Genomic DNA, 143,819 nt, shown 5'->3' on the forward strand with positions numbered 1-143,819 from the left:
TTTACTACCGTGTATGTTTTAGCACAGTGTATGTTTAGGATAGCGTGTATGTTTTGCTACTGTGTATAGCATAGCGTGTTTTACTACCGTGTATGTATAGCATAGCGTGTTTTACTACCGTGTAGGTATAGCATAGCGTGTTTTACTACCGTGCATGTATACCATAGCGTGTTTTACCACCGTGTATGTATAGCATAGCGTGTTTTACTACCGTGTATGTTTAGCATAGCGTGTTAGTTCTAGGTAGTGTTTTACTACCGTGTTTAATAGCGTGTTTTAGAGCACACGTTACACCAGTGACTTTATAGTGTTGTGGCAACAGAACTTTTTCGAAGTAGAGATTTGCCTCACCCCACTTCTGACACCACATTTTGGAGTATGTGTTTCCACCTTTTTCAGACTAAGTGTTGAAAATGTTTATTGAAAAGTAGCATTAGTCTGACGAACCTATTTTTAACTTTTATTTTAAATGCTTGGTGATTGCGTGCGTGAGTGTGATGCAATAAAGAGGACAGAGAACATCATTCAATGTATTCAAACTTTTTATTGTTTGTGTACTGTCTCCCTCTCTGCTTCTTGTAAAATATTGCAACACCCGCATGCGCTCCACCACATTTTGGCGTCGCCGACAGGATAGATAAGTGGACACATATTTTGAGAATAGAAAGTAGTACAGTAGTAGTAGTTTAGGTATACACGCTATCCCACCCGTCATCAACCTGGAACCACCCGTCACCAACCTGGAACCACCCGTCACCAACCTGGAACCACCCGTCACCAACCTGGAACCACCGTCACCAACCTGGAACGACCCGGTGATGGACGGACTTTGGAGGAGAGACTCAAGCTCGACTATCGACCAACCCCAGGGAGTGGACGACTTTAACACCGTCAATTTCCGAGGATCTGTGGTGACTGTGTTTGTTTCTGCACGTGCCAGTAATGTGAAAGGACATTTAGTGGAACGTATCGACGGCCAACGGTGAGTGGAATTTTTAAATATCTTCCACAGAGGAACAGTGGCTGATGCGGAACAGGCGTCCTGATACCGTGTGCGTTCTGTATATCTTGTGCTTTATCATGTCTTGCTACTGACCCGGTAGTGACATTTTGATGAATTCGTGGACTTGTGGGTCTAGTGAGCATTACTGCATATTTGCCTCATTTGTGTGCTGTGTTTATGTTCAAGCATTTTGTATACATTTGAGCAGAATAGTGTCACTTGTGTGATAATGTTGTTTTATTGTTCACCATGAGCGACGGTGAGATGGAAGATGCAGTGGGGGGTAGTCCCATGAGCACCCCACAGTGTCTTCTCACCGAGATCGCCCTGAGCGACGGTGAGATGGAAGATGCAGTGGGGGGTAGTCCCATGAGCAACCCCACAGTGTCTTCTCACCGGGATCGCCCTGAAACGTTAACCATGCGAAGTCTGGGGCTTGGGTTATGCGTTGCTAGTTAATTTGTTTTAAGCAAACACGGTGAGCAACATTTAATTGTTGAAATACCAAATATCAAAAATATAAAACATATTGGGAGGGAAGGATATATCTACATATTATTAAATTTTATATACTAACTTGTACAAGGAACCCCGCACAGAGCATTCGCGTGCAGTTGACGTACTCCCTCGGTTCCTTCGGATCATGGAAACATTATTGGATTCTTAGGGAGTGGGTTCAAGTAAAGTTGGGGAGCAGCTGTTCTGTGTTGCCTATTGTTTAGTGCAGGTTAGGCATGTAAATATGTTCTAAGGTTACTTTGTTGTGGGAAAAAAATGTGGCGTCCTTGACAGTACGTTGTTCTCTGTCCTCGAGATCATTTTCTTTTATTATTCAATGAGAATCCCCCCCCCCCACCTCCTGATCTGTATCATCAACATGTCGAAGTCTTTGTTGGCATTGTTAAGGTAATCGTTTCGGTACAGTCAATGCATCTTTAAATAGTGGTTGACATGTAGGTTCGAAATGTGTTGATAGTTTCGGTACAGTCAATGCATCTTTAAATAGTGGTTGACATGTAGGTTCGAAATGTGTTAACAGTTTCGGTACAGTCAATGCATCTTTAAATAGTGGTTGACATGTAGGTTCGAAATGTGTTGATAGTTTCGGTACAGTCAATGCATCTTTAAATAGTGGTTGACGTGTAGGTTCGAAATGTGTTACTCAGGATTAGCTTTTGTGACTGAGACTTGCGACGGCTGAAGATATAGGTTAGCCCAATTTGAGTTTTGATTGGTTGTTGAAACTTCTTTGGTGGTTAGGGTTTAACATCATGTTTTTGTTTCCAAGACATGCCTTCAGGAGAAGTCATGCTAAGTTGGGGAGAATGTGGTGAGTGAGAGAAATCTGTATTGACATTGTGTGACTGTGTCAATAGAATTATAATTTCTAGCGCCTGTATTTCGTCGTAGGCTGTTATCGTAGGTATGACGTAGGTATGACGTAGGTTTTAGGGTTTCGTCATTTCACAGACAGGGGTGTCAGCTTGTGTCTATCGGTTACGTCTGCGTGTTCGGTTTGAATGAAAACACACAGACTATGCATTTGTTTGAATATTCCTGAATGGGGAATGCTTAGTTTTGTTCTTAATAAGTTAAATTAGTTTAGATCGTATTGATAAAAGAATGTTTGGGGTGGCGACGCATAATCAAGCAGCGTCATATAGGACCCTCTTCCCCCTTCCCCTTTTCCCGACTAAAATGAGTAAAAGTTGTAATGAACTCGGCCAAAGTTGAAACAAACGCGCACTTGTGGCCTGGACTGGCAGAGAAAGAACATGTCAAGCCTTGCCGGCCTTTGGATGAATTATGCATTTGTGATGCATTTGTGAAGTGGAAAAGTGTGTGTTGGTGTGTACCAATTGGAGTGATGGAGTGTGTGTTGAGGGCCCCAAAGGGTTTAAAATCGTGATCGTGATTGGCGTTTTTTGACCTTTCTGTGACCGTGATTGCCGAAATTTCCATTTCTGTGATCGTGATGGGACTTTGCCCGTGATCCGTGATGACAAAAAAATCAAGTCTCGTGATCGTGATCGTCATTTGTTTTCGTGATCGTGATGGGCATTATTGCAAAGCATTTTATTTTCAACGTACATTTTTCACAGCTGTATCAATCTATGATCCTCTATACGTCACGGAGCCAATCCCGATTGAAGGGAAGCAACAACACATTCAGAAATATGATTTTGACAGCGATTGCTTCCCTTTAAAAGAACCAATCACACACAAAAAGAGATCCAATCAGAAGGCAAATTGCAAAAGTCTGCCAAACTTCATCCAATGGAGGGGCTTCGTGCTAAAGTTTTGAGTGCATTCAGTCAAATTCGAATTCGAAGATCAAAAATGGCGTGCAGCGGTACTGTCATCGAACTTCTGTTATATTTTGTGGATTCAAGCCAGACCAAAGCAGGCGGCGAGAATGCCTTCCTTGGTGGAAAGGTCAGGCTATGGGTCGGTCTTTCCGAAGACGAAATATCAAGGTATGTTGATCTATGTTGCTCTATGACTGTTCTGAATGTAGGCAAAGATCTTGAAATTTGTTCAAGATCTTTGAGTTTGAGTGAGATCATTGACATTGTCGACATTGCCACGTCCAGCTGTCACTCGCTCAGTGTGACCTCGACTGGCTCGAGATCGAGTCTGCGTGTAGCCAAAACCGAAACTATAAATGTGTTTTTCATCCCAGCAACGTGGACACGCTTGGCATAGATTCTAATTGTCGCTTCTTTGCATTAAGCTTGGATTTATTTTAGCGCCTGTAAACTTTAATATCAACAATGGGTTAAATTCAGAAACAATGGCGGGGAGACGTGCCAGTTTGGGTCACTTGATCCTCATGTCAAAGACGATCAAAGTCATGTTCGTTGGGGATTTTGTCAGGCATGCTACTTTTCCGGTAAGTGCCGGAAATCCGATAAAGCCGTTTTCAAAATCCGGTAACGTCAAATTTATTCCGGTGAAGTTGAAACATTTCCGCAAAAACGATCCGTGTGAATATCGCGCAACGCGACCGGGCGCCGGTCTCAATGAAGCCAGCAGTCAGTAGTGTTGTTTTCACCAGTTTGGAGGTGTGTTGAATGGTGGTGGGGGAGGCTAAAATGGGATTTTTAACAAGATCACAACACTATTACAGCCCTGAAAATGATGCCCAGAATGCACCAGATTGCACAGATTTTAACCGTTTTTGAGTCACTTGAGAAAAAGTGACTCTATGTAATCGGTCAGTGTTAGTCTGTCCGGCCGTCCGGCCGGCCGGCCGGCCGTCCGGCCGTCCGTAGACACCACCTTAACGTTGGACTTTTCTCGGAAACTATCAAAGCGATCGGGCTCATATTTTGTTTAGTCGTGACCTCCAATGACCTCTACACTTTAACGATGGTTTCGTTGACCTTTGACCTTTTTCAAGGTCACAGGTCAGCGTCAAAGGAAAAATTAGACATTCTATATCTTTGACAAAGTTCATCGGATGTGATTGAAACTTTGTAGGATTATTCTTTACATCAAAGTATTTACATCTGTAGCCTTTTACGAACGTTATCAGAAAAACAAGGGAGATAACTATCCTTTTCTGTTCGGCAACACACAACTTAACGTTGGGCTTTTCTCGGAAACTATAAAAGTGACCGGGCTCAAATTTTATGTGAACGTGACTCCCAGTGACCTCTACACTTTGACGTCTGCTTTGGTGACCTTTGACCTTTTTCAAGGTCATAATATTCAGAACTGCGAAAGTGACTCGATCGAGCGTTTGCTCTTCTTGTTTTGAAAAAAAATCCGGGGGGGCATGCCCCCGGACCCCCCTAGTTGGCTCGCCTGCTTCGCAGGCTCAGGCTTGTGTCTTCGAGAGAGAGAGAGAGAGAGAGAGAGAGAGAGAGAAAGAGAGAGAGAAAGAGGGAGAGAGAGAGAAAAAAACCCAATGAAAACAACATTCTTGTTACAGATTACAAATCATGATATGTATTTCTATGTGTGTATGAAAGAAAATTCAAAAAATAATAATAAAAAAAGTGCAACAGTTCTCACTTTGTGTTGAATAAACAATAGATCCAGAGGAGCGAATTACTGTGTGGTTGTGTTTACTTTCTGTACATGCAACTTTTACCGTGACCGTGATTTGCCACTGGTGTTCGTGATCGTGAAAACAAAAATCAAGGTAACTGTGATCGTGAAAGCTAAAATGTCCCTTCCCGTGATCGTGATGATACCCCCCCTTTGGGGCCCTCTGTGTTGGCTGTATGTCCTGGAACCGAATGCTGTTGTGAACCAGGGAGTGTTTCGTGTCCAGAGATGATGTAGACCAGGTGAGAATAGACCTTTTGTTATCGGTACATCTTCTTTGGAATTGGCACAATAATTTGATTGTTCTTTAGTCATGTGAATGTGTGGAATTAGATCTCAGCAAGCACAGAAAGTTGGTCCCCTCTCGGACCAATATTGGATTTGGCTAAATGGTCTGTTGTTTTGTCTGGAAATTGACAGCTGTAATAAAATGATGTGTAATTAACAACAGAAGAGAAGGCCAACGATAAGATTGAGAAAACCAAACATGCATGATGTAATACTGGAACTTGAATGATTGTAATTGTGGTGTTGATGACTGTGTGAGATGATACTTTGATATGAATTGTCGCTTCGGTAATTACTGACTTTGCTTTTACTTTTTGTTTTCCCAGCCGAGCGGACTCTTGGTGGGATAGCGTGTTAGTTCCGTGTATGTTTTACTACCGTGTATGTTTAGCAAAGTGTATGTTTTACTACAGCGTTTCTGATAGCGTGTATGTTTAGCATAGCGTGTATGTTTTAGCGTAGTGTATGTTTTACTACAGCGTTTCTGATAGCGTGTATGTTTAGCATAGCGTGTATGTTTTAGCGTAGTGTATGTTTTACTACAGCGTTTCTGATAGCGTGTATGTTTTACTACGGTGTATAGCATAGCGTGTTTTACTACCGTGTATGTATAGCATAGCGTGTTTTACTACCGTGTAGGTATAGCATAGCGTGTTTTACTACCGTGCATGTATACCATAGCGTGTTTTACCACCGTGTATGTATAGCATAGCGTGTTTTACTACCGTGTATGTTTAGCTTAGCGTGTATGTTTAGCATAGCGTGTTTATGATAGCGTGTATGTTTTACTACAGCGTTTCTGATAGCGTGTATGTTTTACTACAGCGTTTCTGATAGCGTGTATGTTTTACTACAGCGTTTCTGATAGCGTGTATGTTTAGCATAGCGTGTATGTTTTAGCAAAGTGTATGTTTTACTACCGTGTATGTTTTAGCACAGTGTATGTTTAGGATAGCGTGTATGTTTTGCTACTGTGTATAGCATAGCGTGTTTTACTACCGTGTATGTATAGCATAGCGTGTTTTACTACCGTGTAGGTATAGCATAGCGTGTTTTACTACCGTGCATGTATACCATAGCGTGTTTTACCACCGTGTATGTATAGCATAGCGTGTTTTACTACCGTGTATGTTTAGCATAGCGTGTTAGTTCTAGGTAGTGTTTTACTACCGTGTTTAATAGCGTGTTTTAGAGCACACGTTACACCAGTGACTTTATAGTGTTGTGGCAACAGAACTTTTTCGAAGTAGAGATTTGCCTCACCCCACTTCTGACACCACATTTTGGAGTATGTGTTTCCACCTTTTTCAGACTAAGTGTTGAAAATGTTTATTGAAAAGTAGCATTAGTCTGACGAACCTATTTTTAACTTTTATTTTAAATGCTTGGTGATTGCGTGCGTGAGTGTGATGCAATAAAGAGGACAGAGAACATCATTCAATGTATTCAAACTTTTTATTGTTTGTGTACTGTCTCCCTCTCTGCTTCTTGTAAAATATTGCAACACCCGCATGCGCTCCACCACATTTACTAGAATTCTTTTGTGTCATTTGCGCTTTGTTGTTTAGTTGTTTGTTTGTTTACTTGTCAGTTTGTTTGTTTAGTTGTTTGTTTTGTCGTTATTTGTACGTGTAGTTGTTGCATTGTTTATTTGTTGTTTTGTTTGTTTGTTCACCGGTTGGTCGCGAGAGTAAATGATGTACAACCCATACCTTGGTGATCCTAGCATAAAGTAACTTGTCGGTGATGTTATGAGGAATGAGATTGAGAGTTTGCGCTTTACACATTGCCTTTCTATAAGCATGTGTCTGTTGTGCTAGAAACTCTGATGGCGACTTGAACTTACTTGTGTTATTTGCATTTGATTTTCTAGTCATAGTTTGTTCATGTTGTTTTTGGGACTGCATTATGTTTTGTTGTGGCACTCTTTGACCTAGTACTTATGGTGTTGTGAATAATGATGTAAATATTTCTGCTCTTAATTGTTGTTTATAATGTTACTTTGATTTTATTGCCTCTTTCATGACGTGTTGTTTCCTGAAACTTTATACAATTTTTGTATTATGTTTTCAGGCCATTGCGTGCTAGTTCTACGTGGGGTTTGCAATAAAACAATGAACCCCGCCATCCAGTCTGTTCGAGTTTGAGAGTCAGTGAGAGCGTGAACCTCCCGGCCTGTGTGACGTTTTCATCTTTCGCCGTGTTGATATTTCGCTTCTCGGCCTCGTTGATCTAGTATGAACTCTACACTGAACAAAAAAACACCCTTCGATAGTACTGATGAGCGACCTTGTGTACCTTACATTCATGGGGCCAAATTTGTCCAACCAATTTGTTTTATTTAACTTAGAAATTTGATTCATCCTAAAATGTTTTCCTTCTTACTCAAGGGACGTAACCACTCAGTACACGTTTTAGAAAAATTCGATTTTGGGGGTGAAATCTATTACATTTTAGCACCAATTTTCTTCACATGCAAGAAACTGACATGCTTTTCGTCCATAAATAATTTCACTTCTTAATTTTACCAGGAAACAACATTTCAGTCTTGAGTATATGTCGAGGGGGAAATATGTACACAGGCGAAAGATGAAATCGTGACACCGGCACATTGTTGTTGTGGGGCGGGGATGTAGCTCAGTCGGTAGCGCGCTGGATTTGTATACAGTTGGCCGCTGTCAGCGTGAGTTCGTCCCCACGTTCGGCGAGAGATTTATTTCTCAGAGTCAACTTTGTGTGCAGACTCTCCTTCAATTGGTGTCCGAACACCGTGTGTATACGCAAGCACAAGACCAAGTGCGCACGACTGAAAAAGATCCTGTAATCCATGTCAGAGTTCGGTGGGTTATAGAAACACGAAAATACCCAGCATGCTTCCTCCGAAAACGGCGTATGGCTGCCTAAATGGCGGGGTAAAAAAACGGTCACACACGTAAAATTCCACTCGTGCAAAAAACACGAGAATCAGAATCAGAATCAGAATCAGAATCAGAATTTATTGTCATTAAAGCACAGAGCCTATTGACACATACAAGATACATAAGTAGGCCTACAGGAAAAAAAGCAATATAACATAACATACATGTAATACAAAACCAAGTGGAACAGGGTGAACAAAGAGGACCTGAAGATGAGCATAAGTTATTGAGGACAGTCGGAAGACGCATTGCATCTGCGTAGTTGAAAACAATCGTACACATATTTTGCCAATTGCCTTTGGATGTCGCTGTCAGTAAACAAAGAACTGACTCTTATTTCATCACTGCCGGTGGAAGTATTCGGTAATAACTGTTGCCTGAGATGAGCATACATTGTACACGAATCAAGGAAGTGAAGTTCATCCTCCACCACTCCACAGTTTCTGCATAGTCTTTCCTCCCTTGGTGTTCCAGTGCATCTGCCCTTTTCGATTTCTAAGTCATGGGCACTTATACGTAGTTTGCTCATAGCCTGTCTGTGTTCTTGTGTTAGCAAAAGATAGGGTTGTAGAGAGTAGTCGTGTGACACTCCCTTGTAAAACTGTAGTTTGGATGAGTTTCCTTCTTTTTTTGTCCTCCAGAGCCTGACAAATTGAGTTTCTACATGTTTTGTTAGCGCGTGTTTCAGTCTTGCCGGGTGTATTGTGCTTTGGTTTTGCCACACGTGTTTGAAGCCTGAGGAAGTCAGGAACTCGCGTACAAATAAGAGCCATTTATTTTCCTCTTTATGTTCTTGTGAGAGAAGGCTTGAGTAAGTTTGCCTAAGAAGCCCATGTTGGTCAGATTCCATGATGTGTAACCAAAATGATATGATCTGTCCCAATATTTTTGTGCTGATCGGAAATCTGCCCAATTCAGCCAGTACTGGGAAATTCATTGATTTTCTGTGTACTCCTAAAAGTTGCTTGCAGAATTTCATGTGTACGTTTTCATGCGGAAGGACAGTCGTTATACATTTTTCAATGAGAATATTCTCAAGGTTCTGCGTGTCCTTTAGGTTTATATCTTTGCAGTAAAGGAGCCAAATTTCAGAGCCAAAGGTCAGAATAGGTGCAACTAGTGTATCAAAGAGTTTCGCCATTACTGGGACACTTATGTTCTTTGTTCGTACTGCTCGTTTGAGCGAGTGCAGAGCTTTGCTCCCTTGCCGGGCGAGATGGTTCTGTGCCATTTTCATGTCTCCGCGTTTATTGAATATGATGCCGATATATTTATAGTTGTCTGTAGTATTGATTATGGCATCGCCAATTTTGAAGAAGAGGGGGAGTATGGGTTCGTGCTTGGAGAAAACTTTCACCTTTGTTTTTTCGCGATTAATTTGTAATCCCCATTTATTGCAGTATTCATGGAGGCTGTTGAGTTTGTCCTGTAATCCTTTCTTTGTAGTTGAGAGAATAACAATGTCGTCAGCATACATTAGGCATGGCACCGGAATTAGTCCAGCCTCATCCACAGTTGGGGAGTCACAGTCTTTTAAGCTATCAACTATGTCATTAATAAAAATATTAAACAGTGTTGGGCTTAGAGTATTACCTTGGAGAACACCTTTTCTTACTGTGATTTCCCGCGATAGGCCGACTTCTGTCTTTGAGCATACGGTTGCATTATTATACATTTCTTGCACAACTTGCAGTAGTTTGCCTCCTATCCCTATCTCAGGCATCTTATATAGTAATCCTGTGTGCCAGATACTGTCGAATGCCTTAGCGAAGTCAATGAAACAGCCGTACAGTCTGCCATTTGTAGTTCTGAGGGTATCATTGACTAGCTTTTTTAGGATGAACACTTGGTCTTGCGTTCGAGACGATTTTCTGAAGCCGGCTTGCTCTTTAGCTAGCAGGCTGTTGTTCTCGAGGAAGTTTGTTAAATTCTATTGTTAATGACCTGGCAGAAAAAGTTTGCCATTGTGTTGTTAAGAGTGACGCCTCTGTAGTTACTAGTGTTGTGTGGGTCTCCGTTTTTGAATATGGGCACATTCACTCCTTTCTTCCATTGTTCGGGATATGTTCCATATTGTATTAACTGGTTGAAGAGCTGTTGTATGATAGGCCTCAATACAGGGAGACTTGTTTTGATCATTTCATTTGTAATACCGTCTATTCCTGGAGATTTTTTCAGCTTTATATGTCGAGCAGCCTTTTCTATCTCTGTGGCTGTTATTGGAAAATCTAGTAGGTTAATTTGTTTGATGTGTTTGTTGAGCTATCTTTTCTTTCATGATTGAATCACGGGTACCGTCTATCTCGGTGTTTTGACCGAGCAGCTTCTCAAGGTGGGCAATCCATTTGGCTCCACTCACTTGCGTCTGGTTCCGGTTGTGTGCGGACTCTGAGTCCTTGAGTTGCTTAATTAGTTTCCATACAGAGGAAGGGTCTTTGTCCATTGCTTCATTTAACATTGTGACCAGTGATGTTTTGTAGGCTAGTTTCTTTTTTCGTAGTTGGCTGTTGTACTTTTTTCTCTGTGCAAAATATTTTTCTCTTACACCGCGGTTGAAGGGGTCTCTGTTTAGGGCATTTAGGAGTGACGTAACTTCTTTTCTTTGTTTGCCACATTCGTTGTCAAACCATCTTTTGTTACATCTTCGTTTCTTAGTGTTGGCCTTTTTAGTTCGGCAGGTTAGTGCTATATCGGCAGCCGATTGGAGAATATTTGTGAGCTCCTCAACACGAGTGTTTATGTCATCAGTATTCCGACTGTGAGCATGTGCTGGTGGTATTGCTTAATTTTTGCTGCAAATTAAAAATAGATGTTTGAACTGGCGCTATGTTCAGTGCAGCTTGAAATCGTTTTGCTGATTCTTCAGTCCATATATATGAGACAGCCGCCGTGACCGGGGGTTTGGTTTTTATGCAGTTTGTTGTTCCTGTGGAGTGTAAGGAAAATGAACCTTCAGCCTTATTTTTTGTACAGACGGGAAGATATATACATAATTCTAATGGACAGTGGTCAGAATATTGAGATAAGACATGCACTGACATGGAATGAACATCTTTCAAAAGTGTGTTAGAACATATGAAATAATCGACAACACTCGCTCCAAGCGGTGTAATACAAGTAAAATTTCCCTGTAGATCGCCAATAGTTCTCCCATTGAGAATACACAGGTTGTTATCCAGGCAGGCATCCACGAGTTTTCGCCCATTTTTTTGGACTAATTTAGGCGTCCATCGATCGGCGAGCATGCACATTATCAATGGTGTAACATTCTGGCAGTGTGTATTTGTTTTCAGATTCAGAGTCATTAGTAATATAGTCCATTAGTAGACCGGTTCTTGCATTGAAGTCCCCACATATAATCACTTGTCCTTTATTAGAATACTCCTGGAGTTCTGCTTCCAGTATTTCCCAGATTGCGGCACAGTGGTCCCGTCCAAAAGTGGAATACTCTGGAGGTGCGTAAATGCATCCCACATACAGTCTCTTCTGTTCTGTGACTAATTTTAAACCATGCAGTATCGCTGTTATTTTCGGGTATAAATTTGACATGTTGTTTTATAACATCCCTCACATATATAGATATTCCTCCAGATGCTTTTTGTGCTCTAGCACGTCTCTTTCTACAGTAATGCACAGGTACAAATCCTGGAATTGAAACATCCCGACAGTTATCTTTATCTAGGTGTGTTTCTTGCATACTGTTACACGACACTTGAGATTGCCACAAGTTCTCAAACGTCGTATAGTTGTGTTCTTTTATTCTACGTCGCCCGTCTTCGCAGCAACAGAAAACAACTCGTCAAATTGAGTTCGAGGATCTATTCAGCATTCAATACATACAACTGCACAACGTAGCAGAATTCAAAAAGAAGCTTTTTTACATACAAATCGCGCTGGCATATATAGTAAATACTCAATCTCGAGAATATTCCAGACCGAACACGATACAACTACATTATACGAGCCGTGCATGGACTAAACTAGCGACATTCTCTCTGACGTACATCAAAAGCGCCGACACACTTAATCCGAACGAACGCCACGAACTCACGACTAAAACAGCATGGTAAACAACTTGTTTTGACAGAACTAGAAAGTTCACCTGCATTCTCGTCCAAGCATAAATATCGTGTTTACAAAATATAATATCGGTACTTTCCCACAAAGTACAAATAAGTCAACTACATGCAACACACAAAACCGAACTAAAGTTCAGCAACGGTAGCGTTTCCTAACATTACCCCCAACACCAGAAGAAATTTACCTAATTTCTTTCAATCATTGAAACGCTACCTGTACACATATTATGTATACATAACAGATTGAAATCCAGGTATGTACATCAGTCTGTTGGAGAATGAACACAGTTTCACTCACATACTCGGCTGAGAAAATCTGCTCCAACATTGTCTGAACCTTTGATCGATTCCACTCGCATATCAAAGTTCTGCAAGTACATCACCCACCTCATGATACGATTATTCACAAACTTCGCAGAGTTCAGGTAGGTGAGGGGTTTGTGATCAGTCTGAAGCACGAATTTCACCCCTTGGAGGTAGAGTTCAAATTTCTTGATTCCCCACACGATGGCTAAACACTCTTTCTCCATGGTCGAGTAGTTCTTCTCGGCTCCTGACAGCTTCTTGCTGGCATAGCTGACCGGAAACGGTTTACCTTCATGTTCTTGCATCAGCATGGCGCCGATCCCTTCGTCCGATGCGTCTGTACGCAAGATGAACTCTTTGGCAGTATCAGGAAGGCGTAGCACCGGGTCTCGTGACATCAGGTCGCGCACGGTCTGGTATGCCTTCTCCTGAGCTGGTCCCCAGAGTATTCGGTTGGGGCATCCTTTCCGGGTCATGTCCGACAAAGGCGCCGTTATGGCGGCGAAGTTTGGAATGAACTCTCTGTAGTACCCAGCCAATCCAAGGAAGGATCGCACCTGCTTCTTGGTTTCAGGACGTGGCGCATTGAGGATCTTGGTGACGTTTTCCAACAAAAGACCCTTTTGACCTTCCTTCAGTGAATGACCTATGAAGTCAACGTTGTCGGTCCCCAAAATGCACTTACTGGGTCTCACGGTCAGATTAGCTTTTGTCAGGCGGGAAAACAGTTCCCTCAAAGTCTCCAGATGCTCCGCAAAGGTCTCCGTGTGGACTAGCAGATCATCCCAGTAGTACACAACATTCTTCATTCCTTTGAGCATTTTTCGCATTCCCCTCTTCAGGGTAGCACCACTGTTCACCATGCCAAAAGGCATCCGCAGGCACTCATACGTTCCGTCTGGAGTTGCAAAGGCGGTCTTTGGTATGTCCTCTTCGCGCACAGGAATCTGCCAATATCCCTTGCTGAGATCGATCTTTGAAAAGATCTTACTGCCAGTCAACCGTCGGAACAGATCAGCCGCCGTCGGCATTGGTTCAGGGTCAAACACGGTGATCTTATTCACTTTCCTGAAGTCAATGCATACCCTGTTTGTGCCGTCTTTCTTCTTGACAACAACAACGGGAGATGAGTAAGGGGATGATGATTCACGGATGACCCCCATCTTCAACATGTTGTCGATGTCCTTCTTCAAGGATTCCCGAGCCTGAAACGGGATAGGGTATGGTTTTGAGCGAACAGGAACGTCAGATGTGAGGTGGACTTCATGTTCGACCAAGGACGTAGAGCCTGGAACATCAGAGAACCTATGGGTGAAGTCGCCCATAAAATCATGCAGCTCCTTCTGCTGGTCTTCCGTCAGGTCAGGTCCTAACTTGACGTCATCCACTCCCTCTTTCTTGTGGAGGTCTCCCAACTCCAGTAGTTCCTCGCCGTCGAACTCGTCTAGTTCGGCTGGTTCTTCCACACTTGCTGCGACCTGTCCTGCTTCCGGAGGTCTCTCCACATACAGTTTCAGGAGGTTAGCGTGGTAGATCTTGGACTTCTTGCCGACATTCACCTTGTAGTCGTTGATCCCTACCACGGCCTCAACCTCGTATGGGCCTTTCCACTGCATCAGTAGTTTGTTGTGATCAGTGGGAAGCAGTATCAGCACTTTGTTACCTGGTGTAAACTTCCTGTTTACGGCTTTGCGGTCGTAGTAGTGCTTTCCGCTATCCTGAGACTTTCTCAAGTTTTCTCTCGCAATCTCGAGAGTCTCCTCCAGTTTCTCTCGCAACTCGAACACGTACTGGTAACTGTTCTTCACTTCAGGTGTATCCACATCTTTCGTCCACAATTCCTTTAGTATCTGCATCGGGCCTCTCACGGTCCGCCCGTACATCAGCTCGAACGGGGAGAATCCAGTGGACTCTTGTGGCACCTCCCTGTATGCAAACAGCAAGGCATTGATGTAGCGATGCCACTGCCTTGGCTGCTCACTGCATAGTTTCTTCAGCGTGGACTTCAGCGTCGCATTGAATTTTTCGACCAGCCCATTGCACATCGGGTGATAGGGTGTCGTAGTCAAGTGACGAATGCTCAGCAGCCTGTTGACCTCTTCCATGCATTCAGAGACAAACTGTGTCCCCAGGTCTGTGAGGATCTCTTCAGGAACCCCAATTCTGCTGAAAATGTCCACAAGTGCCTCGGCAACAGTCTCGGTGTCAATTTTCTTCAGAGGCACGGCTTCTGGGTACCTGGTTGCATAGTCTACCAGGGTCAGTACCCAACGATGACCCGCGGTTTGATCTCGCCGATGAGGTCAATGGCCACCCTCTTGAAAGGTCGGTCGATCAAAGGCATCTTCTGCAACGGCACTTTCGGGACCCTTCCTCGAGGTATGGTTTTCTGGCAAATATCGCACGATCGGCAGAATCGAGTCACATCTGCATGCAGACCTGGCCAGTAAAACGCAGCCTGGATTCTGTCCGATGTCTTCTTGACCCCCAGGTGACCTCCCATAATAGAGTCGTGGGCCACCTCCATCACCTGGCGCCTAAGTGGTTGAGGCACCAGAACTTGACGTAATGGCTTCCCACCGTTGACTCTCGGGTGCTGGAACACTCGGTACAGGATCTTGGCCTTTACTTCAAAGTGCACAGTGCCTTCGCCCTTAGTCATCTCCTTGACAGGACGACTCCTGTACTTTGTCAAGGTCAAATCAGCTTCCTGTAGCTGAATCAGCCGATCCCTGTCCACGACAGCAGTTGCAGAACTGTTGGTGACCCTGAGTGGCGTAGTTGTTTTGTCCTTCTTCGCCTGGGCTCTGGTCGTCACAGCGCTTACAACCTGCGGCTGGTCGCGGCGATGCACAGTAGCTCTGTCATCTCGTAACAGTTCGCTGATATCTTCATTCGCGAATGGCAGTGGGTCTTCCTCCTCAACAGCAGGCTGAGCTGCGCCCATTCTCCATTCGACATCAGGGTCATCAGGACGTCTCGCACCCCCAATGTTCCCAATTAATAGATCGTACAAGGGCTTCTTCAGGCAGACGGCCTCAACTTCTCCGGTGAAGTATGGAGTATCGATCTGGTCCTTCCCGTCAGTGAATGCTGGAAGTTTCGATGCCCTGTGTAGCATTTGCTGCTGGTTATCTCTTTGGCGTGGTGCCTCGTGCTCATTTTGAACACGCACCATTTCTGTCTGAAGCTCTAAGCGCTTGGTCTCCATTTCTATCTGGAGCTCTAAGCGTTTCAGCTCCATTTGCCTTTCTTCACGCTGTGCTTCTCTTTCTCTTTCTTCACGCTGCGCCTGTCTTTCTTTTTCTTCACGCTGCGCTTGTCTTTCTTTATCTTCACGCTGCGCTTGTCTTTCTTCACGCTGCGCTTGTCTTTCTTTTTCTTCTCGCTCACGCTGCGCTTGTCTTTCTTCACGCTGCGCCAGCAGTCGTGTCTGGGACTCGACGAACTCCGTCAACTGCTTGCCTTTTAGTCCCAGTTCAATTCCTTTTCCCCAGAACTCAGCCATTCTGGTCTTTTCCGGTGCGTTCGTCTGTATTCTTTCACAGTCCCGAACGTAGACGAATGTAGTCTTCTAAAAGAACACAGTCTCTACTGCACCTCCGATGCTTCTCTCGTCGCTGGTCACCTTCGTAGACGCAGGCTGCCACCCTCCTCGTCTAACGTGACGGCGCACTCTGCTCACAATACGTACACGACGTACCTCAGTCGTATTTCGTAGTATTAATGCACTAGCTCCGCGACGAAGTCCGTCTCGTCCAAACGGCAGCTAACCTCTGTAATCCCGATACACTCCGGCGTCGCTCACCGTACCGAGCTGCGGCGATTACCAAACTCTTCACCAGTCACACCGAATCCACGGTTCCGTAGTCTCAATACTGATCCCTCAGGATACACCCGATTGATGGCTACCTCCTGTGACTGTCTTGACACTGGTTGCTGGAAAACCCTTGGCGTTAAACGTAGATCCCGGCTTGGCCCCCAATTGTTACACGACACTTGAGATTGCCACAAGTTCTCAAACGTCGTATAGTTGTGTTCTTTTATTCTACGTCGCCCGTCTTCGCAGCAACAGAAAACAACTCGTCAAATTGAGTTCGAGGATTTATTCAGCATTCAATACATACAACTGCACAACGTAGCAGAATTCAAAAAGAAGCTTAATTACATACAAATCGCGCTGGCATATATAGTAAATACTCAATCTCGAGAATATTCCAGACCGAACACGATACAACTACATTATACGAGCCGTGCATGGACTAAACTAGCGACATTCTCTCTGACGTACATCAAAAGCGCCGACACACTTAATCCGAACGAACGCCACGAACTCACGACTAAAACAGCATGGTAAACAACTTGTTTTGACAGAACTAGAAAGTTCACCTGCATTCTCGTCCAAGCATAAATATCGTGTTTACAAAATATAATATCGGTACTTTCCCACAAAGTACAAATAAGTCAACTACATGCAACACACAAAACCGAACTAAAGTTCAGCAACGGTAGCGTTTCCTAACACATACATATAAAATCATACTTGACTAGTTTATCTATAATTTGTTGTTCCCTCAATTTATTCGTCCTCAAGCCATCTATGGTCTCTCTATATCCTTTGATGTTCCATGATAGGAGGCAACATCATGCCACTGAGAATATTTCGACGCATATATCCACAACAGCTGGATGAAGATGGTTACCCGAAACCAGGATCTACACAACAAAGAAGAACCAGACTGATTGCTTACAACGGCAGCGTCATCAATCAGTTCGGATCTGTTACTCTACCCTGCAAGTACGGAGAATCAAAGTGGCACACTGAAGAGTTCTACATCACAGATGCTGATGGACCAGCCATCCTAGGCCTACCAGGAAATACAAGACTTCAACTAGTCACACTTCACTGTCCAATTCTGACGACACCAGTGAAAGCTGACCCAACTCCAATACAGGATGCGAAAGAACTTAAGCGTCTCTACCCTGACAGGTTTGAAGGCATTGGAGAGTTCCACGGAGATCTTCACATCACGCTGAAAGAAAATGCACAACCAGTCATTCAACCTCCACGCAAGTACCCCATCCAACTACTACCAGAAATCAAAGCGGAGCTCGAAAAGATGCAGAAGAGTGGAGTGATCGTACCTGTTGAGGAACCTACCGACTGGGTGAACTCATTGGCCTTTAGCAGAAAGTCCAGTGGTGGTATAAGAATATGCCTCGATCCCAAGGACCTCAACAAAAGCATCAAAAGAACGCATCACAAGACGCCAACACTTGAAGAGATCACAAATCGATTCAGCGGAGCCAAACTTTTCAGCAAGTTGGATGCCCGACATGGCTACTGGTCAGTCAAGCTCGACGAAGAATCTAGTCGTCTCACTACGTTCAACAGCCCATGCGGAAGATTTCGTTTCGTTCGACTACCTTTTGGCTTGAGCGTAAGCCAGGACATATTCCAAAACCACATGGACCAGATCCTCAGCCAGTGTCCGGGAACCCTTGGCATCACAGATGACGTCGTTGTCTATGGCAAAGACGAGGACGAGCACGATCGCAACCTCCGTCAACTGATGGAAGTGGCAAAAAAGATGGGTCTAGTCTTCAACGAGGACAAGTGCTACATCAAGCGCAAACAGGTCAAGTTCTTCGGCATGATCTACGACGCTGACGGTGTACACCCAGATCCTGAGAAGACAACAGAGATCAAGAACCTACCATCACCAAAGAACCTCACCGAGCTACAGCAGTTCCTCGGCATGGTGCAATACATGTCTTCCTTCATCCCAAGGCTGGCAGATCACACGGCAGCTTTGAGAGCACTCACCAAGAAAGACGTGCAGTGGGACTGGAACAGCTCTCGCCAGAAAGCCTTTCAGAAGGTCAAGGACATGATCTGTGAAGACACAGCGCTGACGTACTTTGACATCACCAAACCAGCTGTCATCCAAGTCGATGCATCACAGCAAGGATTAGGAGCAACCCTGATCCAGGACGACAAGCCGATTGCATTCGCCAGCAAAGCGCTCACAGAGACTGAGAAACGGTATGCGAACCTCGAGCGTGAGCTACTCGCAGTCGTGTTCGGATGTGAACGTTTCAACACCTACGTGTTCGGGAAGCACTTCACTGTGCAATCAGACCACAAACCCTTGGAGCAGATTCAGAAGAAGAGCCTAGCGAGCACACCTCCCAGACTCCAAAGAATGATGCTTCGCCTGCAAAAGTACGACATGAACATTGTCTACCGCCCAGGCAAAGAAGTGGTCCTAGCAGACATGCTATCCAGACTCCATCCTACCACAGGACCAGAGATCGACATTGAGAAATCAGTCTTCGCCGTTCAGTTTTCAGCAGATAGACTACAGCAGCTGAAAGAGGAGACGTGCAGAGATCCGCACATGACGGCACTTAAAAACACCATCATCAAAGGATGGCCAGAGAAACCAAAAGACCTACCCAAGAACCTCAGACAGTACTGGTCGCTCAAGGAAGAACTCACCGTTGAGGACGATATTGTTCTCAAAGGAGACAGAGTCATGATTCCAGAATCCATGAAGCAGTACATTCTACAGACAATTCATTCTGGTCACCAGGGAATAGAGAAATGTCGTATGAGAGCCAAAACCTGCGTATACTGGCATGGTCTAAGTCACGACATTGAAACCTTCGTAAAAACCTGCGAAACATGCCTGAAACATCAAAAAAGTCAACCCCATGAAGAACTGTTGCAGCATGAGATTCCAGAACGACCTTGGCACACAGTCGGCACTGACATCATGACGTTGGATGGTAGCGACTACATTGTCGTTTGCGACTACTATTCAAAAATGCCGTTCGTACGCCGCACAGCGACAGCAGGCCAAACAACAAGCACAGGCATCATCTCCGCCCTCAGCCAACTCTTCGGGGAGCAGGGAGTTCCAGAAAAACTTGTCAGTGACAACGGGAAACCATACACCAGCACTGAATTTCAAAGATTCAGAAAAGAATGGGAATTCCAGCATACTACAAGCTCACCAAGATACCCAAGATCAAACGGACTAGCAGAGAGAACCGTGCAGACAGTCAAGAACATTATGACCAAAGCAAAAGAGTCTCACTCTGACATCAACATAGCACTTCTCGCTTTCAGGTCTTCTCCCATCGACCACAAACTCCCATCCCCAGCTGAACTCCTATACTCCCGCAAACTCAAAACAAACCTTCCCTCTGTTATTCCCAACACCCTGTCCAAGAAGAAAGAAGTCAGAAAGCAGCTAGAAAAGCGGCAACAGCAGCAGAAGATGTACCATGACAGAACAGCAACATGCAGTCTTCCACCACTGTCCAAAGGTCAACCTGTCATGATGCAGAAAGAAGAAGGAGGAAAATGGACACCAGCAACAGTCATACAACCCAGCAACGAACCAAGATCATACGTTGTCCAATCACCCAATGGAGCAACCTATCGCAGAAACAGAAGACACCTGATGAACCTGCAGAAGCCAACAGAACGACATGTCAGATTTTATGACAAACCTGAGATCATCGAGACCAGAACACCACCTCCAATCTCCACAACACCTGAGCAGAATGATGATCACATCCAACCAGCAGCAAAACCTCCATACATTACTCAGCCAGTAGTTGAAGCACCAACACCAAGTCCACATCAGAGGCCGCAGAGAAGCATCAAGAAGCCAGAAAGACTCATTGAAAGCATTTGATGATTTGACATTTGACGACATGACAAACATGTTTTGATTGTTTTGATTTATTTCATATGTTCTGTGTATTCAGTACTACAGAGACAAGTTTTGCAGAGACAAGCAATACAGAGACAAAAATTATGAACAATGACAACAGAAGTCTCAGTGAACAGTTTTCTTTATTTCAGAGCAACGGATTTTTTGTATTATTTCAGTTTGTGTTATGATCGCTAAAGTTATCTTTGTAATTGTCTGTCTCAGATACAATCTTTCTTTAAAATTAACGTTCAGAAATAATTGTTTTATTTCATTGTCAGAAAGTGATAAATAATTCTTTGGAATTGATTATGACTGTTTATTTTAGTGTTAAAGTGAGGTTTACCAGTTTTCAAGTTATTGGTTAAAGCAAAGTTAAAATTATGTTATTTCATTTATCTAAAGAAGAGGGATGTAATGATATCCATGGTACCTGTGAAACACCAGGAACACAGTACCTCTGAGTTATAGCGGATACTGTTATAAGAGTATCTTCCCTTTCCTCATGCCTGTACTTCCTGCAAGATGGATACCCCAATACAATGTTGAACTTGAACAACTTCTCCCGAGTCTGCAGTGAGCGTGAGTGAATGACACACATACAACAACATGAACAGTAAACAATAACATCACAATGTGTTTACGAGTGTACGTGGGAGTTTGAGCCCACGAACGCAGAAGAAGAAGAAGTTGTTGTTAGTTGTTTGTTGTTGTTGTTTGTTTTCAGGGTGGAGGGGGGTCTTTAAAGCGGCGTTTTCAATCAATGTCAACGGGAAACATTAACAAATTAATTGACAAGGAAACTGAGACAAAATCATTTTGTAAAATATCCCAGGGAACATAACCCTCAGCTCATACAGGCCTCCATCTATATGTGGTTGCTTCCCTTATACCGTATTATTCGCAGTAACATGAACTTGAGTAAAATAAAACTGAACAACCGCGCATACCCGAACGGCACACACACACACACACACGCACGCACACACACGCACGTGAGAACGCTCGTACGTACACACACCCACATGTCACACACACACACACACACACACACACACGTTCGCGACTGACTCTCGGGATGATTCCATCACATTTTTATTTCAGAAATGCACTGACTGACAATGACACTTCTCGAGTTTTGTTTTCAGCATTTCTTGTAAATCTGCAAAGCAAAGGAAAGATATTTTCACCATAAAATATTGAAGAAGCAGAACCATTAATGTGATATTTCGATACTCATTTGTCGTTCAAATTGTTGTCTGCGCATCAGTGTGCTTGCTTGCGTGTTTGCTTGCTTGCTTGCTTTGCTTTGCTCAGCTTGCTCGCTTTAAGTACATTCCGAAAATAACTCTGTCGGCATTGTATGGGTTGTGAAAGAGTGAAACCCTTGCTTTTAGAGGAACAAACATCGCACGGGCCAATCACTAGCGAGGGGTGTGTCTGGAAACGTTGACAAGGAGCACGTATGCATTTTATTTGTCCCCAAGAAAGCAAATACAATAGGTATTAACTCTTTCACAACCCATACACAACCGACAGAGTTATTTCCGAGAAACCGGCACGGTTGGCCTAGTGGTAAGGCGTCCGCCCCGTGATCGGGAGGTCGTGGGTTCGAACCCCGGCCGGGTCATACCTAAGACTTTAAACTGAATTGGCAATCTAATGGCTGCTCCGCCTGGCGTCTGGCATTATGGGGTTAGTCACGTGCTAGGACTGGTTGGTCCGGTGTCAGAATAATGTGACTGGGGGAGACATGAAGCCTGTGCTGCGACTTCTGTCTTGTGTGTGGCGCACGTTAAATGTCAAAGCAGCACCGCCCTGATATGGCCCTTCGTGGTCGGCTGGGCGTCAAGCAAACAAACAAACCAAAATTTACGAGAATCGTGTAATTTCTTTTTTGTTTAAGGTAGGTCAAATGGAGACAGGGATATTACTCTTCATACACAAAGGGAAGCCACTGAGTTGTGTCGCCATTTTTTCCTGGCAGGCTGGGAATTCGAACACATCGAACAGGGAACGCAGAAGAAGAAGAAGAACACGTCGAACATTCGAATGACGTAAATAGAACAAACGTCACATTTTTCAGGCAGCGGAAGTGTGGTGACGCGGCCCAGAACAAATGACGTCAGAAAATGACGACACCGCCAGAAATAAAAACAATGCGACACGCCTACCAACCACGAGGTCAAAAACACGTGGGCATCTAATGAAATCGGTACAAAGCCGTTCTCTTTGCCAGTGACATCGTAATAATCACCAAAGCTAACATTGAAGCTCCGGTAGCAGGTAAGAGAGTGTCTCCCAACCCGTGATGCTCACAGCGTAATTGCATCAGAATACCACATGTTAAAACCGGTGTTTGAACTAGAATAACAGCCAGTAGTATTAAGAACAAGTGTCTTGTGTATGCAGCCCTCTTTCTACTGTACGCTGGCAGCAGATAATACAATAATTGAAGTCCTTCGAGGCATAAGGGGCCCATAAGGCGAACAATTGCTTTAATTCCACCCTCAAAAAGTCCCAGCCTTCAAACCGTAACAAATAACAGTACGCACTATTAAGCAAAATTATCAACCAAGCCTTGATTATTAATTTTTATTATTACACTTGTATCAAACAAGTGACCTCCACCTTTTGATTGGCGTTTTTATTACATTTGAATCGGACTTGTGGCCTTTCAAAGTTGCGGTGACCTTTGACTTTCAACAGAGGTCATATGTAACAGTGGTTTTTAAAAACATAATTTAGTTGGCTCATATATCTGAGACAAATGATCGGACAACAGCCCTTTACATTATCGTGACACATATTTTTCTGAGGCACACTGGACAGTAATAGTGCAAAGGGTGGGGTTAATCAAGGGAGTGAACCCCCCCCTAAAAACACCACCAACCTGTCGTTTTTTTTAATGCCGTTTTGATCGCTCTTGCGTTTACAACCCATCTCATCAAATCGTAATTTATTTCCAGGCTACCAGCAATAAAATACCTCAACATGAGGAACAAATTTAAAATAAACTCTGGCAAAAGACGTGACGTCACAAAGTTTGAGTATGCGCAACATTTTCGTTTACCAGTGCACTTCGTTACCTGCCCATTGCTGCTTTGGGTGATATTTTTTAAATGACTATTCCTATGCAGATGTTTGTGTAATTGGCCGTTTTCAAAACATACCCATGTTTCGATTTTTCGGTCCAAAATTCAAAACGGGCACTGTCTTCCGAGACTCATAGCTCCGAAACGAACCCACTACCCTATATTTTTTTTATGCTGAATGCATAGCAGACAGATCGAACTTAAAAAATAACCAACTTTTGGGAGAAACCAAATTGTATTTAACGGGTCCAGTGAACTACCTTAAAGTTTTTTTTTAATTTTTTTTGGTTGTTGCTTTTTACATTTAGTCAAGTTCAGGCCCTTCAATCAGGGGTGGGCTTATGATATGCTGGGTGATCTTAGAATAACCCTTTTTAGCGGATGAGCGTATGATACGTAGAGCGGGGCACGAGGTGAGTGTCTGCAGAAAAAATGTAATAACTCCTAAAATACTAATTATCCTGCAACCATATTACAGTTGTCAAAACCCGAAATGTAGCGCTACTTATTCACGTTGCTCTTTTTACAAAAAAATGCGTATCTATTGAATAACTATCCAAAACACAAGGCAGGTCGCTGATTTGTGGTCGGGTGCTCTTATGAAATACCCCCCTGTGCGCTTATGATAGCTTGATTTTTCGGATCGGATGCGCTTATGACTGGTTTTTCGCTGCGCTGCCTAGTTTTTTGCTTGATGACCTGAATGATCTTAATTAAATGTTCTCATTTTACAGATCATGGATTATAGATGTTACCATTGTGGAGAAGGGTTCTCCATCTTCAAAGAAATCATAACCCACACAGTTGATAAACATGAAGCACATAAGCTTCGGTATTGTTTTGTTCAGCTTAACACGGAGACAGGCAAGCGGAGGCTATGCACAAAAGCATTCGATTTTTCACCCTCCTCGTAATAAACGATGTGAGGGTAATATGCAGGTAGAACTTTCCCAACTAGTGTCGCTATAGCATTTATTTCATTTTTGATCCCATGCTCAAAGTTTTTTTGCAACACTGTGAGTCTGTGTCAGTTGTGTCTTTATTACTGCCCGCAACAGGGATTCCTGCCAACTGGTTCATGTGCTCAATCTGCTTCTTCATAGTGTCCAAACCGAGTGCTTTGTGCAGGGTGCTGCCAGTTGCCCTCGCTGTTTGTCGAATCTGGAACCAGTCTTGTGATCTCTGCTTTACAAAAATTCTTTCTATCCCTGTACAAATTTCTACTTTCTTCAGTTCTCTTCCTTCTGTGTCCCTGAGGCAAACGAAGTTTCCTTGATGCCCAAGGTCAACGCTTGCATCTTGATACATGTGCCCTGTGTTCTGCAGGTAAGCGCACGCTATCAAGAGAGCATCAATGGTTTTCAACATATTTGTGATGGCTTCTGTCATTTGGAACAACTGCGTTTGCAGCATGCTTATAGCCATCGCGTATTTGGATGACCTCCAATCCTGGGCACACTTGGATTTTAACCGATTGACTGTTTCTTTCTTCATGACAGGCGATTTACGCAGGTCCTGTACTCTGGAGCTGAGGATTTTTACAACGGAGTGCAGGTCAGCAGGTTGCAAGTCCTTGTTTTTTACCTTTGCGATTTTCTCTTTGATAATGTGAAGTTCCTCCTCTTTTCTTGAAACGTTTTCGTTGTATGTCGGTGGGGTTTCACACCCCCAAAGATCTATGTCACCATGACAGGCTGTTAAAATTTTTTTAATCTTTTTTCCATCAAGGGCAACTTTGACCAGTTTCGATTTGGTATTTTGAGAAAAGTGGTCCACACATTCATTTAGTATGCCGGGAGAAATTTTCGGCTTGTTACTGGATTCTTTGGATAATCTCTGAAGGCTGGGTACAGCAAAATTTATATTGTATGCTCTGTCAAAATCACATTTTTCACTTTTTGTCTTGGTTCTTTTCACTCCAGGTTCTATCTCATCTGTATCCACTCCAGGTTTGGTCTCAGCTTCTGTCATATCCACTCGATCTTCTGTTTCATCTCTATCCGCTCCAGGTTTGGTCTCAGCTTCTGTCATATCCACTCGATCTTCTGTTTCATCTGTATCCACTCCAAGTTTGGTCTCAGCTTCTGTCATATCCACTCGATCTTCTGTTTCATCTGTATCCACTCCAGGTTTGGTCTCAGCTTCTGTCATATCCACTCGATCTTCTGTTTCATCTGTATCCACTCCAGGTTTGGTCTCAGCTTCTGTCATATCCACTCGATCTTCTGTTTCATCTGTATCCACTCCAGGTTTGGTCTCAGCTTCTGTCATATCCACTCGATCTTCTGTTTCATCTGTATCCACTCCAGGTTTGGTCTCAGCTTCTGTCATATCCACTCGAACTTCTGTTTCATCTGTATCCGCTCCAGCACCTGTCAAAAGATTATCCCCATGTTGTGCCAGCTTTCTATCTTCTTCACCTTCTCTTCCATTCATGAAGCGAATGAATCTGCCATGGAATAAGCGATAGCCTGTGTGCCAAAACAGAAGGGACTCTTTACTGTATCTCATTCTTTTTTTGTCTCCAGTGGCGTAATAGTTAGTCACAACGTCAAGAAATAACCGAAAGGCAATATTATCAAGGGGAAAATGTCCTTGAATTATCATTTGATGAAAACTAATCCATTCACTTATCAAGCCGTTTTCAGCCAGAATTTGTCCAGCCTTTTCGGCAAGGTTATTCACAAAATAGTTAACCGCACTGTGAGTGTGCTCTTGGGGATGTTTATCGTCATTCTGAGACACTGGCGTAGGCTCTTGAGCCTCTTGATTGCCATTCTGAGATGCTGGAGTAAGCCCAATGGAATTTGGAATTTTATGCACTATTATTTTGTTTTGATCGGTTACAACTATTTTGCAGCCTTTCTCAGCGCACTCTTTTGGTGAAAAATCGAATGCTTCTGTGCATAGCCTCCGCTTGCCTGTCTCCGTGTTAAGCTGAACAAAACAATACCGAAGCTTATGTGCTTCATGTTTATCAACTGTGTGGGTTATGATTTCTTTGAAGATGGAGAACCCTTCTCCACAATGGTAACATCTATAATCCATGATCTGTAAAATGAGAACATTTAATTAAGATCATTCAGGTCATCAAGCAAAAAACTAGGCAGCGCAGCGAAAAACCAGTCATAAGCGCATCCGATCCGAAAAATCAAGCTATCATAAGCGCACAGGGGGTATTTCATAAGAGCACCCGACCACAAATCAGCGACCTGCCTTGTGTTTTGGATAGTTATTCAATAGATACGCATTTTTTTGTAAAAAGAGCAACGTGAATAAGTAGCGCTACATTTCGGGTTTTGACAACTGTAATATGGTTGCAGGATAATTAGTATTTTAGGAGTTATTACATTTTTTCTGCAGACACTCACCTCGTGCCCCGCTTTTCGTATCATACGCTCATCCGCTAAAAAGGGTTATTCTAAGATCACCCAGCATATCATAAGCCCACCTCTGATTGAAGGGCCTGAAGTTATGAATAAATGTTTTAACATTGACTGGGAATCGAGATGAGGGTGTGGTCAGTGTGTGCCTACTATGTATGTGAGTATGCTATGCCTGCTGTGCTCTGTTTGCTTGCCTGCTTTTGTTTATTCTTTGTCTTGCTTTGCTTTGGTTTGCTTTGTCATGCTTTGTTTTGCGTTGTTTTGATATGCTAGCTGTGTTGTGCTTGCATGCCTGCTTTTTTATGCTTTCACCCTTGTTTACTTTCGCAATGGTTTGTTTAAGTTTAATCGACGGTTTTCGGAAATAATTACGTCGGGTGTGTATGGGTTGTGGAAGCCGCTTGACCGTTTCTTGCAAAACTTCCATCTTGAACACACGGCCAGTAATATACTGGCCGTGTGTTCAAGATGGCAAAACCTCTTACAATCACACGCCGGAAACTATGACGGCTTACTGGTACCAAAACCTGGGGTTACCCATTATCACGTGATAATTACTAATTAACACTGTCAGTTACTGTTTTCACTCGTTAGTTACTCATTTTCACGGGATAATTAGTAATTTTCACGGGAAAATGACTAATTTTTAGTTTTGGCACTAGCAATCCGTCAGGAAGTGAGCCAAAACTAAACATTAGTAATCAACAGGTGAAAGTTAGTAATTTTCCCGGGAAAATTAGTAATTAACACGTGAAAATGGTAATTATCAAGGGAAAATTACTCATTTTCCCTGGATAATTACAATTATGAGGTTTTGGCACTAGTAAGCCCTATGACGGCTTACTAGTGCCAAAACCTGGGGTTACCCATTATCACGCGCGTGATAATTACAAATTAACGCTGTCAGTTACTGTTTTCACCTGTTAGTTACTCATTTTCACGGGAAAATTACTAATTTTTAGTTTTAGCACTAGCAATCCGTCAGGAAGTGAGCCAAAACTAAAAATTAGTAATTAACAGGTGAAAGTTAGTAATTATTCCGGGAAAAGTAGTAATTGTCCTGGGAAAATTAGTAATAAACACGTGAAAATGGTAATTATCAAGGGAAAATTCCCTTGATAATTACAATTATGAGGTTTTGGCACTAGTAAGCCGTCATAGGAAACGCCAACGGTGCGTACTCGCTTCGCGCGTGCTTCCGGTGGCGATTCCGATCGGGTGTGTTTGGAAAGTGTTCTCGTTTGAGGTCAGTTTGACGTTTATAAGTCTGATTTTACTTTAAGCAAGTGTATGAAACATTAGGCTCGAATATTGCACCAACCGTTAGGTTGTTTCATGTAGATTATCTAACATGCAACTAGTCAAACCGGCCGTTTTTTGTCTTTCTGTCCCGATTTTTTCCGTTTTGATGTTCGTTTCTCCGTACTGATTCTTTGTGGAACAAAGGAGTATGTTTTAAATCGCACTTTAATGTCTACTTAAACAGGTCGTCAAGTGTTGCGACCCTTAGTTGCGTCTAAGTTGTTTTAAAATAATTCGATGGAACTGATACTGCAGTTCGATGACAACGGTGCGGACATGTACCAAACAACGGTGCGAAGCAGAGTCTGTGCAAGGGATACAACGGTTTTGACAGGCAATATTTCTACACAAAAACATTAAAATGACGTGATATTGATTTTAACTCTGAACAATATTTTCTTATCTATATATATATATACGACGACTTGTGTCTGTCTGTGTGTGTGTGTGTGTGTGTGTGTGTGTGTGTGTGTGTGTGTGTGTGTGTGTGTGTGTGTGATCGCGATGCACGGCCAAAGTTCTCGATGGATCTGCTTCAAATTTGGTGGGCATATTCAGGTACACCCCGGACACAATCTGGTCGATGAAAATTTTCAACACGTGCTCTCAGCGCGCAGCGCTGAACCGATTTTGGTTTTTCTGTTCATCCATTCCCAGTAACTCTTCCTTATCTTCTCCAGTGTTTTGCATTTATATCCCTTCCTTCGTGTGGCGTCAATCCATATTCCCGTTACTATTTTTAGAAGGTCACTGTCCACAACGCTCAATCCATATTCCCGTTACTATTTTTAGAAGGTCACTGTCCACAACGCTTTCATCCCGGCGAAGCCGGGTATTACCCTTCCTTATCTTCTCCAGTGTTTTGCGCGTTTATCTCCCTTCCTTCGTGTGGCGTCAATCGCGTACGGTGCGCCACTCACCCGGCGAAGCCGGATACCCGGCCGTCTACTTCTTCCCGGCGAAGCCGGATACCCGGCGAAGCGGGTATTCATCTAGTTTCATATATGATTTGCACAGATAGTTATTATGATACTTGACTATGCATCCGTTGTTTATGTTTGTTAACATTGAAAGCATTCCAGTGCTTGTTAAGTTGTGAAGTGATTCAGTGATTTTGTCGGATGTAAATTCCCACTAGTAATTAATACACTGGCATGTCAAGGGGCTTTACACCTGTCTGTGGTTACTGGAGACAGCAAACATGTATATGAGCCTGTGCCAAAACGTGTTTGCCAAAATGGGACATTTGGGGTTGAAAACCAAACTGGAAATAATACTGTCTTATCTTTATACACTAATTGACTTTGTATAGTGTAACTATTTCCATAACCAAAAAGATAACTTGGGCTTTACTTTTTGCGAAAAAACAAAAAAACGCATCAACATAGCTGTGTGTCAACTATAACGCGAGACACAGCATTTTCATAAGTATCTTTATAAGTTCTTAACTGATTTGCTTCAAATTTACTCAGCAAGTAAGATTTACATCCCAAAAGAGATTCATTGAGGAACTTCTAAAATGGACCTTGTATTTTGAAAAATAAGACACCCATCACTGTGTCCTGAGTTACAGTTGACACACTCCAGTCACAAGAAATCCTGTAAAAAAATTAAAAACAGAGAAGATGTTTCAAAAACTAGAATATTTTATTAAAACCATCATTTGCAATTCAAACAAACCTCAAAATCACATGAAAAAGAAAGCAAAGCAGAAAAACTAGTCCCTGCTGTGTCAACTGTAACGGGGTCAAGGAAGACATGAAAATGGCACTGTGTCTCATGTTCCGGTTGACACACAAAGTCAGGAACACACACTGTAATGTGACAAGAGAATAAGAAATGCCAAAATGCCAGGTGTTACATGCAGGAAGTGCAAAATAAGGATAAGATGTCTTCAAATGTACAAATTCATTGGAAAATGGATGGCAAGAATCTCAAAAACACAACAGAAAACTAACCAAAACATTCCCAAATAGTGGTATATTTACACCATCAGCTTATACAGAAAGTTCCTGCAGTTAATGTTCGTGAACATTACATTCCAGTCTGAACGAGTCAAAAGTCATTAAACAAACAATTTTGCACTCAAAACTGGTTAAATAAAAATGAAAAATTAAAACGCAAGTTCATGGAGAAAACAAGGTAAAATTACAAACGCCCAAGGGAAATGTCAATCTCATGAATATCCTCCACATCCACACATTAAGTGTCACTTGCACTCTCAAATAGTCATGCACATAATCAAAGAAACACATTGCACACTAGCACCCTACAAAGGTAAATACAAGACTTGATCAATCACAAATTGGTAATCAGAGATTTAAAAAAAAATGTGCACCTCTACCAATAAATACACACAAGCATTCAAAGTACCACAATGTACAAGACTAGAGAAAATCACAGATCAGCTTTCACACATAGCTTTAGCTTCCAATGCCTACATGTAAAATAATATGATAATGATAACTGCAAAGTTCGTAAAATTGGCTTCCCCCATCAAATAAATTAATCTACTCGGGCTATGCATGATCAGCAAACTTGCCAGACTGTCACTGTCAGAAGGGAGTCAGACCAAACCAGATGCAGACCTGTTTACACTAAACCCGAGGCAAGAGTACTTTCCCAAAACGTTGAGTGTATTTTTCAAACAGTTGGTGTACTTTGCAAGCAAAGCCATACGCGTGGGTGCAAACGTGTTTGTGTAAGAATAGCATGTCTTCTGTTCCTCTCCAAAGTTCGTTCATGGCAGACATCGTAGCGTTCAGGGTCCAGCTTTAGCCGTTGTCTGTACTCTTTGGATCGCTCGTTGTTCTGCTTCCGGACTCGTTCAGCCTGGGGTGACAATCTGACTTGCAGTCGCAGACCTTACAATCACGAAAAAGAAATGAGGCTCAAGTACAAGACAGAAAAATATTTGCCCACAGCACATCTAGAATTTAATGACATGTTCAAGTGCAGTTTCTACAGCACTGACCCCTGTCTCTTCTACCTCTCCCAGATAAATGTAACATTTCACTTTTAAGAGCAACAATACCACTTCTAACATCAGTCCTAAGAACTAAGACTGTACTGGATTTCCTACAAAGAGATGTGTCTAAGTTGACACAATCACCATAAATTAATATGCTTTCATCTGCAGAGTCATTTATTTACAAGGCTGGTAATTGAGGTAACTAAAAAAACAAGTAACAAAGGACATAAAACAACACTGTGTCCTTCCCAAGAAAAGTTACGGTCGACATGCATTCCTCGTAAATCAAAGCTACAAACATTAAAAAAAAAACACAACCCTAAACTCTCAATTCCAAAAGTTAAAAGTAAAACGCAGACCTTAAATAGAAAAGAAAGGCATACGTATGTAAATGCATAGCTGTCCAAAAATACTTTGTGTCACTCGTAACCGAGACACAGTGAGAGTTACATGTCTTGCGTTACGATTGACGCAAGAAGATCCCCGAGTGGCCTTCTCGAAAAATATTTCACAACCAAACCAAGAACAAGTCGCTTAAGGCGAAAATACAACATTTAGTCAGGCAGCTGTCGAACTCACAGAATGAAACTGAACGCAATGCAATTTTTCAGCAAGACCGTATACTCGTAGCATCGTCCATGTACCCTCACGGGGTTTTATTGGAATAAAACTTGACTTTACTTGACTTGTCAGTCCACCGCTCATGACAAAGGCAGGGAAATTGACAAGAAGAGCGGGGTAGTAGTTGCGCTAAGAAGGATAGCACGCTTTTCTGTACCACTCTTCGTTTGAACTTTCTGAGCGTGTTTTTAATCCAAACATATCATATCTATATGTTTTTGGAATCAGGAACCGACAGGGAATAAGATGAAAGTGTTTTTAAATTGATTTCGACAATTTAATTTTGATTATAATTTTTATATTTTTAAATTTCAGAGCTTGTTTTTAATCTAAATATAACATATTTATATGTTTTTAGAATCAGAAAATGATGAAGAATAAGATGAACGTAAATTTGGATCGTTTTATAAAAAAAATGTTGTTTTTACAATTTTCAGATTTTTAATGACCAAAGTCATTAATTAATTTTTAAGCCACCAAGCTGAAATGCAATACCGAAGTCCGGCCTTCGTCGAAGATTGCTTGGCCAAAATTTCAATTAATTTGATTGAAAAATGAGGGTGTGACAGTGCCGCCTCAACTTTTACAAAAATCCGGATATGACGTCATCAAAGGTTTTTATCGAAAAAAAGAAAAAAAAATGTTCGGGGATATCATTCCCAGGAACTTTCATGTAAAATTTCATAAAGATCGGTCCAGCAGTTTGGTTTGAATCGCTCTACACGCACGCACACACACACGCACACACGCACACACTCACACACACACATACACCACGACCCTCGTTTCGATTCCCCCTCTATGTTAAAACATTTAGTCAAAACTTGACTAAATGTAAAAACAAGTCCGAAAACTCATACATTACTTGCTAATCCAAGCGGAACCATTGTTTGCTGTTGCTATTGCTAGCCGTGAAAATGTTCAGTCGATCGTAACAAAGACATCACAGAATATGGATCGATCGTAACGAAGACCCAAACTGTCCCTGTGTCTTAATTCAGCTTCAACGAACTTTTTCAGTCCAGACAAATGCTTAAAATATGAAAGGAAGAATCACCCAGAACATATTCTTTGCTACTAGCTATAACACAGCGAATAAGTAAAAAACTTGAAGAATTTTGAGTCGATCGTAACTTTATGTCGATCGTAACGCTCATCAAACAGGAGACATGAAACGAAAACTTACCTTCCCTTCGAAAGTCGGCCATCCGTGTAGCAAAATGGAGTCCAACTGCGTGCGTGTAACGTTTTTGCTATTTATAACAGCAGCCCCGATACTTCCGCGGTCATTTAAAATAAGTTATTGAATATTGAGCGATCGTAACAAAAAGACATGAAAATTGCATTCAACCTAAAAACTTCTCAAAACTACTTAAAATACTTTTATTTTAAATCAATTGTTTGCAAATCAAATAAAACTTTTTATTTACTGCTGCTTACAACTTTCGGTTGCGATAATGAAGTTCATAGATTCGAAAATCGAGGGACGTATCGTGAGTTCGCTGGAGACACAGGGAGTTACGATCGCTATGGACGTTTTTGACGTCAAATATTTTGCCAATAAACATCTTTTTTTTCGTAGACATCATCTTTTCGTGGTAATTTAGGGTACATTTATCAATATTATGGGCACTGTTTCTAACTTGCCGACGGAGATTTCTGGACCGCGGACGAACAAAACACCATGTACGGAATGTCCCACTTTTAAGTCGCCGGATTTGCTCGCTTCGGCTAACATTTTTATTTTTTTCATGTAGGTGTAATGCATGCAAGCTTCTGAAACTGTCTTTGCTATGTCTTTAACATACATGCTTTCAGTGCTTTTTGCGATTGAAAGTACGGTTGATGAACAGTAATGCATGAACATGTCGGCTCTTTCGGCAGACCACGTTTTGGCACAGGCTCATATATGCAAACAAAACGTACATGCGCATTCACATACCTTTCATTTCATTTTGGTCGCATTACAGAAAATAGGAATGGACAAGTGCGTATTTTCCCATCAGATAACTGTAAACAATGCAATATTGTGACATTTCTCTGTTTGTAAAAAGAAAAGCTGTTTGCAGTGATCACTTTTAATCATTTTTTCTGTTTGGATTCCAGTGAAATATTATGGACTGATAATGGATTCGAATGAATTTAAGTGCTGGTACTGTGAATACACTTTTGAGACCTTCACATTGATAGTCAATCATATTCAAAATGAACACTTCGAGGAGAAACTGCAGTACTGAGTGCTCCAAATACACCCAGCATCGGGCAAAAAGGGTTATCTTACAAGGAAATTTCACCATGTACCTGTAAAATCCCTAGCAAACGCCCAGTATCTAGCAAACGCCCACCCCCCATTTTTGACCAAAAGTTGTGCAGAGGGGTCACTACCTAGCAAACGCCCACCCCGGTTGTTTGTTTTTGTTAATAGAAAAAGGTACCTGAATCTATTGTTATAGTGGGGTTTTTTATTTACAAAATATATACAGTCCCAAAAGAAGCTAACATTGGTTTGAAATGTGTCTATATCACAAACCAAAAATCATCACCATCGCTGGGAAGATCAGGTTTATTTACGAAAATAATTAATTTTATCTTCCTCAACCAATCCCTGGGACCTGTGTTTTTCAACAATTTTGGTCCTGGTCGGGGAAACGGCATCACAGCACAGCGTTATATTGACCAGATCCTACAGCCACATGTTGTGCCCTTTTTCCAGGCGCGCAGAAACTGTGTTCTGCAGGAAGACAACGCTCGCCCGCACACAGCCAGAGTCACCCAGGCCTTCCTGCAGCACAATAACATCGACATCATAGGCCTAATGTCAACCAGTTACGCCCAGGACCAAGAACTGCCGCAGAACTGCGTCAGGTCTTGTGTCTCGGTCGTGTAGGCACAGAGTTTGCTTCTGCAATCATTGTGTTCGTGTTGATGACGGCTTCATAAGACAAATCAGCGAATCTATCGTGAGGAAGACGTTTATGTACAAATCACCGAACCCAACCCATTTTTTGTGTGCATTTTTCTGAAGAATAAACTGCATGTGGTTAATTTCATCCGTTTAATGCTTGTCGAAACGAGCCATAAGACTTTAGAATAAAAGATTTCACGCATTGCTTGGCCATCTGATCACAGATGAGGTCGCAGTTTGTAGGTTGAATCTATGAATCGGCCAGAGATAGATCTGCATTTCTGGTCAGAAACCAACATTCACACCACAGGCATTCCAAACATTTATATTGTTAAGTTATGAAGAGGGTCGGCAGTATATTTTTCACTGTGATCAAATAAAAGAGAAAGGCCAGTCACCACGCACATCCTCGGCTCGCATGCAATGTATTTATATAGCAAAGGGAATGCCTGTAATTCACACAGAGCAATCACTTGGTCTTAAATGTGCACAAGACAAAAACTTTCATACTGGGGGAGCGAGCCAGTCTGAAGAGTACTCGGGTCCAGCGTGAGCGTTTTTTATTGGTCTTTTTGCTATTATATTACGTCAGGGGGCAAGTAACAGTTACCGGGATCAAACCATTCCAAGAGATCAGGTATGGTTTTCCTGTAAGAGTCCAACTCCCACAACCTTCGACATATCTCACAGTACCCCATGGCTTCAAAGTGGTACTGCATGTATGTGGTCTGCCCGGCATGGTTTCGGATGGGCCAGTCTTCGAACAGCGATATATACTCGTCCTTTTTCTTGAGGATTTTGATGTACTCTTCAGGGTGGGCGTCGAGGAAATTGAGGTGCTTTGCCAGTTCCCGGGTGGAGTTGAAATCGTTGGTGTTGATGAAGGTTCCGGGTGGTATGTGCCGCTGTAAAAATAACGAAATGAATGATTGTATGCATGGCTGAATAAATGAATACATAAAAACGAATAAAATAAATTAAAACAACAACAACAACAACAACACATAAATAACTCAATAAATTAATAAACAGATAGATGGAAGAGAGAGACAGAGCGAGAGAGACCAAGAGAGATAGACAGAGGGGGGGGGGGGGGGGGGGGAGCTGAATATAACATTTAAGAGGTAAAGTTTTGATGAAACAAAGCAAAGAAGAAAATGTTTGGAAACGAAAATTCCAATTCTAATAGGACTTCGATTTGTCCACTTTTACTTCCTTCCGTTGCTTGTTTAAAGTCAGTCTGTCTGCTTGTGTGTCTGTCTGCTTGTGTGTCTGTTTGTTTGTGTGTCTGTTTGTTTGTTTGTCTGTTTGTTTGTGATGATGGTCTGGAAATACCTCGTATTAGCCAAATCTACAACTTTTGGTTTCTTTTTATCACTCATGAGAGTTTTTTCATGTGATGTTATTTCGTACACGAGCTAAACGAAAAGATTCTGTTTGTTGCATTTAGATAATAAAGTTTTATTGAATTGAACTGAATTAAATCCTGCGTTCTTGGGCTGCAACTCCCATGCGTACTCGTTTAGTTTGCATGGACTGTAACAACTATAGCCACGGTCATTTTCTGGCTCCTAATTTTACAGCAACCAGGCCGTTACTCTCACTTCACGGTTTTAACATAACATATAGATTACTCAAGAGGAACGATTTTAGTGTGAACAAAATACCAGTACATCCAGACATTTCTCTCAGGCTCTCACCTCATACTCATTGCTCCCTCGAGCCACCACGATCATGTCGGACTCGTAGTATCTGAAGAACTTCTCAGAGATGTAATCCGTGCAAAAGGCGTTCTCGAAGGCGAAAAGAAACTTGTACCGCTCATTGAACATTTCAAAGCACGAATCGTCCTTGTTCCGTGGGCATTTAAAGGGGCCGCACCCTCCATAGACATCCACGGACATGTGTTTCTTCAAATGGGCGACGAGCTGTTCCCGCTTGCCGTGCGTGTGGCAGTGACTGCACATCCACACTGCTTGCTTGGATTTCCTGGCTACGATCTCTGTGTAGTTCTTCTTGAGTGGAACTCGTCGTTTGACGATGTAGCCGTAGAACGCTTTTAGGTCCGAGTCGTTCCTGTGTAAATAGATAAATAGACAGATAAACACGTTCACAAGCAAAACTAATGTAACCCCTCCAAAAAGTAATTATTCAGTGGTAGGTTGACGATTAGTTCTCCTTGTGACAGCAACGCTCTAGAAGATGTAAGATTGGAATTGTAAAGCGCTTGGATCTGTGAATCGGGACTTGCGCTATAATTATAAAAGTGATTTATTATCATTATCATTATTATGTGCGCGAATATGTCTGTCTGTCTGTCTGTTTGTCTGTCTGTCTGTCTCTCTCATTGTTAATGAAATCATTAAACTGATCGATCGCTGCTGTACCTGTATGTCCAGGTCCAGTTAAAGTTGGATCTCCAGTTGGGCTTTCGAAAGCTAGGTCTGTGATTCCAGTCCGGCTTTTGTGGTTCGTTGTTATGGAACACAAACACCTGGTCAAACAGAATACAACACAATGCAATGAAATGCAAAACAAGTGTAATTAGGGCCAGAGACTGTGAATGTGTCAAATTTTCCTCTGCTAAGGCAAATGAATCTACCACAACAAATTTCAACTTCAACCAAAAAAATTTAAGAAATTCTATAGACAGGCCATCAAGACCCGATGCTGAACCATTATTAAGTTGCTTCGTTAACAGTTACTAGACCTTCACATTCTTCCTTCTCCTCCTCTCGTAACTATGGAACTTCACAACCCTGTCTTTGCATTTTGAACATTTGTATAGCAACAGGGGCGGATCAGTTCATTTTATGGGGGGGGGTTTCCAAAAGTATATTGTGAAGATATGGGTGTGAAGGCGCGAAGCGCCGAGCCGACGGCGCGAAGCGCATAGCTTGCTAGGGGGGTCCGGGGGCATGCCCCCCGGAAATTTTTGAAAAAAAGGATGCAAAATGGTGCAATCTGGTGTATTCTGAGGATGATCATTACCAGTTTCAGGCAGCAGATTTTGTCACTGATTAATACCCAAAAAATTGAAACTCAATGTAAAATAAGGAAATGCACCATAAAAATATTTTTATTTTTTGGCTGAGTAAGAAAGTAACACCTCAACTTTCTGTGACAAACCATGAGGTGTTATTTTCTTACTATACAAATGTTCAAAATGCTCCTTTTGGGCACGTAAAATGTCATACTGATTACTTAAAACTTGGCCGTTATCCAACTCCAATTTATTCATAACTTTGGAATTTGCTCTACTTTTGTCCAAATTCAAAAACATTTTTGTATTTTTTTCTCCTTCTTCTATCCATTTAACTCTTGCTCTCACCATTGCACTTTGTGTTTTTTCTTTCTCAAACAATTCCAACTTAATCGTATTAAATCACGTTTCTCTTGTACCGAATCATTCTTGGGGTCAGTGCCAAGGATAACGTGTGTTTTTTTCTTTTCTCTTTTTATTGTTTTCATCCCAGTATGCTCTCACGCCGCCCCGTCCCAGCACTCACTGCAACATCCACCCCTGAACTTCGTTCCGCCGCCAGACTTGTTTTTTGCCCTTTCTGAGTTAACCAGTGGCAAATTTCACGAATCTGAAGAATGTCGGGAAGTCCCGGCATGTACCTTATTCTGATCTATTCTAGATGCACACGGCACGGTATGCTTCAAAACGCACCACACACATGGTAATTAATACCATCAACGTGAGTGAATGTGCTTCTGGGAGCTGCTTAAATCTCCTGTGTTGGAAACACAAATTGTTGAGAAGCGCCGCCTGGCGCCCTCTACAACGCGACCGCCCAGTAACAAGCATCACGTTCACATAAAAGGTAAGTAACTCATTGAAAAAAACCCAACTCAGCCATCACGAAGGGTGCTCTTTCTTAAGCCTATTCTACACTCTAAATTTTATAACACTTTGAGAACACTGAAAGTGTTTAGGGTGAACACTTAAAGTGTTAGGGTGAACACATTTTTACACTTTTGGAACACAGAAAGTGTTCTCAATGTGTTATCCTGAAGCATCTTCTGCTACCTGAACACTTTTGGAACACATGGTAAACACTTTTTTGCACAGTGGAACACCAGGTGAACACACGTGTTCAACAAGTGTTCCACAAGTGTTCCACTTCGTCTTTTAGTCATGATCCGAATAAAATAATACATTAAAAATACTTGGGCCTTGAGCAGATTCGAACCCGAGATCTTTGCTTTGCCATGTCAGCGCTCTACCGATTGAGCTGCGGAGACTCGTCGGGATCTAGCGTCGCTTAGAGTATATAATTTTTATACCCCCTAGACCGCTGCGGGACGTTTTTTTGTTTTTGTTTTTAATCGTGTTGTGCTTATATTTTTTCATCAAACATTTATTTCATCTGAGACATCTAATAAGCGGTAAGTATTAGCATTTTTATTTTTACAATTTAATAATGTTACTAATTGTCCCATCATGCTTCAGCTGGACCAAAAAAGGACGTTGACACTTTTAGATCTGTGGACCTGTCTGCGTTGTCGCTGCGTTGATTTGGCTCAGGATTTCCGATTGTTATCTGTAAGTTGCTTGCTGAGATTTTGTATTAATTCATCTAAGCTTAGTCACTCGTATTTTTGTTGTAACATGTTCCTGTGAATAATAATAATAATAACGATTACTTATATAGCGCGTAAACCTCGTGGTGACGAGCCCAGAGCGCTTTACACTTACACAATCATAATACAAACAAGGAAAGAGAACTAAATCCGAATAAATTCAAACATGGTCACACACACCCACACACGCACGCACACACACGCACACACACACACACACACACACACGCGCGCGCGCGCACACACACACACAATCTTTCTTTCGTCATTGTCAATGTTCAGGTAACCCGCAATGTCATTCCATGTACGCATACGTTATTCTGGTACAACACACACAGGCACATACACATCCTCATGAACGCCACACTTTAGTAGATAATACACGTGGCAGCGCCGATGACTCACCGATCATGGGATCTCCTTCAGAGGTCTAACTTAAACATGTGTGTTTTGAGGGCTGTTCTAAAGGCAGATGGTGACTGGGAATCCCTAATGCTCCGGGGGATTTTCTCCCAGACAAGAGGTCCCTGGTACTTGAAGGATCTCTCAAATCCATAGTTAGTTGATTTTCTGTTTCTTTTTGGTTTACTAAGTACATTGGTATCTGTTGCAGAGCGAAGAGAGGAGAGGTTTGAATATTTTGATAACATCTCAGAGAGATAAGCAGGTCCTGTACCATGAAAGAAAGAGAAACAAATGCATGCAATTTTGTATTGAATACGACTTCTTACAGGCAGCCAGTGAAGGGATCTCAAAACAGGTGTGATGTGGTGTCTTTTAGGGGTCTTTGTGATTAATCTAGCGGAGTTGTTCTGTACTTTCTGCAGTTTTTCAATGAGATAGTCAAATGAACCAGAAAGAAGGGCGTTTCCGTAATCTAGCCTTGAAAGAACGAGAGAGCAAATGAGGGTTTTTGTAGCATCGGAAGAAAGGCAGTGGCGGATGGAGCTAATTTTTCTCAGTTCATAGTAGGCATTTCTACAGACAGTGGAGACTTGTTGTTTGAAGCAGAGAGTTTCGTCGAAGATGACACCGAGGTTTCGTACTTGAGAAGCCAACTGAATATCAGTTCCAGCTATAGAGATTTGGGCAGGAAGGGATGGTTCTTTTTTAAGAGAAGGGGGTACAACTAGCATGATCTCGGTCTTGTCGTCATTAAGTTTCAATTTATTTTCGGTCATCCACAATTTCAAGTCAGAGATGCAGTTCTTAGTTGTCTCGATTGTGTTGGGGAGGTCAGTAATAGGGCCAGATTTTTGTAACTGAGTGTCATCAGCAAAGCTTTCATAGGAAACAGAGTGGCGAGAGATGACATTAGATATTGGTTTCGTGTACATGATGAATAGCACCGGGCCAAGTACAGATCCTTGGGGGACACCGAAAGTCAACGGGGATGGAGCAGATTGGAAGCCGTCAATGGAGACTATCTGAGAGCGGTCTGTGAGGTAGGACTTAAAAGGACTGTTACTTGTATCTGTGGACGTTTGAAGACAATTTCTCTAATTTTGCTGTCGCAACGGTTTCAGCTGATCAGTGGACCTTTTACATTAGTTCTGCGTTGGTAAATAAACTCTATTTCAATTTGATGTTGATTTTTTATTCTGGTTGATGTGCTTGGTTTTGTGTTATTGTTATACTTGTATGTCCAGGGGTTCCTTATAATTATAATGGTGGTCCAGTGAACGATACCTTCCGCCTGTGGTCAGAGCAATACATTTGCAGATTTTCGGATTCTTCTTCTTCCTTTGGTTAGACCATAGATGTACGATCTGCACGCTAGATAAAGTGAAGCGGTAGGCTAAAAACAGCATACATTAATGAACAACATTCATCATAATAGTGGCCAGGTTGATTGTGTGCGCAATTTAGAATAATTCTATGCATGCTTGGTTGTATTTGATTTCACAGATCTATCACACTTTCAGGGAACTGGGAAGCCGTTTGAGCTGATGTGCCCATGTGGCGAATCGATGTGGGCGTAACCTGCGCACATTTCTTCTGAATTGCACTGAGGATGAACAGGAGGCACTGACGGCAACCCAGACGTGTTTACCAAGGTACGCATGTCCTGCATTTGCATATAGTGTGTAGTTTTGCAGGGAAATATTGACTTTCAAATTGATCTGATAAGTTTTGTTTGTTTGTTTGCTTAACGCCCAGCCGACTACGAAGGGCCATATCAGGGCGGTGCTGCTTTGACATTTAACATGCGCCACACACAAGACAGAAGTCGCAGCACAGGCTTCATGTCTCACCTAGTCACATTATTCTGACACCGGACCAACCAGTCCTAGCCCTAACCCCATAATGCCAGACGCCAGGCGGAGCAGCCACTAGATTGCCAATTTTAAAGTTTTAGGTATGACCCGGCCGGGGTTCGAAGCCACGACCTCCCGATCACCGGGCGGACGCCTTACCACTAGGCCAATTGTGCCGGCGGTTGCGGAATCATTGATTATACTATTTGCTGAAATACTCTGTTTCAAAATTAATATCTCCGTGCAAAACACACCAGACAGTCGCCAAACTCATATGTGGACACACACACACACACACACACACACACACACACACACACACACACACACACACAGCCAGCCCCCTCTCCTTCCACATTTGACAGAAATCTAAATGTTGATACACAGTTTCACAATAAACAAAAGTATGAAAATCAGAACACTTTTCAGTGTTGCTACGATGTGGAACTTCAGTAAAATAGTGTTTGATTTCTTAACATGCATCTTGTGTGTGCAGGAACCATACTGCTTCGCTGAGGCAGTTCACTTTCTGGAGATGGAGCTAACAGTAATGCGACGAAACCTTGTGGATGCACTTCATGTAAGTTTAAGCTTTCTGTGGGATACAGCGCAGTTACATTTTGAGAATGCTGCCTTATTTTGCAGTCTTCTCCTTAAAAGGTGGAAAAAATATACATATTCTTAAGTTCAGTGAGTGCTGAGGCCTGCAATGATAAAATGTTTTCCTGAACTTAGTCTACTCAGAATTTCCATTCGTTATGGTAAAGTAGTGCCGTAAACACTGAGGCCAGCTTTAGTCAAAGCATGGCCAACAGACAACACGCTGCTGATCCGCTTGGATCTGCCATTGCCGCTAACAGTGTATGCAGGGTGCATTCAATATGACACCCTTTTCTTTTGAAAATATTCTCATCGGAGTTTATGATTGGTTTTGACAGTGATCGCTGGCCTCCAATGGTCGCTGACAAGGTGTTTTCCTTCGGTTCACGTAGGTTTAGCTTGAGATCACGTGAGTTAAAAGCGATCCGTTTGTAAGTTTTGGTTAGTTTGATCTAAATAATGAAATATTTTAGAAAATGATGATAGAAATTAGAATGCAATTTATATTAAAGAATGCATTCCATATCATAGAACACATTCTATATTGTATGATATAGAATGCATTCAATCATACTTGTCATTTGCCCAGAAATGTATTCTATTATAGAATGCATTCTATAACGTCCAACAATGCATTCTTATGATAGAATGCATTCTTATGATAGAATGCATTCCATAAATCGCGACAAAACTTCTACAGGCCAGCTCGGTATGGTCCCTGCTTCGAAAGCAGATCTACAAACACTCTCACACACAGCTCTCTCTTTCTCTCTGTCTCTGTCTCTGTCTCTCTCTCTCTCTGTCTCTCTCTCTCTGTCTCTCTCTCTCTGTCTCTCTCTGTCTCTCTGTCTGTCTCTCTCTCTCTCTCTCTCTCTCTCTCTCTCTCTCTCTCTCTCTCTCTCTCTCTCTCTCTCTCTCTGTGCGTGTGTGTGTGTGTGTGTAGTTCTGCTTTTCTTTGCGGGGCTGGCCTGTTGTAGTTTCGGGACATTATGCATATAAATTATAATGCATTTCAGGACGTTAAAGAACGCATTCTATCATAAAAAGCATTTTGGTATTTTGTGTAAATAGAATGCATTTTATCATAGAAGGCAGTTCGGGACGTTATAGAATGCATTCTATAATATAGAATACATTACATAATAAATGATTTCCTTATAATTCATTATTTAGATCAAACCAACAAAACTTAGGTAGTTTCTTTACAAACGGATTACTAGAGGGTGCATTCAATATGACACCCTTTTCTTTAAACTAAAACTCATCGGAGTTCACGATTAATTGCGACAGTGATCTTTGGCTTCCAGTGATTGTTGACAAGGTGTTTTCCCTGGGTTCACATAGGTTAAGAACGAGTTAAGGAAAACGGGCGTGCTCAAGGCCTCGCCACATTAGCAGTACGGTTTACTGCTTACCTTATATAAACAATTTGTAGAGTGCCATTTTCCAGAGTGGCCACGCGCTAATGAAATCCTTGCGAAAGACCTATTTTAATTCTACTTTTTGTTCTTAGGGACAGACTCCTGCTTCAAGAGGGATTACTTTTTACATTCAGTCGTGTGTGCATGTGCGTGCATGCGAGTGTCATTGTGTGTTGGGAAGGTGAGAGCGAATTGGACGTGACGTATTTGTTCTGTTATGTGACCTATGCCCGTTCTGGAATAAAAAAAAGTTTACCTGTAACTGCGATTGTTGGAGATCTGCTGACAGCAAGAAGAAGTCCACTATTAGTTAAGATTTACACTTCAGTGTTATCAATTAAGTACAAACGTTTAACACAAACCTGTTAAGAGTTGGAAATGCATCATGTTCTAAAACTCACTTTTATTTCGAACAGGATGTTCCGGACAGCGAGTTGAAAACTAAACCAAAGACCAAGGGCCTGGAATCCTCCCAACTCTGAAGGGTGTTTTTGTTATCGGACTTTCGTGTGTGAACTTTCAAGATGGGGTTTACCAGAGCTCCGTTCATATTATTTAATAGCAACATATACCGAGCAACAAAAGAAACGCGAAAAAATTCTGCAATGTTTGATTGACAAAATCTCGAACAATTATGGAGTTAGAATTATCAAACCACAACATTTTGATGAAGGCATGTTTGACACAGCTGTTGCGTGAGTATTTTGATGCTGCGATTGTTTCAACACACGGGACAAAACGAAGTTTTGGAGGTCTCGCTCAGTCAGCCTTCATCGCGTTCTCTGGCCACTGATCGGACACTGGTTGCTACCAGTGATGTTCCTGGTATTGTCAGCGGCTGAATTGAATCGATGTCGAAGACGTTGTGGAAGGAAATTGCGATCTTGTCTTATTGGGGTAATGCGAAAAAATCTACCGCGTTGCATAACTGCAGTGCTTCCAATGTCACCAGAACATTGCAGAAGGTGATAAACTGTTGACACATGCACGTTTAAAGCACATGCCAGCGCTTCTGGATCACCCCCAGCTTTAAATCGACCTGGCATTTTGGTGGTGTCAATCTTGGCATCCTGGCTGTTTCAAAAGTGAGACTGGCAGCAAGCGTGCCATGGTCTCTTTTGGTTGCTAATGCATTAGTGAACACATCTCACATATCAGATTTCTCCTGCTCTACTTGCACGTGCTGCGAGCGCGCATTATGTGTTTTACGATAAACCTGCTTGTCTTGTGTGTTAAAACAGTCACAGCATCAAAATAATCACACAAAAGCAAGGTCAAACATGCCTTCATTAAACTTTTGTAGTTTAATAATTCTAACTCTATAATTGATGACGATTTTGTCAATCAAACAATGACGAATTTTGTTGCTCGGTATATTATGTGTTCAACAATTCCTACCCCAGACCCGTTTGTTCTGCGACTGCTGCAGACATTTCTTTTTGTCAATTAAAAATGCTTCTTTGCTCACAAAATTTGATTTTAATGTCTTTCTGAATTGTATGACAGTGCAGGATGAAAGTGTTCCAAAAGTGTTCTAAAAGTGTTCCAAAAGTGTTCTAAAAGTGTTCTAAAAGTGTTCCAAAAGTGTTCCAAAAGTGTTCTAAAAGTGTTCCAAAAGTGTTCTAAAAGTGTTCCAAAAGTGTTCCAAAAGTGTTCTAAAAGTGTTGACCTGAACACTTTTATGTGTTCAGAAGTGGTTACAGCAGGGTGAACACTTAAAAGTGTTCAGATGTGAACACTTTTGGAACACTTTTGGAACACTTTTGGAACACTTTTGGAACACTTTTTTGTGTATAGAACACTTTTTGTGTTCCAAAAGTGTTCCAAAAGTGTTCTACTAAAAGGGTGTTCAGAAGTGGTTACAGAAAGGGTGTTCAGGAGTGGAACACTTTTGTTTAGAGTGTACGACATTTAATTAAGCTTGTGAAACACCTGATTTTGCAAAGTGAAGGCAGCCGTCCTGCTGCCCAATAGCATTATTTGTTACACAGAATCTTATGACATAACTTTGGAAGCAATCTGCGTGTCACGGTTCACTTTTGTTAAAACTGATGGTTTCCATTTTTGCCCGAGATATGTGGTAGAAGGGAGGGAAGCCAGGTTAGGAAAACAAAACACATAAGAGTTATAGAACCTAGTGTCAAAGTGAGACGGTCACGTGAGTGTGACAGACAGGACGGCAGGACATGAAGTGTCGGTCTCAGGTGGTTCTCGATTGAACTCCTGACAGGACGGAAAGTGTGAAGGTTTGTTTGAATTCCGTTTCCCCAGAACAGTGTGGTGTGGTGTCTTCAAGGAAGAAAGCCCTTGTTCAAATGGCTTCTGTCAAGATGATGTTTTGCTCAGAGATTCATCCTATCACGGGATATTAATATATTATGGTGAGCAAAAATGTTGAGTCTGCAGTGTGAGCGTGTTATGCTGAATATTCTGTAACCAGCAAGACCCTTAGTATGCTGGAAAGAATGTGTGAATATGTGCTTTATTTTCTGAGTTTCAGTTTGGTTTATGTTCGATTGTAGTAGGTATTATTTGGGATAGGAGGTTGGTAACATTTTCTAATTGCCTATGCGCTTGTAGATAGTTTGGCCATGCATTTTTCGTTTTTCAAAATGGCGGACCTCATGGTCCCACATGGTAAATAACTTTGAAGCTACCTGATTCCTAAAATGAAAATGGATACATGTTGTTATAATGTGAAGCAGGAGGGCTTGTATTTTGAATGAGGGTGTGAAGATGAATCTGCGGACAGTGAGTAACTATTTCTGGGGAAATTGGGTTATGTCCATTGAAGAAAGTGAGCGGGGAGTTGTGTCCCTTGAATTCAAAATGGCGGAAGCATGTTGTTTTAATTTTCATAACCTGTTGTGAAAATTCTTTGGAAGTGCGAAAGGTTGTGTCATTTGAGATAATGGTGTTATGAATTTGTATTTTGACCTTGACCTTGTGTGTCTATAATTAGACAGGAAGTTGTCATGTTTTAAAAGCAAGTTTGACTTTGTGAATACTTTTGCAAAAATAACTTTGAAGAAAGTTAACTTGTAAATATTTTCGAAGAAGAAATCTTCATGTTCTGATTGTGAATCGGAACTTATGTTTTTGAATGAAGTTTTTTCATGTGGACATTGGAAGTTCATATTTGTGAAATTTTAGGTTCAAGTTTAGCAGCAAAATTGAAATGTTGTTTGAACTTGGAGATAAACACACAAGGTTTGGTGACTACATGGTTTTAGGTTTTATGATCGGATTACTTAGACAAAATTTTGTTTAACAGATCCTGCTGTGAATTCAGCCTGGATGTCAAGCCTGGTGATGCTGTTCCGGAGATGGAACCGGTCATTGAGCGGGGCGCTCAGCTTTGTTTGCGTTGTTGTCTGGTCCTGATCTAACTCCGATCAGGCACTCAACTTCATCTACGAACAATATTGTGTATGAACTGACGCTGATCATGCTCTCGACATATCGTTTTGTCGTCGAATGACATACTGTGGTTCTGGAACTGACATTAATCCTGGCATGCCCGGTAAATGGACTTCGTGAATCTGGATTCCTACTATAGACGTTGTTTTCTTAGTGTTTGTTAATGTTGATTTATTCCGGCATTTTTGTGTTTGTTGTATCATTGTATTATGTTGTAGTCGTTATTTCTTTGAGTTAATTCTCTTTTAGTTTGAGTATGTGAAAGTGAGATTGTTGTTGTGATTTTGCAGACTTTATTAGTTGACTAAATTGATTTTTTCTGCAAATAGTTTTTCTGGTTCAGTATAGGGCATGAAAGCGAGTGATTGAATGTGAGTATCTGATTTTGGTTCTAGTTTATTCATCTTCCACGCATCAGTGCGTGACACTGCGGATCTTTTTCCTTTTGTATCATCCCTTGAAATCGTGGTGACTTTGAAATTCGTTTCATCCCGTACAACTTATTTCCATGTTAAAGGGAAATAACTGCATGACGGTGTGTTAACGGATGGAGTGTATTCGGGACATTGTTGCATCTTGAACACACGGCCAGTACAACTGGCCTTGACACGGAACGATCCAAGGGGGGCAATCTCAGTCATCTGAAAGAGGGAAATCCAAACGCAATCCGCCTTGTTCGATTTTATGGGCTTGTACGATAGAGAAAAATAAGAAAAGCAAAAGCTGGAGTCCAGTCTGGACGAAACTGCTATCAAGAACGCAGAATTGATTTTTTCTGAGTTTTTTTTAGCCGTAAGCGCCATGTTTATCGGAGCAGGAAACTCTTCCAGAGTGAGGCCCCTTTGTTGGTTTCACTGCGGCCGCATTGTGAACAGCAGTTATGAGAAATGAGAAATGGTGCTTACGGCTAAAAAAAAAAACTCAGAAAAAATCAATTCTGCGTTCTTGATAGCAGTTTCGTCCAGACTGGACTCCAGCTTTTGCTTTTCTTATTTTTCTCTATCGTCTAAGCCCATAAAATCGAACAAGGCGGATTGCGTTTGGATTTCCCTCTTTCAGATGACTGAGATTGCCCCCCTTGGATCGTTCCGTGTCAAGGCCAGTTACACGGTACTGGCCGTGTGTTCAAGATGGACATTGTTGTTGAAGTATACCTTTCATATGACTGCTTTGTCCTTACCTGGTCAGGGTGGGACCGCACAACAGGGTCCGACCTCATGATTTGTCCATTCCACAACAGCGCCGCGCTCTGGCTCTGAAAAGTCGCGTTCGTCGTTAGCCGACAAGGCATTTCCGGGCAAACGCGCAGGCGCACTGGCTCCGGAAGTGGAGGAACGTTGCGCGGTGGCACTACCCACGTGATCATCTTATTGGGGTGACCTTTCACGTGTGGACGCTGAAGGAAGGCCGCTGTGTTGAATCCCCATTTGATGGCGACTTTGGGTTTGAAGGGGCTCCTTGGAACAGCTCCCGGGAAATACGTTTTGGAACTGCAACAAACACAATAGAAACTTTAAAACTCCAACCTTACATTTAAGTTAATTTCGTTTTGTACTATATTATCCAATTGCTCGAACAAAATAATATACCGCACCAAAAGAACACCCAAATGGAACAATACAGTGTGAAAACTAACAGCAATACTTTTCTTGTTTAATGTAAAAGTATTCGAACAACCGCTTTTCTCCTAACACTATTTTTCCGCAGTGAATTTTCGTCCGCCATAGTCTCGTCATAAAAAAACATGCATGCATGTATGACGAATGACATCTACGCATTAACATGAAAACAAATTCCCTTCCCCCCCCCCCCCCCCCCCCCCCCTTTAAAACGTACAATTCAGACCTGTTATCATTGCTCTGTCCGTCTGTCTGTCTGTCTGTCTGTCTGCGATATTAATGTAACAACATGAACCCAGTTTCACCACACCTCTTTTCCCACATATAACTTAAGCCAGTCATTACTATTCATGTAACGGCATTTGCCATACTTCGCAAGCGACCCTCCTCTCATTATCAACTCAGACCAATAATCAATGTCTGTCTGTCTGTCTTTTTCCATCACACTCTCTTCACATTGGCATAATCGGCGAGTCATCACCTGTCTGCATGTCTGTCTGTCTGTATGACATATGTGTTAACTGAACACATTCCCCACACCTCTAAGACAACCATCTTGACACTTACAACTGAGGCCAGTCATCACTGGTTTGGTATTGCTCTTCATTTGTTGGTTTTCGACCGTCCTCGTGCCGCTCCAAATCCACATAGCTGATGGACGCACCACCCCAGTCTCCATTGGAGAACATACGCCATGCCACTCTTGTTGTCCGTGAAACAGAACTCGCCGTAGTCATAAGACGCGGAGCTTTGATAAGGTCATCGGGAAAGTCCAGTCTGAGAAGTGCGCCATAACGTTGTCTCGAAAGTATGAAGGTAAGAGTTAGGCCCGAAAGGACGATGAAAACGAAGAGGGACACGCTTGATGGAAAGCGGCATCGTCGCATGTTTTGTTTCTCTGGAAAATCTGAAACACATAAGATTGCATTAGCATCTGTAGTAAAAGTACGAGAGAGAGAGAGAGAGAGAGAGAGAGAGAGAGAGAGAGACAGAGAGAGAGAGAGAGAGAGAACGAACGGCCGGACGAACAAACGGACTTTATTATTTAAGGATGGAGATTTTAGGCTGACGCATAGTCTTACAATTTGGCCCTGCTAAAACTAAGACATAGAGTTTCAGACAATAAAACAAGAACGCCGAGGCGTGATTAACCATTCAGTCAAGTGATTGCACTGAAATACGTCCGGCTCTCTCTAACTTTCTTTGTCAAACAAGGGGAGAGAGAGATAGAGAGAGAGAGATATATATTTATATATATATATATATATATATATATATATATATATATATATATATATATAGAGAGAGAGAGAGAGAGAGAGAGAGAGAGAGAGAGAGAGAGAGAGAGAGAGAGAGAGAGATAGAATACGAATACGAATACGAAAGTTTATTCAGTTTTAGGCCAGAGCCCCTTCTGAAGGGTCTTTACTTTATTTGGTGTTTCACGTCGTTTTCAACCACGAAGGTTATATCGCGACGGGGAAAGGGGGGAGATGGGATAGAGCCGCTTGTCAATTGTTTCTTGTTCACAAAAGCACTAATAAAAAATTTGCTCCAGGGGCTTGCAACGTAGTACAATGTATTACCTTACTGGGAGAATGCAAGTCATTTCCAGTACAAAGGAATTAACATTTTTTACATACTGCTTGACTAAAATCTTTACAAAAATGGACTATATTCTATACAAGAAACACTTAACAAGGGTAAAAAGAGAATCCGTTAGTCGCCTCTTCCGACATGCTGGGGAGCATCGGGTAAATTCTTCCCCCTAACCCGCGGGGGGTCTTCTGAAGGGTATGCGCCCATATACCCGTGTGACTTGGAATAATAGGCCGTGAAAAGTAGGATATGCGCCGAAATGGCTGCGATCTGCTGGCCGATGTGAATGCGTGATGTATTGTGAAAAAAAAATCCATCTCACACGGCATAAATAAATCCCTGCGCCTTGAATATGTGGGCGATATAAATTGCATAAAATAAAAAAATAAAAATAAATCCCTGCGCTTAGAACTGTACCCACGGAATACGCGCGATATAAGCCTCATATTGATTGATTTATTGATATACAACATAATCATAGTAAAACATTGTGTTTCATAAATGACCCAAATTTGTACACATCAAACAGTAATACATGTGTACATAAATCATGTCACAGTGATTAATCTTTTCATTCCCTGATAAATGTATTGTGCTAATTTGGATATTTGACTGACATTTCCAGTAGACATAAGCAAAGTATATCGGTACATACATGGATGATTATAATATTTTGGCTTTATCAATAATACTCTTAGGTCACGTAGTGCAGGACAGCAAAACATAAAGTGTATTTTATTTTCTTCAGCCAATTTACACAGACGACACAACAAATCTTCCTCACTCCGTACACTATACCTACATCTGTGTACAGCAAGATCCGATACACCGAACCTAAATTTAGTTAATGCACTTTTCACATAGCTGTTCATTTCCATATCTATATACGCTTCAGTACTGCTTCCGGTCTTAAACAATCTGTATGTAGAAAATCGATCACTGCTTTGCATATGGTCGTTCCAGTCTTGCCATCTGCAATCTATCAATCGTTGTCTAAAACATTTCAAAAATCCACCAATACTGTCCACCCGGCCTTGGTTGTACCATACATCTGCAAACCCATGAGAGAACAAACACTTTCGAACATCCGTCGCCTATGTAATCTTGCCATTACAATCTAAATTATAGAGAACTTTGTATGCTTTACATGGAATCTTAGAATTTTCCATTTTTGTTAATTTTAGCCAATATGTAATGCACTTTACATATGAGTTTAGATATATTGGGAATCTTCCCAATTCACCATACACAAGGTCGTTTGGTGTTCTCATGTCTACATGTAGGAATCGTTTCATGGCGAACAAGTGCAGTTTTTCTATTTCCGTACCTTTTTGGAAAACCCAAATCTCAGCACCATATTGCACAATCGGTTGAACTTGAGAATCAAACAATTTCGTAAACAATTTGTAAGAACTACTCTCTAACTTGTGCAACACACGAAGTATACCAAACACTGCCCGTTTACCCCTACTCACCAAATCTTGACAGGAAACATTAAAACTGAGTCTCGTGGAAAAAAATATTCCTAGATACTTATAAGCGTTTACAACAACAACTCTATCTGCACCATAATTCCATTTTTCACAACTAGCTAAATATCCTCCTTTACGGAAAACAATAATATTAGTTTTGTTCATATTAACTTTCAACTCCAATCGAGATGCTGCATTGTACAAATTATTCAGCTGTCTTTGCAGGCCAACAACAGTTGTGGAGAGCAATACAATGTCATCAGCAAAAAGCAATATGAAAAATTCAACAAAATCAAATGTCACACCATGTTTTTCATTACTTCCAAAGCTAATTCATTAATGAATAACGAAAACAACACAGGGCTACATACATCACCTTGTTTTCCCCCATATGTACAATTGATTACATCAGTAGATTTAGCGCCACATCTTATTTTAGCTTTCACATCCAAATACATGCTTTTCACACAACGATGCAATTTTCCTCTAATACCGTTTTTCATAAGTACAGGCCACAGAAGTTTCCTAGAAATCGAATCGAATGCCTTCTCAAAATCAACAAATGCTACATACAATTTTCTGTTATTTGTAAACTGTTTCTGAATGGCCGCCAGGAGTGTAAAGATATGGTCAACTGTTGAATGATCTTTTTTAAATCCAGCTTGATGTTCACCAGTAATATCATTTATGCTAATCCATTCCTGCAATCTGTTATTAATTATGGAGCTATATAATTTACTGCTGACATCACACAGTGATATTCCCCTGTAGTTATTGGTGTCATTTATCTGACCTTTCTTAAACAGAGGCAAGATTATTGATTCCTTCCAGTTGTCCGGGTAAAAACCACTATCAAACAAGACATTAAACAACCTTACCAAAAACATCACCACAGCCTCACCCGAATGCTTGAACAACTCACCAATCAGCCCATCTGGACCAGCAGACTTTCCGTTCTTCAGCTTTCTAATTGCAAGAGTGACCTCTTCTTTCGAAATCGGTCTATCTAATACATGTTCAACAACATCCTCATCATTTCCTTCATCATTAACATCAGCAATTTCATCCACAGCACCATCAACGACGTCCACTATATCTACATGTGTGTCCTTCTCTAATACATTCTTAAAATGTTGGAACCAATCATCTATTCTAAAGTAATGTTATGACGCGGCTGCGTTTTCCTCCGTGAAAGTTTCTTCATAGTTTCCCAAAATAGTTTCTGCGATTTTACTGAGTTGCTCAAGTCAGCGATTAGACCAGCATTGTAGCTTTTCTTTTTCCTAACAATCAGGTATTTATATTCACGCCTACCAATGCAATATGTGACACTCCACCACGGAATGAGTCGCATGTCACCTTTGCATAATTTTCATATTTTTACATTTTCCTAAAGAGTTTGTTATGCTCTATCCAGTGGTGCAAACCGTTTTAGAAAAGAGCGAAAACTGTTTGAGTTATAAGCCTGTGACTAAGGTGACCCTCACACTGTTACCAGACACTCCCCGGACTTAAATTAAGCCTAGCGCGGAACCGCGCGAGGTGACATGCGACTCATTTCGTGGTGGAGGGTCACATATAGATTGCTATCAATAACATCTTTTGATTTTCTACATTTATGTAACATCTTACGGACATGACTTCTTGCTGTTTGACATTCATGGTCAAACCATTCTCTCTGTAACGACTTACCACCTATTGAAATTCTTTTCTTCATGCATTCAGCTTGCTGTTTTATAACATCATTAAACGTGTTCAGTGCGGCGTTAACATCTGTCTCAATTAAGGCAGCAGCATTGACAAGTTCGTACTGTACATCACCTGAGTTCATTAAAGAGGAGAAGGCAGCCGCACATTCAGTCTTCCAACAATATTTGACAACAAATTCGTCAACCTCACAACTAGCTTCATTCATAATGGCATTCGGCATACTTCTTTTAACATTCAAAGCCAACTCCACCGGCATATGGTCTGATTCAATACGCTCTAAAACATTCAACTTGCATTTATCCGCAGCTGATTCAAATAGATTTACAGACATCAAAAAGTAGTCATTCACACTGTTTCCACTGTCAGAAATAAATGTGTATCGTCCACGAAGGTCACCTTGACACATTCCATTTAGAATACACAATCCGAAACCAGTACACATACAAAGCAATTTTTTCCCGTAATTGTTCAAGATTTTATCTTCGGAAGACCTTTTTGTCTCAAACAAACCAACTTTACTAACATGTACATATAAATCATTTTCATCAACATAATCGGGTGTAATATCCGAGGTCCTAGAATTCAGGTCACCACATACGATTACATCTACATCATCCAAAGACAAAAGACTATCCGCCAAGCATGATTCTAAAACATTTATTCCATTTTCAAAATCAAAAGCAGTATAATACGGTGAATGTTCAGGTGGAATGTATGCACAGAGAAGCAAAATGTCCTTAGTGAACCTAAAGTACTCTTTATGCAGAACAAACGAAAGGAAGTAGTGGCTATCACTTTCCACCGTCGCGATATAACCTTGAACGGTTGAAAACGACGTTAAACACCAAATAAAGAAAGAAAGAAAGATCACTTTCCAACTGTGTAACGTGAGGGATAATATTATTCCGTATTAGACATATCACCCCACCCGAACATCTTCCCTGCCGCGTCAATTTGACTGCTGGCTTGACGAAAACCGTATGGTCATTAAAAAGACATGACTCGAAAGTTAAAACAAACGTCTCTACTAGACAGACAATGTCATAAGAAGAAAGAAAATCGACAAACTCGGGATAGTCTAATTTTGACAAGATACCGCAAACATTCCAATGAAGAAAAGATAATGAAGTAGAAAATTGTTCAACGTCATCAGATCGATCAGTGCCATTTAAATTTGACGCATCCGCCACCTCGTCACCACCGTCACCATTCTCACCACCACCATCAGCTTCACCCTGTTCATGGTCATTTCCATTCGTACCGCTCTCGTTCTCACTTTCTCCCTCACTTCCCCCCTCCCCACTCCGTCGCGATATAACCTTCGTGGTTGAAAACTACGTTAAACACCAAATAAATAAATAAATAAAACCCTCCCCACTCTCGACCGCACGCTCGTTCATATGAAGCATACAACTATATGATTTATACTATTATTATTTAGACTTGAGACTGACAGTGTTGTGACGAGCGTTGGCTAATGGTAACGAGTACATATGTGTGTAGTTGTGGTGTGTGTGTGTGTTTGCGCGTTGGTTTGGATTATGGGTGTAATTTGTAAAACAGATGTGACAGTAATAATGGAGTTCACATCAGTGAGGTTAGTTTAAAATGGAACACACGCACGTTTTTGAAAAAACATATGCAATTTTGAACCATGAGATCTTTATTAAACTGATAATAAACTGAACATCAGCAATACATCAAAGCAATTATTAATTTGGTTTGAAAAGCTTGACTTACTATGTTAAATAGTGGATTGAAGGCTGAAAACGTCATTTACAAATTACATCTGAGATAGGAGGGCGGGTGGGGGAAGTGCTGAAAGTGTGGATGAGAATAAATAAAAAAAATGCTGAGTGACAACAGGGAGGTTAAAGGCTGCCCTTTTCGTACACTCTAAACAAAAGTGTTCCACTCCTGAACACCCTTTCTGTAACCACTTCTGAACACCCTTTTAGTAGAACACTTTTGGAACACTTTTGGAACACTTTTGGAACACAAAAAGTGTTCTATACACAAAAAAGTGTTCCAAAAGTGTTCCAAAAGTGTTCCAAAAGTGTTCACATCTGAACACTTTTAAGTGTTCACCCTGCTGTAACCACTTCTGAACACATAAAAGTGTTCAGGTCAACACTTTTAGAACACTTTTGGAACACTTTTGGAACACTTTTAGAACACTTTTAGAACACTTTTGGAACACTTTTAGAACACTTTTAGAACACTTTTGGAACACTTTTGGAACACTTTTAGAACACTTTTGGAACACTTTTGGAACACTTTTAGAACACTTTTGGAACACTTTCATCCTGCACTGTCATACAATTCAGAAAGACATTAAAATCAAATTTTGTGAGCAAAGAAGCATTTTTAATTGACAAAAAGAAATGTCTGCAGCAGTCGCAGAACAAACGGGTCTGGGGTAGGAATTGTTGAACACATAATATACCGAGCAACAAAATTCGTCATTGTTTGATTGACAAAATCTTCATCAATTATAGAGTTAGAATTATTAAACTACAAAAGTTTAATGAAGGCATGTTTGACCTTGCTTTTGTGTGATTATTTTGATGCTGTGACTGTTTTAACACACGGGACAAGCAGGTTTATCGTAAAACACATAATGCGCGCTCGCAGCACGTGCAAGTAGAGCAGGAGAAATCTGATGTGTGAGATGTGTTCACTAATGCATTAGCAACCAAAAGAGACCATGGCACGCTTGCTGCCAGTCTCACTTTTGAAACAGCCAGGATGCCAAGATTAACACCACCAAAATGCCAGGTCGATTTAAAGCTGGGGGTGATCCAGAAGCGCTGGCATGTGCTTTAAACGTGCATGTGTCAACAGTTTATCACCTTCTGGAATGTTCTAGTGACATTGGAAGCACTGCAGTTATGCAACGCGGTAGATTTTTTCGCATTACCCCAATAAGACAAGATCGCAATTTCCTTCCACAACGTCTTCGACATCGATTCAATTCAGCCGCTGACAATACCAGGAACATCACTGGAAGCAACCAGTGTCCGATCAGTGGCCAGAGAACGCGATGAAGGCTGACTGAGCGAGACCTCCAAAACTTCGTTTTGTCCCGTGTGTTGAAACAATCGCAGCATCAAAATACTCACGCAACAGCTGTGTCAAACATGCCTTCATCAAAATGTTGTGGTTTGATAATTCTAACTCCATAATTGTTCGAGATTTTGTCAATCAAACATTGCAGAATTTTGTCGCGTTTCTTTTGTTGCTCGGTATATGTTGCTATTAAATAATATGAACGGAGCTCTGGTAAACCCCATCTTGAAAGTTCACACACGAAAGTCCGATAACAAAAACACCCGTCAGAGTTGGGAGTTTTCCAGGCCCTTGGTCTTTGGTTTAGTTTTCAACTCGCTGTCCGGAACATCCTGTTCGAAATAAAAGTGAGTTTTAGAACATGATGCATTTCCAACTCTTAACAGGTTTGTGTTAAACGTTTGTACTTAATTGGTAACACTGAAGTGTAAATCTTAACTAATAGTGGACTTCTTCTTGCTGTCAGCAGATCTCCAACAATCGCAGTTACAGGTAAACTTTTTTTATTCCAGAACGGGCATAGGTCACATAACAGAGAACAAATACGTCACGTCCAATTCGCTCTCACCTTCCCAACACACAATGACACTCGCATGCACGCACATGCACACACGACTGAATGTAAAAAGTAATCCCTCTTGAAGCAGGAGTCTGTCCCTAAGAACAAAAAGTAGAATTAAAATAGGTCTTTCGCAAGGATTTCATTAGCGCGTGGCCACTCTGGAAAATTCAAAATGGCACTCTACAAATTGTTTATATAAGGTAAGCAGTAAACCGTACTGCTAATGTGGCGAGGCCTTGAGCACGCCCGTTTTCCTTAACTCGTTCTTAACCTATGTGAACCCAGGGAAAACACCTTGTCAACAATCACTGGAAGCCAAAGATCACTGTCGCAATTAATCGTGAACTCCGATGAGTTTTAGTTCAAAGAAAAGGGTGTCATATTGAATGCACCCTCTAGTAATCCGTTTGTAAAGAAACCACCTAAGTTTTGTTGGTTTGATCTAAATAATGAATATTATAAATATAAGGAAATCATTTATTATGTAATGTATTCTATATTATAGAATGCATTCTATAACGTCCCGAACTACCTTCTATGATAAAAATGCATTCTATTTACACAAAATACCAAAATGCTTTTTATGATAGAATGCGTTCTTTAACGTCCTGAAATGCATTATAATTTATATGCATAATGTCCCGAAACTACAACAGGCCAGCCCCGCAAAGAAAAGCAGAACTACACACACACACACACACACACACACACAGCCACACACACGCACAGAGAGAGAGAGAGAGAGAGAGAGAGAGAGAGAGAGAGAGAGAGAGAGAGAGAGAGACAGAGAGAGAGACAGAGAGAGAGACAGAGAGAGAGACAGAGAGAGAGACAGAGAGACAGAGAGAGCTGTGTGTGAGAGTGTTTGTAGATCTGCTTTCGAAGCAGGGACCATACCGAGCTGGCCTGTAGAAGTTTTGTGGCGCTTTATGGAATGCATTCTATCATAAGAATGCATTCTATCATAAGAATGCATTGTTGGACGTAATAGAATGCATTCTATAATAGAATACATTTCTGGGCAAATGACAAGTATGATTGAATGCATTCTATATTATACAATGTTTTCTATTTTATAGAATGCATTCTATAAATATAGAATGTGTTCTATGATATGGAATGCATTCTTTAATATAAAATGCATTCTAATTTCTATCATAATTTTCTAAAATATTTCATTATTTAGATCAAACTAACCAAAACTTACAAACGGATCGCTTTTAACTCACGTGATCTCAAGCTAAACCTACGTGAACCGAAGGAAAACACCTTGTCAGCGACCATTGGAGGCCAGCGATCACTGTCAAAACCAATCATAAACTCCGATGAGAATATTTTCAAAAGAAAAGGGTGTCATATTGAATGCACCCTGCATACACTGTTAGCGGCAATGGCAGATCCAAGCGGATCAGCAGCGTGTTGTCTGTTGGCCATGCTTTGACTAAAGCTGGCCTCAGTGTTTACGGCACTACTTTACCATAACGAATGGAAATTCTGAGTACACTTAGTTCAGGAAAACATTTTATCATTGCAGGCCTCAGCACTCACTGAACTTAAAAATATGTATATTTTTTTCCACCTTTTAAGGAGAAGACTGCAAAATAAGGCAGCATTCTCAAAATGTAACTGCGCTGTATCCCACAGAAAGCTTAAACTTACATGAAGTGCATCCACAAGGTTTCGTCGCATTACTGTTAGCTCCATCTCCAGAAAGTGAACTGCCTCAGCCAAGCAGTATGGTTCCTGCACACACAAGATGCATGTTAAGAAATCAAACACTATTTTACTGAAGTTCCACATCGTAGCAACACTGACAAGTGTTCTGATTCTCATACTTTTGTTTATTGTGAAACTGTGTATCAACATTTAGATTTCTGTCAAATGTGGAAGGAGAGGGGGCTGGCTGTGTGTGTGTGTGTGTGTGTGTGTGTGTGTGTGTGTGTGTGTGTGTGTGTGTGTGTGTGTGTGTGTGTCCACATATGAGTTTGGCGACTGTCTGGTGTGTTTTGCACGGAGATATTAATTTTGAAACAGAGTATTTCAGCAAATAGAATAATCAATGATTCCGCAACCGCCGGCACAATTGGCCTAGTGGTTAGCCGTCCGCCCGGTGATCGGGAGGTCGTGGCTTCGAACCCCGGCCGGGTCATACCTAAAACTTTAAAATTGGCAATCTAGTGGCTGCTCCGCCTGGCGTCTGGCATTATGGGGTTAGTGCTAGGACTGGTTGGTCCGGTGTCAGAATAATGTGACTAGGTGAGACATGAAGCCTGTGCTGCGACTTCTGTCTTGTGTGTGGCGCACGTTAAATGTCAAAGCAGCACCGCCCTGATATGGCCCTTCGTAGTCGGCTGTGCGTTAAGCAAACAAACAAACAAAACTTATCAGATCAATTTGAAAGTCAATATTTCTCTGCAAAACTACACACTATATGCAAATGCAGGACATGCGTACCTTGGTAAACACGTCTGGGTTGCCGTCAGTGCCTCCTGTTCAGAAGAAATGTCCGCAGGTTACGCCCACATCGATTCGCCACATGGGCACATCAGCTCAAACGGCTTCCCAGTTCCCTGAAAGTGTGATAGATCTGTGAAATCAAATACAACCAAGCATGCATAGAATTATTCTAAATTGCGCACACAATCAACCTGGCCACTATTATGATGAATGTTGTTCATTAATGTATGCTGTTTTTAGCCTACCGCTTCACTTTATCTAGCGTGCAGATCGTACATCAAGGAAGAAGAAGAATCCGAAAATCTGCAAATGTATTGCTCTGACCACAGGCGGAAGGTATCGTTCACTGGACCACCATTATAATTATAAGGAACCCCTGGACATACAAGTATAACAATAACACAAAACCAAGCACATCAACCAGAATAAAAAATCAACATCAAATTGAAATAGAGTTTATTTACCAACGCAGAACTAATGTAAAAGGTCCACTGATCAGCTGAAACCGTTGCGACAGCAAAATTAGAGAAATTGTCTTCAAACGTCCACAGATACAAGTAACAGGAACATGTTACAACAAAAATACGAGTGAATAAGCTTAGATGAATTAATACAAAATCTCAGCAAGCAAACTTACAGATAACAATCGGAAATCCTGAGCCAAATCAACGCAGCGACAACGCAGACAGGTCCACAGATCTAAAAGTGTCAACGTTCTTTTTTGGTCCAGCTGAAGCATGATGGGACAATTAGTAACATTATTAAATTGTAAAAATAAAAATGCTAATACTTACCGCTTATTAGATGTCTCAGATGAAATAAATGTTTGATGAAAAAATATAAGCACAACACGATTAAAAACAAAAACAAAAAAACGTCCCGCAGCGGTCTAGGGGGTATAAAAATTATATACTCTAAGCGACGCTAGATCCCGACGAGTCTCCGTAGCTCAATCGGTAGAGCGCTGACATGGCAAGGCGAAGATCTCGGGTTCGAATCTGCTCATGACCCAAATATTTTTAATGTATTATTTTATTCGGAGCATGACTAAAAGACGAAGTGGAACACTTGTGGAACACTTGTTGAACACGTGTGTTCACCTGGTGTTCCACTGTGCAAAAAAGTGTTTACCATGTGTTCCAAAAGTGTTCAGGTAGCAGAAGATGCTTCAGGATAACACATTGAGAACACTTTCTGTGTTCCAAAAGTGTAAAAATGTGTTCACCCTAACACTTTAAGTGTTCACCCTAAACACTTTCAGTGTTCTCAAAGTGTTATAAAATTTAGAGTGTAGCGTTCATTAATTAATTCCTATTGTTTACATGTGCCAATAATGTTATAAAACTGTACCTAAGGGGACATAATAACGATTGGCTGTAGCTTTCGAACACAGAAAAAATTATTTCAGTATTGCAAAGTGGTTTTGATAGTGTCGAATGTAAACAGAACAGTCTCAAAGTGAAAGTGAATGTTTCCCGGAAATTGCGAAGTTAACAAGAATACCGGCAGAAAAGCGCGCTTTCCTGCTTAGCCACAATACGCTACCGCACTAATCTGGCGTGTCAATATCACCGTACGTTTTGGACGTGGAAGGTGAGCGATTTCCTTCCGCCCTCAGCTAATTCAAGAAATCACCTCCCTCCTAGGTATGTTGCGACCCATCTCGTCATAAGTGCTTTTTCGGAAATGACCTGCGCTTTGTTGAATTCTAACAATGGCCGCCATTGTAGGAATTCCAACTTTGCGCTACGTGATTCTAGAAATGTATCGCGCGCATAGTGAGAATTCTGCTCTTTCTTAGAATGCGATGTAAAATGATACAAGTCATGATGGCCTATGTGATCAATGCTTAGTCTTGAAAAAGCAGATGCATTGTATAACGCACCAAACCAACCGAATTACAAAAAGCAAAAACACTTTTGATAACTTCGGCGGGTTGTAACAACACAGTTCAACGACCCATCCCGCTCGACCAAAACGCACCAATTTTACGTAATTTTTAACGTTTCAGATCTTATATTTTACAACAACAAAAACACAACAAGAGTGTTCCGATATAACTTCAGTTTCACTGGTAACTATCGATTGTAATATTTTTTTACTCAGTCTTAACTGATTATATATTAAACTCACAGTCTCTCTGGGCTGCAGAGACAGCATTACGTCCCTTTATTGAGTAGGCTTTTGTCACTGCATGCATGGTAATCTAGGCTCTTGAAACGTAATGTGCAAGTCTGTGCGCTATATTGACGTGATTGATTGTTGCAAAATGTTGATTCAAATTAAAGATGATTTCAGCCTGTTGTAACAAACTAACACTCTACTCTGAGAAAAAAAATCATTGTGTTCAAAATAGATCGAGACAGCAGCAACAAGCTAGCTGCATGCGCTGAATGTCACTGAGACAATTGTTACACAGTGTACCCCCATACCCCCAATTCAAGACTTCCCCTGTATAAGACCTTGCTTTTTCATATACCTTATTCATGACCTGTGAAAAGGGTATACTTTTTTTTGCCAGTCGAAGGGTTGCCATTTCTAGAACGAGGCAGCTCGTTTCCGGAAATGCGGCGCTTTGTTGGAAATCAAATGAGGTTTCGGGAAATCCCGATTATTCCAACTCTGCCCCGGATTCTTACTTTGCGCCCAACAGGTACAAGTGCACTCAAGTTAACCTCTGCTTTGACCTCAGTGTGTGCAAAGAGTCAGATGAGAGAGAGAAAAAGCGAGAGAGAGAGAGAGAGAGAGAGAGACACACACACACACACTGTCACACACACACACATAGACAGAGACAGACATAGAAAGACAGAAGCGGAGAGACTCAGAGGGAGACACAGACAAAGACAACATACAGAGAGAGAGAGAGAGAGAGAGAGAGAGAGAGAGAGAGAGAGAGAGAGAGAGAGAGAGAGAGAGAGAGAGAGAGAGAGAGAGAGAGAGAGAGAGAGAGAGAGAGAGAGAGAGAGAGAGAGAGAGAGAGAGAGAGTGTAACTGATCTCGTGAGAACGGTTGAGGCCTTGCAAGGTTTTGACGGCAACAATAATTATTGTAGTTCTCTAAGACTTTATTTCTGTTTGATTTGTAATATGTTGGGAAGACATATTTATCAATTGATCAACAAAATACAACATAATACAAAACGACACAACATTGTTAAAATCATTATTGGCCAACGTTGAACGTTTACGAAGGCCTCAATCTTCCCGCGCCGTAGACCAGATTAATAGGTGCTTGATTTTGGTATTTTGATTTACATAACATTAAACCTTTCTTGGGGTTCATGGTCATGGCAACAGCCATATTAATATTATATGATGTATAATTTTATATTTCAGCATATGTGAATTACATGTCATCATACCAAACTGTCATACATTTGTATTCCTACATTATTCTGATTGATCACAACCAAACCTACTATCATTGGACACATCCAAATGCAAGCGCCTGTTTTTGACAACTTATATTTTTAGATCAGTGCAACTTGCTTGGATCTCTTGTTTGGCCTGTAGGTAAAATGTACAATGTATTTTCTGATTTGTGCACAAAAGCTTTTCTTTTTCTTTTTTTTTAACATAACAATGTTTAATGTCACTGTATGTTTGAAAGACCATGGTCACATTTGTAAAACAAATGTTAAATTAGAAAATAAATAACATTTTGGTTCATGATTTTTCCTACACCTGTGCTGAAAATAAGACATAAAAATGTTGGTATATAAGTCACTCAAATGCAGAGTAGTATGAATGGTTTGAGTTTGTTGCGGTTAACCCTGCACAGTTCGGCCTATGATGTTTTTGTTGAACAATTTTGCCGTCACCCCTCCCATAGGGTGACGTATTTCACAACTTCCTGTGTTACACAAACTCAGTGATGACCAATTTTGCCTTCACTCCTCCAATAGGGTGACGGATTTCACAACTTTCCACTGATGAACAATGTTGCCTTCACCCCTCCCATAGCGTGACGGATGTCACAACTTCCTGTGTACACAAACTGATGACGTATTTCACAACAAAATGGCGCTGCCCATGGTCAACCTCGAAACTATCCGTATAAATGGGGGCCTCCTGGCCCCCATAATAAATGCCGCTAGCTATCATCCATGGGTGGCCGAGTGGTAACGCACTTGCGCTCGGAAGCGAGAGGTTGCGAGTTCGACCCTGGGTCAGGGCGTTAGCAATTTTCTCCCCCCCTTTCCTAACCTAGGTGGTGGGTTCAAGTGCTAGTCTTTCGGATGAGACGAAAAACCGAGGTCCCTTCGTGTACACTACATTGGGGTGTGCACGTTAAAGATCCCACGATTGACAAACGGGTCTTTCCTGGCAAAATTGTATAGGCATAGATAAAAATGTCCACCAAAATACCCGTGTGACTTGGAATAATAGGCCGTGAAAAGTAGGATATGCCCCGAAATGGCTGCGATCTGCTGGCCGATGTGAATGCGTGATGTATTGTGTGTAAAAATTCCATCTCACACGGCATAAATAAATCCCTGCGCCTTGAATATGTGCGCGATATAAATTGCATTAAAAAAAATAACACACATGCAATCAAACACACACACCAAGAACACCTGTTTACACCAAACACATACACTTCAATGCGCCACAAAAATAGTGCAACTTCAAAAGTGTATTTAACTCCTTCAATTAACATTAGAATATTTGATTATCGCAACATTTTGTTCAGAACATAATCAAAGGAACGGAAAATTCATGAACATCACAGAAAACATCAATTAAATAGACCTTTTCGGTATCTGAGCAGCTCTCGCGAGACACGCTCTTTGTTATGCTTTGAACATCGCGAGAACTTGGAACCTTCGCTTGTGCAGCTCGCACGAGATCGCTGTACCGCATGCTTTGCTATGCTCGGAAGCTTGCGAGAGATTACGAGAGCTTGGAATACCGATAGGGTCTATTGCTACATCTCTTTGCACCGTCAGCCTGTCAGTAACGGTTGTACACACTTGTCGTCTCCCTGTCTCGCGATCAACACTGGACGAGTTCATTGAGTTAGCTTGTGGGGTTAGCAGCAGAGACAATCAACACGTTTGGTCTTATTTTGTTATTGTGATGTTCAAGTTGTTTATGGTACAGTAGTGGACAGTAGGCAGAACTTGCATTGTCGTGGATGGTGGCATGTCAGACTCATTTTCTGCACTGAGGAAGAAATTCATATCTTCAAAGGACATGTCGAAACTACTTGCCCCGCGTATATCGACTCGGCCGGTGGCTGTGTGTGCGACCATTTGGCCGCGGAGTTGTGTGTTGCCTGCAATATGGAGTTGTGTGTTGCCTGCAATATGAGGGAGTTAAAAGTCGTCTTTTGTTTTCAATTTCTTCCCGAGATAGATCTGCAAATCGCTTCATTTTTACAGTTTGGCAGACATGTGTTTTGATCTATGGGTTAATCCGCGTGTCCCAAATATGAAGTAAGTAGTTCCTTTGAAGTTTCGGTTAACCTGAAACGCCCAAATATGAAGTTGTGTAGGCCTCTGACGTCACATGGCTCAAAGAAGGGAAATCCAATGTCCAATCGATACATTATTTTGTTTTCTCCATCTCACCTTTCACAATGCTCTCACCGTCGGCGGAGAGAAAAAACTTTTCCCCATCTATGATGAGGTGATCAAACACCATAGACACTTTGTGACCCCCGTTTCTTCTTTCCTTCATGAACTGGGTTAGATTTTTCCTCATGTCCCTGACTGTTTTGGAAAAGTCCTCCCCAATGAAAATGTTAGATCCCTTCAACTTTCTCTTCGCTTTCAGAACTTTAACTTTATCCTTATAGAATACACAGCGTGCAATGAGGGGAGAGTTGGGTTTAGAACTGATACGGTGCACTCTATCAAATTCAACATTCTCCGCCAGTTCCAGTTTATCTGTACAGAGATCTTGCAGCCTCTGTTCACATCTTTCATTGGTTTCGTTTTCCTCTCTGTCCATGCCATAAAACAAGAGGTTGTTGCGTTTTGATCTGCATTCCAAATCGTCCACTTTTGTTTCCAACATTTCAATATTTTTCCACAACTCTCATTGTAACCTTTCAGTTGGTTATTTTCTTCTCTCAGAGAGTTCACACCCTCTTTTAACTCGTTCACCTCTTCCTGAAGCTGACTAAAATGTTCTTTGATGTCTTGCACATCATTTTTCACTTTATCGAGTTTACCGTTCATAGACATGTCCATACCGTTCAATTTCAACATAACGTCCGCCAACGTCGGTTACTTGGGAGTAGGAAAGGTGTTACCTTGTGTGGCGTTGCCATGTCTGTCAGCACTTGTACTCAGCCTTGTCTGTCGCGTAACTCTCTCCTCACTGGTCGCAGGTCCAGGTCCAGGATTCATCTCCACGTCCCCGCATCGTATCAACAGCAAACTTCCCCAAAACATGTATGACAGTAGGGCACCACACAGAATCCCTTGTAGACGGTTACTGCAAGACAACACCATGATTCTCATCTTTTTCTTCAGCACGGCCCTCTTCTCCATGAAACAAATGTAGACCGAAACAAAGCAACCGCAACTGGCTCTGAAGGCTAAGGCTGTCGCTGGCATTTTCACACGGCAACCGCCGTACACAAAGAGCGTTAAAAAAAAACAAGTCGCGTAAGGCGAAATAACTACATTTAGTCAAGCTGTGGAACTCACAGAATGAAACTCAACGCACTGCATTTTTTCTCAATGACCGTAGTCCGCCGCTTGTGCAAAACGGAGTGAAACTGACGAGCCTGTTCAGCGCGGTAGTGGTTTCGCTGTGCTGCATAGCACGCTTTTCTGTACCTCTCTTCGTTTGAACTTTCTGAGCGTGTTTTTAATCCAAACATATCATATCTATATGTTTTTGGAATCAGGAACCGACAAGGAATAAGATGAAATTGTTTTTAAATCAATTTCGGAAATTTGATTTTGATAATAATTTTTATATTTTTAATTTTCAGACCTTGTTTTTAATCCGAATATAACATATTTATATGTTTTTGGAATCAGAAAATGATGAAGAATAAGATGAACGTAAATTTATATCGTTTTATAAAAAAAATAATTTTAATTACAATTTTCAGATTTTTAATGACCTAAGTCATTAATTAATTCTCACGCCAGCAAGCTGAAATGCAATGCCGAAGTCCGGCCTTCGTCGAAGATTGCTTGGCCAAAATTTAAATCAATTTGATTGAAAATGAGGGTGTGACAGTGCCGCCTCAACTTTTACAAAAAGCCGGATATGACGTCATCAAAGACATTTATCGAAAAAAAGAAGAAAAAAAGTCCGGGGATATCATACCCAGGAACTCTCATGTCAAATTTCATAAAGATCGGTCCAGTAGTTTACTCTCAATCGCTCTACACACACACGCACACACACACATACACACATACACACACACACACACACACACACACACACACACACACACACAGACACACATACACCACGACCCTCGTCTCAATTCCCCTTCTATGTTAAAACATTTAGTCAAAACTTGACTAAATGTAAAAAGAAAAATCGAGCAAACAGCTCACCCCACTGCAGCGAATACGGCAAGCATACGAGGACTCAGTTTGTCAGAGCGCGGAGAAAACGTGACCGTCTCGTACCGAGTCCCGGCGCATACTCCCTGTATATATATATAGAGAGAGAGGGGCGGGGGATACCCAGTTAGCATGCTAACGTTAAATTAACGTTAATTTAACGTTTACCGCTAACGTTAATTAAACGTTAATTTGCTCATGTGATAAAACGTTAAATTAGCGTAAACATTTAACGTTAATTTAACGTTAATCTAACCATAATTATTATAACGTTAATTTAACGTTTTTGCAAACATAAAAATAACCAAAATAAAACCAAAACCAAACCATAATTTAACGGTTAGATTAACGTTATTTTAACGTTTTTTAAACGTTTATTGCTAACGTGAAAATAACTAAAATAAAACCAAAAAGAAACGTTTTATTAACGTTTATTTAACGTTTTTTTAACGTTTTTTGCTAACATAAAAATAACCCAAATAAAACGTTTTATTAACGTTTTTTTAACGTTAGCATGCAAATATAAAATTAACCAAAACAAAACCATAATCAAACGTGCTCATGCAAACGTTAAGTTAACGTTCACATGCAAACGTTAAATTAACGTTCTCCTGAAAACATTAAAATAACGTTTGTAAATACAAATTTAAAGGCACAGTAAGCCTCCCGTAAACCATCACAGATACGGTCAGGCTTTTACACACAGTACAAACACCCTTTCATTTAAACACTCACCGATTGAGAACATCCTAGGTGCCCTCCGCAAAGAGTTTATTTTTGCGTGGTTTATCTTACCCCTGAGCCATCGTGAACCCGTGTGATCCAGTTTCCCTTTTTCACAATGTAGTCGTCAGTTAGTCATTTGAATGCGACTCGATGTGAGCTTATCTACAATAGCACGTTTTTATGCACGAAACAAACGGCTGTGGTTCACAAGAACTCTTGCGATGGCTTTTGACTGTTGAGAGGAACGGCGATATGCACTTATAAACCGTCGTCTGCTACGACCCTTGCGTGACCCTGCTTCCGGGCTTTTCTTTTTTCAAACTTTCACAACTTCGAATTGCACTGATCTTGTCTTGATGAAAAAAGAATTCTTTTATGATTAAAGAATGTTTGTGTAAGAAGCTGTCAATTTATTATTTAGATTCTAAAAGTTAGGTCTAGCGCAAAAACGCACCACGGTCCAAAAACATTCTGATAATCATCGATCCACGGCTATCGCCAGTTTAAGGGAAGTAACTCATTTTTGACCTGAGTTCAGGATGGGTCCAAAAAGTGTTCGAGACAATCTGCAAAATGAATTCTTTAAAAATTGCTCGCTCTTTACGTAGGGCACCTAGGATGTTCCCGTTTGGTGAGCGTTCAAATGGAAGGGTGTTTGTACTGTGTGTAAAAGCCTGACAGTATCTGTGATGGTTTACGGGAGGCTTACTGTCCGGGCGTGATTTCCGGGATATTCATAACAGCCGTCCAGCACCAAAACGAGGCGCCATTGTTGTTAAGGACCAAGGCCACGAAAATAAATTCTTTGAAAATTTCTCACGCTCGACAGAAACACGGTGTGTCAACTGATTCCGTTCGTCCACCGGATGTTTCCGTTCATCCGCAGGATGTGTCCATTCATACAGCCCCATTTTCGTCACTTGCTTCGGGAAAAACGTTGTGGTAAGTCGTGTGGGCAGCGCGCTTGTGTGATATTGAAAGAATAAGGTAGCGAAATGGTTGGGCTATGTGTACGATAAGTACCAAGGTGCTAGTGAATCCTAATAATAACACACGCGTGCCGAACGTAGCAAAATTGCCTGATTTTTTAACATTTTCTTGTTTTTCTCGCTCTGTTATCGAATCCGACCCCTGATTTGCACATGATCACCAAAACCATTGCCTGTTACGACATTTCGCTTGAACAGAAGTTTATAGAAACCCATGGCTTGTGTACAATCACTTGTCTTTTGAAAACATACAGATTCCGTTCATACCCCATGTTTCCGTTCGTACAAAAGTGCATGTTTCCCTTCGTACGAAAAGCGTTTCCGTTCATACACATTCGTTAGATCAGAGTGAAACAGGCCCCCACTACAAGTTCTGTGTATTCCAATCGTCTTCAAATAGCACAAAATACGAATGCGTGTGATATTGGACCTATGTGAACCATAAGACGAATTGAATTTGCAAAAAACAGTTTTGTGTCCGTTCGTACTGATTTTGACGGGAAAATGTGTCCGTTCGTACCACTTTCATCAAATTGTTTCCCTTCGTACGCTTTTCATGACGTTTGTGATTTTTGGTAGAAAGCTTGTGCAATTAGCATTTTAATACCCCTAATTCGACTTATGTATAACCCATAATGCATGTTATTCATGAGTGCAACAACACGCGACTGTGCCGACTTTTCTGGTGCAATACCATCCCTGTTTAAAATCTTACTGAAGAGCAAACATTTTGATAAGTGTGTCTTCTTCCAGTTTCTTTACACAATGTCATTTCAAAGATCTAAACTTATGTGAAACCTGTTCAAAATATGCTTTCTGCAAGCTAAACCTAGACATTCAGTCTTTTAGCATTTTCAGATTTTTAATGACCAAACTTTTTTTTATCAATTTTTAAGCTTTGAAGCTGAAATGCAATTCATAGTACGGGGGTTGCCTGGCTAAAGTTTTAAAATCAATTTGATAAAAAAAAAATGAGAGTGTGACAGTGCGGCCTCAACTTTTACAAAAATTTGGATATGACGTCATCAAAGACATTTATAAAACAAGTCGCGTTAGGCGAAAATACAACATTTAGTCAAGCTGTCAGAATGAAACTGAAGGCAATGCAATTTTTCAGCAAGACCGTATGCTCGTAGCATCGTCAGTCCACCGCTCATGACAAAGGCAGTGAAATTGACAAGAAGAGCGGGGCAGATAGTAGCGCTGAGAAGGATAGCACGCTTTTCTGTGCCACTCTTCGTTTTAACTTTCTGAGCGTGTTTTTAATCCAAACATATCATATCTATATGTTTTTGGAATCAGGAATAAGATGAAAGTGCTTTTATTTTGATTTCGACAATTTAATTTTGATAATAATTTGTATATTTTTAATTTTCAGAGCTTGTTTTTAATCCAAATATAACATATTTATATGTTTTTAGAATCAGAAAATGATGAGGAATAAGATGAACGTAAATTTGGATCGTTTGATAAAATGTTTTTGTTTTTTTTACAATTTTCAGATTTTTAATGACCAAAGTCATTAATTAATTTTTAAGCCACCAATCTGAAATGCAATACCGAAGTCCGGCCTTTGTCGAAAATTGCTTGGCCAAACTTTCAATCAATTTGATTGAAAAATGAGGGTGTGACAGTGCCGCCTCAACTTTTACAAAAAGCCGGATATGACGTCATCAAAGGTATTTATCGAAAAAAAGAAAAACACGTCCGGGGATATCAATCCCAGGAACTCTCATGTAACATTTCATAAAGATCGGTCCAGTAGTTTCGCTCTACACGCACGCACGCACGCACACACACACACACACACACACACACACACACACACACACACACACACACATACATACACACAAACACACACATACACCACGACCCTCGTTTCGATTCCCCCTCTATGTTAAAACATTTAGTCAAAACTTGACTAAATGTAAAAAACAAATGAATAAAATGCTGGGGATATCATACTCAGAACCCCTCATGTAAAGTTTAAATGAAGATCGGTCCAGTAGTTTTCTCTGAATCGCTCTACACATACACACATACGGACGAGGAGCACCTTAGGTACCGGTCATACGCAGACGGATCTGTGTGACTTCTGTACGTACGAAATCCACATTAGGTACCGTTTGGCTATACACAGTGTGTAACCCGTACGGACGAAGGCGTTAAGTACCTGTTTCCTATACACACTGATGGTTGTGTATAGTGTCAGTAAAGTGTGAATAGGTGAGGATGGAACTTTAACCGTCGATCACTTTACATACATTATATATGTTGCATGTTTTGCTTTTGATTTGTATGTTCCTTACTTTGTCATTTTGTTGTTTATGTTTATTTGCTTGTTTGCTTACTTGTCGATTGTTTGCTGGTTCGTTCGTTTACTTTGTTTATTTGTCATGTTGCTTTACTTGTTTATCATTTATTAGACATTTGTATTAGAAGTAAGGACCGGTTGTAAGAAAAGGCGTCACCTTAAACCTCTATCCTTGAAAAATAAAGTTCCATCATCATCATTATCATCTCTCTCTCTCTCTCTCTCTCTCTCTCTCTCTCTCTCTCTCTCTCTCTCTCTCTCTCTCTCTCTCTCTCTCTCACTTTTTACTAGTCAAGTTTTGTCTGTGCCGGTGTGCGTGCGCGTGTGTCGAGCGATTCAGAGTAAACTACTGGACCGATCTTTATGAAATTTTACATGAGAGTTCCTGGGTATGATATCCCCGGACATATTTTTCTTTTTTCGATAAATGTCTTTGATGACGTCATATCCGGCTTTTTGTAAAAGTTGAGACGGCACTGTCACACCCTCATTTTTCAATCAAATTGATTGAAATTTTGGCCAAGCAATCTTCGACAAAGGCCGGACTTCAGTATTGTATTTCAGCTTGGTGGCTTAAAAATTAATCAATGACTTTGGTCATTAAAAATCTGAAAATTGTAATTAATTTTTTTTTTTATAAAACGATCGAAATTTACATTCATCTTATTCTTCATTATTTTCTGATTCCAAAAACATATAAATATGTTATCTTCGGATTAAAAACAAGCTCTCAAAATTAAAAATATAAAAATTATGATCAAAATCAAATTTCCGAAATCGATTAAAAAACAATTTCATCTTATTCCTTGTCGGTTCCTGATTCCAAATCATATAGATATGATATGTTTGCATTAAAAACACGCTCAGAAAGTTAAAACGAAGAGAGGTACAGAAAAGCGTGCTGCAGTTTCACTGCGTTTTGCGCGAGCGGCGGACTACGGTCACTGTAAAAAAATGCAGTGCGTTCTGTGAGTTCCACAGCTTGACTAAATGTAGTAATTTCGCCTTAAGCGACTTTTTTTTTTTTTTTTTTTTAAATTGGAGAAAACCTGTTTCTTTTTTTTTCTCTTTTTTTGTGGTTTGCATGGTTGTTTATACAAAAAGCAATTGAGGAGCCATACATGGTTACTTTTTTTCCTCCTTTTTTTTCCCCCTTATTCTCGTCCATCCGCTCCCTCCCACCCCCCTCATAATATTCACAAACGTCATATATCACTTCACCTCATCTCGACTTATACATTACTCACATACTTCCAATGTACATTTCATTTTCCAATATACTATTCAAATCTTATCCTACATACGTGAGAGAGACACCCGTGAGATAATAATCGTTCAAATCACACGTGTGTATATCATGTAAATGAGGTCATGTCAAGCAAGTCTGGCAGGGACCTGTTTTTCCACTGCTTATGATGCCAAAGTCACCGAGACAAACGTCATTATAGAAACACAAATTGCGCTCGCTAATTACCCTCGATGAATCTTTAGAACTAACACGTCACGCCACACTTTCAGAGTGACGTTTCTTTGCTTTGACGTAATAGATTGCACGAGGCTTTAGAAGAGATCGAGGTTCTAAAACAAGCGTCTTAATTTAGCTGCCTCGAATGCAGGACATTTTCAGTAAAATACACGTAAGTACAGTATGTAGGATAAACAGAATACTACATGGCTTGCTGTTCCGTACCAGATTTACACTCGTTGCTTTTTCAAATAGTGAACAGCTCGCTTTCGCTCGCAGTTCAATATTTTAAAAAACAACTCGTGTAAATCTGGTACGACACAGCAAGCCATGTAGTATTCTCTATGTATCTATCACCATACTTATATTTACTAATACACATTTTTGCAATCAAAATAATGTGATTAAGTACCTTATTATTTTGGCATATATTACTAGGTTGATAACCAAACAAGACATCGTGTTCTGAGAGGTGCACATTTGATCCTGTATTTCTAAAAATATAATGGACATTTTCTCAAAAGCTCGTCAACTTCTCACATTGCCCCAAAAAAGTGTTCAACATAATCAATGTGTTTACAAAATGTACATAATTTTGTTTCTCTAATTTTCATTTTATTTAATAATATATTCGTGGGATAAATATTATGTAATATTTTCCATTGTAACAATCGCAATCTTTCTTTTTTTGTACATTTGCTTGCTAACAGCCAATAACTGTGATCTAGTTTAACCTGATATTGATGTAACCAAAATGTAGCAGCGCAAGGCTCGCTCGCTTTATCAGCATGCGAAACTTTCTCGCGGAGGGGTTAATGATCACCGGGTTCCGTGTGTCAAGGTCATTATTGTGTTCGTCTGCTCGCGGGCTGGCTGTGTTTTTGCGAAGTGCAAGCGCTCGCACAGCAGTCTTCACTGCGCCGTACTCAAAAAATCTAGAGGGACTGTATCTTATCTTTGTGCACAGCTGGTTAAAAGGAATCATATCTCCGTTAACCCAAATATCTTTCACCGTATCTAAGTGCGCTTCTATCCATTTTTTAAAATATAAGCTTTTATTTTTATAAACCACTTTTATATTGTTCCACAAACATTGATCGCCAAAGCGATCTTCTCTCTCATAAATCAATGCTTTATTATGGATTCATTTTAAGAGAACTTCTGTCCAAAAGTTTGATCGAATGCATTCAATACCTTGGAACAGTTTTAGTGGTGTTGTGGCTTTAAAACAAAGTAAATTTCTTCCCAATACCTGATAAAGACTTAATGGAATCGTTGTCCACGGTTCATGTTTTTGTTCGGTTGAAGTTTTGCTGCCCATGTGAGTAAAAAAGAAGTCTGCATATCGTGGACGTTTATCATGTTAATACCACCTTCTTCCACCACATTACACAATACATGTCGGCTTTTGTATTTGAATACTTCCTTTTCCAGAGAAACCTGAACAAAATAGTATTCAACTTATCGAGAACTTTAACAGGGGCAAGAAGCGCCTGCATAACGTAAACAAATTGTAAAACTAAGAAGGACTTAATAATACATAATTTGCCGCTTATACTTAAATTTCTTCTTGACTATCTGCAAATGATTTGTTCAACTTTTTCAAGTCTTTAGGACCAATTTTCCATAATTTCAGAGGCCGGGATGTCATTTTTAAAACTGACTAATTCCCATGATTTTAACCTTGATATTCCATTTAATATCGCAATATTTCTCTTGACAGTTTTTACGCGATCCCAACCACATTGCTTCCGTTTTACTTTTATTTAATTTTAAGCGAGATATATTGGAGAAATCATCAATGATTTTCAAAACCGTTTCCATGTCGTTTTTATCTTGAAGTAAAACAGTTATGTCATCGGCGTACATAGCCAGTTTCAAGATACGCGACGTTTGTTCTGCAAAACCTACATCTGGTAAGGCAAATCCTGTAATATTGGGGTGACTTCGGATTTTGATTGCTAATAATTCTACAGCAAGCACGAAGGCCAAAGGTGAGAGGGGACATCCCTGACGGATTCCGGAATTCACACTTATTTCTTCCGAAATCCAACCCATATAATTTATGCAGCTCGTGGTGTTTGTCATTAAAACTTTAATCCATTTAACAAATTTTTCGCCAAAACCAAATTTGTTAAAGGACCAGACCACATAGTCTTTTGAGATGGAATCGTAGGCTCGAGCGTAGTCAAGGGCAAGTAATAAATTACCTGCTTGATTTCTTTCATTAGCGTAATTAATGACATCATCAATTAATCTAATCAAGTTACTTGCCTTTCTTCCCTTAATAAATCCTGTCTGATCTTCTGACACGAGGTCAGAAATAACACCAGATAAGCACTGCGATAAACATTTTGCCAGCATTTTATAATCTGTATTGGTTACAGATACGTATAGGGTCTCCAATTCTTAAGGCTATCTCTCGGCAAATCTTTACCCTTATGGATCAACGTGATAACTGCTCTTTTCTGAGTATCTGACAATTCACCAACTCTAAATGCACTTTGAAGGGAATTAACCACCATCATTTTTACTTTAGGCCAAAAAACATTCATGAAACTTGTACTCAATCCGTCTAAACCTGGTGACGAACCATTTTTTTTTTAATAAAGACAGCGCCCTGCCGATTTCTAACACGGTAAAATCAGTTTCCAAAACATATTTTCGTTCGTCATTTAACTGAGGAATATTTAAATTAAGAACTTTAATTTCAGCATCCTCCTCAACAAAATTCCCATTTTTATCAAACACGTTATTGTAAAATCTCACTTGCTCCTGTAAAATTCCTTTTTGCGTCGTTATTGAGAGCCATTTTCATCAATTAATCTGTCCATACATTTTAAATTAGCTTTCATTTTTTCCATATTTAAAAAATATAATATCCCTTCACATGCAAAATTCTTTATAACATATTACAACCAAATACAATAGCAAATAAGCAAAAAAACATGGTTTGAAAGGGTAGCTTTATTGGGGTTTTTTTCGAACGATGTAAGGATCACTATATCCCGCCAAACCGCAACACGGTGGCCTAGTGGTAAGGCGTCCGCCCAGTGAGCGGGAAGTCGTGGGTTCGAACCCCGGCCGGGATACCCAAGACTTTAAAATTGGCCATCTAGTGGCTGCTCCGCCTGGCGTCTGGCATTATGGGGTTAGTGCTAGGACTGGTTGGTCCGGTGTCAGAATAATGTGACTGGGTGAGACATGAAGCCTGTGCTGCGACTTCTGTCTTGTGTGTGGCGCACGTTAAATGTCAAAGCAGCACCGCCCTGATATGGCCCTTCGTGGTCGGCTGGGCGTTAAGCAAACAACCAACCAAACAAACAAACAAAATATATCCCGCCAACTAGAGTTATTACGGCTTGTTGATTTTGCTGATATAAAAGTCATTGTTTCCCACTTCATTGGTGCAAACAGTGTAATTTTGTGTTGTACATTTTATTGTTATGCAATGGTTGTTATATTGTTATATTTGTAAGCATAAGAGAGAGAGAGAGAGAGAGAGAGAGAGAGAGAGAGAGAGCGAGAGAGAGAGAGAGAGAGAGAGAGAGAGAGAGAGAGATTTTTCACTCCATCAAAGTGTCTCCTTTTGAATGCTAAATATAAGTCAGGGAATACGTCTAAAAATGGCATCCAAATTCCAGGAAATATGTATATTACCTGGATATTTTAGGGAATATATATATTCATTGAGTGAAACAGGGAATACGTATAAATCAAATCTCTTATATTATTAAAAGCTGCATCAAAAGGTTTGCAACATTGATATCGGGACTACACAAAATAGAATGTTTATATAATGGGTGGTGGTGGATAATGCTGTCTGGATTAAAATATAAAAAGAGGTAAACAGGTGGCGAACTGTATTAAGTTTCACTGACGGTCTAGTCTTCAGTGACAGTGCAAATAACAAATCAGAGGTGATTCTTGCTAATCATCAAGCTTTTATTTATCCGTATGAATTTAGCAATGAAAAACGGATTGACAATTAAGGTTAAAGAGAGAGGAAGGGAGAGAAAGAAGGAGGGGGAGAGAGAGGGAGGGGGGAGAGAGGGAGGGGGGGAGAGAGGAAGGGCGAGAGAGAGGGATGCGTGGGGCTGGCGGTGGGGGTGGGGGGCCGTGGAAAGGAGCAGCTAGTCGTAGAGCGGTTCGACTCGCGCAGTGGCTATACATTACACGGTTCGCGTGCCATCAATTATAACGTCGTCAAGTAGGTAGCCCGCTGAGAAACCTACTGGAGAGCTAGAGAGACAGCTGGACGCATTCCTTGTTTATGGTCAGCAGATTAATGTACTGCCACACTGAGATTGAAGTCGCAGAGGCTTACATCGGACTGGGTGGCCGAGTGGTATTTGTTTGTTTGTTTGTTTGTTTGCTTAACGCCCTGGCCGAGTGGTAACGCACTTGCGGAAGCGAGAGGTTGCGAATTCGACCCTGGGTCAGGGCGTTAGCAATTTTCTCCCCCCTTTCCTAACCTAGGTGGTGGGTTCAAGTGCTAGTCTTTCGGATGAGACGAAAAACCGAGGTCCCTTCGTGTACACTACATTGGGGTGTGCACGTTAAAGATCCCACGATTGACAAAAGGGTCTTTCCTGGCAAAATTGAATAGGCATAGATAAAAATGTCCACCAAAATACCCGTGTGACTTTGAATAATAGGCCGTGAAAAGTAGGATATGCGCCGAAATGGCTGCGATCTGCTGGCCGATGTGAATGCGTGATGTATTGTGTAAAAACAATTCCATCTCACACGGCATAAATAAATCCCTGCGCTTTGAATATGTGCGCGATATAAATTGCATAAAATAAAAATAAAATAAATAAATCCCTGCGCTTAGAGCTGTACCCACGGAATACGCGCGATATAAGCCTCATATTGATTGATTGATTGACATCCTCGTATAGTCACAGTATACTGACACCAGTTCTAGCATGATAGAGCGGCTGTCACTATAGGTGTCTCTCTTTGTGTGTCTGTATTATATTACTTGTGATTAAAACAAAAAAATGCCTGATGGGAAACAAATAGAAAAAAAATGTTATGACAAGGATTCCCCTAATATTTCCGAATGTCATTTCTACAATGACGCTTTAAATAACGTCTTGATGAAAGTTGGTTGACGTGAAATGTGGTTTGAAAAAAAAAGAGCATTAAACCTTTAACGTAATGCAGCAAGCAGAGAATGCAGAGAATATGGAATATTATCTGTCATAGGAGTACGATACCAGTTAATCACGTTTAACCGAATGTTTGGAGATTCGAGAGTGGAGGATAAGTAGAGTGATATATGGGGGGTGTCATTATTGAAGAAAGAGAGATGGAGAGAGAGGAGAGTTGGGAAAAGAGAGAGTGTGTGTAAGAAGGTGAGAGACAGAGGGCGATGGGGAGAGGTTGAGTGATCATATGAGGGGTGTTGTCAATATTAGAGAGATAGAGGGGAAGAGAAGGAGAGAGAGAGATGGGAGGGTGAAGAAAGAGAGAGAGTGTGTAAGATGCCTCCATAAGAGATGTAGCCTAGAATAAAAGCAATATCTCTCGATACATGTATTATTTCTCTTAACATGTAAGTTATTGTTCGTAGGCCTAATATGAAAACAATAATTTTGAAGTCTGAATCCAGTATCATTATTTTGAACTGTTTCGGTCTATACAACGCTTCCGTGTAGCATATATATCTTTCATATTCTCTTGGGACGGGCCAGGGAATGTGTTACAAACTAACGCTTGCTTATATTAGCAAGCCCAGTCAGTTCTAGCAGAGGGAATGAAATACAATTATGCTCAGTCTAGATTGGTCTCTAGGTACTCTACGGAATGTACGCGAGTAGTGAAATATGATAGCGGTCAGTGGATCAGTTACCAACATTCCTCCTGACATCTGGTAGTGATTTAGTCTTGATGGTGATCGGTGCTTTCCTTCGTTAGCCACTGGACTTGTCAGTTACATTTTGACGATTATCTGAGCGACCCCTTTTACAGAAAATTCAAATAGCAACCGAACCCATTCATGGAAGATCAAATAGGATGTACATTAGGTCCCTAATCACGAAGAGGGTCACCTAGAAACTCGCTCAAATATGTGATTTTTCTTGATACATTGTTAACTAATTGGAGTTTTCCTAACAATACACACACACAACGTATTCGTTTTGATAACAAAAATAATGATATGGCATGTATCAATAGCCGGCATGTGATAAAGGGGTAACAAAATAATAATTAACAAGTGACCATAATGATCCTAATACTTTCCGTTTATCATCTCGTGCTGTGGTTGTTGTTTTATTATTTAAAGTCTTCGTCTCGGGCTGATTGGTCCTGATATGGCTCAAAAGAGTCGGCTGGACCGAAAGCAAAAATCAAGTAAAGTATCTGGGGCTGATAGAACATATGGACCCTAACGGGTGTATGGTGAGCAGTATATTAAAACCCTTCCTGGCCGGATAATATGGTACCTAGGGTCACCAAAGTTCAGAGCTTCTCGGCATCGACTCCGAGAGCATGCTTCCTAATAGTGGTGTCAACAGTTTTATCAGTTTTGGAGAAAAGTGGGTGCAAACGAAAACATTTAAACCATGCCTGACGGAATAATGTTGGCACTAGGATCATCTAACTACAGAGCAAATCAATATCAATCACCACAAACTGGGGCCTTAAATTCGGAGAAAATAACTGTGTCCTTACTGGAGAGAATTGAGTTTGTTTGTTTGTTTGTTTGCTTAACGCCCAGCCGACCACGAAGGGCCATATCAGGGCGGTGCTGCTTTGACATATATAACGTGCGCCACACACAAGACATAAGTCGCAGCACAGGCTTCATGTCTCACCCAGTCACATTATTCTGACACCGGACCAACCAGTTCAAGCACTAACCCCATAATGCCAGACGCCAGGCGGAGCAGCCACTAGATGGCCAATTTTAAAGTCTTAGGTATGACCCGGCCGGGGTTCGAACCCACCACTAGGCGCCTTACCACTAGGCCAACCGGACGCCTTACCACTAGGCCAACCGTGCCGGTTAGACAATTGAGTACATGTATACGAAATAGCATTTCCTGGCGGGATAATTTTGAGTGACACCAGGGTCATCAATCCGCATGACATAATTATGAGCGTTTATTCCCATGGACCTCGAGCTCATAGCCAAAGTGAGTTTCAATAGCTTTACCCATTTGGAAGAAATGAGTACATATATATGTTAGTCATATTGAGAACAGACACAAGTCAAACGGGATAATTGCACTATGATCAACAAACTACTTCGTTTGAATGCAAATGTGTTGTTGTTCGTCACCCAGAGGGTGGACGTTTGCGTTTGTTCCGGTCAGTCTATATGTCACAAAAGTCACTAAAATATCACTCACGCGAACTGTCAAGACGCAAAATAGATAAGTTGGTAAATTGCTCTCCTAACGTGACAAAACGAAAGTGTCCGAGGCAGGAGATCGAATTCCATTGGCGTCGTTAATTTAAAAAAAAAAAGCTTACTGTGTGACGCAGGGGTTTGTCGGACCTGTTCTTCTTAGGGGTTGGGGAGGGAGGAGGTGTTGCGTTGTTGTTGGGTTTTTTTTTGGGGGGGGAGAAGAACATTGCAGTTATGATAAAAAAAAAATTCTGTCAATATTTGTCCCGCGCTAATCTGTGTGAAATCGCTTACCGTTGCCAATTATAATTCATATATTAATACAGGTACTGGTAGCCTCAGTCACACGAAATTGCTAATTTCTGTGGTACTGGGCAACTTTCACGTTAATCCTTTTGCATGGGCATAGTGGAGGCCACCTCGATCAGGACTGGCTGGGTCTAATGTGTTTATTTTTTTTAATTAAGTGGGTTTATTTGAACATTAAATATTTTTACCTACCGCCGGAAGCCCTTAGGCACCCCTGAAACTCGACATGCAGCCGTCCGGGATAAAACTGCCCGAGAATCCAATAAACACTTTAGACAACACAGTATCATGTCAAATCAAGTTTACTCTCAAACCTATCAAGTTGTTATCTTTGTTACTTATTGGAATGGCAAACGGAACATCCATTGCCTATGGTTTTTGTAGTGTCATAGCTGTATTTTTCCCTGAAACTTTTGCAAATTATTTGTAGGCCAGTTGGTTAGGACACTCTTGCTTCATCATGTTCTAATCACGTACGTTCGAATCCACGCGGTGCTGTTCATTGTTATTTTATTTTACTGATACGTTTTTTATAATTTAATTCGTCATCCAGCGGGAACGTTTGCGATTGTTCCATTCCGTAAGTATGCATGTATGTATGTCACAATATAGGAACTGCGATAAATCCTGAACCGCTAAGTATTTTTCAACCAAACTTTGTAGGTAGATGTAGACACACGATAGCCTATTGTGTGCAACAATTATATTGGATATGTCAAAGGTCAAGGTCATTACGGGGCCCGATGGTCAAAATACATAATCAGCCATATCTCCCAAAGTTCTGGGAATATTTCAATGAAACTTTTTTCATTACATACTCGGAGGAAGGGTCTACAAAATAGCAGTACAAAATACCAAGTCACAGCGAGAAATGTTTCACAAATTCGAGTTAATTTTTTTAAGTTGAAGGGACTAATGTGCTGCGTCTTCATGTTCAATTTCATAAAACATGGTTGGCTGGTTCCAAAGTTATAAGGGTTTTAGTGTTTGATTCTCCAATGCATAAACATCCATATCTCCCAAAGTTCTGGGAATATTTCAATGAAACCTTTTTTTATTACATACTCCGAGGAAGGGTCTACAAAATAGCAGTTACAAATTACAAAATCACAGCGAAATGTTTTTCGCAGAAAATCGAGTTGATTTTTTTCTTCTTTTTTTCCCACTTAAGTTGAAGGGACTAATGGCCTGCGTCTTCATGTTTAATTTCATTAAAAAAAAATGGTTGGCTGGTTCCAAAGTTATAAGGGTTTTTACCATCATATGTGTGGTTATCATATGACTGATAGTTAATTAAGGCTTCGCTGATCAGGGGAGCTAATCTACTCCAATCACCATCGCTTTGAAGCTATGAATACAATAATAAATCAGTCATGATTCAGACAAGATAAATCGACCATTGCAACAATAATAGCAATTGATCATGGGATGGATTCACAATATCCACACCATCAGTGATTAATGAAAATCATAAAACATTTGTTACATCCCGTGAGGAGCACGAGTATTGCTAGTGATAATAATAATAAACATTTAGAATCCGAATACTTCCTAATGCAAGGAGCCCTAGTCGTTTACATAAACCGAAGATGGGGAGGTAGAACTTTTCTCTCCCTTCTTCAATGCTAGCGTTCTTGGCCAGGGCACGGTAACTTGATCCCAACACGAAAAGGAACGCTGAAAACATGGTCCTGTGGCGCCGCGAACCGGTGGTCAGCATCTGACCACTGCTCGGCGAAGCCACGGCGAAAGGGCTACGGCTGTAACCCGATAACGGCACCGGCTGATAACAAGTTCACGCTGATATCAACAACTATCCTTCTGAGGGTACTCGGGCACCCCGCTGCACCAGCCTCTCCTTTCACCTCTACTTCTGGTGGCCCAATCGGAGGGAGGTTCCTCTGCCAGCCACCGATGCTCTGGTTGCTTCGCCTTTTCGTGATATTTGACCTCCTTGACCTCTAATAACATCTAGCCTTGTGTAGAGCACTTGCAAATTGGCGATTTATCACAAAATCAGGACTATCATAATGTAAGACAAGTACTATACACATAACTTTTTTCACATTTTTTTGTTGCTGTTTAATTTTATTATTATCATAAAACTATTAATATTATAATTAAGTTCTCATGACCCACAATCTTGACAATAACTGAAGTAATGACATCAGTGACTATGCCTTGAAGCTCTTGGACAACATTCAAGTGTGTGATATTTATTCTGATATTACTGACAACCTTGAAAAATAACTGTGAAGTAAAACAGCACCCGAGACTATTAGCCCTGACGTATATTTGACAATGTTCAAAAAATGTTTCTGCTACTATGGGAATAACTGAGGTAATGGCGTGAAGTAATTAATATGTGTTGTTCATAAATGTGTAATATTGTGTTTCACTATGGCTCTCACTGATTGTACACGAGGGTCCATAACTCTACAGTCTCGTGCCCTGTTCCCCACAGACGCTGCTGCTCCATTTAGCGAAACAGTCGTGCCTAGTGAGTTAGATAACCTGCAGCACCCCCCCCACCCCCCACCCCCCACCCCCACTCCTCCGAAAATAAACAAAGGGACCATAAGGATCATTAAACCGCCCGCTTATTACCCCACCCCTGGAATGAAGTAAAAGAAGACCCCAAAAATAAATACAAAATTAAAAAATAAAAACACCTGCCAAATTAAAGAAGTTTGTAACATGAACTATAAAAGATGATTAACCAACAATCATAAAACAAGAGGAATGGGTTCAAAGGGATCCCTGCGTCACATTTCACACACAAAAAATAACATGAGATTTTAACCCACGGCAACCTTGGAGACCACAGGCGAACGACATACCAACTACGCCATAACGGGTTACAATTATAGATTGCGCTCACAACTGTTTTTGTCTGCCTTTACCTCGCGGGCTTTTACGGGCTATGTAAGGATCATTTTGTTTAACTTCAACTAAGAACTTGATTTACAGACACATTTTTAGCGGAAACACCCTGAATTGTTTGAACAGAGTTGAAGGGTCGTCTTCTGAGTATGTACTACAAACATTTTGATTAAAATATTCAAAGAAGTTTGGGAGATCTTTTGATGTTCACGTGTATGTGGGGTTATGGAGTCGTCGAGTCGAAGACTGTGCGGAAACGGTACGCCGATTACACCATGTTACATATACACAACCTATATACTATGGCTGTGTAGCCTAATCACAATTAAATTGGACGTGCACTAACCATACATTTTAATATTTTGAACCGAGTGACACCAAATGCTTTGATGTTCGAGTCTGTACTTTCAAGCAACACAGCATGATTCATCCCATGTGTTTTACACCATAAGTGTAGCAGAAGTCCCTATACAATCTTCATGTATCATACCATTATATAATCTATGATATATATTAATTATATATGTATAGATAAGGCTATACACTTATCATTGCTTGCATTAAACCAGACAAATAGAGACAGACAGAGATAGGGACAGACGGAGAGACCGACGCGGAAACAGATAAATAAAGACTGACAGGAGGAGAAAGAGAGGGAGAGAGAGAGGGAGAGATCTAAAGACAGAGACAGACAGCGGTAACAGCATCAAAATACATCATTTAACAACGATATCTAAAAGCATAATACTATTGGTGGTATATGAAGAAAAGTATTGAAAGGAGTGCCTGGCGGGATAATAGTAGGACAACGAATATAAGTTTTAGTTACAATCGTGTGAAGCCATCTTTGAAGGCATACGCACAGATTCAGCTCATTTGACTCTAAAACATCCGTTATCTGAGTACGGACAGTAAAACAGAAGGACTGCGTGACTGTATAGCATTCTGTATACATACTATTATGCTTATATTGTCTTATACTGTTTAAAACGTTCGCCAGAGACGTTTCTGTTTAATTTTGGTAGCACTTATTTGAGCCTTGTGCTTTTGTGTTTCTTCATCTTGCCCTTTCTATTGTAATTCGGACTGTTGGATATGTATTTAAACCAAAAGAAGGCGTACTTCTCTTTTTAACTGTCAATAGACACTATACAGTGTCGGATGAAACAACGCATCAGTTCAGGCGCAGTCAAGTCCAGACTAGCCCCTGTCAGTCACTCCAGTACACGCGTTCGGAATGCACGACATAGCGTGCTTGATACGGTTAATTAAACACTTCCCCTCTGCCTTTAGGTAACTTGACACTGATAGCGCGGCGGGGAGGTAGCTCAGTTGGTAGCGCGCTGGCTTTGTAGCCAGTTGGTCGCTATCAGCGTGGGTTCGGTCCCCACGTTCGGCGAGAGATTTATTTCTCGGAGTCAACTTTGTGCAGACTCTCTTCGGTGTCCGAACACCCCCGTGTGAACACTTGCGCACGAAAAAATCCCACGTTCACAGCGAAAGACTCAGGGCTTGGAAAACACGAAGACACGCATGCATTATCTCTCGTCTCCGATTATAATGATCGTATTTCGATACTTTGACGAGACAAACCCAATGCTGGTGTGTCGAAGAAGACAGCCACAGCGGGCTTGTTCGAATCAAAGTATCACACCATAACTTCAACGTATTACCAATACCTGTCCCAATATAGACCAGTTGGTCTAAGAGGACGTTAAACCCTAAAAGTCAGTCACACTGATAGCCGAAGGCGCATCTCCTTTGCCCAGTCCAAAAAACAAGAGGCACATACAACACACGCACAGGGGTAGAGGAGACGAAATAGGTGAATAAGAATAATCAGATATGTAATCATTTTACTGCATTATAACAAACATTTAGGTGTTAATGCTGCTATTTTAAATTAAAGCCATGCTTTTGTTGTTTAAACTGTGGCGTCATTTTCTGGTTTTGTTTTTGTATCCGGGGTTGTAAGAATTTACATGACAAATACAGGCATGTGATCATGCAGCCGAGTTGCAATGAGAAAGGCAACACAGATTCAGGCAGTTCGAGTTCATCATTCTAGGCGTCCCGGACTTGGCTGCCATTCGACAAAGGTGTTTTTCAAACTGTTTGACGCACGGATCGCCCCTATGCTCTTGTATGGTTCAGAGCTATGGGGATATGGAAAGTATGACTCTGTGGAAAGGGTCCACCTGTTTGCGTGTAAAAAATTTCTGAAAGTGACAATTCGAACTCCAAACAACATTGTGTATGGTGAATTGGGAAGACATCCGCTGTATATTAACTCTGCAGTCAGATGTGTGAAATACTGGTTTACACTGCTGAAGCAACCTGATTCAAGATATTCAAAGATTGCATATAAAGCTTTATGTAATTTGGCATCGAAGGGCCACACAAATTGGGTCTCACATGTGCAGAGTCTTTTATGTTGTAATGGTTTTGCTGCTGTGTGGATGTACGGAATGGTTGGGAATGAGAAGTGTTTCTTACAAGAGTTTAAAAGACGTTTACAAGATTGTTTTTGTCAAGAATGGTTCTCCTTTTTAGAATGCAGTGAACGTTTCGACATTTATAATTGTTACAAAACATGTTTGGAAAAAGAGAAATACATTGAATTAATCAAAGATATTAAGTACAGAGTTGCTCTTACTCGTTTCCGCGCAGGAGTATCCGAAATCAACGCTCACAAGTTTCGGTACGCACCAAACCAAACGACAAGAAACTGTCCTCTCTGTACAGCTGATAAAGAAGATGAACACCATGTTGTATTTTTATGTCCTTTTTATCAAGACCTTCGAGCAAAGTATTTAAAAATCTCGAACTCTAAGACGCTGCAACAACAACTTGTGTATTTCTGTGGCAGTAATGAGGATAATGTGATGAACAGCTTCAGCAGATTTGTGTTCTTCATGTTACAGAAGAGACGAACCCTTAGAAATCAGGTTCAGTGACATGTCATCAGGGTTTTAATGTATTTGTTGAATTTTATGCGTGACTATAATGTATAACTGTGCAGATACTATTGCTGTTATTTTAACCACTATTGTAAGGGGCTGTGGCCTTAGACAATTAAAGATTTGTTCTTGTTCTTGTTCTTGTTCTTGTTCTCTCTCTCTCTCTCTCTCTCTCTCTCTCTCTCTCTCTCTCTCTCTCGCTCTCTCTCTCTCCAACTCCCTCTCTCTCTCTCTCCCTCTGCCTCCCTCTCCCTCCCTCCCTCTCTCTCTCTCTCTCTCTCTCTGTATCTCTCTCTCTCTGTCTCTCTCTCTATCTCTCTCTCTCTCTCTCTCTCTCTCTCTCTCTCTCTCTCTCTCTCTCTCTCTCTCTCTCTCTCTCTCTCTCTCTCTCTCTCTCTCTCCTGTTTAGAATGCAGTGAACGTTTCGACATTTATAATTGTTACAAAACATGTTTGGAAAAAGAGAAATACATTGAATTAATCGAAGATATTAAGTACAGAGTTGCTCTTACTCGTTTCCGCGCAGGAGTATCCGAAATCAACGCTCACAAGTTTCGGTACGCACCAAACCAAACGACAAGAAACTGTCCTCTCTGTACACCTGATAAAGAAGATGAACACCATGTTGTATTTTTATGTCCCTTTTATCAAGACCTTCGAGCAAAGTATTTGACAATCTCGAACTCTAAGACGCTGCAACAACAACTTGTGTATTTCTGTGGCAGTAATGAGGATAATTTGATGAACAGCTTCAGCAGATTTGTGTTCTTCATGTTACAGAAGAGACGAACCCTTAGAAATCAGGTTCAGTGACATGTCATCAGGGTCTTAATGTATTTGTTGAATTTTATGCGTGACTATAATTTATGACTGTGCAGATACTATTGCTGTTATTTTAACCACTATTGTAAGGGGCTGTGGCCTTAGACAATTAAAGATTTGTTCTTGTTCTTGTTCTTGTTCTCTCTCTCTCTCTCTCCCTCTCTCTCTCTCTCTCTCTCTCTCTCTCTCTCTCTCTCTCTCTCTCTCCCTCTCTATCTCTATCTCTATCTCTCTCTCTCTCTCATAATTTATTGATAGTGATACTAATAGTATTCCTTCTCCCCTCACGCTCTCTGTATCTCTCTTTCTCCCCCCCCCCTCCTACCTCTCTCTCTTATCTTATAATACATTTCTCTCCTCTATCAATAAATTTAGAATACGATATTATCTCTCTGTTCCTCTCTCTCTTACTGTCGTTGCGCGCGCACGCTTATTATGAGGTAAGGGAGGTAGAGGTAGGGGGGGGGGGGGAGGGAACGTGAGCTAGAAACGGAAAAAGTGAGGAGAGAATACTATAAATATATATTATGTAATAGAGAGAGAGAGAGCGAGAGAGATATAAAAGAAAGAGAGAGAGGGAGAGATAGAGAGAGAAAGAGAGAGAGAGAGAGAGAGAGAGAGAGAGAGAGAGAGAGAGAGAGAGAGAGAATATGTAAAGCGCTTAGAGAACGTCAAGCGCTATATAAATCTCCCATATAAATATATAAAGGAGTGAGAGAATACTATAAATATATTATGGAAAAGAGAGAGAGAGATAGATAGGGAGAGAGAGAGAGAGAGAGAGAGAGAGAGAGAGAGAGAGAGAGAGAGACTGACACAGTTCAATTGAATATGGGCCTACAGCCCCTTTCAATGGGGGGGTACACATAAATCACAGGAAAAAAATAGAAAACATGATATTTAAACGTATGCAAAATACACAGTGGTTTGTTCCAAGCTTTCCTCTATCAATAATCTTGCACATCAATGCTGCCTAATATATACATACAACCGAGAGAGAGAGAGAGAGAGAGAGAGAGAGAGAGAGAGAGAGAGAGAGAGAGAGAGAGAGAGAGAGAGAGAGAGAGAGAGAGAGAGAGAGAGAGAGAGAGAGAGAGATGTCTAATAAAGTTTGTTTTTAGGCCTGTATAATGTTTACTATTCACTTCACTATTGGTCATTCTTTGTAAAAGATTGTTTCTACTCAGTTATTTACTGTCAATGATGCTTGAGACACAAGAGAACGATTGCTGTTATTTTTAAATCTGCAGTGAGAACTTTTAGGTTGTGTGTAAAAAGTTGGTTCTGTACGTATATTCCATACGTTAAGTACCTTTGAATCTCAAACCGCTACTACTTGACAAAATGATGAGCCTTATTTACAAAAATAAAGGATCGTAGTTCAAACTGTCTGTCTATGGATGTCTGAATTGAATGTGCTGTCCCGATATATACAGGTCGAAATAATATGGCTACCAACATCTCTAATTCTGTGTAATAAAACCTTGGAACCGCAGGCGACGTTAAGTACCGCTATGTCCGTACGGAAAGCACTAAGTACCGCTATGTCCGTACAGAAAGCACTAAGTACCGTTGGTCAAAACACCCGACTACTCCCAATTAGGGCTATGTTTCTACTCAGTTATTTGCTGTCAATGATGCTTGAGATACAAGAGAACGTTTGCTGTTATTTTTAAATCTGCAGTGAGAACTTTTAGGTTGTGTGTAAAAAGTTGGTTCTGTACGTATATTTCATACGTTAAGTACCTTTGAAATTCAAACCGCTACTACTTGACAAAATGATGAGCCTTATTTACGAAAATAAAGGATCGTAGTTCAAACTAACATGCCTACATATAAACAGCATAAACAACACACAAAAGTATTATGTACATGGGTTTTAACATCGCAGGTACTTAGCGCGGTACCTAGTGCAGCCAAGGTCTATGCACGGTACCTAAGGCCCTCTCATACGGACATGCCGGTACTTAGCGTCAGCCTCGCACACACACACACACACACACACACACACACACACACACACACGGCGCGAACCGTCATTTTCACAGTACGCAAAGTTTGTCAACTTTGATGAGTAAAAGGTTTCAACAAATTTGGGTTTTCTGTTTCATTTTTTAGAAACTACAATGCCTTTTGATAATTTCAAGCCACATTTGGAATTCCTGAGAGGATTTGTTGCGACACCAGATGAGATATTTATCCCCTACCCCCCTAAACGTAAAGTTTTAGGAAAATGCCAAAAAACCATTTTTCTTCAAATATTCATGATAACTTCTCACTGTTTTCCAATCAATTAACAAAAGTAATCACATTGACGACCAAACAGAACTACAACATTATTATCTTTTCAAGACTGAAATGTAAAAAATAAAACAAACACACACACACACACACACACACACTCACACACACACACACACACACACACACACACACACACACACACACACACACACACACACACACACACACACACATAAACCACGATCGTCGTTTCGATTCCCCATTTATGTTCAAACATTAAGTCAAAACTTGACTAAATGTAAAAAGGACTGATAGAGCCTGGATAATGTTTTTTCTTGATTTGTCTAAATTCTGCTCATGATTATCACAGGTGAAGCAAATGGCATGATAGGAGTAAATACAAATGTACACGTTACTTAGTTCAGTCTTAGTTGCAGTGCTGCAAAGCAAGCACAACTGCACAAATCAATCTTCGTTCTTATCAAAACACCCAGAAATCTCCGTCACTGAACACATTACTGAAAAGGGTACGAAGGGAAACAATTTGATGAAAGTGGTACGAACGGACACATTTTCCCGTCAAAATCAGTACGAACGGACACAAAACTGTTTTTTGCAAATTCAATTCGTCTTATGGTTCACATAGGTCCAATATCACACGCATTCGTATTTTGTGCTATTTGAAGACGATTGGAATACACAGAACTTGTAGTGGGGGCCTGTTTCACTCTGATCTAACGAATGTGTATGAACGGAAACGCTTTTCGTACGAAGGGAAACATGCACTTTTGTACGAACGGAAACATGGGGTATGAACGGAATCTGTATGTTTTCAAAAGACAAGTGATTGTACACAAGCCATGGGTTTCTATAAACTTCTGTTCAAGCGAAATGTCGTAACAGGCAATGGTTTTGGTGATCATGTGCAAATCAGGGGTCGGATTCGATAACAGAGCGAGAAAAACAAGAAAATGTTAAAAAATCAGGCAATTTTGCCACGTTCGGCACGCGTGTGTTATTATTAGGATTCACTAGCACCTTGGTACTTATCGTACGCATAGCCCAACCATTTCGCTACCTTATTCTTTCAATATCACACAAGCGCGCTGCCCACACGACTTACCACAACGTTTTTCCCGAAGCAAGTGACGAAAATGGGGCTGTATGAACGGACACATCCTGCGGATGAACGGAAACATCCGGTGGACGAACGGAATCAGTTGACACACCGTGAGAAAGCAGCCAGGATGTTCCCGTTCGGTGAGCGTTTAAATGGAAGTATGCTTGTACTGTATGTAGACGCTCGGGGAGCTCTGTGATGGTTTACGGGAGGCTTACTGTGCCTTTAATGCACAGAAAAATCAAGATCACAAATTTTATTTTAAATTTAAAATGTTGAGGTCTTTAACAATTCAATATGTGAATACTAATTTGATAACAGTAACACTTAAAATGTTGAACAATGCATACAAAATTCATTTGATTGCTAAAACATGAAAACCTGAACTAAAAAGAAATTACAACACATTTCTTATAGTCTCAGTTACAACAGCATAGTATTATCAATAAGGCAGACAAACATTATGTGTAGACTTATCTCATTGAAGCAATGCTACATTGACTTATGATAGTCTGAACTTTCAGACCTGTTTACCCTTACTATTTTGGAGTAATTTATTACTATTTTGTAGGCTTTTTGGGGGAAAAATACTCCATTTGAGTCCAGACTACGATTTTCAAATGTGCTTTAAATTAGGTTTGTGTTGCTAATATTGTTGTTTGTAACCACTGGGTTACTACTTTGGTCATCAGATTACTATTTTTTGACTTGACCATTACTCTTGTCAAGTGTTGGGGGTAAACAGGTCTGGAATATCAATCAATGTATTTCTTACGCATGCTTTAAGAAAAAAGAAGAGCATAAATTGGAAGCAAAACTTATGTCCAGCATTAAGTTTTTGGAGGAAAATTTGTGTCACGATGATGTACATCTTTTGGAACACACAAAAGAGGAGCTCAGAGCATTGAGAGGGGAAAAGTTAAATGGTATGATTGTTAGGTCACACGCGGTTTTGGGGTCAAGAGTTCTAGGGATATTAACGTTGCTACATTAATTAAATCGGAGCAAGACCAACGTTGATTATTTGATCACGTTTTTTTTTATTAAAACAAAAACGAACACAGAAACATATACATTCATGTAAAAAAATGTATGATTACAATTATTTAGTTATGAATTAAGCTTGATCTATTTTCGGTTAATTAGAAGTGTTGTGTCTCATTATTACATATATCATTTTTGTCGTGTTTATTGCAATTTTTATTTTTAATTCATGTAACCCTAGGTTTAAAAATAAATAAATATTGACTTGGCTTGACTTGACTTGATCTCATTTGGCAATTGTGAATTGACAATGAACAATTTCGTTTTATCGATGGGTTATTTTCTTTAAATATTATTTATATTTAACTATAGGAATTCATTTTGAGCTCAAATACTCTGTGACTTTGAAAGGCTCATGATATTGTGGGACGTACCCCCGGACAATAATTTTTTTAACGTTTTAAAGGAGATCAAGATTTTTAACAATGTTTGAAATAACAAGTACGAAAATATGAAATTTGTAGTATCTTCTTCACTTTACTGTGATAGGTCTTAATGTAAATAATTTCAAACACGGATACCACCATGTAAACTGCGAAAAGAAACACATTTGAATCAATCCCGACGGGCGCAGTGGCGTGGTGGTAAGACATCGGCCTCCTAATCGGGAGGTCGTGAGTTCGAATCCCGGTCGCTGCACCCTGGTGGGTTAAGAGTGGAGATTTTTCCGATCTCCCAGGTCAACTTATGTGCAGACCTGCTAGTGACTTAACTTCGTGTGTACACGCAAGCACAAGACCAATTGCGCACGGAAAAGATCCTGTAATCCATGTCAGAGTTCGGTGGGTTATAGAAACACGAAAACACCCACCATGCCACTCCCGAAATCGGCGAATGCTGCCTGAATGGCGGGGTAAAAACGGTCATACACGTAAAAATTCAATCGTGCTAAAAACATGAGTGAACGTGGGAGTCTAAGCCCATGAACGAAGAAGAAGAACAAGACGAAGAACAAGAAGAAGAACAAGAAGAAGAATCAATCCCAAATAACTAAATACAGTCTACTTCGTTTATAACGTCGCCGGATATAACGTCACCCCGTTATATCGTCACCCAAACACCGGTCCCGGCTCAATTCCTTCTTTTCAAGACTATTTTAACCTCGGATATAACGTCACCGGATATAACGTCACCCAGTTATAACGTCACTCATCCATGTCGGTTATAACGTCATATGAATCCCCATATGCAGCAGTTTGCATGGTGAACGACTGTCAAGGCATGTTCATTTACCCTACACGTGTCACAAGTTTTGTGTGTTAAAGGTATTCAAGTTTTTCCGTTTTCCCGTTGTTAGAGACCCAAGGAAAACTAGGTTCAAGGCATTATCATTTTTGCTGCATGCGTTTTGTGAGTTCCTGTTCGAGGTTTTTAATCAAAAGAAAAATGTTTTATTTCATTTCGTTTTGTGAGTTCCTGTTCTATGTTTTTAGTCAGTAATGAAAAATGTTTCATTTCATTTCGCTTTGTGAGTTCCTTACTTAGGTTCCTCAGTGTTCTAGGTTTTTAATTAAAAGAAAAATGTTCCATTTCATTCGTGTTGTGAGTTCCTGTCTTTGTTTTTAACTAAAAAAAATTGTTTTAAAAAGTTTCATATCGAGCATACATGGTTACTCCTGCGCGAGCGCGTGCGAATGGATCTGTCTACTTCTGTCCTTCAATCACGCATATAAAAAAAACTCGATTATTGAAATGACGGTCGGACTAGGAGAAGGTCGAGAGGATGAGAACAGACTACGACGTTTGTTTGTTTTTTGGTCCGTAGAATACAGACTACAACAGTTACTGCCCTCGACGAGGAGGCTGAGCGTCACTTTCAATTGGGCGTTGTCGACAGGCTGAGTAGGTCGCTCAGGCTAAATTGTAAAGGTAAACATTAAGTGCAGTGAACCGACAAATTGAGAAAAGTGATACTGCACTCTTAAAGCACTATTTTGACTCAACTTGGAAAGCCATGGACGTTATATCAAGTCGGACGTTATAATGATAATAATAATACAGTAGTAGTCTAACGAGTATAACGTCCCGCTCACTAGATGTGGTGGAGACGGTGGATGGGGGAAAGGGGGTAACTATGAACCCAAAGTTGTTACTACCAGAACGATTGTGCGCAAAGGTGGGCAGCCACTTTGCTGTTGACGAGAAACTTCTTCGTTAATAATAATAATATAAGTCAAATAGACATTAATTACGTATAAGGACCCATGAAGTTCTCGTCATTTTTACATTTAGTCAAGTTTTGACTAAATGTTTTAACGTAGAGGGGGGAATCGAGACGAGGGTCGTGGTGTATGTGTGTCTGTGTGTGTGTAGAGCGATTCAGACCAAACTACTGGACTGATCTTTATGAAATTTGACATGAGAGTTTCTGGGTATGATATCCCCAGACGTTTTTTTCATTTTTTTGATAAATGTCTTTGATGACGTCATCCGGTTTTTCGTGAAAGTTGAGGCGGCACTGTCACGCTCTCATTTTTCAACCAAATTGGTTGAAATTTTGGTCAAATAATCTTCGACAAAGCCCGGACTTCGGTATTGCATTTCAGCTTGGTGGCTTAAAAATTAATTAATGACCTTGGTCATTAAAAATCTGAAAATTGTAAAAAAAAAAAAATATATATATATAAAACGATCCAAATTTACGTTCATCTTATTCTCCATCATTTTCTGATTCAACAAGAAGAGCAAACGCTCGATCGAGTCACTTTCGCAGTTCTGAATATTATATGAGGCATCAGATGGACAGGAAGAAATTGCTATTCACAACACAATGAGTCACGTTCACATAAAATTTGAGCCCGGTCACTTTTATAGTTTCCGAGAAAAGCCCAACGTTAAGTTGTGTGTTGCCGAACAGAAAAGGCTAGTTATCTCCCTTGTTTTTCTGATAACGTTCGTAAAAGGCTACAGATGTAAATACTTTGATGTAAAGAATAATCCTACAAAGTTTCAATCACATCCGATGAACTTTGTCAAAGATATAAAATGTCTAATTTTTCCTTTGACGGCTGACCTGTGACCTTGAAAAAGGTCAAAGGTCAACGAAACCATCGTTAAAGTGTAGAGGTCATTGGAGGTCACGACTAAACAAAATATGAGCCCGATCGCTTTGATAGTTTCCGAGAAAAGTCCAACGTTAAGGTGGTGTCTACGGACGGCCGGCCGGACAGACTAACACTGACCGATTACATAGAGTCACTTTTTCTCAAGTGACTCAAAAATATCACAGAATCAGATATTGTAATTCGCACTCACTCGCTAAAATAAGTACAAACGCGCTCACATACTTGCGACACGCACGCATGAATTCAGACTGACAAACAGCAGATAGCCGGACCGAACACACTGACACACACACACACACACACACACACACACACACACACACACACACACACACACACATACACACACACACAACCACAACCACACACACACACATACACAGACACACACGGCACACGAATCAGTGACTGACCACGTCCTCGCCTCCACACTAGACAAGGGAATAGGGGGTGGGGGGAAGACTGATGCAGAGGGATTACATACATTTACAGATTGGAAGTTCACATAATACGTAGCACAGTTCCAAAGCCCGTGAACATATAGATCAACGAGGAAGGTTTTTAAGATCATAGATCAACTGTCCATATCCGGCAGTAAATGATGCAATGATCGGTTGACATTTCAAAGGGTTCTGACCTGCCATTTGGCTCTTCTCTCCTGCGCCATAACATCATGCTGGCGCCTCTCTCTCTCTCTCTCTCTCTCTCTCTCTCTCTCTCCTCTCTCTCTCTCTCTCTCTCTCTCTCTCTCTCTCTCTCACACACACATGCTAACAATTGTCAGGCTCACAGGCACATGCTACTGCAACTTAGATAACTATAGACAGAAAAAAAATACTGTTTTTCCCTATGCGTTTCGCCCGTATTTGGTTGTGTGGGTAGTGTGAATAAGAATAAGAATAAGAATAAGAATATAGTTTATTGTCATGAAACCATTTAGGTTTATAAGACACATACATGTACATAAACAACAACATAAATTGAGTGTGTGTGTGTGTGTGTGTGTGTGTGTGTGTGTGTGTGTGTGGTGTGTGTGCGCGTGCGTGCGTGCGTGTGTGTGTGTGTGCGATAAAAGCGTCATAGACGTTAACAGTCATTTAGATTTTTAACTTGTGTATGTATGCGTCGAATCAACAGCTACACACTAAATAAACAATAAAAGAATACAGGGGGGGGGGGTTGTCCTTGAGATGCAGTTCTTACGGAGGGCAATTGGCTTGGCGAACCCTCTGTGTCTGTGTGTCTCTGTGTGCGTGCGCGACATCCTGTGCGTGCGAGGGTGCGTCCATGTGTTGTCATGTTTCCTGATTTTCTTACATTCAAGAAACAGTTTGGCCAAAATATCACCAAAAGTGTCCATTCTTTATGCAGACAGCTTTTGTGAATATGAGTCTTATTCCTTTTACTGTTTTTACACTGCAGTGCTCAAATCTCTCATGTGCCCTCTTCTTTTCCCTTGTGCAGTGGAGATGAGCCCCAAGCCGAGACACAAGAAGCAGAACCTGTCCTCCATGCTGCTGTCCAAGCTGGCCACCATCGACTCCAAGGACATCCACCAGCACATCGACGTCCAGCACCACAACGAGGAGATCTACGGCGACGTCCACCTCATCCACGCCGACGGCACTAAGGCCGCTGCGGGAAACACCTCCAACTTCGACTCCGTGCACGAGAACGTCGAGCTGATGCTGAAGCAAGGCAAGGCTTTCGTGGTGATCAAGGTCATTGCGGAGCGGATCGTGCCCATCGACTACGAGTTCAACGTGTGGAGGAAGTCGCAAGCCATCGTGACCAGGAACATCGAGATCGACCTCAAAGCCACGGAGCAGAGGCGGCGTCTGTACGAGCACGTGATGGAGACTGGCGGACGGATGCCTTGTACGGTGGAAGGTTCTGGAGGTTATGATGATGACTACGGTGCCGCTACGTATCGCTCGGCGGGGCCTTCTGGTCAGGGCGAGCAAGAGCGTCAGCTGACGTCACGGGAGACCTTGCGGCTGTTCTCCACGATCCTTGACGTGTCAGAAGGGAAAGGAGACGTGGAGGACAGGGAGATGAGGACGCGTCAGGAGATGGGGCGTCTTGGTGGTTCTCGTGAAGCCTCGGCCATGGATCTGCTGTACTGAGCTTCATTCTTTTTTATATTTAGTCAAGTTTTGACTAAATATTTTAACATCGAGGGGGAATCGAAACGAGGGTCGTGGTGTATGTGCGTGTGTGCGTGTGTGTGTGTGTCTGTGTGTGTGTCTGTGTGTGTGTGTGTGTGTGTAGAGCGATTCAGACTAAACTACTGGACCGATCTTTATGAAATTTGACATGAGAGTTCCTGGGTATGAAATCCCCGAACGTTTTTTTCATTTTTTTGATAAATGTCTTTGATGACGTCATATCCGGCTTTTCGTGAAAGTTGAGGCGGCACTGTCACGCCCTCATTTTTCAACCAAATTGGTTGAAATTTTGGTCAAGTACTCTTCGACGAAGCCCGGGGTTCGGTATTGCATTTCAGCTTGGTGGCTTAAAAATTAATTAATGACTTTGGTCATTAAAAATCTGAAAATTGTAAAAAAAAATAAAAATTTATAAAACGATCCAAATTTACGTTTATCTTATTCTCCATCATTTGCTGATTCCAAAAACATATCAATATGTTATATTTGGATTAAAAACAAGCTCTGAAAATTAAATATATAAAAATTATTATCAAATTTTTTTTTTCGAAATCAATTTAAAAACACTTTCATCGTATTCCTTGTCGGTTCCTGATTCCAAAAATATATAGATATGATATGTTTGGATTAAAAACACGCTCAGAAAGTTAAAACGAAGAGAGGTACAGAAAAGCGTGCTATCCTTCTTAGCGCAACGAATACCCCGCTCTTCTTGTCAATTCCACGGGCACTGCCTTTGCCACGGGCGGTGGAGTGACGATGCTACGAGTATACGGTCTTGCTGCGTTCAGTTTCATTCTGTGAGTTCGACAGCTACTTGACTAAATATTGTATTTTCGCCTTACGCGACTTGTTTCATCTTGAAGAAACAATTTGAAGAGAGATAATCTTCAAAACAAGAACAAAAATAGAGAAACCAGATTTGGTGAACTCTTCATCAATATTTCGTCAGCCTGTCGTTGACTTCTTCATGATGGTAATGACAACCAAGGAATAACTGCTTTCATTAATGAGAGTTAATCTTGTATGAGGACTAGTCTGAAAGCTGGAAGTATGTCTTGCTTTTCCAATACATTTGCTATGTTGTCTTTTAAGACTCAGTTTATTTTGCGATATTGGAAAAAGTGTTGCTGTCTCAGGTTTTGAAGATGACTGAATATACACGGATTTCCTGTTCTGATGGCGCTCTGACCAAAGAGTTAAAAGATGTGCCAAGTCAAGTTTTCTCAGACACTGCCTGCATGTGCATAAAAGGAAACATGAACTCGCGCAACTGTGATGATGATGATGATGAGACACTTCAGGCTTCTGGTGCTTACAGCCTGGTCAAATGGAAGAATTGAGCGATCGAGAAGAAGAAATGGAAGAATAATGCTCTTTTCAGGTCCCTGTTTAAGCTATCTAAATGGGAAAATTGGAGTGGCAACCATAAGACCTTACACGTTACCACACACAATTAACTGATTGCCCTGCTGGGACTTTTGCGGGATCCGAGTTACTAAACGTTTCTTCGTGACGAGTGTGCTTTTCTGTATGGTCCTGCGGATCATATCTCAGTCATGTGACGGGGACTGAGGACTCGAGAGCATCCTGGAAATACCTGGAAATAAGTCAGTGTACTCAGTATCCCAAAACCCTGCTTGTTTCTTGTTGTTCATCGTCTGACTTGAAAACAACAGTTTATCTAAATGGTGCTAATCATGAAGTACAAAACTCGAGAACTTTACTCTGTTAAGATAATTAACAGACTCTCTTGCGTGCCTCATGCTTCAAGATAACAAAGAAATATCAGCAATATTTTCACAATAAACGTGAGAAAAATGGCTACTGAGGATGTCTGTTCTGCTTATACGAAATCTTTCGGATAATGTGGTGAGTGTAAGTTCAGACTTTCGACGATGATGAACATTTTCATGGTGACATTTTAGTAAATACAAAATTTCGACAGTGGCGATACTACATGCGAAAACTTTTGTTTCGTGGTGAAACACAAACTTTCGATGGTGATGATACTTCACTCAGATGCTTTTCTTTTGGACGACGGTTACAAGCAATTGTTGAGTCAAAAGATATTTCTGTGAAGTTGACATTTGTTCAAATGTGCAGCCAAACAGAGGTGTACATAGCATTTTCCATAAATGTACCAGTACAGGGTTGACATATAAATATGAATTTCAACCCTGTATGAAGTTACAGCTATTGCTTATGAATGTGCCTGAGCATTTCAATATTGCTTACCAGTAGAAAACAGGTAACAAACTTCATAACTGCACTAGGCCCAAGCCTATATTTAGAAACGATGTACCTCGAACTTGCACTTGCATAAAGTGATATTGAACGGATTCTATACTAAAAAAATGTTACGAGAATATTAGTACATGTATACAAAGGTTAAATGTGTTTTTCTCTGGTTAGTGAGTTACTACCGCTGATGGGGTCCATGTCCACCTGTATACAGGGAATCCCACAGGGTAGAGTTTTTCAATAAAACTTGCAAACCATACTCGAATTTCTAAGAAATATCAAAAAAGATCGTAAAACATCAAATTCTACCGATGTCGCTAAGCATCACGTGACTTTCAGCGATATCAGCGAAACGCTACAGGAACTACAGCCTGTGGTATACCCTGTATACAGGGAATCCACCTACAGGAACTCCACCTACAGGGAATCCCACTCTTTTGGTCGACATTGACCCAATCAGTGTAACTACCCTTTGGCTTTGACCAGCTGGTTCTTGTACTCTCCACTTCATAATTATATTTTAATTTTAATAAAGCATATTCATGTTTTTCACTTTAATAGTTTGATTTTCGATAAAATAATCGAATCTGTCTCAGCTTTTTCTGAAGTTCATGTTTCTTTTAAGGACACGATTTTGTGTAAATACAAACAGAATGGCATTAACAATTTATTTCTTGAAGATTTCTGAAAATACTGCTGATTCCTTAACAGTAATTTTGATTCAAAGCAAAAAATATAAAAGAAAATAAATGTCTGTATGTGCTTTGCTCAGTGTACAGTTAAAAGCTTTCACATTTGTGTTTCATGTTTACTTTGTTCAAAAGTCAAAATCAAAATAACAAAGGGCTTCGCTGAAAAATACAACAGTACTTTGTATTCTTTTGCTGGTATGTTACTGTAAAGCTTGGACTTATGTACCTCATTTTATGATTGTTTGTTTGTTCATTCATGGGCTGAAACTCCCACGGCTTTTACGTGTATGACCGTATTTACCCCGCCATTTAGGCAGCCATACGCCGCTTTCGGAGGAAGCATGCTGGGTATTTTCGTGTTTCTATAACCCACCGAACTCTGACATGGATTACAGGATCTTTTTCGTGCGCACTTGGTCTTGTGCTTGCGTATACACACGGGGGTGTTCGGACACCGAGGAGAGTCTGCACACAAAGTTTGACTCTTGAGAAATAAATCTCTCGCCGAACGTGGGGACGAACTCACGCTGACAGCGGCCAACTGGATACAAATCCAGCGCGCTACCGACTGAGCTACATCCCCGCCTTTAAATGTTTGTTATTTAATTACTTGTTGAATTAATTAACCTGTTGCTGTGTAAAATGTTATTAGTTTGCTTTATAGCTGGTTATATGGTGCAGCTAACTACATGTTATGCTAAGGGGTCCGCCGAAATAAGGGTCCGCTAGATGCAGGTTTTACTGTATCTAACAATGAGAACTTTGCAGTTTTATTATTCATGTATATATTCATAATGACATTTTAATACACATTAACATATGTACAAAGTTGTATTCTGGTGTGTCAATAACTACCAATGTGCTTTCAGTTAGTAAAAGACAGAAATAAACAGGGCAAAGTTAGGAGCCTTAGTTAGACAGAAATTAAATGAGCAAACAGAGTTTGGGCGGCCTCTTCATGTAAAACCAAGTGATTCATCAAGATTTCTACACTGCTTCGTTCAACCCAATCCAGTGAAAGAATTTCAACACACGTATGATGCTATGCTTGCTAGACCAGCCTCAGAAACCGGTCTAACTTGCATCTCATATTTTTGCCCAGCACTCCTACTCCTGATGAGTTTTATTTGCTTTTGCATCTCTAAGAACTATCTCAATGATGCAGCAAAGAACTTCAGTAAGTTTACTCATGTGTGGGTGGAGAAAGCGTCGAGTTGAAATGTAGGCTAGGCTCTGTAGGCTGCATCAATCAATAGCACGTGATTGGTGTGTGACGGGAGCACCTTTATTTACTACAGAATGGGGGAGCATTCGCAGCCCCACTTTTTCTGTCGTTTCATGGAGAATGATACATTCATGTATGTCTAATATTAACTAGGATGACAAAATACTTTTTGCGCCGAGCTTGAAAATGGCATGCCATCATCGTAGCGACACTTGAAAATGCTTTTGTTGTCTGCGTCTCTGTTGCACGACATCTCGCAGCATTGCATATTGATTGAAACTGAAGGAGAAGAAGGAGTGTTTACTTTTTTCATAATGCATGGAAAGAAGCAAGCCCGGTTTACCAAGGAGTCCAAATTCGAAAGGAGAACAACTTTTCTCACCTGTGCGTCAAAATACCTGTGCGGTAGTCATTATTCACAGCATTTTTCAACCCAAAGTGCCTCCCACTTCGTGAGGTGGTGTGGGACACAACCATGTATTAAACAGTAAAGTCACAGTGACATGCTACCTTCTTTTTTTTAGGACACATTTTCTACATTGCTGTGTAACACTGCTTGTCTAGACGAGCTTAAAAGATAATTGAGAGGGTCGCTGAAACACAGTTTAACAATAGCAACTGTTTTACAACGCTCTTCTTTTTTGCAAAACATGTTGTACTTTTGCAATGCCCCATCTTTTTGCTACAAGTGTACCAAATGAAAGTTTATCTTTTCCTGAATTACTGCTGGTTTTGGTGTATGTATCTGTGTATCCTGTTGAGAAATTAAGTTATGAAATTGTTTTAGTTTAACCCCTCTAAAATGACCACATGAGCCACTGCGTATACATGTGTGTATCTTTGTTTGGTTTGGTATGTAGGTGTAATTGTAAAGAAACTTAATACCTTCATGCATCTTTATTCCAAAACTTTCATAAATACGTTTTAAAGACTTCACTTCAAGTGGATATTTCACTGTACAATGAACCTAGAAATTCTGTTCTTATATATGTTAACGTGATATTACTGCAATGCACTCTTTTCTGCAAATTACAGAATCCAAAAAAGCTTTCTAAAAGCACATTTTCATTGTAAATATACTAATGTTAGTGCAACAGTTTCATATTAGTGCAATAATAAAGGTTGTTACATTTATTTAGAGTTTCACATTGTATCACTGTCACTCATTAATTTTGGTCACAAAATAATTATGTTCATATACAGATGCCGCTGACTATTTTGGTGCTTGGAGTAAATACTATTTTCACAAGTTAAAGAAAAAATGTATGTTGTTGTTAAAAGGCATTTCATATGTTCTTTTAACTTCAGCATATATAATGATACAAATAAATAATATATGTCAAAAGCCTGAGAAATGTGTGTTGTCTTCATGTTACAAATGACTTGCTGGTCAACATTTTGTGAATTTTTACATTCTGATGAGCATCTTGCACACACACAGACACGTACATATGAAAGAAAGACAGAGGGAGAGCTCTACCTGTTGCAAATAAACTCCACACAATTAACAGTTTACTATGCACTTTATGATTATCACAATTCAACATGTCTTAAACAATTATTCTACTCAACAGCCATTGCAACTATTATTCCATGCTGGCAAGTTCCCTTTCTCACTTTTTGGCCTCAAATTGTTCCCCCCTTAAATGATTAAAGGTACTGAACTTGTCAAATCCAGGTGCACGGAGCCCCTGGGGCTTTTAGTCATACCTCAGGCAGCTATCCGTTAGAAGAACTACCAAGTTTTATTGACTTGCACCCAAAGAGTCAAGAACTGCAATTTTTTTACGAATTAATTTCGTACTCGGACCTGGCTGGTCTTGACCTATTTTTGGATCTAAATTTAGATCAGGTAGATCACCACACCATGCACAAAAAGACACGTCACTAGCAAACTACGTCATCATGAGTTTGTGTAACAAGAAGAGCAAACGCTCGATCGAGTCACTTTCGCAGTTCTGAATATTATATGAGGCATCAGATGGACAGGAAGAAATTGCTATTCACAACACAATGAGTCACGTTCACATAAAATTTGAGCCCGGTCACTTTTATAGTTTCCGAGAAAAGCCCAACGTTAAGTTGTGTGTTGCCGAACAGAAAAGGCTAGTTATCTTCCTTGTTTTTCTGATAACGTTCGTAAAAGGCTACAGATGTAAATACTTTGATGTAAAGAATAATCCTACAAAGTTTCAATCACATCCGATGAACTTTGTCAAAGATATAAAATGTCTAATTTTTCCTTTGACGCTGACCTGTGACCTTGAAAAAGGTCAAAGGTCAACGAAACCATCGTTAAAGTGTAGAGGTCATTGGAGGTCACGACTAAACAAAATATGAGCCCGATCGCTTTGATAGTTTCCGAGAAAAGTCCAACGTTAAGGTGGTGTCTACGGACGGCCGGCCGGCCGGCCGGCCGGACAGACTAACACTGACCGATTACATAGAGTCACTTTTTCTCAAGTTACTCAAAAACCATATAAATATGTTATATTTGGATTAAAAACAAGCTCTGAAAATTAAAAATATAAAAATTATTATCAAAATTAAATTTTCGAAATCAATTTAAATAGGAATTTCGCAGAAATGTATTTTAAACTACTAGGGATTAACGTCGCCTGTATTTAGGCCCTTAGCTCCCACGGCTGTCGCTACGCTGAGTGAATCAGCAAGTTCACGTGCGCGTGTCGCTGTGAACACAGGCCTGTGCCCACTGCGTCAGTTCGCTGCCAAACTCACGCAAGTGCGCACACAAACAATTTTCTGCTGCTGTCAAGAAACAAGCCTTTTGCCAAGATGGGAGAGGAATTCAACTTCGAAGAGTGGTGTAATTCGAACAGTCTAACAAAAAAGACTTTGCAGGCCTTGCAAAAGGAAGACATTGTGTCTGAACATCTCCTCTCCACGCTGACAGAAGAAGACATGGCCACGCTGGGTGTCACGCTTGGTCAACGCAAGGCTCTCCGCACGGCGATTGGAACATTTCAAAAAGACACGCGTCAAGCCGGCATCGATGACCTTCAGCAAGTTCTTACAGCCGGCGAGGGGGGTGCATCCAGCTCCATCCCCCAGATTACGATGGCAGACATCAGAAACGGAACGGCACTGACGGACGCCGGTAAGCGTTTTGACGAACTTTTTTTACGCGACCCACAGCAAAATCAACCACAAACAGTGTCCACCCCGCACGCCGATCGTTTTGCCCGTTTCGACCCCCGTCTGACACTCACAATCAAAGCGCATAAGAAGAAAACTGCTCACATCACTGACTTTCTCACTGAGAAAACAAAGAAGAGAAGACAATCGCAGAAGAAAGAACTGATAGTTGACACAGAGCAGCGACTGGTTGTCCGCACGGACGATCAGCACCCCTACTCCGGCATTCGTATGGAGGAGTGGGTGGCAGCGAACTGTAGACTAATGAACAACCTTTTGCAGACGGGGGCCTTGCCGCGCCAAGACGTCGAATTCTACCTGGCCCACACCGTCAACGTCATGGAGTATGCCGAACGTTACAGCTGGGAGTCGGTCCTTGACTTCGACCACCAGTATCGTGAGCTGCAGGCGGAGCATAGCTTCCCGTGGGGCACGTACCCGCCCTACATGGAGGCGAAGATGGAGCCCAGAGCACAACGCAGCACCCCAACAGTTTCGCAGCGGCAGGCCGTACCCGAGTGCAAACAGTTTAAGGCACGCGGTTCGTGTTCCTTTGGCAAGGCCTGCAAATATCGCCACAACCAACTCTCCAACGCACCCAGCGACCAGTCACCCCAAACCAACCCCCCAACGATGCGGTCCACGGCTACAGCTTCCGGCGGGCAATTCGGGTCTGAAAAAAACGCTCCCCCGCGCCACTGAGCCAGCCAGTGCGTGAAGCGGGCCTCGTGTACGAAGCCTGGCACCGTCTGCTGCCCGCGGACTACCCCAAAAGAGACTACATCCTGGAAGGCGTCAAAGAAGGCTTCAGCATCGTCGACGTTGACGACATCACCGACAGCGTGTACCAGAAAAACTACAAGTCAGCGACAGAGGGCGCCACCCGTCATAAGGTGGAGAAGCAGATTAAGGTGGAGCTTGAGCACGGACATTATAAGCAGTGTGACAGCAAACCCACCATCGTGTCGGCTCTCGGCGCTATCCCCAAGAAAGACGGTGATAAAGTGCGCATCATCCACGACTGCAGTCGCCCCGTCGGCAGCGCCTTAAATGACTTCGCACACAGCTCGCCGTTCCAGTTCCAGAAGCTTCAAGATGCCGTAGATCTCATCACACCAGGCTGCTATCTCGCTAAACTCGACCTGGCCAGCGCATACAGGTCAGTGCGCATTCACCCCTCGAACTATCCGGCTACAGGCGTAGCCTGGAACTTCGAGGGATCGCCAACAGAGACTTTTATGGTAGACACTCGTCTGCCCTTCGGCGCGCGGCGATCCCCCGAGGTATTCCACGAACTTTCGCAAGCCATCCGCCACATGATGCATGCTCAAGGCCACAAGGGTGTGGTCGCCTACATGGACGATTTCCTGCTGACTGTTGAGACCTCCGAGCTATGTCAAGCCGCGCTGAACGCCCTCATGCGTTTAGTGAGGCAGCTTGGCTTCGCCATCAACTACTCCAAGGTGGAGGGCCCTACCCAGCGTCTAACCTTCCTGGGCATCACGCTGGACACCGTCGCTATGACCATGGAGCTGCCCGACGCCAAGGTGAAGGACCTCACGCAAGATCTGCAGGGCGTCTTCTCCAGCACCAAGGTCTCCAAACGCCAGCTCCAGAGCCTAGCTGGGAAGCTAAACTGGGCTTCTCAGTGCATCTACGGGGGCCGCTTTCACCTTCGGCGGCTCCTCGATCGCATCGCTACGCTGCGCTGCCCGTGGCATCGCTCCAGAGTCACCAAAGAGATGCGCCTCGACATCGACTGGTGGCTTAGGTTCTTGCGAACCTTCAACGGTACCATGCCACTAGTCGACTGCCGACCAGCCACGCCCATCAGCATCGACGCTTGCACGGAGGCGGCGGGGGCGTTCAACCAGGGCGATTGGGTCTACACGCACTGGCAGACCCACTGGCCTCGCGCCGCCTCTTTGCACATCAACTACAAGGAGGTGCTCGCCCTTGAACCGGCGGTCACTCGCTGGTCTCACCTGTGGGCGGGCAAGAAGGTGTTCGTCCACTCCGACAACCAGGCGGCGGTGGCCATCATCAACAAGGGCTCGTGCAGAGACAGCTTCGTCATGCAGTCCTTGCGCAGGGTCTTCTGGGCGTCGGCCACTTACAACTTCCGGCTGAAGGCGGTATACTACCCCGGCGCCAGGAACGTCGTTGCAGACGCAGTCTCCCGCCTTCACGAGTCGGGAGGTCACGAACGCTTACGTAAATTGCTCGTGTCTGGTAACTGAAACTGCTAGTCACCCCCCTTTTTGACAGTCATGTTTTACCTTGTTTTATTTTATTTGTAGATTATTAATTGATGTCTTGGGACTGTCTGTATGGATTACCAAACACTTGAGAAGACAAGACTGTGTTCTACCCAGACGCTGTGCGCATCACCATTAGTTGGTCCAAGGTTATTCAGTTCAAAAATCGCACTTTGACTCTGACTTTCAGGAGGATGCCCTCTGCTCTGCTCTGCCCGGTCGCTGCGATTTTCCAAGCTTTCAGGCCCCCCCCCCCCCCCCCCACGCCCCGCCCGACGGCCCCGCCTTCGTGGCCTCGTCCGGCAACCCCCCCTTCTCCCCCCCTGACCCCCTCGTCCTTCGTGTCAAAAGTTAAGCAGTGCCTGCAGCAGGCAGGTGTTGATCCCAAGCAGTACGCCGGGCACAGTTTCCGCAGAGGGGGTGCTTCCTGGGCTTATCAAGTCGGTCTTCCGATGAGAGACAATTCGCCAGATTGGAGACTGGCGCTCATACGCTTGCCTAGCTAACATTGCCATCCCTGGTGATCGGATTGCTTCCGCAATCGCACAGAGGCAGTGCGCTGTCAAAACGTAAAAGGGACATTTTAATCTGTGACAGCGCACTAAAGGGACTTTAAAGGTAGAGTGAGTGAAGTGGATTTGGTCAATTGGGCCAAGACAGGATTATCCATCCTGCTGTTGTGGAGTATACTATGTTTTGATATTTATGCGCCACTGTGGGATGTTTATTATGCGCGCAGCAAATCCTCAGTGAAAATATGTACATGTCTTTTAATCTCATTTCAAGCGCGACATTTTGCATTATTTTATTATGGTATTTTATTGAAGCATGAATAAAGCTTCCAGTCACCCCCTCATCTTTGAGTGGTCTCCTTTTTGTTTAATAGGAATTTCGCAGAAATGTATTTTAAACTACTAGGGATTAACGTCGCCTGTATTTAGGCCCTTAACTCCCACGGCTGTCGCTACGCTGAGTGAATCAGCAAGTTCACGTGCGCGTGTCGCTGTGAACACAGGCCTGTGCCCACTGCGTCAGTTCGCTGCCAAACTCACGCAAGTGCGCACACAAACAATTTTCCCCTCCCTCCCACCCTTTTGAGCTTAGTGTGACTGGAATGCCTTATCCTTTTTTTTTTTTAATAATTATGAAGAATTAACTGCCTCTGCATGTATTTTTTTTTATATGCTTGTTTGTTGTATGGTGTTGGTTATGCTTATGTTACAAGAAAGAAATAATTATGTGCGTGTGTCTGAGTATTAATTCGTTGTGTGTGGTTGTTGTTTTTCCTTTGGTTTTTTTTAGCGCGTATGTTTGTGTGGGCCAAGACAGGATTATCCATCCTGCTGTTGTGGAGTATACTATGTTTTGATATTTATGCGCCACTGTGGGATGTTTATTATGCGCGCAGCAAATCCTCAGTGAAAATATGTACATGTTTTTCAATCTCATTTCAAGCGCGACATTTTGCATTATTTTATTATGGTATTTTATTGAAGCATGAATAAAGCTTCCAGTCACCCCCTCATCTTTGAGTGGTCTCCTTTTTGTTTAAAACACTTTCATCTTATTCTTTGTCGGTTCCTGATTCCAAAAACATAGATATGATATGTTTGGATTAAAAACACGCTCAGAAAGTTAAAACGAAGAGAGGTACAGAAAAGCGTGCTATCCTTCTCAGCGCAACTACTACCCCGCTCTTCTTGTCAATTTCACTGCCTTTGCCATGAGCGGTGGACTGACGATGCTACGAGTCTTGCTGAAAAATTGCATTGCGTTCAGTTTCATTCTGTGAGTTCGACAGCTACTCGACTAAATGTTGTATTTTCGCCTTACGCGACTTGTTATTTCTTCGGACATCAAGGACAGGTCAAGATGTAGCAGAATATGAATAAACGACAGCCATATGTGTGTGTGTGTCCTTAAAGCCGAATAACGTCGGACACTATTATTAAAGACTGAGATTGTCGATGGAACCAGACGGAGCTTGACACTCCAACACTAACAACCTGTCTCGGAATCAGCATGCAGCCTACAACACTGTACGTTGATACTGTTGCAGAATTTCGGGGAAAATGTTGTGTATACAATTTTGTATTCATGGTATAGCCAGGTTTTGGAAATACGCAAAGAAGAGAATAGTCCACAATTCTATATATGAGGAAGTGAATTAAAGATTATTGTAATAAGTTAGTTTAAAACTTACAACAATATGTTGTTGTAATTTTTAAACAACACTAATGCATGCACTTTCCATTTCTGCACAGTTTTATTAAAACAGTCATTACTTTAGAAAGGGACATAACTCTTGGACTCCGGATATAACATCACCCGCGCGTAAAAGTGACGTTATAACCGATGAACCGGATACAGCGTCACCGCGTATAACGTCGCTCAAATACATCCCCCGAGGGGTGACGTAATATCCGGAGTCGACTGTATCAGGGATGTTCCTACAAATTCATACAGGTATACAGGACAAATGTCCTCTAGCTCTTCAACATCAATAGGACATTTGAACGCTTTTATAAACGTCAATGGACATCATAATTTTGTGCAAAACACATTCCATGGAATGGCTCCAAAATCATACGCTCAAGGAAAAGCTTAATATTTTCCCACACACACACACACACACACACACACACACAGTCATATACAAAGAATATATGTGCTTAGATTGTTTTATAATCTAGTTTGAAACTCTAGGGGTTTGTTTTTTTGGGTTTTTTGTGTGTGGCATATTTCAGTGAGCTTTGTCAAAATGTAATACGTAAGAGCGCTGAAGTTTTGTATAGAAAGGAAAAGTTAACGAATATTGCGCTGTTTGAAGGAATGGAGTTCTTTTCGCCTAAAGAATTCCTGTGATTAACTAAGTTGTGAAGGGCAGTTGACCGTTCTACCTGGGGAGGGGTTGCATTATGTTGGTGGTATATATATATATCTATATAGATATTGGATGATATATAGATATATATATATATATATATATGTTACAGTAAATTCATCAAACCAGTAAATTTGTAAATTTCCTGAAATTTTCAGTAAATTTGTAAAGTTACTATTTCACTCAGTAAATTTACAAAATTACTGAAAAATTCAGGAAATTTACAAATTTACTGAGTTTGACACCCAGGAAATTTACAAATTTACTGAAACATTGTAAGCCTTATGCCATACACACACACACACAACACACACACACACACACACACACATTTTTTGACGGGAGAGAAGAATTTATTCACAAAACATCATTGTATTGAATTAAAAGAACAGACCATTGGCACACTCATTCCATAAAAAAAATCATTTGTTGCGGCAAGTGAGGCTTCCATGGCATTTTGAATTGCATTTTAGTTTTGCTTTGTAGCAGGAACATTTGTTCGTTTGGCACTTTCTCGGCCCACCAGCACAATTGCATTTGGTAAAACCTTGGCCCCCTGATGCTGACTCTGCTATAATAGCAGAGCAAAGAGATACGTGTTTGTCAAGATTCACACCTCTCATGGAGAGCAGTCTTTGAGGGCACAAATCAAATTGGTTTCGTGAATACCGCACTTTTAAAACCCCGGCCTTCACTGCTACAGTATAAATGTCAGTTGAAATGTCTCTGTTTAAAATGACACCTAAAATATTTCTGGCATCACCTCTGCCACGATCGACCATTGGCATGGGCACTGCCACATCGTCTCCCACTTCACCGCATTTGAAGTCCACTCACTTCTTTTTACCATTCTCTCTGCCTGAGATGCCGGAGAATGCTTCTTTTCGAGCCCTTGTAACCCTCTCAACATGCGCAGTCAACATTGATGCATCGGAGGTTTAAAGTGGATCAGCTGTTGTGGTGGTTGGGTCAGCTGAAATAAGGGTGGCGTCAGCAGAGGCAGACGGTTCAGCTGAAGTCAGGGTGGTGTCAGTTGACAAGGCAGACGGTTCAGCTGAAGTCAGGGTGGCGTCAGCAGAGGCAGACGGTTCAGCTGAAGTCAAGTTTGCGTCAGCTGTAGAGTTGTCTGCAACAACTGATGATGCAGCTCTGGAAGCTGGCTGAGGCAAATCCAGTCTTGCCAAATCATCCTCTGACTCAAGATTGTCCAGGATTTCTCGTGGCGGGGTAGATGTCAGTCCGACGCGAGCTTCGTTTCCAAACAAGGCCGAGTATGGTGATCGCTTTATTCCTGAATGGTAGGCAGAATTCTTGTGGAATTGAACGAATTTGATACCTGCGACCCAGTCTTGGCTATTGTTGTCTGCGAGCCAAGCAACAAGCATGTCTTTAATGTCACAATTTGCCCGCTCAACTGATCCTTGGCTTTGGGGGTAACGGGGCTTGCCATGGACCATCTTTAATGAAGGCCAGAACTCCGTCAGTTCTGAAATAACATTTGCCGTGAACTCGGTTCCATTATCACTTTGCAGTATGACTGGAGCGCCAAGCAAAAAAGAAAAATATCCAAAAGCTGGCTGGCAACTTCTGTTGGGCGTTTGCTTCTGATGGCGCGCAAGACACAGAATTTTGTTAGATGATCTTGGTAGACCATAATCCATTTGTAGCCGTTGCAACTCATTGACTGCATGTCGACTAAATCCACCTGACCTCGACAAGAAAAGTCTTTGGTGAGTATTGGCCGAACGACTACGCCTGTTGTTTTGGGTCTCGTTCTCTTCTTTTGGCATTCCAGGCACAGGGACTTGAATAGTTCAATGGCTTGCACGCTGATGTTGGCATATTTTTTCTTGATCTCCTTCATCATGCGGTCCTGACCTCCATGCCCAATCGCGATGACGATGTGTGAAGCTCGGAGGACGTCGAATGTTTCTTCAATTGTAACGAAGTACATCGGGGTTTCCTCTGCATGCTCTCTTTTCTTGATAAGTTTTTCGACCGGTCCACACTGAAGAACTTCATACCTGTGACAACAGAAAACAAAAGTACACTCAAATGGAGAAAGAATTAGAATAACTGACACAAACAGAGAAAGATGAACACACATACACACACACAGCTGCAGTTACACACACACACATACACACAGAGGGAGAGGGAGAGAGAGACAGACACAGACAGAGATAGACAGATTGGAGAAAGAATTAGAATAACTGACACAAACAGAGAAAGATGAACACACACACACAGCTGCAGTTACACACACACATACACACAGAGGGAGAGGGAGAGAGAGACAGACACAGACAGAGATAGACAGAATGGAGAGAGAATTAGAATAACTGACACAAACAGAGATAAAGAGAAGGTGGAGGGGTGTTAGAGAGCACACACACAAACACACGCACGCAAGAAAATAAAATGGTACTTACTTTCTCAGAATATGATAGTCATGTTGATTTTTTGACTCTTTGGACACAGCTGCAGTTTTCACGTCTTGTACTTGTAGCATCTTTGAGTATTCTGCCTTTCCAAACAAATTATAGCATTTGCCTGCATATTTAATTTTGAAAAGTTCCTCTGTGAATCGATTTTCCATGTTGCTTGGGCTAGCCATCCTTGTCTTCCTTGGCAGCTCAGTGTGGACTAAACTATTAAGTTGGTGAATTTACTTGTCACCGCATGTACTGAGCAGAACTCACACTGAACTCGCACAAGCTGTCAAATCTTCACAAGTCTTGTTCAGCTCACATTTACTGAAACTGTACTGAGCAGAACTCACACTGAACTCGCACAAGCTGTCAAATCTTCACAAGTCTTGTTCAGCTCACATTTACTGAAATTGTCCTTCACCATCCAGTAGATTTGTCAAAAATGAATCCCCAAATTTCAGTAAATTTGTAAATTTCCTGAATTTTTCAGTAAATTTGTAAATTTACTGAGTGAAATAGTAACTTTACAAATTTACTGAAAATTACAGTAAATTTACAAATTGACTGGTTTGATGAATTTACTGTAACATATATACGACTTGTGTCTGTGTGTGTGTCTGTGTGTGTGTCTGTGTATTTGTGTATTCGCCATGCACGGCCAAAGTTCTCGATGGATCTGCTTCAAATTTGGTGGGCATATTCAGGTAGACCCGGGACACGACACAACCTGGTCGATATTTCAACACGTGCTCTCAGCGCGCAGCGCTGAACCGATTTTGGTTCAACCTCAGCTATTTTGGTTCCACCTCAGCTACCCGTGCCCCCATACCGACACACCAAAGCCAAAGTTTTCGGTGGATCTTTATCAAATTTGGACACCGTATTCAGCTACACCCCGGACACAATATCATCGATGAGATATTTCAACACGTGCTCTCAGCGCGCAGCGCTGAACTGATTTTGGTTTTTGTGTTCATTTCACCATTATAAGTAACTCTTCCTTATCTTCTCCAGTGTTTGGCGTTTATCTCCCTTCCTTCGTGTGGCTTTCCCGTTCAGTTGTAAGTTACTATTACTATTTTTAGAATGTCACTGCGCTGTCCACTGCGCTGTCCACAACGCTTCCCTTGCACCCGTAAGTTGTTCTTACTGTCAAAGTGAAAAGGTCGAATCAATTTATAGCCACGCGAAAAATAGACTCTCACCTATCTCTATATATTTATAGATACAGATATGCATATATATATACGGCTTCTCTGTGTGTGTGTGTGTGTGTGGGCAAAAACCTGTGTATTGTAGAGTTCTGTTTGTGATGGGGTCTAGCGGCTTTTGTCTGTCTGTATGTTCTGGCATTTGAGAAGCCACAACAGATAATATAGGGCTAAGAAATAAGCTCTAAAATTCTCAATCCCGTTTGACAGGACTTCGCCTGCAGAGGTGATTGTGATGAACCGCTACGCTGTCTGTCTCTGTCTCGCGATTCACCCCGGCGAAGCCGGGTATTCCTCTAGTATATCTATATATCATCCAATTTCAGTAAAACTTTGGTCACAAATTAAATCATACATTCAATGTTAAGGAACAATAAACATAGTGTGCAGAAATTGGTTTATTGATTTATGGCACACAGCTCCACAGTACGGCACGGTTGGCCTAGTGGTAAGGCGTCCGCCCCGTGATCGGGAGGTCGTGGGTTCGAACCCCGGCCGGGTCATACCTAAGACTTTAAAATTGGCAATCTAGTGGCTGCTCCGCCTGGCGTCTGGCATTATGGGGTTAGTGCTAGGACTGGTTGCATGGTCTGGGCCGGTGTCAGAATAATGTGACTGGGTGAGACATGAAGCCTGTACTGCGACTTCTGTCTTGAATGTGGCGCACGTTATATGTCAAAGCAGCACTGCCCTGATATGGCCCTTCGTGGTCGGCTGGGCGTTAAGCAAACAAACAAACAAATAAAAGCTCCACAGTGTGGTAGGTTTTTTTTTAGAAATTCAAACACAATGAACGTCAGAATGTTTTGAAACATGTCAACACTGTATCTATATATAATACTTCAAAAAACATCACAGGAAAACGCAAACTTTTTTTACGCGTCAAAATGAGAATGTCAAAATTTACACATCAACTGGGTAGAAATACGATATTGGCACTAATTACGACAACAAATTCAAAATGTTAGACAATATTGAGGCATTTCTGTATTAAAATAACACATTATGGAATGGAAAATAGATTTTTTGTCAAAATCCCAGGTAGTACTGCCACCTTAAAGTTGATTTGAAAAAAACTAATTTTTTTTTTTAAATATTATCTTTTTTGTTTTTGATTTTTGTTGTTACATTTAGTCAAGTTTTGACTAAATATTTTAACGTAGAGGGGGGAATCGAGACGAGGGTCGTGGTGTATGTGCGTGTGTGTGTGTGTGTGTGTGTGTGTGTGTGTGTGTGTCTGTCTGTCTGTCTGTGTGTGTGTGTAGAGCGATTCAGACTAAACTACTGGACCGATCTTTATGAAATTTGACATGAGAGTTCCTGGGTATGAAATCCCCGAACGTTTTTTTCATTTTTTTGATAAATGTCTTTGATGACGTCATATCCGGCTTTTCGTGAAAGTTGAGGCGGCACTGTCACGCCCTCATTTTTCAACCAAATTGGTTCAAATTTTGGTCAAGTAATCTTCGACGAAGCCCGGGGTTCGGTATTGCATTTTAGCTTGGTGGCTTAAAAATTAATTAATGACTTTGGTCATTAAAAATCGGAAAATTGTAAAAAAAAATAAAAATTTATAAAACGCTCCAAATTTACGTTTATCTTATTCTCCATCATTTGCTGATTCCAAAAACATATAAATATGTTATATTCGGATTAAAAACAAGCTCTGAAAATTAAATATATAAAAATTATTATCAAAATTAAATTGTCCAAATCAATTTAAAAACACTTTCATCTTATTCCTTGTCGGTTCCTGATTCCAAAAACATATAGATATGATATGTTTGGATTAAAAACACGCTCAGAAAGTTAAAACAAAGAGAGGTACAGAAAAGCGTGCTATCCTTCTTAGCGCAACTACTACCCCGCTCTTCTTGTCAATTTCACTGCCTTTGCCATGAGCGGTGGCCTGACGATGCTACGAGTAAAATGGCATTGCGTTCAGTTTCATTCTGTGAGTTCGACAGCTACTTGACTAAATATTGTATTTTCGCCTTACGCGACTTGTTTGTTTTTGATTTTTGTTGTTACATTTAGTCAAGTTTTGACTAAATATTTTAACGTAGAGGGGGGAATCGAGACGAGGGTCGTGGTGTATGTGCGTGTGTGTGTGTGTGTGTGTATGTGTGTGTGTGTAGAGCGATTCAGACTAAACTACTGGACCGATCTTTATGAAATTTGACATGAGAGTTCCTGGGTATAAAATCCCCGAACGTTTTTTTCATTTTTTTGATAAATGTCTTTGATGACGTCATATCCGGCTTTTCGTTAAAGTTGAGGCGGCACTGTCACGCCCTCATTTTTCAACCAAATTGGTTGAAATTTTGGTCAAGTAATGTTCGACGAAGCCCGGACTTCGGTATTGCATTTCAGCTTGGTGGCTTAAAAATTAATTAATGACTTTGGTCATTAAAAATCTGAAAATTGTTAAAAAAAATAAAAATGTATAAAACGATTCAAATTTACGTTCATCTTATTCTCCATCATTTTCTGATTCCAAAAACATATAAATATGTTATATTTGGATTAAAAACACGCTCTGAAAATTAAATATATAAAAATTATTATCAAAATTCAATTGTCGAAATCAATTTAAAAACACTTTCATCTTATTCCTTGTCGGTTCCTGATTCCAAAAACATATAGATATGATATGTTTGGATTAAAAACACGCTCAGAAAGTTAAAACAAAGAGAGGTACAGAAAAGCGTGCTATCCTTCTTAGCGCAACTACTACCCCGCTCTTCTTGTCAATTTCACTGCCTTTGCCATGAGCGGTGGACTGACGATGCTACGAGTTTACGGTCTTGCTGAAAAATGGCATTGCGTTCAGTTTCATTCTGTGTGTTCGACAGCTACTTGACTAAATGTTGTGTTTTCGCCTTACGCGACTTGTTTTTACATTTAGTCAAGTTATGACTAAATGTTTTAACATCGAGGTGGGAATCGAGACGAGGGTCGTGGTGTATGTGCGTGTGTGTGTCTGTGTGTGTGTGTAGAGCGATTCAGACTAAACTACTGGACCGATCTTTATGAAATTTGACATGAGAGTTCCTGGGTATGAAATCCCCGAACGTTTTTTTCATTTTTTTGATAAATGTCTTTGATGACGTCATATCCGGCTTTTCGTGAAAGTTGAGGCGGCACTGTCACGCCCTCATTTTTCAACCAAATTGATTGAAATTTTGGTCAAGCAATCTTCGACGAAGCCCGGACTTCGGTATTGCATTTCAGCTTGGTGGCTCAAAAATTAATTAATGACTTTGGTCATTAAAAATCGGAAAATTGTAAAAAAAAAATACAAATTTATAAAACGATCCAAATTTACGTTCATCTTATTCTCCATCATTTTTTGATTCCAAAAACATATAAATATGTTATATTTGGATTAAAATCAAGCTCTGAAAATTAAATATATAAAAATTATTATCAAAATTCAATTGTCGAAATCAATTTAAAAACACTTTCATCTTATTCCTTGTCGGTTCCCGATTCCAAAAACATATAGATATGATATGTTTGGATTAAAAACACGCTCAGAAAGTTAAAACGAAGAGAGGTACAGAAAAGCGTGCTATCCTTCTTAGCGCAACGACTACCCCGCTCTTCTTGTCAATTTCACTGCCTTTGCCATGAGCGGTGGACTGACGATGCTACGAGTTTACGGTCTTGCTGAAAAATGGCATTGCGTTCAGTTTCATTCTGTGAGTTCGACAGCTACTTGACTAAATGTTGTATTTTCGCCTTACGCGACTTGTTTGTTTTTTTGTTGAAAGAAACTTCTTGAGGTGTGACTCTAAACACATGCCCCCCCCCCCCCCCCCCCAAAAAAAAAAAAAAAAAAACCCAAGGTTTTTGAAAAAAAAAAATTTGTTTAAATTAATAAAATTTGATTTTGGCAACTGTCTCTTTGTGACTGACACTGGGCAATTATCCCCCCCTCATGTTGCAATTTTCCAGAGAATGTAAATGTGAGAACATTTTTGTTTCTGACTACACATACCATGTCATGAGACAATTTGATGTCAAATCATTGTACCCTTTTCGAGACAACGGAACTCATGTTCTATGCTTCTTATGGAGCCAGACCCTGTGGTCTAGTGTGTGTGCTGTGGTTTGGTGTGTGTGCCGGTGTGAGTCCGTCTGTGAGGCCCGGATCGAGAGCGCGTGTGTGTTTGTCAGAGAGCCGCGGTGTATGTGTCTGTGTATGCTGGTCAGTGTGTATATATATATGTGTGTGTGTGTGTGTCACAGTGTGTGTGTGTGTGTGTGTCACTGTGTGTATGATGTGCGTGTGTGTCGCGTGTCAGTGCCGCGTGTGTGTGTGTGTGTAGTGTGCGGCACGGTGACTCATCCAACGGCTTGGCGATAGTTTTTGGTGCCGCGGCAACCTTACTGGCAAGCTAGCACCTCAGGTTTGAGGATCAAGGGGAATAAGACAGAACCAGAAACGTTATATATGTCCGGCCAAGGAAGAGTTTTACTTCTTAATTGTGTTGGTGGTGCATGTTGTTTGCTTGCCGTTATAAAATGGAAGAAGGGAAGCAACCTCTGTAATAAGTCGGTGCCGGTCAGGGGAAGTAATTTGGAAAGATTTCTGGTGAAAAAAGAAAATACAAGCATTAGCAATAACATGCAGCATTTAAGCAACCAGCAGATTCCTGTGTGTACAAAGACTTTTTACCTCACACTTTTCTTACGATCTGTTTATTATCCTTGCTCCTCTCTACAGTCGCACTCCGATCCATATTTTTTAGTTTAACGCTCCTCGACTTCCGTCCGCATGCAAGAACGTAAACAAAAACTTTGCGTCGGTGGTTGCACGAAAAAGTGGCGCGTTATCTCCCTGACGATCCGATGGAGATAAAAACCTGGTCCGATAAGAGCTGCTCCTTGGTCATCATCTAGCTCTGATGTCAAAAGGTTAATCACCGGCGGTAATTACAAGTTGTGGAAACTTTCGAAGGAGGAGCGACAAAAAAGTTTGACCAAGGGGGCGTGTTTTCCTTCAGGCATCCAGAACCAGAGTCAGGTGAATGATTGGAATACATTTCTGTAACGATCATTCCCGATCAAAACAATCTCTCTCTCTCTCTCTCTCTCTCTCTCTCTCTCTCTCTCTCTCTCTCTCTCTCTCTCTCTCTCTCTCTCTCTCTCTCTCTCTCTCTCTCTCTCTCTCTCTCTCAATCTAGCCATGTTTGCATGAAAATAACATGCGCAGATCGAGTCCATCTACCTAGAACACTGTTTGAATATGTGTTTATAAATCTTGTATTTTATAAAGTGACATAAGTGCATGGCTATATACTTATGCAACTGCAAGAAGCCAACATTCTAACAGATTGATCTTGAAATGTACCTTCTCGTATGCAGAGAAAAAAAGAATTGCCTGAAGCAACAAACATTTATCCCATGATTTAGGCGGCTCTGAAAAAGTTGGTCAACTTGCAAGTGGAGTTTTTTTCATTCTGGACGGATGTGTATTGACATTGACAGTCGCAGAAACGTCTACACTTTTTTCCAATTGCTGCAAACTTTTAAGTTTTATTTTGTTCTGGCAGAGCTGCCACGCGTGTTCAGAGTGGGAGGAAAGGGACATTATGGACCACCTTAAACTTCTGAAAAGTGCCCAACCTTTGCCATTTTTCACACACACACACTTGTAAACACACACACACACACGTGTACACACACACACAACATAAAAAATCCTAGCAACATCAAATCCTAGGTTGTAAACCCATGTAAGATTTCTTTTTGTCATGTTTCATGCTAATAGTAATGTACTGAAATTCAGGATGGCAATGGATGACCTTCACAAGATGCAGGATGACCTTGAGAGAGTGATAGAGAAAGACGACACCAGCAGCACGGTCACAGGCAGCGACTGCGAAGAGACGCTCAAACATGGCCCCCTCACTCTGCGTCAGAAACTGGATGTTATCATCCATTCACATAAATTCCAGGTACAGCAGTGCTCCCCTTGTATTACCTAGTCAAAACTGTAGTTATAACTTATATCTGTCATTCTGTGACATCAAGGAATTGTATCAAGCAGGGATCATGTTTAACTCGATAAATTTTAAAGTGTTCCTATATATATATGCAAAGGGATCTTTGTCGAACTGACATTGGTATACAGTGGAACCCCCCTTTTAAGACCTCCCAAAACTTCAGAAAATTGGGCCTTAAAAAGGAGAGAGTCTTAAAATGGGGGTAATTTTACAGAGGTTTAAAGAACAGAAAGTCTGAGAAAACAAGGTCTTGAAAAGGAAGGAGTCTTAAATAGACCCTATCGGTATTCCAAGCTCTCGTAATCTCTCGCAAACTTCAGAGCATAGCAAAGCATGCGGTACAGTGATCTCGTGCGAGCTGCACAAGCCAAGGTTCGAAATTCTCGCGATGTTCAAAGCATAACAAAGAGCGTGTCTCGCGAGAGCTGCTCAGATACCGAAAAGGTCTATTGGGGGGTCTTAATAGGGGGTTTCACTGTAGCAGAAATTAACTTAGGCACATGATTTTAGTTTGCAGTTTGCAATAGCATCAGCTTTCTATGACTATCAGTATTGCAAACAGATCTTCATTTTTGTTTCAATCTTAAGAGGGTCGCTTGACAGGCAAGAACATGTTGAAACTTCTATATAATGGGAGGACAAATCGGCCAAAACTTTTTACATGGTGGTGAAAAGGTGATGCCAAGGACTGCCGTCACTTCTGAAAATTGACGACATTTGTATGCCAGGCCATTTTCGCACATTTGCTGAAGAAAATGTATCCTAGCAACATCCTGAATCTCTTATTTTGCTTTGCAGGTGGCAATCGTGGTGCTGGTTATCCTGGATGTTCTGCTTGTGCTGGCGGAGCTGCTGTTTGACCTTGAGATTGTTCACCTTAAGGGCGAGCACATGAAGATAGTTCCGGAGGTGTTACATTACTGCAGCCTCAGCATTCTCTCTCTCTTCATCGTTGAAATTTTTGTGAGAATTTTCGTCATGCGCTTGGCGTTTTTCAAGCACAAGTTAGAGGTAAGAACTGAATTAGGGTTGGCAGAGCAATATAGTGTGTGTGTGTGTGGCTGTTGTACATTATTAAATTTTAGATGAAAACGGTGATGTACATAAAAGTTAGCTATATCGTGCAAGTGGGAGTTGCTGCCCTTGGAAGAAGAAGAAAAGATGCATTGACAACTAGTTTTAACTTTAAGTCAGTTTAAAATGTGAAACTGCAAATGTTCAAACTGAAAAGTATATTGTTAGTCTTATTTAATTATAAAAATCACGTTTAAGTAATTGAAAATCGGCATAGATTTCCACAGGCCGGTTCAGACTTTCATTTCAGAGGATTTTCTTCTCTGAAAGAAACTGACCCTACTTAGAAACTTGGATGGAATGAAGTGTTTGGATAAACAGTGTAAAAATCTCAATGAAGAGTATTAAGTCTAAAAGGATTTATGAAAAAGACAGCCAGAACCAGGTCTTGCTGACTTTAAGTTGTGGTTTTTTTGCATGAGCTTACATAACAGGACCTATTTTGGACAGCAATTAATATGACTAAAATGTGTAGGGCACCCCAAAAGTGTAATGTTTTTATGAAAACTTATGCAATCAATGATGCCTGACAGTATTATGTTTAACAATCCTATCTCATGTCTTTAAGTAGATCTTTAACCTGCTTAAGCCACTGTTTATTGTGTGTGTATGTGCAGTTATTTGACGCGCTGGTTGTGATCGTATCCTTCGTACTGGACATCATTTTCCGAGACAGAGAGGATGCGGCCAGTGGCGTGGGTTTGCTGGTCATCCTGCGATTGTGGCGAGTCACCAGAATTCTTAATGGTAAGCTGCATCTTCTGTTCTTTTTTGTATCCCCCCCCCCCCCCCCATACTAATTTTGTTTTGATTAGTTTTATTTCAGATTAGCACTGTATTTATACACAAACCTTGTTAAACATTTCATGTGATACTGGCACGTTAAGGTTATGGGGGCCCGGTATAGCTCAGTTGATGGAGCACTGGTCTTGTGATCCTAGGGTCACTAGTTCGAATCCGGACCGGGGCGGACATGGGTCAACTTAATGTGCAGACTCAGAGACGGTATCCATGTTTAACCCCCGTGTCACCACTGTGGCACGTAAAAGACCTTGGTCATTCTGCCATAAGTGCAGGTGGTCCATAGACCTAAACACGCACACACCTGGGTAGCGCGACTCTGTTGCTGCTAGCTTTCCACTGGGAAGAAGCGACCCGAATTTCCCAGCAATGGGACGATAAAGTTATGAAAATGAAATATGAAATGTTTACTCCTGTGTTTCAGGCATCATCCTGTCTATCAAGCGACAAGCAGAGAAAAAGATAGAGCGAGAGAAACACATGAGGGAGGCGGGCGAGCAAGAACTCGCAAAGTTTCGCTCCTACTGCACGTCTCTGGAAGGCGAGATCGACTACCTCCAGCGTCTCCTGAAGCAGCATGGAATTCAGTACACTGAGAAAGTTCAGAAGCGGCCGCAGAGCCGTCAGATCAGCGTGGAAGTGGAAGTGAACCACAAAATGGTGGAACAGAACGGTGCCGCCGGAGATTCACCAAAACCAACTGCTCCCACGCCGATAGAGATGGAAGAGAAAGGAAAATCGGAGATGATCAATGAGGATGAGATCACTGTTGTTCCCTCTTGATAGTGTGATTGAGTGGAAATGTTGAGTGTGTCGGGGGTGGGAGGGAAGGGGGGGGGTGCGGGGGATGTGTGAAATGAAGGGTACCCATAGTTGGGGCTCGGGGAGAGGGTGTCGCTTGGGAGATGAATTTATGCTACTTTTTGATGAGCATGCATGCAAGCAAGTTGATAGTTTGAAGTATTAAGTATGATAAGTCCTGGGTGGTGATATTAAGGGAGAGTGTCAGTACAGTGGTACATCTGTATAACGACTTTGAAAATGTAACCGAAATTCGGTCGTGTGTGAATGAGAGAGAGTGTGTGTGTGTGGTGTGTGTGTGTGTGTGAGAGAGAGAGACTTAAGCTGGGATCGAGTTGGGCTGTGTCTGCACATGTGTGTACCATGACTGAAAGCATTATGCATTATACTCCTAATTACATTGACATGCAGGTTTACCTTACAGAAGACTTATCACTGGTATTAGGAGGTCTTGTTGTTGTTGTTTTGTTTTTTGTGTGTGTTGTTTTTGACTCACATGCGAAGCAAAAGTGAGTCTATGTACTCACCCGAGTCGTCCGTCCGTCCGTCCGGAAAACTTTAACGTTGGATATTTCTTGGACACTATTCAGTCTATCAGTACCAAATTTGGCAAGATGGTGTATGATGACAAGGCCCCAAAAAACATACATAGCATCTTGACCTTGCTTCAAGGTCAAGGTCGCAGGGGCCATAAATGTTGCCTAAAAAACAGCTATTTTTCACATTTTTCCCATTTTCTCTGAAGTTTTTGAGATTGAATACCTCACCTACATATGATATATAGGGCAAAGTAAGCCCCATCTTTTGATACCAGTTTGGTTTACCTTGCTTCAAGGTCAAGGTCACAGGAGCTCTTCAAAGTTGGATTGTATACATATTTTGAAGTGACCTTGACCCTGAACTATGGAAGATAACTGTTTCAAACTTAAAAATTATGTGGGGCACATGTTATGCTTTCATCATGAGACACATTTGGTCACATATGATCAAGGTCAAGGTCACTTTGACCCTTATGAAATGTGACCAAAATAAGGTAGTGAACCACTAAAAGTGACCATATCTCATGGTAGAAAGAGCCAATAAGCACCATTGTACTTCCTATGTCTTGAATTAACAGCTTTGTGTTGCATGACCTTGGATGACCAAGGTCACATGTATTTTGGTAGGAAAAATGTGTAAAGCAGTTCTTAGTGTATGATGTCATTGCTAGGTTTAGTTACCCTAAAGGTCGAGGTCAAGCATGTGAGTCGTATGGGCTTTGCCCTTCTTGTTGTTTTGTTAAACTGAAAGATTACAACCTTTTCATTTTAACTTTGTTTAATGCTTGTCAGTAATTTTACTTATTGGATTGGTGTTACAAAGCCGAGAAACATATGGCTTGCCATTTTTATATCTTTATGTGATGAATCAGGTGTGTAAATAAAGTTAAAATCACTAATAGTAATAATGATACAGTATATCTTACAAACTGCTTAAAGTATAACTGGGTAAACCAGTAACGTTTATATTTGCATCTATTCTATGCAATTGTGTATGCAGCTGATTTGTACATATCATATATTTCAAGTTAACTCAGCACAGATAGTGTGATAGCTATTTTTGATGGCTTTGAATTGATGATTCCAGTATAGTTGTTACTTAACCTCTTTTGAAGACAAACAAACTGATTGTAATTTCTAAAGGCCAGCTGGGGATGTAATTCTAGAGAACTGACCTTTGAATCACAAAACAGAGACAGTATTTTTTAATCATTTAATTATCATGAAGAAATTCCTTCACAACAATTTTTCTGTCTTGCACATTTTTTTTTATTATCATTTACTTTTGTAAATACATGTATATTTGGTCAGTAACATTTGTCACCATGCAGTCATATTTTCAATGAAAATCAAATACTCGTTCATGAGAAAAGCACAAATCACAATAGAAGAACAGTACATGTACCAAAGGGGGATGAATCCTTTGAACTATAATTGTGCCCATTGCACAGTACATGTATTAAAAACCAAAATTAATGTCAAATTTATCTTCATGTACATTTTTTTGTGGTACTGACAGAGTAATAAGAATCACTCCACGGCATTATTGGATAGAGTGTGATTTTGTTGTTCTGAATTTCTGCTTTTTGTTTGGAATATAATTTCATTTTCTGCAACACTTGTAAATACTGTGGTGACTTCAAAAGGGAGGCAATGGTGATGTTAGAAAATTGACAGATACCGCAATTGCTTCCCTTTATTTTTATCAATTTACTGGATGATGAAATTTGGCTGTTAAAGTGCTTTTAAAGAGGAATCCTCTTTCGTACTAAAATTAATTATTTGCGCTACATTTAGGAATAACTATTTGTATGCTAGATACTTTCACCCAGCATTAACCTGCTTTTACCTCATACAAAAAGTTAACACTCATGGAAGCGATTCCAACAAGAATTAATACAATAGAAGAATACTCAATACTCATTTTCCTTTTTAGGAATTGGCAGCTGACAAAGTCGTGTATTCAAACTGACAGGAAACATGAAAGAATCTCTCAGTGTCATTATGGTTTTACAGCTGAAACTTTACAACACTGGCAAAGACTAATTTTACATCTTCTCTCAGCATCCACCCAAACCCCATGCAAGCCAGCACCCCTGTCTTAGAGGACTGTAATAACGGTCTGTCCAAGAAATTGTGGTGGCTAAGCTAATTTAACACTTTCTACCCCACCTATGTTGACCAAGTTTTTTTTAGCCGAGACCTAGCAGCTGTGCTGCAGCAGGTCACTCAGAATTGTAGTAACTGTGTAGTAACTGTATATCAACACGCTGGAATGCAGGCGTTAGCTGGACATTACAGGAAGCGACTGAAACTAACAGTCTGGGCGGATATATCCGTACCTGGTCAGATAGAGCCATATGAGTGGGTACGGATATATCCGTACCTGGGAGACAATGAGACTTAAAGATCTGTGTCAGACCATATGCAGTTACTTTCAAAGTAAAATAATTGCTGATTTTTTGTTGTTTATAGCTTGTTTGCCGGTTAAGAATATCGGACCCACCCTTACCCCAAGAGTTAGCTTGACCCTTTTCAAAGTAAAATGTTAGTTGAGTAAATGTAGACAAACTGTGTAGATATTACAGTCAAACCTTCCTTTGCGTGTGAATTACACCTCCCCACAGCGACCACTGGCACTCCGAATGATCCCTGACAACTTTTCTTTGACATAATTCAACCTCGTGTAGCAACCATGCACCTGTCTGTAACAACCATTTTTTGTTGGTCCCTTAGGTGCGTGTGGGGTGGGAGGATAGATATGTTCCACTGTACAATATATTTGAAAGTAAAATATTCTACAGATTAAATTGTTGTCTGATGCACATGCAGTGAGGAAAGATCACCCCCATCTCCACCAACACCCCTCCACATTAAGTGTTCTACACACACACACACACCCCCCCCCCCCCCCCTCCCCCCTGCGGGTTAGGGGGAAGAATTTACCCGATGCTCCCCAGCATGTCGTAAGAGGCGACTAACGGATTCTGTTTCTCCTTTTACCCTTGTTAAGTGTTTCTTGTATAGAATATAGTCAATGTTTGTAAAGATTTTAGTCAAGCAGTATGTAAGAAATGTTAAGTCCTTTGTACTGGAAACTTGCATTCTCCCAGTAAGGTAATATATTGTACTACGTTGCAAGCCCCTGGAGCAATTTTTTATTAGTTTGTTTGTTTGTTTGTTTGTTTGTTTGCTTAACGCCCAGCCGACTACCAAGAGCCATATCAGGGCGGTGCTGCTTTGACATTTAACGTGCGCCACACACAAGACAGAAGTCGCAGCACAGGCTTCATGTCTCACCCAGTCACATTATTCTGACACCGGACCAACCAGTCCTAGCACTAACCCCATAATGCCAGACGCCAGGCGGAGCAGCCACTAGATTGCCAATTTTAAAGTCTTAGGTATGACCCGGCCGGGGTTCGAACCCACGACCTCCCGATCACGGGGCGGACGCCTTACCACTAGGCCAACCGTGCCGGTCTTTTTTTATTAGTGCTTTTGTGAACAAAAAACAATTAACATGTGGCTCGATCCCATCTCCCCCCTTTCCCCGTCGCGATATAACCTTGAACGGTTGAAAACGACGTTAAACACCAAATAAATAAAGAAAGAAAGTAAATTTAGGGACAGACTGTGCGAATCATATATATTTCTGTTCCAAAGTCTGATGTGAGAAAGCATGTGTTGGGCCATGGTTAGCAAGAATCAACAGCATATATATATATGCATACCATTGTAAACATTTTGCTTGTTCACCTGATTTCCAGGTAGTGGTCATTTTAGGTGTAGAACTGTGAGAGCAAGTTGTGCACAAGACTTTTTGTTTTCTGCATGCCTGTCAGCAAAGAATCTCAAATTTACAGTCTCCCCACCCACTAACCTCCTCCATCTCCCCAAGCTCTCTACTCTCCTTTCCAATAAATTCTGGTATTTATTTTAAGATAAAGATAATACTCTGCAGGGTTTTTCTCGCCAACATTGTCAATAAGTACCAGTGGAACCTCACCTTGCAAGCCAGCATTTTGTTGCTGATTTGTTTGTTTGTAATATGCTTGTTTGTTTGTATGTTTGTTTGTTTTGGAGAAGGATAGAGTGGCTGAGATAAAGGGTGTGGGGTGGAAGGGAAGGTTGGGAAGAGGGGGCCGGGACAGAGAGATGGTTTTTGACATGCTGCGTTTGGTTTCGTTCATCGAGAGGCAGATTGTTATTAAGATTATGTGTTACCGTGTATATATGTCTCACATGTAGCAATATTCAACGTGTGATATTGTTATTGAAAACATTTTAAAACTTCCATTTGATTACTTTTTTCAAAGTATACCTCAGTTTTATGTCAACTTCATTCTTTTTTTCTTTACAAAATCAAAAAAAATTGTGATGTGTTGATTTTGTTTATTTAACAATGTAACATTGTTTTCAAGTAAAATCAAAATCTTGTACGAAACACAATGTACCGGCCCCCGTAGCGCAGTGGTTAGCGCATCGGGCTGCGGGCCGGGAGGTCGTGGGTTCGAATCCCATCAGGGTCATGTGGGTTTTTCGGGCTACGGTCGGCTCCTACCCAGAGTGGAAGTGCTATGGTTCCTATGGGAAGGCTGGAATCACACAGCCGAGTGTCATTCACTTAACGAATACGACTTTGAGGGTGTTCAGGTTTTGTATACCTGACCAACACCGCAGATTTGGCAGTTATCGGGCCTGGTTAGAGTGCTGCCCTGTCACGCAGTCTCAAACCAACTTGGAAATCCATAGCATCATCATTATGATCATCCTCATCTCATTAATCATCCAAAATTATAAAATGTCCTTGCTCTTGTGGCCCTTCATGCCCGGAGCTCTCATGGTGACCTTGGTCTCATTGTTCCTGTTCCATCCTTCCCTGAATAGTACTTCTGCTGTCAGTCTTCAACGTGTGACGTTCTGGGGGGTCGACGGAGGGACGTGGTGGCGGTCTGCTCTCTGGAGGGGACGCTCACTTAGTCTGGCTCCGCGACTTAGCAGTCAATGTCGTTAGTAGGGGGCATAGTAGGTAGTGGGCTGAGTCCGTTAGCTCGGGACAGACCCACTACTGAACACCGTCGAAGTGACTCAGCAGAAGTGCAGTGTCAACTTCCGAGGGTAGCCTACCGCAACGACCCGACATCCCTCCCTGGAGCGTCTGTAAAATCGACAGGTCTGGCAGCGGAACGAAAATTCAGATGTGGATGGAGCAGCGAATGCAGGGACGGGGCGGCGTGAGAGAACACCGGAACAAGGAACAGGTGTCAGGAAAAGAAAGAAAAAAAAAATAAAAATAAAAAAAAAAAAAAAAAAAACAAAACACAATGTGATACAAAACCTTCAAGAGTGTTTTAATTGTATTATAAAAAGTAAGCATATGTAGCCTTTGGAAAACTTTCCACAATGTGTAGAATATATTCTGCAGCAGCAATTGTCTGCATGTGTTGATTAGATATATTTCTACCCATGTAGTGCACATTAATCTTAAAGTGACCTTAGTGATACCTCTTTCAGATAAATGAAATTGTATGTGGAATTTAATTTGGCAGAAAGGAAGTGCTCTACACTGTTCCTGAATGTATTGGGTGTGTTAGTTAGTTAGTTAGTGTGTGTGTGTGTGGGTGTGTGTGTGTGTACCCCCCCGCGGGTTAGGGGAAAGAATTTACCCGATGGTCCCCAGCGTAAGAGGCGACTGACGGATTCTGTTTCTCTTTTTACCCTTGTTTAGTGTTTCTTGTATAGAATATAGTCAATTTTTGTAACGATTTTAGTCAAGCAGTATGTAAGAAATGTTAAGTCCTTTGTACTGGAAACTTGCATTCTCCCAGTAAGGTACTACGTTGCAAGCCCCTGGAGCAAATTTTTGATTAGTGCTTTTGTGAACAAGAAACAATTAACAAGTGGCTCTATCCCATCTCCCCCCTTTCCCCGTCGCGATATAACCTTCGTGGTTGAAAACGACGTTAAACACCAAATAAAGAAAGAAAGAAAGTGTGTGTGTGTGTGTGTGTGTGTGTGTGTGTGTGTGTGTGTGTGTGTGTGTGTGTGTGTGAGGTCGAGAGAGAGGGTGTGTGTGTGTGTGTGTGTGTGTGTGTTGGTTTGTGTGTAATTTTTTTTGGTAAACATGCAGAAAAATATACTCAAACTTAGTGTGCACAATTGCAAAATCATATAAATCAGTATTTTAATATATTGCCCTTCTTTTGCATATTTTATATCTGTTCATATATCACTGACATGGTAAGTGAAAAGAATCAATTTTTACATGAAACAATGGTTTTTTTTATTCTCCTAAAGGGAAGAGTTATAAGGTGTCATAAACTTACATGGAATTGATAGATATATCAAGATTATGAGGGACACAACCGTCGAACGCTGAAGAAGAAGAGTATAGATCATAATTTTCTTGTTTTTATAGTGTGCCTTAATCTTACCAAATGTGCCTCATGTAAAATATATATGGTCGCAATTATGTTCAATGATTTGCAATGGTTTGTCTGTGACTTTGGGTGCCTTTGTGTCACTCTACACGCGTTATCTTTATTGATTTGTGCAAGTTGATGGTTTACTCTTGAACTATGTTGACAAAAAGGCAACAACGTACTGCTGTGTCTTGTGCCTTGAATGAAATAAAAGTAAGGTCTTCTATGTTTGGAGAGTGTTGGTAATGTTTTGCTAAAAAGAGAGAAAGACATTAAGAGTGTAATCGGTTTCGGTATTTAGTCACCGGGCACTTATGCCTGCGCAGGGTTCAAATAAAACCGAACCAAACAGTCACGCTCTCTTTGTAGTGTGTCCACTTCGTTCGTGTCCTAGTTGTGCTCTAGAGAACACCACATGGTGTCAGAACAGGCACTCTTTTCATACATTTTGTTTTTGCGACGGGCATCAGTTCCTCTTGGCTAATCTGAGTGGAATGGCCTGCCGTTCGAACGGAATGAATGATTCAAATTTCTGTGGACGCCACTACTTTGTAATTTGCGTGTAACAAACTGCGCCTGTACAGGTTGGTTTTTCGGTTAAAAAAAAAATAGTAAGATTTATCTCAACTAATTAGATAAATCAGCCCTGATACTTCGTTCTTCAGATTTGTCAACTCTAACGCGAAGAGAAGCACATAAATTGCTCAGGACGATCTTTTGAACGGCGGTAGCGCATTGGATACAACATGGCAGCAGCTCCGGTAAAACAGTTCACAGGGAATGTCACCGCTCCAACAAAACTGGATGTCAGCGGCAATCTCGCCACTAACTGGAAAAAGTTTCGACGTCAATGGGATAATTACTACATTGCCAGGCGTCTAGCACTAGAGAACGACGCAGATGGAAACGAAACGGCGTTTCAGTGTGCAGTATTCCTTGCAACCATAGGAGAAGATGCAATGGAAATTTATGAAGGTCTCAAGTTTGCCACTGCAGAAGACAAAAAGAAACTCTCAAAGGTGTTGCAAACGTTTGAGGATCATTGCGTAGGCCATACAAATGAAGCTTACGAATCATACCAATTCCATTCCCGTCGCCAAGAAGAAGGAGAGAGCATAGAAGCATATCTTGCGTGCCTCAGACAACTTGCAAAAACATGCAACTTCAAGGACGAGGATAGCATGATAGGGACCAAGTGGTCATGGGAATCCGAGAGGATACACTGAGAGAGAAATTGTTGGAGAAAAGAAACCTCACAGTGGAGGACTGTCTGGATACGGGCAGAATTCACGAGAAATCAAGGCAACAGCTTCAGTCCATGGCAGCCAACAACCATACCCAAGTCAACAGGGTCAGATCAGATCGTCAAGGACAGAGACCGTCTGACTATAACCAAAGGAAGAAGTACGGAGAAGAGAAACACTCCCTTCAAGTGTGGAAGATGCGGAAAATCCCCTTCACACAATAGACAAGATTGTCCAGCGAAAGATGCAGAGTGCAGACAATGTGCAAAAATAGGACATTACGCCAATGTGTGCAGACCAAAAGCAGGAGTTAGGTACGTGGAGGAAGAAGATGAAGGCGAAGCCTTTCTGGGCACAATTAGGACAGAATCAGTCAACCAGATCGAAGGTGACAAATGGCACGCCAAAATAAAAGTCAACGGCAGGCTCATGAACTTTCGTCTCGACACGGGAGCTGATGTCACAGTTGTGCCAGATCGATGGTTCCGCAAGAACTCTCCTCACATCCAGCCTACCGAGAGGAAATGTACAGCAGCAGGGCAACTTCCGCTCACTATTCTCGTGGAATTTAAGGCAACCCTAGAAACGGAAAAGAAATCAGTCACCGAGAATCTGGTCATCGTGAGGTATCTGAAGGAAATACTGTTGGTGGAAAACGCATTGGAAGCATTACACCTGGTTGAACGCACCTACACGGTTGATGCAGATAGTGACCATCAAAGAGAGCTACCCAGAGCTTTTTGAAGGCCTAGGCAAGATGCCCAACAATACACAATCAGAATGAAAGACAACGATTCACCCTTTTCCATCTCGACGCCTTCCATTGCCTCTGAGACAAAAGGTCCAGGAGGAACTAAAGAAAATGGAAGAAGATGACATCATCAGACCGGTAAGAAGCCAACAGACTGGTGTGCACCAATCGTCGCCTTTCCCAAGCCAAATGGCCGAATCAGGCTATGTGTGGACTTCACCCGGCTCAATGAGAAAGTCCAGAGAGAGAACTTTCCACTGCCAACGACAGACCAGCTTTTAGCAAGGATTTCGGGAGCGAAAGTCTTTTCAAAGCTTGACTGCAACAGTGGCTTCTACCAGATTCCACTCGATGAAGAAAACTCAGAACTACGATCCCGACCATGAGTTCCCACATCCCCAATCACCCAGACGTCCACAAGTTCAAGGAGAAGGATCACCAGCTAAAAATGAAACAAAAGGCATACTTCGACTAGCGATATCGTGTTAAAGCCTTGTCTCCTATGGATCAGCCAGATCAACCAGTCTGGATCAAGACTCCTCGTGTGACCGAGGGTTCTGTCGTGAACTCTCAGCCAAATCCTCGGTCCTACAGTTTACTTCAGACCCCAACGGGAAACCGGTCAAACTGGGCTGCTTCAAAATAGGCTGCTACACCGGTTTGGGGACAGTGGAAACCACCTTAACAAACATCCCAGTATCAAGACCTCATACTTTTTACACTCTCGTTTTATTTTTTATTCTCTTTTATTCTCTTTATTTATATAGCGCCTTATCCGAAGTTCAAAGCGCTTTATGCCGTGTGAGATGGAATTTTTTACACAATATATCACGCATTCACATCGACCAGCAAACCTCAAGCCTGTTAGGCGAATGTTCATCTTTCGCGGCCTTAATTCCAAGTCACACGGGTATTTGATGGACATTTTTATCTATGCCTATACAATTTTGCCAGGAAAGATCCTTTTGTCAATCGTGGGATCTTTAACGTGCACACCCCAATATAGTGTACACGAAGGGACCTCGGTTTTTCGTCTCATCCGAAAGACTAGCACTTGAACCCATCATCTAGGTTAGGAAAGGGGGGAGAAAATAGCGGCCCGACCCAGGGTCGAACACGCAACCTCTCGATTCCGAGCGCAAGTGCGTTACCACTCGGCCACCCAGAGTATCTGTAGATAACGTCTGTAAATTGACCTCCATCGTACGAATCTCTCTTTTTAAGACCCTAGTATTTCAGATTTTCTGTTAATAACATCTTTAAAGTTACCACTTTTTTACGACAGCCTTCCTTGCACAAGACCCTAGTATTCCAGATTTTCTGTTAATTATATCTTTGAATTTAAAGTCACCACTTTTTTACGACAACCTTCCTTGCACAAGACCCTAGTATTCCAGATTTTCTGTTAATTATATCTTTGAATTTAAAGTCACCACTTGTTTACGACAGCCTTCCTTGCACAAGACCCTAGTATTCCAGATTTTCTGTTAATTATATCTTTGAATTTAAAGTCACCACTTTTTTACGACAGCCTTCCTTGCACAAGTCCCTTGTTTTCCAGATTTTCTGTTTATAATGTGATAGGGTGGAGTGGAAGGGGGGAAATAGGCCAGGAAGCATAAATGAGACGCCAAGACAGAGGTTGCGATAACGTGACTTTTAATTAACGTACACCAGAAAGCAGTGTAGTTCCTTCCTCAATATACAGCAGCACACAACTCGTCGGAACTTGAATTACGATCCCGGTCGAAAGTCACTTCGCTGATATAAACCCAGCTCTAAAACGTTTGTTCAACTGAACACACACACAAAGTCTCTTTAAACAATCCTTGAATCACTCCTTCGCCAAAATACAGTTATAATGGCCCAAACTACACTACTTGCATTGATTATTACAGAAACACAAACATCGTTCAACTACAACTAAAACATCACAATCCAAGCTATGCACACTGACACGTCTTCACACTTCGAAATCACACCGGGTACTCTTCTAGCCCACGCTATTATTCTGACTCACGCGCGCACCCGTTCAAACAATCAACCAATAAGAAACCAGCCTCCATACACACCTACAATTAGGTACAACACACAATAATCCTAGCGGGAGACACAACTTGGGTCAGGGGAAGATAATAGACAGGGAGTAAAAGAGAGGGACAACAGTACATGAAATCGCCACACGGCTACAATAACGCTAGTAAATTGACCTCCATCTAACGACTCCCCTCCCCCTTTAAGACCATGTAGTATTCCAGACTTTCTGTTTATAACGCCAGTAAATTGACCTCCATCTAACGACTCCCCTCCCCCTTTAAGACCATGTAGTATTCCAGACTTTCTGATTATAACGCCAGTAAATTGACCTCCATCTAACGACTCCCCTCCCCCTTTAAGACCATGTAGTATTCCAGACTTTCTGTTTATAACGCCAGTAAATTGACCTCCATCTAACGACTCCCCTCCCCCTTTAAGACCATGTAGTATTCCAGACTTTCTGATTATAACGCCAGTAAATTGACCTCCATCTAACGACTCCCCTCCCCCTTTAAGACCATGTAGTATTCCAGACTTTCTGTTTATAACGCCAGTCACAGTAAATTGACCTCCATCTAACGACTCCCCTCCCCCTTTAAGACCATGTAGTATTCCAGACTTTCTGTTTATAACGCCAGTAAATTGACCTCCATCTAACGACCCCCTCCCAATAAAATGTAGTATCCCAGATTTTCTGTTAATTAATAACATCTTAAAATTGTCCCAGTTTGGATTCCTTCTCTTTGGAAGACAAGTATTCAAGATCTTCTGTTCATAACATTTATCTCCATTTTTTTATGAGCCTAGCTTTTTCAAATGTTCTGTTTATAACGTCTGTGAATTTCCCCCATTTTAACACCCCCTCCCGCCGGATTAAGACCTGGCCTTCTCAGATTTGTGGAGGTCTTAGATAAGACATAAGACATAAAATAATGTATTGTCCATACAATTAAACAATGGATGGAAAAGTGTGGTTCATCATTCTGCTCTTAAAACAACTAAACAACGTATGGCAACAAACATAAACATAAAACCAACAAGAGGCGAAGGCTCACGTAAGAAATCGACAAACAACAGTAACACAAACTCAATCACTCCGTCACACATACACACACACACACGCATACACACACACACACATACGCACACACACACACACACACACACACACACACACACACACACACACACACACACACACACACAGAAAGAGCATAGGTGAAACTGTGCAAGAAAGCGAGACACTAGATCTAGATCTGTCTGTCTGCATGTAGCCTACACGACTGCCAACTAGTCTCGGCGCGCTCAAAATAATAATGACCGAGACTTTCAGTACTTCCTTCGCGTGACGTCTAACCCTCTTACGTCATAATGTGACGTCAATGTAATGTGACGTCTTCAAATGTTAGAGTTTCTACCACAGACATACACACACACGCACGCACACACAAACACACACACACACACACGCACAAACGCACAGACAGACAAAGTTATGATCGCATAGGCTACACTTACGTGAGCCAATAAAACATTCGAAGTAAGAACACCCAAAGTACTCCAGACAGACACGTCCGCCCACATCCAAACTACACACATACACACACACACACACACACACACACACACGCATACACACACACACACACACACACGCATACACACACGCACACACACACACACAAACTGAACAAACACACACTCGCACGCACAAGAAAGACGAGTGTGTAGAGGCGGTTGACCGGGATGTCAAAGGAGGTCACATATTTGATCTTCACTCTGACAAGGGGACACCCCTAAAAGCCTACGTTGGAGCGGATTGCGAATTTTGAGAAGGTGATTGAAAGCAGGTCGTGGACAAGCCGGGGGTAGGGGGGGGTGAAGGGTGTGGTGGGGGGGGGGGGGTAGGAGGGGAGGTGACGAGCTAGTGTTAAAAAAGGCAAATCATTCTGACGATGAATCAGTTCAGCTGAACGAGAAGAAAAGGAAGAAAGAAGACGAGTGTGTGGAGGAGGTTGACCTTCGCGCGCACACACACACACACACTCACACACATACGCGCGCGCGCACACACACACACACACACAGACATACATACACACACACACAGACATACACACACTCACACACATACGCGCGCACACACACACACACACACATACACACACACATACGGACGAGGAGCACCTTAGGTACCGGTCATACGCAGACGGATCTGTGTGACTTCTGTACGTACGAAATCCACATTAGGTACCGTTTGGCTATACACAGTGTGTAACCCGTACGGACGAAGGCGTTAAGTACCTGTTTATTATACACACTGATGGTTGTGTATAGTGTCAGTAAAGTGTGAATAGGTGAGGATGGAACTTTAACCGTCGATCACTTTACATGTATAACCTCAATTAATATGTTGCATGTTTTGCTTTTGATTTGTATGTTCCTTACTTTGTCATTTTGTTGTTTATGTTTATTTGCTTGTTTGCTTACTTGTCGATTGTTTGCTGGTTCGTTCGTTTACTTTGTTTATTTGTCATGTTGCTTTACTTGTTTATCATACATTTGTATTAGAAGTAAGGACCGGTTGTAAGAAAAGGCGTCACCTTAAACCTCTATCCTTGAAAAATAAAGTTCCATCATCATCATTATCTCTCTCTCTCTCTCTCTCTCTCTCTCTCTCTCTCTCTCTCTCTCTCTCTCTCTCTCTCTCTCTCTCTCTCTCTCTCTTTTTTTTATACATTTAGTCAAGTTTTGTCTGTGCCGGTGTGCGTGCGCGTGTGTAGAGCGATTCAGAGTAAACTACTGGACCGATCTTTATGAAATTTTACATGAGAGTTCCTGGGTATGATATCCCCGGATTAATCTTTTCTTTGTTTCGATAAATGTCTTTGATGACGTCATATCCGGCTTTTTGTAAAAGTTGAAGCGGCACTGTCACACCCTCATTTTTGAATCAAATTGATTGAAATTTTGGCCAAGCAATCTTCGACAAAGGTCGGACTTCGGTTTTGTATTTAAGCTTGGTGGCTTAAAAATGTATTAATGACTTTGGTCATTACAAATCTGAAAATTGTAAATAATTGTTTTTTTATAAAACGATCCAATTTTACGTTCATCTTATTCTTCATTATTTTCTGATTCCAAAAACATATAAATATGTTATATTCGGATTAAAAACAAGCTCTCAAAATTAAAAATATAAAAAATTCTGATCAAAATCAAATTTCCGAAATCGATTAAAAAACAATTTCATCTTATTCCTTGTCGGTTCCTGATTCCAAAAACATATAGATATGATATGTTTGGATTAAAAACACGCTCAGAAAGTTAAAACGAAGAGAGGTACAGAAAAGCGTGCTATGCAGCACAGCGAAACCATCACCGCGCTAAACAGTCTCGTCAGTTTCACTGGGTTTTGCGCGAGCGGCGGACTACGGTCACTGTGAAAAAATGCAGTGCGTTCAGTTTCATTCTGTGAGTTCCACAGCTTGACTAAAATGTAGTAATTTCGCCTTACGCGACTTGTTTTTTTGTTGTTGTTTTTTAAATTGGAGAAAACCGGTTTCTTTTTTTGTTGGTTTTTTTGTGTGGTTTGCATGGTTGTTTATACAAAAAGCAATTGAGGAGCCATAGATGGTTACTTTTTTTTTTCTCCTTTTTTTTCTTTTTTTTGTTTTTCTTATTCTCGTCCATCCGCTCCCTCCCACCCCCCTCATAATATTCACAAACGTCATATATCACTTCACCTCATCTCGACTTATACATTACTCACAATCGTCTAATGTACATTTTATTTTCCAATAATGATACTATTCAAATCGTATCTATCACCATACTAATATTTACTAATACACATTTTTGCAATCAAAATAATGTGATTAAGTACCTTATTATTTTGGCATATATTACTAGGTTGATAACCAAACAAGACATCGTGTTCTGAGAGGTGCACATTTGATCCTGTATTTCTAAAAATATAATGGACAACATTTTCCCAAAAGCTCGTCAACTTCTCACATTGACAAAAAAAGTGTTCAACATAATCAATGTGTTTACAAAATGTACATAATTTTGTTTCTCTAATTTTCATTTTATTTAATAATATTTTCGTGGGATAAATATTATGTAATATTTTTCATTGTAACAATCGCAATCTTTCTTCTTTTGTACATTTGCTTGCTAACAGCTGCCAATGACTGTGATCTAGTTTAACCTGATATTTATGTAACCAAAATGTAGCAGCGCAAGGCTCGCTCGCTTTAGACTGGACTATCAGCATGCGAATCTTTCTCGCGGAGGGGTTAATGATCACAGGGTTCCGTGTGTCAAGGTCATTATTGTGTTCGCCTGCTCGCGGGCTGGCTGTGTTTTTGCGAAGTGCAAGCGCTCGCACAGCAGTCTTCACTGCGCTGTACTCAAAAAATCTAGAGGGACTGTATCCTTTCTTTGTGCACAGCTGGTTAAAAGGAATCATATCTCCGTTAACCCAAATATCTTTCACCATATCTAAATGCGCTTCTATCCATTTTTTTAAATATAAGCTTTTATTTTTATAAACCACTTTTATATTGTTCCACAAACATTGATCGCCAAAGCGATCTTCTCTCTCATAAATCAATGCTTTATTATGGATTCATTTTAAGAGAACTTCTGTCTAAAAGTTTGATCGAATGCATTCAATACCTTGGTTTTAGTAGTGTTGTGGCTTTAAAACAAAGTAAATTTCTTCCCAATACCTGATAAAGACTTAACGGAATCGTTGTCCACGGTTCATGTTTTTGCTGTTGAAGTTTTGCTGCCCATGTCAGTAAAAAAGAAGTCTGCATATCGTGGACGTTTATCATGTTAATACCACCTTCTTCCACCACATTACACAATACATTTCGTTTAACTTTTTCAAAGGCTTTTGTATTTGAATACTTCCTTTTCCAGAGAAACCTGAACAAAATAGTATTCAACTTATCGAAAACTTTAACAGGGGCAAGAAGCGCCTGCATAACGTAAACAAATTGTGAAACTAATAATACATAATTTGCCGCTTATACTTAAATTTCTTCTTGACCATCTGCAAATGATTTGTTCAACTTTTTCAAGTCTTTTTGGACCAATTTTCCATAATTTCAGAGGCGGGGATGTCATTTTTAAAACTGACTAATTCCCATGATTTTAACCTGGGTATTCCATTTAATATCGCATTATTTCTCTTGACAGTTTTTACGCGATCCCTACCACATTGCTTCCGTTTCACTTTTATTTAATTTTAAGCGAGATATATTGGAAAAATCATCAATAATTTTCAAAACCGTTTCCATGTCGTTTTTATCTTGAAGTAAAACAGTTATGTCATCGGCGTACATAGCCAGTTTCAAAATACGCGATGTTTGTTCTGCAAAACCTACATCTGGTAAGGCAAATCCTTTAATATTGGGGTGACTTCGGATTTGTATTGCTAATAATTCTACACTTATTTCTTCCGAAATCCAACCCATATAATTTATGCAGCTCGTGGTGTTTGTCATTAAACCAATATGTAATGCTATTTGAGACCGTGGAAGAGCCAGGTTGGTTATTGCCCTTTTAACTTCTCTTAAAACTTTAATCCATTTAACACATTTTTCGCCAAAACCAAATTTTTTAAAGGACCAGACCACATAGTCTTTTGAGATGGAATCGTAGGCTCGGGCGTAGTCAAGGGCAAGTAATATACCTGCTTGATTTCTTTCATTAGCGTAATTAATGACATCATCAATTAATCTAATCAAGTTACTTGCCTTTCTTCCCTTAATACATCCTGTCTGATCTTCTGACACGAGGTCAGAAATAACACCAGATACGCGCTGCGATAAACATGTTGCCAGCATTTTATAATCTGTATTGGTTACAGATATAGGGTTTCCAATTCTTAAGGCTATCTCTCAGCAAATCTTTATCCTTATGGATCAACGTGATAACTGCTCTTTTCTGAGTATCTGACAATTCACCGACTCTAAATGCACTTTGAAGGGAATTAACCACCATCATTTTTACTTTAGGCCAACATTTTTTCATGAAACTTGTAGTCAATCCGTCTAAACCTGGTGACGAACCATTTTTTAATAAAGACAGCGCCCTGCCGTTTTCTAACACGGTAAAATCAGTTTCCAAACCATATTTTCGTTCGTCATTTAACTGAGGAATATTTAAATTAAGAACTTTACTTTCAGCATCCTCCTCAACAAAATTCCCATTTTTATCAAACACGTTATTGTAAAATCTCACTTGCTCCTGTAAAATTCCTTTTTGCGTCGTTATTGAGAGCCATTTTCATCTATTAATCTGTCCATAAATTTTCAATCAGCTTTCACTTTTTCCATATTTAAAAAATATAATATCACTTCACATGCACAATTCTATATAACATATTACAACCAAACACAATAGCAAATAAGCAAAAAAACTCAGAACATGGTTTGAAAGGGTAGCTTTATTGGTCTTTTTTTCGAACGAATGTAAGGATCACTATATCCCGCCAAACCGCAACACGGTGGCCTAGTGGTAAGGCGTCCGCCCAGTGAGCGGGAGGTCGTGGGTTCGAACCCCGGCCGGGTCATACCTAAGACTTTAAAATTGGCAATCTAGTGGCTGCTCCGCCTGGCGTCTGGCATTATGGGGTTAGTGCTAGGACTGGTTGGTCCTGTGTCAGAATAATGTGACTGGGTGAGACATGAAGCCTGTGCTGCGACTTCTGTCTTGTGTGTGGCGCACGTTAAATGTCAAAGCAGCACCGCCCTGATATGGCCCTTCGTGGTCGGCTGGGCGTTAAGCAAACAAACAAACAAACAAACAAAATATATCTCGCCAACTAGAGTTATTACGGCTTGTTGATTTTGCCAATACAAAAGTCATTTTTTCTCACTTCATTGGTGCAAACAGTGTAATATTGTGTTGTAAATTCTATTGTTATGCGATTGTTGTTATATTTGTAAGCATAAGAGAGAGAGAGAGAGAGAGAGAGAGAGAGAGAGAGAGAGAGAGAGAGAGAGAGAGAGAGAGAGAGATTTTTCACTCCATCAAAGTATCTCCTTTTGAATAAATATAAGTCAGGGAATACGTCTAAAAATGGCCTCCAAATTCCAGGAAATATGTATATTACCTGGATATTTTAGGGAATATATATATATTCATTGAGTGAAACAGGGAATACGTATAAATCAAATCTCTTATATTATTAAAAGCTGCATCAAAAGGTGTGCAACATTGATATCGGGACTACACAAAATAGAATGTTTATATAATGGGTGGTGGTGGATAATGCTGTCTGGATTAAAATATAAAAAGAGGTAAACAGGTGGCGAACTGTTAAGTTTCACTGACGGTTTAGTCTTCAGTGACAATGCAAATAACAAATCAGAGGTGATTCTTGCTAAACATCAAGCTTTTATTTATTCGTATGAATTTAGCAATGAAAAACGGATTGACAATTAAGGGTAAAGAGAGAGGGGGGGAGAAAGAAGGAGGGGGAGAGAGAGGGAGGGGGAGAGAGGGGGGGGGGGGGGAGAGAGGAACGGGGGAAGAGAGGCAGGGCGAGAGAGAGGGATGCGTGGGGCTGGCGGTGGGGGTTGGGGGGGGGGGGGGCGTGGAGAGGAGCAGCTAGTCGTAGAGCGGTTCGACTCGCGCAGTGGCTATACATTACACGGTTCGCGTGCCATCAATTAGCACGTCGTCAAGCAGGTAACCCGCTGAGAAACCTACTGGAGAGCTAGAGGGACAGCTGGACGCATTCCTTGTTTATGGTCAGCAGATTAATGTACTGCCACACTGAGATTGAAGTCGCAGAGGGTTACATCGGACTGGGTGGCCGAGTGGTAACGCAGTTGCGCTCGGAAGCGAGAGGTTGCGAGTTCGACCCTGGGTCAGGGCGTTAGCAATTTTCTCCACCCTTTCCTAACCTAGGTGGTGGGTTCAAGTGCTAGTCTTTCGGATGAGACGAAAAACCGAGGTCCCTTCGTGTACACTACATTGGGGTGTGCACGTTAAAGATCCCACGATTGACAAAAGGGTCTTTCCTGGCAAAATTGTATAGGCATAGATAAAAATGTCCACCAAAATACCCGTGTGACTTGGAATAATAGGCCGTGAAAAGTAGGATATGCGCCGAAATGGCTGCGATCTGCTGGCCGATGTGAATGCGTGATGTATTGTGTAATAAAAATTCCATCTCACACGGCATAAATAAATCCCTGCGCCTTGAATATGTGCGCGATATAAATTGCATAGAATAAAAATAAAATAAATAAATCCCTGCGCTTAGAACTGTACCCACGGAATACGCGCGATATAAGCCTCATATTGATTGATTGATTGACATCCTCATATAGTCACAGTATACTGACACCAGTCCTAGCATGATAGAGCGGCTGTCACTATAGGTGTCTCTCTTTGTGTGTCTGTATCATATTACTTGTGATCAAAACAAAAAATGCCTGATAGGAAACAAATAGAAAAAAATGTTATGACAGAGATTCCCCTAATATTTCCGAATGTCATTTCTACAATGACGCTTTGAATAACGTCTTGATAAAAGTTGGTTGACGTGAAATGTGGCTTGAAAAAAAAGAGCATTAAAACCTTTAACGTAATGCAACAAGCAGAGAATGCAGAGAATATGGAATATTAGCTGTCATAGGGGTACGATACCAGTTAATCACGTTTAACCGAATGTTTGGAGATTCGAGAGTGGAGGGTGTCATTATTGAAGAGAGAGAGAGATGGAGAGAGAGGAGAGTTGGGAAAAGAGAGAGTGTGTGTAAGAAGGTGAGAGACAGAGGGCGATGGGGAGAGGTTGAGTGATCATATGAGGGGTGTTGTCAATATTAGAAAGATAGAGGGGGAGAGAAGGAGAGAGAGATGGGAGGGTGAAGAAAGAGAGAGAGTGTGTAAGATGCCTCCATAAGAGATGTAGCCTAGAATAAAAGCAATGTCCCTCGATGCATGTATTATTTCTCTTAACGAGTATAAAATAAGTTATGTAAGTCATTTTTCGTAGGCCTAATATGAAAACAATAATGTTGAAGTCTGAATCCAGTATCATTATTTTGAACTGTTTCGGTCTATACATGTAGTCTGCTTAAAGCAGAACGCTTCCGTGTAGCATAAATATATATCTTTCATGTTCTCTTGGGACGGGCCAGGGAATGTGTTACAAACTAACGCTTGCTTATTAGCAAGCCCAGTCAGTTCTGTACGCGAGTAGTGAAACATGATAGCGGTCAGTGGATCAGTTACCAACATTCCTACTGACATCTGGTAGTGATTTAGTCTTGATGGTGATCGGTGCTTTCCTTCGTTAGCCACTGGACTTGTCAGTTACATTTTGACGATTATCTGAGCGACCCCTTTTACAGAAAATTCAAATAGCAACCGAACCCATTCATGGAAGATCATATAGGATGTACATTAGGTCCCTAATCACGAAGACGGTCACCTAGAAACTCGCTCAAATATGTGATTTTTCTTGATACATTGTTAACTAATCTAAAAGATTGGAGTTTTCCTAACAATACACACACACACAACGTATTCGTTTTGATAACAAAAATAATGATATGGCATGTATCAATAGCCGGCATGTGATAAAGGGGTAACAAAATAATAATTAACAAGTGACCATAAGGATCCTAATACTTTCCGTTTATCATCTCGTGCTGTGGTTGTTGTTTTATTATTTAAAGTCTTCTTCATCGAAATGATAAGACATCTCGGGCTGATTGGTCCTGATATGGCTCAAAAGAGTCGGCTGGACCGAAAGCAAATATCAAGTAAAGTATCTGGGGCTGATAGAACATATAGACCCTAACGGGTGTAAAGTGAGCATATATTAAAACCCTTCCTGGCCGGATAATATGGTACCTAGGGTCACCAAAGTTCAGAGCTTCTCGGCATCGACTCCGATGAGCATGCTTCCGAATAGTGGTGTCACCAGTGTTATCAGTTTTGGAGAAAAGTGGGTGCAAACGAAAACCTTTAAACCATGCCTGACGGGATAATGTTGGCACTAGGATCATCAAACTACAGAGCAAATCAATATCAATCACCACAAACTGGGGCCTTAATTTCGGAGAAAATAACTGTGTCCTTACTGGAGACAATTGAGTTTGTTTGTTTGTTTGCTTAACGCCCAGCCGACCACGAAGGGCCATATCAGGGCGGTGCTGCTTTGACATAGAACGTGCGCCACACACAAGACAGAAGTCGCAGCACAGGCTTCATGTCTCACCCAGTCACATTATTTTGACACCGGACCAACCAATCCTAGCACTAACCCCATAATGCCAGACGCCAGGCGGAGCAGCCACTAGATTGCCAATTTTAAAGTCTTAGGTATGACCCGGCCGGGGTTTGAACCCACGACCTCCCGATCACGGGGCGGACGCCTTACCACTAGGCCAACCGTGCCGGTTAGACAATTGAGTACATGTATACGAAATAGCATTTCCTGACGGGATAATTTTGAGTGACACCAGGGTCATCGATCCGCAGGACATAATTATGAGCGTTTATTCCCATGGACCTCGAGCTCATAGCCAAAATGAGTTTCAATAGCTTTACCCATTTGGGAGAAATGAGTACATATATATGTTAGTCATATTGAGAACAGACACAAGTCAAACGGGATAATTGCACTATGATCAACAAACTACTTCTACTCCACTGAATCACCATCGCTTTGAAGCTATGAATACAATAATAAATCAGTCATGATTCAGACAAGATAAGTCGACCATTGCAACAATAATAGCAATTGATAATGGTATGGATTCGCATAGACACTTTAATATCCACACCATCAGTGATTAATGAAAATCATAAAACATTTGTTACATCCCGTGAGGAGCACGAGTATTGCTAGTGATAATAATAATAAACATTTAGAATCCGAATACTTCCTAATGCAAGGAGCCCTAGTCGTTTACATAAACCGAAGATGGGGAGGTAGAACTTTTCTCTCCCTTCTTCAATGCTAGCGTTCTTGGCCAGGGCACGGTAACTTGATACCAACACGAAAAGGAACGCTGAAACCATGGTCCTGTGGCGCCGCTAACCCGTAACCGGTGGTCAGCATCTGAGCTACAGTGCTAGCTCGGCGAAGCCACGGCGAAAGGGCTACGGCTGTAACCCGATAACGGCACCGGCTGATAACAAGTTCACGCTGATATCAATGGCCTTGCTGCATCGCCAACTACCCTTCTGAGGCTCGGGCACCCCGCTGCACCAGCCTCTCCTTTCACCTCTACTTCTGGTGGCCCAATCGGAGGTTCCTCTGCTAGCCACCGATGCTCTGGTTGCTTCAACTTTACGTGATATTTGACATCCTTGACCTCTGATAACATCTAGCCTTGTGTAGAGCACTTGATCACAAAATCAGGACTATTATAATTAAGACAAGTACTATACACTTATAACTTTTTTCATATTTTTTTCTTGCTGTTTATTTTTAGTATTATCATAAAACCATTAATATTACAATTAAGTTCTCATGACCCACAATCTTGACAATAACTGAAATAATGACATCAGTGACTATGCCTTGAAGCTCTTGG

General features: G+C 41.2%; 3 protein-coding genes and 3 long non-coding RNA genes across 12 annotated transcripts; 4 read left to right on the forward strand and 2 right to left on the reverse strand.

Moving 5' to 3' along the window:
- Positions 1 to 33,677: 33,677 nt before the first annotated feature.
- Positions 33,678 to 68,562, reverse strand: LOC138975488 (alpha-(1,3)-fucosyltransferase fut-1-like). 5 transcript variants are annotated; one of them, XM_070348187.1, is made up of 7 exons: positions 68,413 to 68,548; positions 65,696 to 65,880; positions 49,133 to 49,472; positions 48,127 to 48,436; positions 37,045 to 37,151; positions 36,358 to 36,733; positions 33,678 to 35,562 (listed from the first exon to the last, which is right to left on the reverse strand). In XM_070348187.1, exons 1-7 carry the CDS (start codon positions 68,439 to 68,441, stop codon positions 35,236 to 35,238), a joined length of 1,674 nt encoding a protein of 557 aa, XP_070204288.1. In that variant the 5' UTR covers positions 68,442 to 68,548; the 3' UTR covers positions 33,678 to 35,235. The 5 variants fall into 5 exon arrangements, with proteins under 5 accessions (XP_070204288.1, XP_070204289.1, XP_070204290.1 ...); XM_070348188.1 differs by lacking the exon at positions 68,413 to 68,548 and adding an exon at positions 66,969 to 67,079; XM_070348189.1 differs by lacking the exon at positions 65,696 to 65,880 and having other exon boundaries at positions 33,679 to 35,562; positions 68,413 to 68,562.
- Positions 39,191 to 45,001, forward strand: LOC138975502 (uncharacterized). 3 transcript variants are annotated; one of them, XR_011458660.1, is made up of 4 exons: positions 39,191 to 39,209; positions 41,173 to 41,304; positions 42,002 to 42,085; positions 43,943 to 45,001. It is a non-coding gene; the product is annotated as an uncharacterized lncRNA (long non-coding RNA). The 3 variants fall into 3 exon arrangements; XR_011458659.1 differs by lacking the exon at positions 39,191 to 39,209 and adding an exon at positions 40,728 to 40,808; XR_011458658.1 differs by lacking the exon at positions 39,191 to 39,209 and having other exon boundaries at positions 40,741 to 41,304.
- LOC138975464 (uncharacterized) lies at positions 55,692 to 60,729 on the reverse strand. The gene is made up of 4 exons (XR_011458652.1): positions 60,072 to 60,729; positions 59,432 to 59,547; positions 58,637 to 58,720; positions 55,692 to 56,747 (listed from the first exon to the last, which is right to left on the reverse strand). It is a non-coding gene; the product is annotated as an uncharacterized lncRNA (long non-coding RNA).
- Positions 64,713 to 96,419, forward strand: LOC138975497 (uncharacterized). The gene is made up of 2 exons (XM_070348201.1): positions 64,713 to 64,874; positions 95,749 to 96,419. Coding segments are annotated over exons 1-2 (663 nt in total). The 5' UTR covers positions 64,713 to 64,873; the 3' UTR covers positions 96,411 to 96,419.
- An 889-nt stretch (positions 96,420 to 97,308) lies between these two features.
- On the forward strand, positions 97,309 to 101,968 carry LOC138975504 (uncharacterized). Its single transcript, XR_011458662.1, has 2 exons — positions 97,309 to 99,833; positions 99,866 to 101,968. It is a non-coding gene; the product is annotated as an uncharacterized lncRNA (long non-coding RNA).
- Positions 101,969 to 117,281: 15,313 nt separating this feature from the next.
- Positions 117,282 to 121,265, forward strand: LOC138975496 (voltage-gated hydrogen channel 1-like). Its single transcript, XM_070348200.1, has 5 exons — positions 117,282 to 117,586; positions 118,352 to 118,520; positions 119,367 to 119,579; positions 120,260 to 120,389; positions 120,868 to 121,265. Exons 2-5 carry the CDS (start codon positions 118,353 to 118,355, stop codon positions 121,224 to 121,226), a joined length of 870 nt encoding a protein of 289 aa, XP_070204301.1. The 5' UTR covers positions 117,282 to 117,586; position 118,352; the 3' UTR covers positions 121,227 to 121,265.
- Positions 121,266 to 143,819: the final 22,554 nt, after the last annotated feature.

This window comes from Littorina saxatilis, linkage group LG9 (genome assembly GCF_037325665.1).
Source record: "Littorina saxatilis isolate snail1 linkage group LG9, US_GU_Lsax_2.0, whole genome shotgun sequence".
Lineage (NCBI taxonomy): Eukaryota > Metazoa > Mollusca > Gastropoda > Littorinimorpha > Littorinidae > Littorina > Littorina saxatilis.

What these genes read in the sequence shown, in the direction of transcription:
- LOC138975488 (XM_070348187.1), bottom strand. Translation starts at nt 68,441, where the DNA reads ATGAATATCCCGGAAATCACGCCCGGACA. An exon ending in AGTGATGACTGGCCTCAGTT is followed by an intron (nt 48,437 to 49,132) that starts GTAAGTGTCAAG and finishes TGTTTGTTGCAG; the next exon opens with TTCCAAAACGTATTTCCCGG. An exon ending in GAGGGAGCAATGAGTATGAG is followed by an intron (nt 35,563 to 36,357) that starts GTGAGAGCCTGA and finishes TTATTTTTACAG; the next exon opens with CGGCACATACCACCCGGAAC.
- LOC138975496 (XM_070348200.1), top strand. Translation starts at nt 118,353, where the DNA reads ATGGCAATGGATGACCTTCACAAGATGCAGGATGACCTTGAGAGAGTG. An exon ending in TCCATTCACATAAATTCCAG is followed by an intron (nt 118,521 to 119,366) that starts GTACAGCAGTGC and finishes TTTGCTTTGCAG; the next exon opens with GTGGCAATCGTGGTGCTGGT. An exon ending in AGTCACCAGAATTCTTAATG is followed by an intron (nt 120,390 to 120,867) that starts GTAAGCTGCATC and finishes CCTGTGTTTCAG; the next exon opens with GCATCATCCTGTCTATCAAG.